This window comes from Diuraphis noxia, unplaced genomic scaffold, assembly GCF_037042655.1.
Source record: "Diuraphis noxia isolate RWA-SAM2 unplaced genomic scaffold, SU_Dnox_SAM2 contig0004, whole genome shotgun sequence".
NCBI classification, from domain to species: Eukaryota; Metazoa; Arthropoda; class Insecta; order Hemiptera; family Aphididae; genus Diuraphis; species Diuraphis noxia.
This window is the reverse complement of record NW_028301714.1, coordinates 4,349,831-4,494,009: the sequence shown is the minus strand read 5'-3', so window position 1 is coordinate 4,494,009 and position 144,179 is coordinate 4,349,831. Positions and strand designations below refer to the sequence as shown.

At 30.0% G+C, this 144,179-nt stretch overlaps 8 protein-coding genes, 4 long non-coding RNA genes and 4 pseudogenes across 16 annotated transcripts in view; 11 read left to right on the top strand and 5 right to left on the bottom strand.

Annotated features, from left to right (window-relative positions):
• Positions 1–8,696, top strand: part of LOC149055530 (uncharacterized) — a 9,134-nt gene extending 438 nt beyond the window's left edge. The window contains exons 2-4 of the mRNA XM_089225691.1: positions 6,273–7,395; positions 7,515–8,108; positions 8,400–8,696. Coding sequence (XP_089081817.1) covers positions 6,273–7,395; positions 7,515–8,108; positions 8,400–8,696 — 2,014 coding nt within the window. The remainder of the gene's footprint in view (positions 1–6,272; positions 7,396–7,514; positions 8,109–8,399) is intronic.
• Positions 8,697–17,324: 8,628 nt separating this feature from the next.
• Positions 17,325–25,218, top strand: LOC149055529 (uncharacterized). 2 transcript variants are annotated; one of them, XR_016191678.1, is made up of 3 exons: positions 17,325–17,480; positions 20,699–20,883; positions 25,090–25,218. It is a non-coding gene; the product is annotated as an uncharacterized LOC149055529 (long non-coding RNA). The 2 variants fall into 2 exon arrangements; XR_016191677.1 differs by lacking the exon at positions 17,325–17,480 and having other exon boundaries at positions 18,363–20,883.
• An 11,789-nt stretch (positions 25,219–37,007) lies between these two features.
• On the bottom strand, positions 37,008–38,009 carry LOC149055528 (uncharacterized). Its single transcript, XM_089227503.1, has one exon. It carries the CDS (start codon positions 37,831–37,833, stop codon positions 37,180–37,182), a length of 654 nt encoding a protein of 217 aa, XP_089083629.1. The 5' UTR covers positions 37,834–38,009; the 3' UTR covers positions 37,008–37,179.
• A 1,455-nt stretch (positions 38,010–39,464) lies between these two features.
• Positions 39,465–40,902, top strand: LOC149055527 (death-associated inhibitor of apoptosis 1-like; annotated as a pseudogene).
• A 158-nt stretch (positions 40,903–41,060) lies between these two features.
• On the bottom strand, positions 41,061–42,810 carry LOC149055526 (uncharacterized). 2 transcript variants are annotated; one of them, XM_089226292.1, is made up of 6 exons: positions 42,669–42,810; positions 42,405–42,570; positions 42,280–42,322; positions 41,969–42,085; positions 41,708–41,904; positions 41,061–41,398 (listed from the first exon to the last, which is right to left on the bottom strand). In XM_089226292.1, the coding sequence occupies exons 3-6, from the start codon at positions 42,292–42,294 to the stop codon at positions 41,239–41,241; spliced, it is 489 nt and encodes a 162-aa protein (XP_089082418.1). In that variant the 5' UTR covers positions 42,295–42,322; positions 42,405–42,570; positions 42,669–42,810; the 3' UTR covers positions 41,061–41,238. The 2 variants fall into 2 exon arrangements, with proteins under 2 accessions (XP_089082418.1, XP_089082417.1); XM_089226291.1 differs by having other exon boundaries at positions 42,280–42,570.
• A 4-nt stretch (positions 42,811–42,814) lies between these two features.
• LOC149055525 (uncharacterized) lies at positions 42,815–45,366 on the top strand. The gene is made up of 3 exons (XR_016191481.1): positions 42,815–42,937; positions 43,002–43,159; positions 45,087–45,366. It is a non-coding gene; the product is annotated as an uncharacterized LOC149055525 (long non-coding RNA).
• Positions 45,367–47,543: 2,177 nt separating this feature from the next.
• Positions 47,544–50,259, top strand: LOC149055524 (uncharacterized; annotated as a pseudogene).
• Positions 50,260–50,577: 318 nt separating this feature from the next.
• Positions 50,578–51,522, bottom strand: LOC149055523 (uncharacterized; annotated as a pseudogene).
• A 929-nt stretch (positions 51,523–52,451) lies between these two features.
• LOC149055522 (uncharacterized) lies at positions 52,452–53,093 on the top strand. The gene has a single exon (XM_089225675.1). The coding sequence runs from the start codon at positions 52,452–52,454 to the stop codon at positions 53,091–53,093; it is 642 nt and encodes a 213-aa protein (XP_089081801.1).
• Positions 53,094–53,439: 346 nt separating this feature from the next.
• LOC149055521 (uncharacterized) lies at positions 53,440–54,189 on the top strand. Its single transcript, XM_089227489.1, has one exon. It carries the CDS (start codon positions 53,440–53,442, stop codon positions 54,187–54,189), a length of 750 nt encoding a protein of 249 aa, XP_089083615.1.
• Positions 54,190–54,210: 21 nt separating this feature from the next.
• LOC149055520 (uncharacterized) lies at positions 54,211–54,966 on the top strand. The gene has a single exon (XM_089225559.1). It carries the CDS (start codon positions 54,211–54,213, stop codon positions 54,964–54,966), a length of 756 nt encoding a protein of 251 aa, XP_089081685.1.
• A 19,748-nt stretch (positions 54,967–74,714) lies between these two features.
• On the bottom strand, positions 74,715–92,554 carry LOC149055517 (uncharacterized). Of its 3 annotated transcripts, XR_016191364.1 has the most exons (4): positions 92,211–92,554; positions 89,580–90,932; positions 85,333–85,517; positions 74,715–75,139 (listed from the first exon to the last, which is right to left on the bottom strand). It is a non-coding gene; the product is annotated as an uncharacterized LOC149055517 (long non-coding RNA). The 3 variants fall into 3 exon arrangements; XR_016191365.1 differs by lacking the exons at positions 89,580–90,932; positions 92,211–92,554 and adding an exon at positions 88,814–89,308; XR_016191363.1 differs by lacking the exons at positions 89,580–90,932; positions 92,211–92,554 and having other exon boundaries at positions 85,333–87,137.
• On the top strand, positions 75,719–83,962 carry LOC149055518 (uncharacterized; annotated as a pseudogene).
• Positions 79,468–82,435, top strand: LOC149055519 (uncharacterized). The gene is made up of 10 exons (XM_089225543.1): positions 79,468–79,665; positions 79,942–80,028; positions 80,117–80,315; positions 80,378–80,645; positions 80,740–81,105; positions 81,173–81,556; positions 81,627–81,747; positions 81,831–81,968; positions 82,047–82,199; positions 82,265–82,435. Exons 1-10 carry the CDS (start codon positions 79,468–79,470, stop codon positions 82,433–82,435), a joined length of 2,085 nt encoding a protein of 694 aa, XP_089081669.1.
• Positions 92,555–93,014: 460 nt separating the features above from the next.
• Positions 93,015–94,082, top strand: LOC149055516 (uncharacterized). The gene is made up of 2 exons (XM_089225494.1): positions 93,015–93,266; positions 93,343–94,082. Exons 1-2 carry the CDS (start codon positions 93,235–93,237, stop codon positions 94,025–94,027), a joined length of 717 nt encoding a protein of 238 aa, XP_089081620.1. The 5' UTR covers positions 93,015–93,234; the 3' UTR covers positions 94,028–94,082.
• A 20,416-nt stretch (positions 94,083–114,498) lies between these two features.
• On the bottom strand, positions 114,499–115,654 carry LOC149055515 (uncharacterized). Its single transcript, XR_016191362.1, has 4 exons — positions 115,494–115,654; positions 115,324–115,335; positions 115,143–115,172; positions 114,499–114,534 (listed from the first exon to the last, which is right to left on the bottom strand). It is a non-coding gene; the product is annotated as an uncharacterized LOC149055515 (long non-coding RNA).
• Between the last annotated feature and the right edge of the window lie 28,525 nt (positions 115,655–144,179).

Here is a 144,179-nt window from a genome sequence, read left to right as displayed (position 1 = left end):
GTTTTTCTATTTTTATGTTAACGCGCACGAATACAAAAACACAATGATTAATATTATATAGATTGTATCTAAAGCTTGAACTTGTCATTTTGTCTTATCGATGTTTACCTACTTTAAATACCTTTTAAATGTGTTATTAAAGATTTATTTGTAAACTTTTATTTGAGGTTTCTTGATACCAGATCAATCGTCTAGGTTTTACCACTGTTAATAGTTGATGACCCGGTGGACGACTTACCTTATGTTGAGTAATTGCTCGCAAAACAACAAATCAAAGAATGTTCTTTTAAACAGAAATAGAATTTTGTTTAATTTTGAGGCTTACACGAGGTGGTTTTACATAACAAGTGAAAGGATATTTTCTATTTTAATGTACGAGCGAGCGTAGCGATCGAATGGCCACGCTAGTAGTAAATTTACTTTAAAAATAATATTGTTGAAATCATAAGTTTACAGAGGGTGCTGAGGGTGGCTTTACACAACAAGTCAATGGATATTTTCAATTTTAATATCCGAATGAGAAGGACGTAAAACACAAATTTTGAAGAAAAAAAAGGTGTTAAAAAAATTCCCGTGGAAGCGACATTACTAGGGCTAGGATTTTGTAGCATTTGCATTTTCTTTCGTAGTACTTACAGGACATGTCTAATCAAAAACAAAATTCGATTCATTCATCACAGAGTTCAAATATGCAATTTTGTTTTTGCTTTTTTTGCTTTTTCTTGTGATATTCGTAAATAAATGCTTTATTGGTACTTTTTTGTCAGTTTATTAGCTTTATAATTGGTTTTTGTTAATTATACGCATATTTTAACATTTACGTACATAATATTTATCTAAATTATTATTCTTTCATTTATTTTAATTGTATAATTATATATATTTTGTGAATTCGTAGTGAAATATTATCGCCTTATCGGAAAATATTTCTGAAAATAGATTCTTAGATTTTGTGATTACTGACTACCGAGTGGGGAGTAGTGGTTACGTAAAACGACGTCTGTAATATCGTCGTAATATTATGTCTGGACTTCAGACGCAATGAGAACGATATTTATTGACTTGTTTACTATATCTAAATTTACAATAATATTATTTAGCATTTCCTAATTATAGGAATTTCTATGGGGGTTTATATCCGAGTGCTAGTGTACGGAGTATTGTCGCGACTCGCGGAACCACGATATCAGTAATCGACAATACGTTAAGCCGACAATCATAACTAAACTAATCAGCTTAACTTAAAAATGTTTAAGTCTTTTTTAGTTGCATTTTCCTGGTTAAATGCTTTTTTTTGTGGCATTATTGGCAATTTTTTAATTCCTTTATTGCAGGTTTTTAGTGCTTCATTTTCCTAGCCCTATACATTACAATGTTGAAATTTTCGTTTTACAAAACATTGCGCAAAGTAATTTCGGTGTTTAGCAGTATCGAACGATGGATAATAAGGATATAGTACATGTGACGTTAACAATGCGTAACAGATTAATATTAAGAAATTTTAAGCATTACGGATATTTAAGGGTTATTATATAATGTAAAAACTTCAGTTATCTATAACTTCGAAAATAACGGCTGAGTAAAAAAAATTCTAGATCTTTAAGTAATATAAAGATGTGATACGTAAATTGAATTACAGTACTCTTATTTTGTTTCAATAATTTATTTACTTGGCGAGAAATTATAGAGGTACTATAGGTATATGGCACGGCACACAAAATAACGTGAAAAAAAATTTATAAAAGTCATTAGAAGTTTATTAATATTTAAAATATCATAATGAACATTAATTCTACTCAAAATAATTTCTCGGTAAATAAATTATTGAAACAAAATAAGATTACTTCAATTCAATTTACTTAGCATTTATTTATGACATATCTTTATAGTGCTTAAAGATAGGGTTTTTTTTTAATTAGACGTTTTTACAAGGAGTTCAACGAAGTGTTTTTGTTGTGATAATATTTGACGCTACTTAATTCTTTTTGGGATTTTGATTTAATATTCTTAAATACATAATACAATATGATATCACTGTGATTAATATTTTTTACTTATTATATCCAGAAAAAGGTACGTAACATTTTTTGTGTTTTTTATTTCATTGTTATTTGTAAATCCTTTTTGTTGGAAATTTCTTAATATATCTGCATGAGCATATTATATTTACAATAAAGATTGTGATAAGATCATGGAATTTATTTTTTATTTCGGCATCAAATAATTACATTTAAAAATTTGGTCTTATCTACTTTAATCTTGTACGTGTTTAATACTCCAATTTTGTTGTTATAAACAACATTAATGTACTATATCAAATATATTTTGGATAATAACTGTGCATTTTTTTATGTACATAAAATTTTCAATGAATGTTATGGTAAATAAAAAAAAAATTGTAAGACTTTAATAATTAAGTGTTAATATAGACCTTAAGCCATTGTAATTTTTAGATGAATACATGATTTTATAGCTGAAATATTATAATTATATATGAGAGTAACACAGACCACAACTATGGTAATTGCATATCAATCTCAAGTTAACATATCATTGAATTCATATCACTTTTTTGGAAATTTTATCATATCATCAAGTCAATCGGCATGATTGATAAAGCAATGGTACATTTTGGTTCAGTTAATTGTCCGTTTGCAATGCATTCATCCCTCTAATAATCCTAGCTAGCAAATCGTACATGATTTAGGGAATTAGGCTGCATCTCTAAAACTCAACATTTTTTAATTTATTTATATTTTGATGGACATCACCTAAAGCTATTTAACTGGATGGTTTGAAGACGTTTGTATGTTTTTATTACTCTGTATCTAAGATTGTACAGTAGGAATATTAATATTATATGGATAGATACATCACAAATTGTTCACAACACCTAGACCTCCTCTTACTTTAACAATGATACAAATTTATATACAAATAAAGACTATATATATATTATAGACTTTATATGAAAAATGTTATGTACATGATTCAGTGGCGTAGCCAGGATGTTTTTTCGGTTAGGGGCTGATCAATTTTTTACACAGCGGTGGTTTAGTAATATACAATAAATTATTTTACCTGTATTATTTATTTTAAAAAAACAATAAAAATAGTAATCAATTTTCTTTTCAATTGGTCATAATTTAGTATACTAACAGTTTATAAAATAAAACAAACTCAAATTTAATAAACATGAATATAGTGTAATGAATAAAAAAATTACAAATATTTATTTATAGATTTTATTATGAAACCGACCTATGCACAATGTTATATAATAATATATGCATTAAATACCACACTATCGAAACTATAGAAAACTAACAAAATAAAGATGACCATTTAAAATTAGTAAAATTCAATTTAATACTTTTTGAATACACAACAAGTCAATGGATATTTTCAATTTTAATATCCGAATGAGAAGAACTTAAAACACAAATTTTGAAGAAAAAAAAGGTGTTAAAAAAATTCCAGTGGAAGCAGCATTACAATGTTGAAATTTTCGTTTTACAAAAAATAGCGCAAAGTAATTTCGGTGTTTAGCAGTATCGAACGATGGATAATAAGGATATAGTACATGTGACGTTAACAATGCGTAACAGATTAATATTAAGAAATTTTAAGCATTACGGATATTTAAGGGTTATTATATAATGTAAAAACTTCAGTTATCTATAACTTCGAAAATAACGGCTGAGTAAAAAAAATTCTAGATCTTTAAGTAATATAAAGATGTGATACGTAAATTGAATTACAGTACTCTTATTTTGTTTCAATAATTTATTTACTTGGCGAGAAATTATAGAGGTACTATAGGTATATGGCACGGCACACAAAATAACGTGAAAAAAAATTTATAAAAGTCATTAGAAGTTTATTAATATTTAAAATATCATAATGAACATTAATTCTACTCAAAATAATTTCTCGGTAAATAAATTATTGAAACAAAATAAGATTACTTCAATTCAATTTACTTAGCATTTATTTATGACATATCTTTATAGTGCTTAAAGATAGGGTTTTTTTTTACTTAGACGTTTTTACAAGGAGTTCAACGAAGTGTTTTTGTTGTGATAATATTGTGTTAATATTTGACGCTACTTAATTCTTTTTGGGATTTTGATTTAATATTCTTAAATACATAATACAATATGATATCACTGTGATTAATATTTTTTACTTATTATATCCAGAAAAAGGTACGTAACATTTTTTGTGTTTTTTATTTCATTGTTATTTGTAAATCCTTTTTGTTGGAAATTTCTTAATATATCTGCATGAGCATATTATATTTACAATAAAGATTGTGATAAGATCATGGAATTTATTTTTTATTTCGGCATCAAATAATTACATTTAAAAATTTGGTCTTATCTACTTTAATCTTGTACGTGTTTAATACTCCAATTTTGTTGTTATAAACAACATTAATGTATTATATCAAATATATTTTGGATAATAACTGTGCATTTTTTTATGTACATAAAATTTTCAATGAATGTTATGGTAAATAAAAAAACATTGTAAGACGTTAATAATTAAGTTTTAATATAGGCCTTAAGCCATTGTAATTTTTAGATGAATACATGATTTTATAGCTGACGTAATAGCTACGCAACTGACATAATTATAAATTAATTAACCCATATCGTTCACAGGGGAAATAGGTACGTAATTTTTATTTATTTTTTGCTTATAACAGATAACTTGAAAATGCATTACTAATTAATAACCTTAGAAAAATCAATAATTATTAATTACCTGTACTTATAAAATACTTAGTTATATAAGCTGACACGCCATCTTCGTTTAAAATTACTAATCATTGTATCAAAATGTACTCATAAATCACAATTTTCAATGACGTTTTATACTCGAAATTTACAAGATGTAACTATACAGTAGTGCGATTAATTGGTTTATTTTTATTCTTTGCCGATACCTGGAAAACGTAGCTCTCATAAATCGCGACTACATGAAATTACATGTTTTTGATCCCAGTTACTGTCAATTTATCTAAATAAGAATCGAATTATGTAGTTTAATAAAATACAATAAAGTTGTTAAATTGGGCCATACCACTAATCTAGAAATGAGTATAAATTTTTAAATTTCAATAATTTATAAAAAATGCATAATGAACAATAACTTACCATATTTTTGCAACTTATAATAATAAAAATAACCTTATAACGCGTAATTTTTTAGCGGAAATTAGTAAGTAATAATGTTGAATTGGTAGTTTTATAATTTTATGTGTGCAAAAATTTCAAATGATTATCGATAAAATGTGTGTGCTTGGAACCAAAAGGTGATAAGTAATTTGTTTTATTAAAATTCACTTTTATATATTTTATTATAATGGAATACACTCATACTGTATGCGCACCGTCGCGGAACTAATGAAGTACTATCATTAGCTGGCCGCGCGATACTAATTGCGGCGGGTCTTTATACCTGTGGGTAAAGAGGAATAAGTAACCTAACCAATTACGATACGAGTAATAATCGAACACAAAAATTGAAAGTGTGCACTTGTGGCACTAAACAAACTGATTATGGTTGATAGATATAGTAAACAACGGTGATATAAACGGGGGATATGATCATATCTTACAATGAGATCTACTGATGGGGAATGACGATATACATAAGATGTAAAAATATAAACAATAACAATAACATTCTTATCTGCACGACGAGGATGATAGCGGTTTGGAATAACAACAGCTGACTCCTGACCAATGGATTTTCGCAGGAGAAAATCCAAATTATTCCAATATGGCGTTACAACACTATTATCACAAAATACGATTATTATCACAAAATAATTTTGAATTTTTACCGCCTTTCAAAATGCAATATGATCCAACTTTTGAAAGTAATAGAATTGATTATAATTACTAGTAGTATTATACTATAGTCTTTATAATCAATGGTAATAGCAATATTGTTATGTAGTGTGATGTAAAACAGAATAATTCAAAACCAATAATTATGACAGTTACCTACACATTTTTATTAACATGATGTCTTAACATATTTTTAATACGAAGCAGATATAATATTATTGTATTTCATGGTATTTTTATTGTGTTTCATATTTCACTGTTCTTTGGTATGGAAACTTTACTTTCTATATATATATATATATGGGTGATATATTGGTAATTTTAAAATGTGTGCACAATAGGTAATCCCAATCATAACGAGATAAAATTGATCTAGTATAACGTATATTATTTCTTATATACGGAACATAGTACCATTGAAACTGTTGTCACCGAACAATACTATTCTATACAAGCCGTGGCGGGTGCGGTCGCCTGTTGTAAATTGGATACGGTACCCAGATCAGGTTCTCACATTAATTTACCAAAAATTAAGTTACCGCACTTTAATGGTGACATAGTTAATTGGCGTTCTTATCGTGGCACATTTACATCGCTTGTCAACGAAAATCCAGATCTTAACAGTGTTGAGCGATTTCACTATTTAATTGCTTCAGTCTCTGGAGCTGCGAGCACTGTCGTACGTTCAGTCCCTCTTACTGGTTCCAACTATGAAGTTTCTTGGAACGCATCGCATGCTCGATTTGACAGTACGCGTATTATACTTCACGCGCACTTGGACAAGTTATTCGCATTTTCTCCCATACAAAATGAATCACTAAGTGACCTAAATAACTTTTTAGATGTATTCAAAGAGAACACAGCAGCGATCGACGCTCTAGGTGTGCATGATCTGTCCGGGTTTCTATTATTCTATATAGCGTTGCGCGTCTTGGATAGTTCGACGAAGCGTCTCTTCGAGGCTGATCAAGGCACACATGATCTTCCTACTCTAAATGATTTATTAATTTTCATACAATCTCGGTGCAAAATCTTACGAAATAGTTCGATGACAGACGCCGAAAGAAAACCTGCTCCTTTCACGCGCCGAAAGCCTGTAATTTCAAGATCATCGTTACTGGCCGCAACCAAGGAGCATGAACCTCACTGCTATGCGTACCAAGGGACACACTATGTATACAAATGTGAGAAGTTTAAGGGACTAACCACATCAGCACGATTTCAGCTGATAAAGTCCAACAACATGTGTTCAAACTGTCTTTGTGGTTCCCATACGGCGTTTACATGTCAGTCGAAGTATTCGTGTCGAACTTGTTCCGGAAAACATCATTCGTTACTGCACTTCGATTCACGAAAGCGCCACGCTGGCACTAATTCAAATAACAATGCACCCGCGATTCCATCGTCGTCGGCAGCCCCCGTTGGTAATCTACCAAATACCGATGACACGTCGTTTGTTGGTACCGTGAGCAGCGGCAATTTTAGTGTTCTGGGCATAGCTGTTATCCGGATGTGCAACCAACAGGGACAGTGGGTACCAGTCCGAGCATTAATATATTGTAGATCGCAAATATCTGCTATAACAACAAAGTGTGCAACGCGACATGGTTTACGCGGTGCAATCGTAAAATCAACGTAGTCGGATTGTCACAGAGTCCCGTAGTCCAGGCAAAAGGTGTAGTCTTGTGCAACATAGGGCTACACATGTGGTCAGATCGAAAGCTAACTTGTGAACCCGTTCTATTGTCCAAGATCACTTTATTGATGCCCTCGAAAGTGTTAGATTTATCTATACGAACTCAGTACATAGATCTGGAGCTCGCAGATCCGAATTTCGATCGTCCAGGGCAAATTGAATTTTTACTAGGCGCTGACGTGTACAACCACATTTTCACAGACGGTTATCATGTACGCCATACACCAGGATTGCCTTCCGCGTTCGAGACAACATTAGGCTGGATTAATTTTGGAGCTGCGGCAGCCTCAAGTACTTCGTTATCACAAACATCACTGTCATTGACAACCGAACCGTCACTAAAACAATTGCTGAACCGGTTTTGGGAAGTCGAGGAGCCTGAACCTAACCTAATCTGTTTACAGAAGAACAGAAGTGCGAAGAGATTTTCCGCCGTACCACCACCAGAGATCCGTCTGGGAGGTACTCAGTGTCGTTTCCGTTTAAAACCAATCCTTCCGTTCTTGGTGATTTCCGGTCAATGGCACTATCAAGATTTTATAATTTGGAGCGTAAATTAACAGCCGATCCTATCATATACGAGGAATATAAATCTTTTATGAAGGAGTATTTACAACTTGACCACATGAAACTCACGCAAACTCCGGGAAACTACATCATTCCACATCACGCAGTTGTCAAATGAACGAACGAAAAAATTAAACTAAGAGTCGTATTTGACGCGTCTGCCACTACATCCTCTTGAACATCATTAAACAATTTGTTATTTACCGGACCCAAATTGCAATATGACATAGCAGATCTATTATTAAGATGTCGCTTTCATGTATATATGCTCACAGCAGATATATGCAAAATGTATAGACAAATACAGGTGTCACCAGCGGAATGCTCTTACCAGCATATTTTGTGGCGCAACGATCCATCTGAATCAATACAGGAGTAGGTATGCATTGTCGACAGTTACTTACGGAGTGTCTTCTTCTCCCTTTCAAGCCATCCGTGTATTGCATCAATTGGAACTGGACGAAGGTTCAAGATACCCAGCTGCACAAGGAGTGTTATCTAGTCAAACTTACGTCGATGACATTATAACGGGAGCTGCCTCAGTCGAACAGATCGTGATGTTGCAGAAATAACTCATCGGTTTGCTAGGTCAAGGTTAATTTGAGCAAAAAAAGTTGACAAGCAACTGTCCACAAGTTCTGCAAAATATCCCAAAGGACGATCAAGTTGTGGAACTGTCATTCCACCCAATGGATGATTGTCAAATAAAGATTCTAGGGTTACATTGGGACCCAGAAAATGATATATTCAGTTATCATAGTGATCCTTGCGTCTCTCGACCTACAAAACGTGCAGTGCTATCCGCGATAGCTAAGATATATGACCCAATCGGAGCCTTATCACCCATCACCTTTTGGGATAAGTGCTTCATGCAGATTCTATGGAAAAATGCTTATGAATGGGACCAACCGATCCCCGACGAACTAGCTTCTTCCTGGAATTCATTCTCTACACAGTTACCTTAGGTTTCACGAGTTAAAATCAGGAGACATATTCCTATTGAACACTGTACCGAAGTTAAACTGCTAGGTTTTTCCGATGCATCACAAAAGGGATACTCAGCTGTTGTTTACATGCGACGGTCGTATGCGTCAAAACCTGTCACAGTACATTTACTTACAGCCAGGTCGAATGTGACACCGTTAAACAACAGTCGTCTGGACGAGTCACTTTCCATTCCAAGGTTGGAATTATGGGGCACTACTATTAGCTCAAACACTGCATCGTGTACAAAAGGCATTATCGTCAATCAATCACATATCCTCGATTCATGCATGGACCGACTCTACAGTGGTGTTGTCTCGACTAACAACTTAGCAAGTTACATTCAAAGTATTGGTTACGAACAGGCTTAACAAGATAGGTGAACTTTTTCCTATGGGTCGGTTGCGATATGTACCATAAATGCAAAATCCAGCTGATTGTGTGTCCCGTCGCCTACTTCCTACCGAAGCATTAGAACACAGTTTATACTAGGATGGTCCGTCTTTCGTACAACAGTCACCTGATACTTGGAAATCACCACAGTATGAAAAAATTCCATTCGCTGAACTACCTGAACAGAAAACCGTGGCAGAGACTTTGCACGTCATTGTTACACCAACAACGAATGACGACTAGCTTGAAAAATTCTCATCATTGACTCGTCTAAAGAGAGTTTTTGCCTACATGCGACGTTTCATCATCAAGGCGGCTCGTCACAAGTCACTCCAGCGAAAGCCCACACATCAATGTGACGAGCATCCACCCATGTTTACAGGATTCCTTCGATATGAAGAACTTCGTGATGCTCTACAGACGCTAGTCCAAATAACGCAACGCATCCACTTTCCACAGTTACTCAAGTTTATTTCATCTTCGTCATCGTCAATCAAACCTCATTCGATAGCTTTTCTCACCCCGCTCATTGACGCATCTGGAATCATACGTGTGGGTGGACGATTTCGCCATTCAACCACACCGGAAGACTTCAAATATCCAGTGTTAATGCCAAAGTTACAATTAATCCGATATTATCATATAACTGGTATGCACGCTGGGCCTCAGCTTGTAGCATCCTTGTTGTCTTCTCAATTTTGGATTGTGTCAGGTCGATCAGTTATTCGTTACATTATTTTCAAATATGTTACCTGTAGACGACATCGAGCCTCAACTGTCAAAACGTTAATGGGCGATTTTCCATCCTCACGAGTGTGTCCATCCCTTCTCTAATGTCGGTTTAGATTACGCGAGACCACTCTTAATCAAGGAAAGTAAATTTCGGAACGCCCATTCTACAAAATTTTATGTGGCGATCTTCATTTGCATGGCCGTGAAAGCGGTTCACATCGAAGTTGTCTCTGACCTCACAACTTCGGCATTCCTTGCAGCATTGCACCGTTTCATTGCTCGCCGAGGAATACCTTCAGAAATCTACTCAGACTGTGGTACCAATTTCCAAGGTGCCGCATCTGAATTGCGTCGGTTGTGGTCAGTTCCTGAAGCACAAAACAGTATCTCAAATGCTGGGCCGTGTAGGTGGCACTTCAACCCGCCGGCTGCTCTCCACTTCAGGGGATTGTGAGAGGCAGCTGTTAAGTCCATGAAAACCCACTTGAAACGAGTAATTGGCACCCATTGTTAACATTTGAGGAGATGTGCACCATAACTCAACGAATAGAAGCCATACTGAATTCACGACCAATTACACCCCTTTCGTCAGATCCGAATGATTTACGAGTGTTAACACCAGGTCACTTCCTCACAGGTGCACCTCTCGTCACGCTGCCTGACCACGACGTGACGCAGATTCCGATGAACCGTCTCAACAGATGGCAGCTATTGGATCAATTTCACCAATCGTTGTTGGTCTTCAGAATACTTGCAGTATAAGTATATAAATTATATTATATATAAGTCCGATCGAAATGGCACTACCCGCAACCAAACGTCACAGTTGGTGATCTTGTGCTAGTGCATGCACCAAATTTGCCACCCACACTCTGGAAAATGGGTCGGGTCGAAGCCGTTCATCCCGGCGAAGATGGAGTTGTGCGGGTAGTAAGTCTCCGTACCAGTGATGGCACCCTCAAGCGGCCTGTGGTCAAGTTAGCTCGTCTCCCAATTGTAGCGTCCCAGCATACAGGAGGACAAACGACTGGTGTTGAGGTAAATAGTTTGAGTGTAATAAGTATAACAACAATTAAAAAAAAATCTATTCCTACGCATCAAAGGTCTTTCCTCTCCTGTAAACTGATATTTCGTGTATTTTTTGTATTTCTTGTATTCTGTATTATTCTGTTTCCTTTATTATGTATTATGTTTTTGCTCGAAAATTCATCTTCGTTCACGCCTCGATCACATTTTGGAAGATCCTTAGTCTTCCATGGGGGAGTATGTTCACGCCACAATCACCGTTGGCACCTGCACGCAGTGTCCACCACCAAAGGCCCGATAAGCTTATCTGTCGGCCGACCGATCACAGCGGCGGTGACTCCGCATACGCATCCCAGTACCAGAGAAGTAGCCGCGACGACCTGTACGTGTCGTCCGTTGCCGCTTTGTTTTGCAACATCATATATACTGTGCAAAACCTCTCCGTACGTACGTCGATAAACATCTCCCGTCCCTTGTCGCAGTGCGAAAGTTTATTAAGATATACGATCATCGCTCGTCCACCAAATGCGCAAATATTATTATAGTGCGTGGACTGTTGGCCATTATTATTATCATCGGCGACAAACCATCATTACAACGTCGGTACGTAGCATTGCGTAATTGGTCCAGCTGTTCCGCCACGACATACACTGCACTACATAGCACATACTTTCAGGTCGTACTATCATTATTATTTATTATTGATTTGTTTTCGTTTTCGTATGTGAACGATATTATTGTTTAAATTATAATTGTTACCGCTCGCATATGGTCTATTTATTATTATATTTTACTTACAGTGGTCGCCTGTGACCATATTATTCCTAACATAGGTTGAGGCCTCGTTTTGTACTATTCAATTTTATTTTTAGTAATATTATTCTTAATTATTTGTCATACGCTATTCTTTGTTATTATCATCCATACTCTAGTCCTACACCGTTAGTAATCTCCTAGCAATAATTTGTTGAGCGTACCAGCCGAAACAAACGGTATTCCCAATTTCTCCAACAATTTCATTTGTATATTTTTTAGGAAATATCATTTTGTCAAATTTCAAAATTTTAAAGTATTAAAAGTTAAAAGTCTTTAAAATATTCAAAATTCAAAAACAGAATTTGATAACTGATAACAAATAATTAATAACGAAGTTGATATCTCATTGGGATTAGAGCCAATCGTAGAACAGTATTTTCATAGGGTTCTCTAACAATGTACACTTTGCTTATATTCCTCCGGGCGCAACGGCGTAAAGCAAGGGCCCGGTGAAAAACCACGTGGAAACCCAAATTCGGCCGATTGCGAATCACGAGGGATTGGCGATCAGGGACGGGCTTATAACCACACGACAAACGTAATCGGTATAACGCCCGAGCGCAGTCGATGAATATTCACCTGTACGGTAAGGTACGTCAAGTGGATCCGCAAATACACGACGGTGAATGAGATTGTAGGGTTTGATGTTACCTAACAACAGTAACGGGCTGGCACGTTGACACGAACGTGGAGGTTGAAACGGCCGAGCACGAACAAAAACACCAAAACGAACGAGCACGCGCGTATGCGAAAGCAAGCGTGGTCGACAGACGGATCCGGACGCTAGAACACTAACTAACAAACGGCACGGCTGCGAAAAACGTCAACAATAATCGACCGGCCGAGCACTCACTTGCGGACAGAACTGGTTGACGGCGGTAGGCCGTGGCTGGAAAACGCGCCACAAGCACGATCACGGGTGGGGGAGGGGAACGGGATTCAACTTCGTGAATGTCCGGCACCCGACGCGTTGTACAGCGGAGCAACGGTGATGTTTCCCAAACACATACTAAAATGGTTCTTCTCAACGCTACCAACAAAACAATATACAACCTGACCGATCACTCAATATTTGCCAACATATCATTTCAACATTAGAGTAAAAGAACACGGACTTCTATGTGAACAGTTTTTTATAACACCAAGGTTCAATTACATTATCCATTAAAATTTCAGTTTAAGAAAAATGAGGCCAAATATTCACCCCATGTACAATAAAAGTGTCATACCAATTTATCCGAAACTTTAAAATTCATTATCAAGTTCTCTTCGGACTAAAAAAAAACAAAGAAGCACAGGATATATCACTTTTAATCGAACTCTTTATAAAATTAACATCTAATATCAAAACTCAGAATCTTCAGAAACAATCGACAAAGCAGCACCAAATACCAATACTAACACTGTGAACTAGTCAGCTTTCTTATCGGTTTCGCAGACTTACTTTCATCATACTTTACAAGAGCAGCAGTTGATTAGCAATTCAAAATCTACTCGTTACCACATTTACAATCTATAAGGGGGTCTGTAATTGCCAAATAAGTTCAACTTGGTTAGTTTAAAGCTTTTTATTTGATAGAAATTAATTTTATCTTTAATTTAATATCATTAAATGGTCTTAAATTATTAGGGATAGTTTTCAAGATTGTTACTCATTACTCATTAGCATAGAATAATGTATGATACTGAAGAATTTGATATTTTTAAATAGCTTATCTTTTGGTTCTAAGTCCACGGGGAATACTAAAAACTAGGTTGATTTAAAAGTCCATATCTATATTATTTTATAAAATAGTTTAGTGTAGGTGTAGACGGTATAGGTAGTAATTAATTTTGTTATATACATTTATTATCATGATTATGTACTATTGATAATTAAATTTATAATCAATATATTAGGTACAACAATAATATTGCGATAATATTTGACATTACACATAATACTATATGATCTTATTATGGTTATTATTAATATATTATACTTATTTATTATACTTATTTTCCAGTTGATGGTATGAAACATTTTTTGAATCTTTTATTTCATAATTTTGTAACTAATTTTTGTTTGAAAATTCTTTAGTGTATCTGCATAAGCATATTATATTTACAACACATAATGTGATAAGATCATAAAATCTATTTTTTATTTCGATTAAAAACAATTACATTTCAAAATTTGGTCTACTTGAATCTTATATATGTTTGATACTCCAATTTTGATGTTTATAATTTATATGTTATCAAACAAATTTTGGATAGTTACTGACGTTACTGTGCATACAAGTAGGTACCTACAATTTACAATGAATGTCATGGTACATTAAAAAAAAAAAAAAAACTGTAAGCCATTAATAATTAAGTTTTAATATTGGCCTTAAGCCATTGTAATTTTAGATAAATACATTATTTTATAGCAGAACATTATTACCAGGGCCGAATTTAGGAATGTGGGGGCCCTGAGACCACCCTTAGAAGTAGATTTTTTTTTTCGATTACATAATATATTTAATAATCAAAATTCCAGATGACCAGAATTTTGGTTATAAAAAAACAATAATTCGTTGTGATGAAACAATAAAGACAGTAAATAAGTAAATTACATTTATTAGATTATAATATGTACTATCAATAATTGTCATAATATATATTATAAAGAACTTAAATAATAATTGTTATCATAATAATATATCCATTAAATAACTTTGCGAGATTTTTTCGCTGTACATTTTTCAACAACTCGTGAAAAATCCAATGATCTTAGTTAGTCCCTTTCGATGTTTAACAGTGTAAGGTCTGATAGCCGACTTTGTGTCATCGAAGTTCGTATTCGGTTTTTTATTAACTTCATTTTTGAATATGATCGTTCTCCGCATTGAAACTACATTGAACTTACCTGAATAAATATGACGATCGAAATATAGTGTATGATCGAAGAGTGAAGACTGAATGTACACATCTATGCATCTATCGTCTACGGTTTTCCGCATGAATATGATAAATTACATATTTTTCTACGTTATAAATTTATCAAATGACTTTATTTAGAAGTTATTCGGTACGTATTCATCTACAATAGTGGTCGGGTGGCTTTTTATACAAGTTATAATATGTGTTTGTTTATAACTAACTATTTATTAAAATGTCTACAAGTCTACAAGATAATAACATACTAACATAATAATCGATTTTAAATTCACATTTGTAAGCTAGCTAATCCTTTTATCAATTTATTAGTTATTAAATATTATAATAATAACATTTATTTTTAAATTTATGAAATGTTAATGATTGAACATCTTTATTCAAGTTGTGATTTAAATCCATTTTGCAAATGTTATATTGTGTTTTATATTTGGATGCTAAAAACTACATTAAGTGGAGAACCGGGGCCTCCTACTTCCCTATAAAATCCGGCCCTGAATAATATACATAATTTTATAATTAATAACTTTAAATTGATAATCCTATAAAAAAAAAATTTAAAAAAACTACCTTCAATATTTTTACCACTGATATAAATATTATGGTTACACAAAGAGCACTAATATGACTGCTCTGGATGTTCTTAAAAGAATTAAAAGAAAGTCGTTTCTCACTAACGCTTCTATAATGTATATTTAATGAACAACATCAATGTTTAAAAATTCCTTGCTCTTTTAAGATTCCACATAAAAATGATCATATTTTAAAATAAATTAATGACTTATATTTATTTATTTGTTAATTATTGTGTAATTATTATTATTAATATGGTGACATGGTATAAGAGTTCAGCTATAATAATGGCTGTATAGAGGGCGCTTGTATATGTCATTTTTTGTCAGATTTGATGAGAATTTTCGGCGCCTGTTCGCCACTCGGCGCTGTTATCCAATTAAATAGGCCATTGTGCAACCATAGTATCTATATCCGTGATTTTTTTTTTATTCTAGGTTATGCCCGTACGTAATCAGTTTATATAACTTTTATAGGACTATATGTTACAACCGTATTGCTGTGTGTTAAGAGCAAAGAAGCACAGAATATATCATTTTTAATCGAACTCTTTATAAAATTAACATCTAATGTCAAAACTCGGAATCTTCAGAAACAATAGACATAGCAGCACTGCAGCACCAGTACTAGCACTGTGAAATATTCAGCTTTCCTATTGGTTTCGCAGACTTTATTTTCATACTATTCAAGAGCAGTATGATTCAAAATCATTTCGTAACCACATTTGCAATCTATATAGAAGGGGGTCTGCATTTGCCAAAAAGTTCAACTTGATTAGCTTAAAGCTTTTTATTTGATAGAAATTAATTTTATATTTAAATTAATGTCATTGATGGTCTTGAATTATTAGGGACAGCTTTCAAGATTGTCATTAATTAGCATAGAATAATGTATGATACTGAAGAATTTGGTATTTTTAATAACTTACTATTATACGAACTCCTACTCAAACCGATCTGGACATACGGTATCCAATTCTGGGGTTCAGCCAAAAAATCCAACTTAAACAAAATCCAAGTCTTCCAATCAAAATAACTCCGCCAAATAACCAAAGCCCTCTATATGTATCTAACGATACCCTATATAGGAGATCTAGCCATTACAACAGTCCAAAACGTCGTAAAAACTTTCTACAAACGCACATACTCCAAGTTCCACTGCAGCCATCGTAATCACATGATTTCCGAGCTATCCACCAACGCTATTCCTGGTGACCCCAGAAGGCGTCTTAAACGTACATGGTGTCGTGGCCTACTCATCTAAAATTGTATATAGCTCTACCTTCAATTAATCTTGTATACTTTATCTTACTTAAAATCCTAGCCTAACATCCTAACCTTAAGTGCCTCCAATGGGCGGCTTCTTATCTCCTGATACTCAAGCCATGTCACCTCCATCACATACGCTTATTGTAAAATAATATTTATAGAGTATGTATATAATGTTATATATGATAAAAAAAAAAAATTTCGATGAGTTAAAATTGTAAGTATTCAAATAAAATTTAAAGGAGTTTAGGAACGAATAAATCTCATGTTAATCATATCAATGAATTCATATCACTTTTTTGGAAGTTTTATCACATCATCAGGTCTATCGGTATGATTGCAGATAAAGGATTGATACATTTTGGTTGAGTTAATTGTCCGTTTGCGATTCATTCATCCCTCTAATAATCCTAGCCCGCAAATCGTACTTGATTTAGGGAATTGGTCTGCAACTCACCAGCTCTAATATTCAAAATATTTTAATTAATTAATATTTTGATCAAAATCAACTAAAGCTATTAAACTGAATGTTTCGAAAAAACTTGTATATTTTTATTACTCTGTATCTGAGATTTTACGGTAGGACTATTAAAAATATCATATAACATAACTAATTTTTTTTATTAGCTGCTATATTGTTTGGTACGTATACATTATATTAAATTAAATTAAACGTAAAATTCATTTATAACCATTGAATTTTATTTTTTAATTTAAAAGCTATACAATTTATTGAACATCATTATTAATTAAACCTTACAAGTTACAATTTAATTAAAAATTTAAATTAATCAATTGTTCAATATGTTGATTAGTTGATTCATGTAAACAATCAACATTCAAGCAGTAATATTTAAATTATACAATTGTAAACTGAATATAACACACAAATTTATAAAAATATGTATTTTATTTATATTATATAATTCCAACATGAACACTCCGAAAAATCCATGTAAAATAAACGCTATGTATAAAAAAATAATTGCTCAAAAGGTTATAATATAATTAAAAGTTAAGTTTGTGAACTTAAGATCTTATTTATGTCAAAACGGACTGCTAAATAATTTAACTTTACTTGTTGATTTTAAAACATTACACTGCCAATGTTTCAATTTTAGTAAACTATATTATTATTTATTCATTGTAATATATGTCGCAGTATTTTAAATTTTTCAACTTAGTCAACTACCTATGTTCAATTATTAAGCTGATTATTTAAACGTAAATTCTATTTATTGTTCAAAGACAACTATAATAATATAATATGATACCATACTTTTTAGAACCATATTTTTTACACGGAGTCTTTTTGTTGAGATATCACCCATTTTTTGTTGATACGATATTTTTGGGGGAACATAATATTGATTTCACGATGATGTTTTTTTTTTAAATTATTATATAAATTATGATTTTAAATGATTGTCATTAGAATATTATTAGGTATCTAATAAAATGTTGCAACCATGCTAAGATAATTTCTAGTTAAATCAGCTTAATTTCATTATTTAACTACAAATTAGTTATGTTTTAGCAACAGTTGATGCATGTTGAATTATCTATGTAGTTCATTTAAGGTGCCTATTTCTTAAAATATTTAGTGCGACTATCCATGGTCGTTAAATATGATTTAGAATTATTTCCTGTTTGATACAATTTATCATGGCTATAATTTGAAGGTTTAGCCCTTCTTATGATATTTTACTTAATTTTAACACTCACTATATATATTTTTTAACTAAAAAAAGCATTATACATATTGTAATAAGAATAATAATATAGTATTTTATAAGCAATATTATTAATATTTAAAACAATGATAATTACTATAAAATATAATAATATTAATATTATATGCAGGTGGGTTTTCATCAGATTTTCGTTTTAACGTTTTATAAATTCCAATCAGTTTTTGCCCTGGTATTCAAACACATCGTCCTGAGAATAATAAAATATATTTTAGGATAACCAAACTACTATGGAAATTTTCTATTTTAGATTCTGAACGGAGTGATGAGTGTATTGATTTTACAATGATGTGTGTGTTTTTTTTTGTGTGTCTGTGTACAGCATAACTAGTCGAAATAATGCTTCAATTTCAAACTTTGGGGGTGGTTTCTGATGTAAATGTGAATACCCTTGGTGCATTATAGAGGTTATAAGTAATCATTCTCCAACAGTTTTCAAAAAACAAAAAAAAAATGGCAGAAAAACGGGAATTTTTACGCAAAACCAGTTTTCAAAATAGAATATATGACAATATTTAATTATAATATATCCTAGACTGACAAATCATCTCCGTTCAGAATCGTTTTTAAAATACAATGATACCTATCATTGCATTCAAATTTAACCTACCCTAGTCAGAGGGCCACCCCATCCTCTTATGTACAGCAAAGTGACATCCACTTACCCGCTTTTTTTATGATTTATAAGTATTAATTTTTTTTTAATATTTATAGGTATTTCTGTACCTATAGTAGTATATTATTGGAAGTGTTTAATTTTCTAAAAAATTTTGTCGGTCAAATTTTAAAATAAATTTGATTCTTTACTTTTGACTTATGAGTAACGATCATCATGAGTTTAGAAAATTCTTTAATCATCTTGGCATACATACCTAACTATTGAGGCATCTATTCCAAAAAACCAGTATAGTCGAACTTCTGTAAAATGATAAATTGGTTTTCACCGTACATCGTCATTGAGTAGGTCAATGAAATATATGTGTTAAAATATCTATAACACATTAACACTTAAATGCATAAATCACTATTTACCACGAATGAAAAGTTATTCTAAGTATAGACGAACTCTTAACTTATAGCGAAATTTCATAATATAACATTTTCTAGATTGATATTTAAAAATACATTATGAGTTAACTCTAACTATAAAATAATTTGTAAACTGATGTGATTTTACGAATTTCATCAATATTGTAATTTTAAATAAACTCCTAAATAAAATACGAAATACGATAAAATGTACAACTCTAATATTTTTTCTATCGATATGGACTATCACTATGATTTTAAATACCCTAAATAGAACTTTGAGAATCAAAATACAATTAAAATTATAGTTAGTATGTTATAATATACCTAACGTCTATAAATTGTTAAATATTTAATTTTTTCTGTAATTTTATATTAACGTTTCTAAAGTGCCAAATAGATTCCATTAAATACTATTGATTCTATATAAATTCTTTTAAAATTGACGATAGAATATTTTTTACTGGTATTTACTAAAGTTGACTGAAAAATAAGCTTATTGTTAAATGAGTATTTTTGTTTTTCTCTAATTTTTTCACTTCTCTTTGGGTTTCAATGGAAAAAGTACTAAAGTCAACTAAATCAGTTATCAAATTGTGATATGTCATATTGTCATTAATACCTACTGAAGTAACTCACTATAACTTCCAGCAGCCTTGTCGTGGATAACACGAGGAAAAAAAGATTTGGTGGATTAAAAAATGTCGTTTAAATCATGTTAGTGATGTAGTTAAATTATGGATATTCCCAGAAAAATTATAAATATTTGATTCCATCAACATAAAAAAACGATCAAATGCTTAATTTTTTGATAAAATTCAGAAACACAAATTCAAATTTTTTATTTATACATCCTTTTTAAAAATGTATAGGCGGGAACAGCGGTAATATACCGAGATAAACTTTGTAAATTACGAATAGATGTAAAGATTCAATTAAAATGTGTCACCTGATGAATAAAAAATTAATTGTTGATAATATTGAATGTTTAACATAATAAGCTTCAGAGTTATATTATGCAGAATGTAAATTAATCAAAATGTATTGAAAACTATATCACAATGAAGTTCATTTTTTCAGCAATAACAATGGATTACTATAATAAATTATTTGAATACAAAAATCAGTCACAAATGCCAGAGGAACCGGTAACTCTATTCTGTAAGGAACAATTCCAATTCGACGATCGTTATTTCCTTTTTATACTTGAGGAAATTAAATATCATAAAAAAACCAATCTGCGAGTTGATATCATTCGTCCTCAGGTACAATGTTTTGTAAATGAATGTTTTAATTAGTCCATTAATCATAAAGATAACTTAAGTAATATTTGAAGTCATACGTTGTATAGTAAAATATCTTTTGGTATTTGATTACATACAAATATTTGGGTGGTACCCATTTCCATCGAAAGTCTACCTTTTCCTTTTCCGCAAATAACCGTTTCCACCAAAAGTGTATACATTGCTCTTTTCCACCAAATACCAATACCCGTTTTCTCCAAATGTAAGATAATGTAAGACAGACATGCCAAGCATGCGGTCCTCAGATCAATTTTTTGTGGCCCGCGGCTACCAAAATAAATGAACAAAATCATAATATAATAATAAAAATAATAAAATTCAGTGTCACAACAGTATCTTCTCTTTAAGAATCAAAGATTCTTAAATAATAGGTTAATGGTATACATTATTATACTGTCTTATCTTCTTATACAATATGGTATAATAGTATTTTTGTAATAATTAGTAATGTATTGTATATAGTAAAATGGGGGGGGGGGAGAATTATATATTATAATTATAGTATATTAATTTAGCTATTTATAGTTGATATTTTTTATTAAATTGTAAGATATATAGTTTTCACAAAATCGTACCTGAAATTTAAAACAATATTTTGTTTTAATAAAGACATTTAGTAGTTATATTATTGTATTAAACCCTATATAGATTAAAAAAATATGTTAGGTATCTTCCAATTTTTCGATTTTTGCAGCCCGTTGTTATTCGCTTATTTTTCTATTGGCGGTTTGTTACTGTGTGGTCTTTTGGATTATTTGATGTATTAGTACTTTTTAATTTTAAACACACGTCTGTCTGAACTTCTGTTATTAAAACAGTTAGCCATAATTGGAGGACTTTCTTTATAAAAGACCGAGTAATTTTTCAAATTTACTACTAATCATAATCTATCTGTTTTGTTATTTACGTGGACGTGTGGTCATATCTCATTTGGTGGAAACGGGTATTGTTGCAACAGGGATAGGTTGACTTTGGGTGGAAACGTGTTACGTCCAAATATTTGAATCTGTATATTTTAAACACTGTACGACACCGTATTTACCTGCATATAAAAATACACCATTTAGGAATAAATGCATACCGATATTTTTTGAATGATCAATTTTGATTAACAAACGATATCGATCTATTGATATTATTTATAAAACTAAAAATAGTACTAATTAACGAATTTAAGGACTGTTTTTTTTTTTTTATTGGAATTGTAGACATTAAAAATGTTTTTATATTATATGACCAAACTACAAATTATCATAAAATAACTCTATTGATTAACCCTCAAAACTTTAATGAATATAAATTTTAAACTAGGTATAATTAAATTATATAGAATAACAATATATTTTCGATAAATATTCAAATCAATAATGACAAAAATGTTAAATACTTAGCTAGGTTAAGCTACGATTATTAGAATATTAATTTTCAATAATTGTATTCATTAAACGTAGTTATTCAAATTAAAGAAAAATAAATAAAAAATTACGTTTAAAATTTATAATATTATATAATTATAATCCTCAATACATTTTTATTCATTCACACAAGTAGGTTTAGGTAAATCATTAAATGCCACCCTATTATGGATTCTAATTGTTATATACGTCCGTCAAGTTGGCACCGGCACTTTCTCCAAACAACTCAAAATTGGTATCAACATTTTGCTACGAATTTGCTACATTTTGCTACGCTATTTTTAGAATTTGCTACTATTTGGTTTTTCCGGAAATCCGGAAACAAACATGCCGGTGCTATCTTGACGTAGCACCGGCACTTTCTCCAAACAAATCAAAATTGGTATCCACATTTTGCTACGAATTTGCTACATTTTGCTACGCTGTTTTTGGAATTTTCTACCTCCTGGTTTTCCCGGAATCCCGGAAAATAGAAAATTTCCCAGCACCGGCACTCTGACCAAATATCATGATATAATAGGTATTAACATTTTTTATTTTCATAGATTATTGTTCCATTCATGTGCTATAATGCGTTTCACAACTAATGAGATATATAAAATTCAGAACTTTCTTCTGCGTTGGAAGTATAGAATCTTGAAATACTTTTAGCGCCAGCACTTATTATACATTTTTAAAGCCTATAGCATGGGGTATGAATAACAAAAAATTAAATTAAATTTAAATAGATGTTACCAACATTTTAAATTTCCAAATTAAACATATTCCAGTCAATATATGTTTAAACCTATTTTCAACATGTTAATATTATAGTACTGGACAATCGTTGTCTAAGTATAGTATATATTATAAATAAATGAACTGTAGAAATTCATTTTAGTTTTACCATTTATTTGACTCAATAAAGAATATAGTAATAATAATAAGTAACCGGATTGTTTAGTAAATAATTAATAACAATCAAAAGGGGATAATAATATTAATAATAAAACAAATAAACAGCTTGGTTGGCATATAACTAACAATTAAAAAGTGAAAATTAATTAAATAGACGCATTATAGCACATGAATGGGACAATAACCTATGAAAATAAAAAATGTTAATACCTATTATATCATGGTATTTGGTCAAAGTGCCGGTGCTGGGAAATTTTCTATTTTCCGGGATTCCGGAAAAACCAAATTGTAGCAAATTCTAAAAATAGCGTAGCAAAATGTGGATACCAATTTTGAGTTGTTTGAAGAACGTGCCAGTGCTGGGAAATTTTCTGTTTTCCGGGATTCCGGGAAAACCAGGAGGTAGCAAATTCCAAAAACAGCGTAGCAAAATGTAGCAAATTCGTAGCAAAATGTGGATACCAATTTTGATTTGTTTAGAGAAAGTGCCGGTGCTACGTCAAGATAGCACCGGCATGTTTGTTTCCGGATTTCCGGAAAAACCAAATAGTAGCAAAGTCTAAAAATAGCGTAGCAAAATGTAGCAAATTCGTAGCAAAATGTTGATACCAATTTTGAGTTGTTTGGAGAAAGTGCCGGTGCCAACTTGACGGACGTTTGTTATATGGATATATTCTTCTCTTTAGCTCTATAATTCAAGGAGTACATTTTGAAATACGGGTAACATTCGATGCCACTTCCGCAAATATTTGAAAAACAATACTTTAATTTCTTTGATGCATTTGATGGTTATTTACAGGAATAAAAGTCGAATAAGTTATGTTTAAAACAGTTATATAAGACAAATTCCATAACACTATGAAGTGAAAGTAATATTAAGCCTGTAAGGTTAGAACTCAAAGATTTGAGGAGGTGATGATAATATATAGGGCTTTGAGAAGTGGCGGTCGAGTCGAGTTTGAGTATTCAGAAAGTAGTGGAAATCTCACGTGGCCTTGAGATATTCGTAACTAAATGTACTCTATACGATAACCCGTTATATGACCTGTTATTTTTCTTATGTAAAAAGTGTGAATCCTAAAACCGTTTTTGAATGTCTACCAAGTCAGTGAATATCGATTTACGTTGAACTTAGTCATATCGCGATTATAATATATTCTATACCAGATACTAGGTAGGTACGACAATGAGCGATTATAAGTGAAACTTGAAATCGATATGGTCTCAATAAATAGTAAGAATGAAACTAACGGGTTAGGTCTAACGGAAATTTTTTCATTGGCTTACGGTTATTTATCATGCTTGAAATATAATATCAACCTTGTTTCATTTTAGTAAGGCAATGGATTAACGTTTCAATATTTTGTTTAATTATCTATGAAAAATATAAATTACACAGTACAATAATATATTATTAACTCGGAGGCATTCAAATTTATTATCTCGTAGCTTCTTTGAGTGTTCTCACAGTGTTTTAATGGCTTCCAAATTATGAAACAGTTGAAACTATAGGAGATGATCAATATAACTTATATTATACAAGTTAAAATAACATGGAATTTAATACTAGAAATAAAACTTTGAATAGTCGCGTGATGTATTTCGTTGTCTTTTCCATAATCAATAAAATTATTATAAATATTTATATGAATGGATACATGAGCAACATTCATGTTTGTTTCCGGTGTTTTTAAGTAGCTTCCTTCACCAACTCTCCCGATTCCTCTGGAAGCCGTGACGCACAGTTTGAATACCTCTGTATTTGCTTGATTCTAAATATATGGTTAGGTTTTTGTTCTCTCAACATGGATGTATTAAAACATTTAAGCTAATCTTTTTGTTTTCTATTTTACAGACTCATAAAAAGATTGAATTGTAATGATATAGGTATCAAAAAACTTATGGTGGATTTTTTTCTTATTCAATGTTTAACAAAACTAACATACACTTATGATGGAGAAAAATAAAAACTTATTTTATTTAATACTTCTTTTTAATCTATTATATTATCACTATGTCCTTGTCAAAAACTCCATTAATTGAAATAATTATCCCTTGCACATTACAATAAATATTTATTTCATTTTTATTTCATTTGCACAACTACACATTGTAACATTTTCCTTTATATTATATCATTATTTATGTTATTATTATTTTTTTTTTTTAATAGATTTCTTTCTGTATAGAATATTGCTTGAATATATTGATAAGTATGCTGTGTCAATAAGTGTCATATTATGGTAAATTATATATCACAGCTCGTTTTAAATTAATAAAGTTGATATATCAAAAAATTAAATATTTCATTACATTTGTGGCGTTTAAGTAATAACATTCGCTCACAATTATATTTAATTAGAGAACGCTATTGTAACGATTTACAGATTACTGACTCATCATTTATGTCGCGCTCGCCGATTTAGCTTAGGTTAACAGAACACAGGAACGTAGAGTACGAGCATATATGAATACAGGGTGATTTTTTTATCGTGAACCAATTAATATCTCGGGAAGTATAAGGAATTTTAAAATACAAAATTACAAACCGACAGTAAAAACCAGAAGTCAAAACGAAATTTTATCTTAATTTAACAATACCCATAACGGTCATAATCGATATTAATAAGATAGATAAACAATACTAGAAAAAAAAGTGTCCTATCACCACTCTCACCGGAACACCGATTATCAGTGAACCTCAAGCCAGTTAGTAGCAGCCACGGACTAAGATAGTATGGACTGGAAACGAACTGCTGGCGGGTGACGGGGAGCAGGGCCGCTTATGGAATGGATTGGAATGGCTTGTGTGGGGGGAAATGGGGCAAGTGCGAATGTAGCGCTATCACGGACTAGAATGGAACTATTAGTTATTACCATTATTATTTAATATTTATAATTTATGTAATACATTTTTGATGTCGTAAAATTGTTTCGAGGGAAAATAGATTCTGGATTTTTAAAACGTAGGGTAGTTGTACACATTCATAACAAAAATACGCGATTTATTTATTAACCAAAAAATATTACACTACCTACTTTAAATTTTAATTATAAAAATACAGACGAAACAGTAAGCATTTTTTTCACTATCTAAGTCTCCATTTCAAAATTTTGTTTCTGATGGTATTCTCTAATTTGATTAATATTTTAATCTATGTATTAACAAGTTTTGAATTCTTCTTTTTTTTTGCATTATTTTTTTTTTTGATCATTGTTTAAAACTTTTGTATATTGACACATCCTCATCTTTACATAATATGATATTATAAAAGTCAGTACTTCAATTTTATGCATACTAAATGGAAAAGTGTTGATAAGTTTCAATTTTTTGTTAAAAAAATCATCAACTGTCTGTTGGAAAACATCAAAATCATTGCAAAATTTTTGAAATGATTCCTCTACGTTTGTCAACAAATTGAATAAAAATGTGCTTGGATGAATTAAGCCTCCTCTAGTTTTAATATTTGTGAGAATTGCTTCAGCCATATCACAAAATGATGTTTTACCTAAAATAATAATTTTTAGTTAAGGAATTAAATAATCTTATAATTTCTTTGCATTACCTTGTACTGCAATTTGACAATTGTTACACTTAGTGTGTTTATTAATATATCTTGTGACATACCCACAGATGTAATATAACACACACGGAATAGATCCTTTTTTCAATTTGAACAATGTTCTTTTATGATATCCCTTTAAAAAAAAAAAACTTAAAGTACTGGTATTCTATTAACTATTAAGTATTTGAATCATGTATAAAAATTAAAACTATATAAATTATTTCCCTCTATTTTATTAAAAACAAGATAGATATTGGGTATATTATCCACTATATCACTCACTAGTTTCATGCTTATATATTATTATTTACCTCCAGCATAATTACATCAGATGGTGTTTGTGAATAGTTAGTAATAACGTCATCAGGTGCAAAGTGTTTAGAACAAATGTAGTCCAATTGTTTTAATTGGTTGTTTACTGTATTATGTACTGCTGATTCCCAAGCTACTTTGTTACTTTCGTATACTTTGAACAGAGCAACATTTGTCTGATCTTCACGACTTTCACATTCATTAATTGAACATTTACGTACACTATGTCTTGGTGCCATTTTGCAGTTTTCAAAGTAGGAACAGAAAAATTAAATTTGATGTAACTAAGTAACAAGTTATAAAACCACGTACTTAGATAGTACTATGTACGTGACTAAAACAGTAAAACCAAGTCAAATTTGATGAATAATAAGCAGTAAACACTTAAATAAATAACAATTACAATAATATACATTGGAGGAAAAATTCAAAAAAGTAGAAATTTATAGTTCTTATATATAAACATAGATAGAGCGCGAATCGTACTTGCCCCATTTTACCCCGCACAAGCCTACTCATAACCATAAGCGGACCCATGATTATGCGTTCGTTTCCAGTCCATACTGGAAAGTTTAGGTTAGGTTAGTCCGTGGTAGCAGCCAGGCGCGTATACAAGGGGGGGTTTTAGGGGTTCAAACCCCCCCCCCCCCGAAATTTTAGGAAAAAAGTTTTATTATTTATTAATTTTTAGTTTAGTTTTATTTAATTACTCGCATTTCCATCGTAATATGACTCGTAGTGCTCGATCACTATCTATATTATAATCGTCAATCACACCACTACATGACCACATAAAAATAAATATAGATTTCATATGAAACCCCCGGTGCAAGCCGATATCATTTTTATTACATTAGCAACAATGAACGAAGTTTGACGAAAGTGCCGATGCGATAACGATATATACTAATATAATAATATAATATCTGAAATGTCTTTTGTCAATTTAGTATATGTCTGAGTGTCTGACAATCGTCTTGTCGTCTTTAACCTTTTAAAAGTGTATTTTTTTTTGTTCGCGTGATTAAGTGTTAGTGTGAATGCGTGGTAATACTTATTAAAAATGAAAAGAAATAATTCTAATCAATCGACATTATTAAACTTTGGTGTGAAAAAATTTAAAAAAGATTTAATAACTGCACCGGATAGCAATACACCTGTAAATACCAGTAATACCACAGAAAACAAAAGGTTAGTTTCTTCTTTGGTTTCTTCATCAGAGGGATTATTCAATAGTCACGATCAAGACATAGGTTTATATTTAAATAACAATGCAATTGATGACGCTAAAAAGTACAAATTGTTAAAGGACCCGTGGATCCCACCTAATAATTATGAGTTTCCTATTTCTCAAAGTCGACATTTAAAATTTCAAACTGATTGGTTTAGGCGCTATGCGTGGTTAGTTTATTCCAAACATGTAGAAGGTGCATTATGTAAAATTTGTGTATTGTGTTCGAATGTTTTTGCTGGTAAAGGTTCACATCAAAAATTAGGAGCTCTAATTAAAGTACCTTTTACGAAATGAAAGACGCAATCGAACGTTTTAACCAACACTCAAAAAGTGAATGTCATAAATTATCCACTATGCGAGCCGACGATTTTATAAAAATAATGGAAAATAAAAAAAATTCTATCGTTAATGAAATTGATTCTTCGCGTAAAAAACAAGTGTTAGAAAACCGAACTAAACTTTTTTCTATTATAGAAACAATAATATTATGTGGTCGTCAAAACATCGCTTTGAGGGGCCATCGCGACACGGGTCACATATATGACAACGATTCTGAAGTAAATGATGGCAATTTTCGATCATTATTAAGATTTAAAGCGCAAACAGATTCTTTATTGAAAAACCATCTACAAAATTCGACTACATTTGCTTCTTATACAAGTCCTAATATTCAAAATACATTAATACAAATATGCGGGGAATTAATTCAAGAAAATAGAATATCAAAAATTAAAACATCAAAGTATTTTTCAATTTTAGTGGATGAAACTCAAGATATTTCCCGATTGGAACAAATGTCGATTTGTGTGCGTTATGTTGATCTTGATACCTCGACATATTGTATTCGGGAAGATTTTCTTGAGTTTGTTGTTGCAGATAATTTGACTGGTGAGGGTTTATCTAAAACAATAATGCAGCAAATTGAAAAACTTGGTTTAGAAAAACAATATCTAGTCGGACAGGGTTATGATGGGGCCGCAGCTATGAGCGGGCAGTTCAAAGGTGTTCAAAAATATATCACAGGTCAGGTGCCATATGCATTATATGTTCATTGCGCAGCTCACTCACTGAACTTGGCGATAAGTAGTTCATGCAAAGTTGTGTCTATAAGAAATTGTATCGGAACGGTTTCCTCAGTCGTTACATTTTTTCGAGCTTCTTCACAGAGATCACATATTTTAACTGAAAATATTAAAAAATATGTTCCTAATAGTCGCCAGTTAACTTTAATACGAATGTGCGAAACTAGATGGATTGAACGTCATGAGTGTATAACTCGTTTCAAAGAGTTGTATTTGAGCATTTACCATGCTTTAAAACAATTGGAGAGTAGTTCCAATATTGAAACGTCAAAAGCTGCATTTCAATTATCTTGTGCCATTAGCGCTTCGAATTTTGTAATTTCTTTACACGTAATTGAAAACATATTTTCTATTACCTTACCCCTATGCATAGCATTACAAAAAGTCAATATAGATTTATCTTATTGTTATGAACGAGTTGATGACGTACGTACAATCTTAATTAAAAAAAGGAGTAACTCAGATGAGAGTTTTAAAAATATTTTTTCTGATTGCGAAAAAGCAATGCTTGAAGGTGATATTAATATACCTATTAAATTGTCCAGAACAGTAGGTCGGCAAACTTGTCGAGATAACACACCAGCTGATACACAAGAACAATATTATAAACGTACTATTTTTTTGCCTTTATTGGATCATTTTATTCTTGTTAGACTATAGTTTAGGTTAGATTATATAATTAAAAAAATGTACAACCAAAACCCCCCCCCAAAATATTTTTTTGTGTACGCGCCTGGTAGCAGCGCGACTGTATCAGCTATAAAGTATAAAAATAACATTTTACAATTTACCATCATGGTTACAAAATATAGTACCTACTGGTTACTTATTCCTGGTATACGGTATTATCACGTATTAGTAGTTAAACGCATAGATAATAAAGAAAGTGATAGGCCGTCCGATTCTTATCGGATAAGATAAGATTGATAAAAAAGCGAGGCGATTTTTTTTTTAATACAGTGGAATCCGCTTATTGTGGGCACTGGTTAATATGGGCATCCGCTTATTGTGGGCAAACAGGTCTGGTTCCGATACAAATGTATATTAACAATGTTAAATCAGTTTGCGTAATATGGGCATTCGATTCGGTTTATGTGGGCAATTTTATTTTATCATAGCGTTAGAATATACACATAATATGTATCTAAAAACGACAAATTTAATAGGATTTCGTCATATCTACGAGATTATGTATTGTAATGTAAAGCCAAAGAATTATCCCGGAAAATTGGTAACAATCAGTTTATTGCTACTGATGGTTGGTTAAGCAGGTGGAAGAATAGACACGAGATAAAATTCAAACGTGTGCATGGTGAAAAAGCAAGTGTTGATGAATCTGCCTCTAATAATTGGAAAGTTGACAGGCTAAAAATAATTTTGAACGACTTTTCCCCAGATAACATATTTAATGCAGATGAAACTGGACTGTATTATCGAGCGACACCCGACGGTTCTTTAAGTTTCAAAAAAGACGTTCTGTCTGGTTCAAAAAAGCAATGGACAGGATTACAGTTTTATTATGTGTCAATATGACCGGGAGTGATAAAAGATATATAAGTTATATGATAATAAAAATAAAAACTGTTTTGTATACGTAATATTTTTTTTTAAACTTATTTCGGTTTTTATGGGCAACCGCTTAATGTGGGCAAACAGAGCTGGTCCCAACGTGGCCACATTAAGCGGAATCCACTGTATTAAATATTTATCATTATTTTAAGCTAAAATTAATTAATTATTAAACCTAATTATTCTGAATTAAAGTACAATTTAAAAATTAATTGTATAATAAAAACAAAATAGGTATTATTCTTTATTTATTTTATCATAATATCACAAAATATAATATGTTCACTGACTGTTTAATGCCTCATTGCCAGTCATTGGTTTTTGAAAAGTATCAGTTTCGTATACTTTGATCTTATTTTGGTCTGGTCATTTCGTTTTCTAATTTCATGGAACATCCTTATGTCTAAATATTTCTGAATAACTAACTTAGTCAACTAATCTTTATGTTGTTACGAACCCCTGAATCAGATTATTATAAATATGAATAATATTACAATATAATATTATTCTACATGGTATTTTTTAAGACCATCAGGAATAGTGTGTTGTACGACGGCAAGACCGTGGAATCCGCTGACACAGGATTTTGATTGTGACACGGAGCGTCGTCGTACAATACACTAAACAGGAGGCCAGGCAGTCTTATAATTACGCCTGAACCGATACATTGTTATTTGCCGTAGTGAATAATAAAATATAATTTTTATTTAATTATTTTGCGTACGTTATTTTATTTTGTTGTGTAAAATAATAACAATGTGTATCAACAATAGAATGATTATCTTTACAGCCACTTGATTGGAAACTTATTTTGTATTGATATAAATTCATTTTAACTTGAGTACAAACACTAAACTGACTGTTTGTTATTTTTAACATTATAATAGCTTCTAAAAACTCTCCGTTTTCAAGCATATTTTTATAATAGTATCATTGGGCTTATATAATCCTCCACGGTCCTTTTGACTAAGCAACTTCCGACTTCTATTTGAATTACAATCAGATGTATGTACAACATTTTCTTACAGTTTTCACAGTTAATTTTATTTTCAATTGCTCTACTCACTAAACCAGCTATACTCTATTCGCCGTAAGTTGACCCACTTGCGCGCATGCATACTGAGCCGCCGAAACGTTCAGACCCCCCCATGTCGGAGACAGGTGGTTTGTGATTGGTCAGTGGTGTTCGGCAATCGGCGGTGTTCGTCGTAGTAGTCAGCTGCCGCCGTGCATACAGAATGTTATACAAAATAATTTATACGAATTATAGCAATATAATAGCGAGCGTTCGCGGATATAGTGTCGATACGTCGTGAAGATAATCAAATCACTACGTATACGCCAGGTGCGGTGGTAACGATCAACACTAGCGCTCCGAAGACGCGGTGGCCTGCGCAGCTACGACCGGTTTTCGTCGAGCAAGTGGGTCAACTTACGGCGAATAGAGTATATATAATAACTTACATTTTCAACAAATAATCCAACCTCCCTTACATCTAAAAAATCATAATCAATATTTGTCTCTTTGATTGTAAATAAAAAAAAATAGCCCATTTTATAAAATTCTGATTCATACACATTAGATACAGTTTTTTTATGAACTTTTAAAAATTGTGTAACGTCACAGAATTTCAGGCCTTATTATTATTATTAAACCACTGGGTATACCCAATACCTAGAATATCAGCATACCTGTCGGTCAGTGATCGTCCCATTAATATAATAGCGCGCCCGCGATTACCACTATGTTATGCAATAACTGATCCCCGACCTCCCCGCCTGCAGCAGTGTTCACCGTCGTCACCGTAACATGTCGTCATCGGCTGCCGTCGGCGCCTCTGTCGCGTCCGTCGGTGCAATCGCCGCAGTGCAATTATTTTAATTACCCATATTATTGTAAAATCCCGCAATACGCCTACCCTGACCTTCCCTACTACGACATCAATTGCGACAACAACGGCCAGCGACCGGACACCATTCGCCAGCCATCTTCACTTTTTAAACCAACGTATTCCCGTCAAGACGTAACGAACACCACCAGCCCACTCATTCTGCGGTCCAATCAACCTCGTGGACAATAGTCAACTTATAGTTTTTTGTATTGTCATCCATACTCGTAATGTACGAAATGATGGGCTAAGCGACGACGTCGGGCCCGATGTCGGGCGAAGCCTCCGTTTTTTCCAGCGACCGACGCCGATGGGCCATGTCGACCACGTGTCTTGGGGGTCGACGGCCAACTGGCCAGCCTATCCCAGCCGTCGGTCATCCACACTTTCGTCATCCAGCCACAACTCAAGTCATCATCATATGTGTAATGTACAAAACTATTTCCCCCAACATTCCCCCCTTTTCATTTTGATTATGTATCACAACTTTTTCTTTTCTTTTTTCATTTTGATTATGTATCACTACAACGTATTTCTATTTTTGCTCCATTTTTCCTCATAGGTGCCCCGGTAACCCTCATGCGGAGCCGTGGGTATTTTCCTCTAACACAATATGTAATAGTATAATGTGTCATACCGACGTATGATGATTATTCCGTGCCGGTAACCGCTTGTCGGAGCCGTAGCATTATATTATATACTTTTCCCTGTATTTTGTGCATTTTGCCATGTGCATTATTTTACATATTTTTTATTCAAGTTGTTTAAAACACACCCTGTTCTCAAAACCGTGTCTGTCAAATCATATAATATACTACTACCTTGTGTTGCTGTGAGCGAGAGCCACCATTATTATCATACTTAACTTATATAATATTATTTATTACAACCATGTAAAATATATCCCCATAGTTATCCTAAGACTTTACGCTTATTATTTTATTAATATAAATTTTTTTGTTTGTTTTCCCCCTTTTAAATAAATCTTTGGCGTTCATTCGCCACTGCGTGTATCAAAGCCTGTGAGTTCCACCGACTTGACCCTCGGGTCTCACGCGGTGCGGCTCACAGGTCACGAGGAAAGTGTTCCCCTTTCCTCGTGGGTGGTTTTTGTGACTTAAAAAAATCATGAAATCTCACAATTGTTCATATGAACTTGGCAATTCATCCATCTTACCCATATATTTTAATGAAATAAAATATTTAACTATTAATTATTATATCAAACAGTAAGTTAATATATTTAAAAGTGACTCTGTGAGATGCTAACTCAATGGAGAACAAATAAAATGTGAAAAAACAATAATACTATAAATGTAGGAAATAGATAGGAAAGGTACTTTTATCTTTTTTACCTATGTGAAACATGTCATATTCATCTTTCAATCAATTATGTTTCATATTGATATGTAGGTATGCAACTTAGATAACTAAAATTATATAAATTTGGAAAACCAAATGCTTTATATTAAGAAGATATTATGTTGTATAATTTGTTAATTATATGTATTTAATTAATATAATAATTTATATTTATATATCAGATTGACAAGTAAATCACAAAATAAATAATTTTTTAAAACAATATGGTGTATCTTAATTATTAATTACTATAGTAAATGATTATATTAAACAGATAACATTTAGTAATTTTAAAACAAAGTAAATCAACAATTTCTATGTGTCTAGAGAAGTAATTTATAAATATGCAGATACAAAGGGATAATTTATGTACTTAGATTCAGGATTTACAGCCAAGACTAAAGTAGTTAAAGGTCTATTCACACATTCCTTTTTTTTTAGTAATATATTTTTACATTGCTCCTAACATTTAAGGTTTTCGTTTCAATAAAAATAAATAATTACAAATCAATCTGTGTATACTAAAAACAAAATTGGATAGGTAAGTTATTTTGATTACACAAATAACCTACATCAGACTGATATTTTGTTTAATGTATAATTTGCATTTATATCAAAACTATCTTGTGTGTGATTATGCCAAATAATGGACATTAATTCAATACTAAATTATCAAAGGCAATAAACACATTAGTTCTAATTGTCGTGCGTTCGATAAACATAATAAAAGTAAATCGCCGTACGGCCCGAACACCTATCCACATGAATTATTCTTAAAATACCATTATTTACACTAAGTCAATTTTAGCCCATTTATTGAGCCTACATTTTGGATCTCGAGGAGTTAAACGTAAATCATTAACATAATATCTGTTAGTTTCCATTACTAATAAATGTAAGACTTCATTAACAAATAAAGAAAAATGGTCGTATGGTGTAGGTCCGTTACATTAGCACCACCATATTCAAAATTCCAAACAAAAAATATACCAACGATTGTTATTTCATTTGTACACATTTGTAATCCTGATACAAACATTTGTACACCTCCCCAAATGCCCCAAAAACCATTTTTTCCGCGGTGGTGCTAATGTAACGTTACACCAGCACCCCACTTTTTGTACATTGGACTTAGAGACTCCAAAACGGTACCAACGATTGTTATTTCATTTGTACACATTTGTAATCCTGATACAAACATTTGTACACCTCCCCAAATGCCCCAAAAACCATTTTTTCCGCGGTGGTGCTAATGTAACGTTACACCAGCACCCCACTTTTTGTACATTGGACTTAGGGACTCCAAAACGGTACCAACGTTTGTTATTTCATTTGTACACATTTGTCATCCTGATCCAAACATTTGTACACCTCCCCAAATTCCCCAAAAACCATTTTTTCCGCGGTGGTGCTAATGTAACGTTACACCAGCACCCCACTTTTTGTACATTGGACTTAGAGACTTCAAAACGGTAGCAACGATTGTTATTTCATTTGTACACATTTGTAATCCTGATACAAACATTTGTACACCTCCCCAAATGCCCCAAAAACCATTTTTTCCGCGGTGGTGCTAATTTAACGTAACACCAGCACCCCACTTTTTGTACATTGAACTTAGAGACTCCAAAACGGTACCAACGATTGTTATTTCATTTGTACACATTTGTAATCCTGATACAAACATTTGTACACCTCCCAAAATGCCCCGAAAACCATTTTTTCCTCGGTGGTGCTAATGTAACGTTACACCAGCAACCCACTTTTTGTGAATTAATAAATTAAAAAAGATAAAGGTTGCATACCATGATGAGACATTTGACTTATAAGTTATAACAATCCTCGAATTTGAGACTGTAGCTTGTTAGTTTCATTCAGTCATGAAACGTGTTCTTAGTGCAATTATATTATGGGGCGTTGTCACTATAGTTTCCGAATTGGTGATAATCCGGGTTTTTAGTGATGAATTCTTGTTACACATACAAATTACACACACAAGTTCCAGTCCAATCGTACCACTTCTTACAAATAGCTATTTGCCATAATTGTCAGGCTTAAAGATCAATAAGACCTTGTACTTGGTTGTGTGATTACAATTGTGATATCCATTAACGTTAGTTTTATTTCAAATGTATATCTATTACCTATTATGTAGAGAAGAAAAAACGGAGAGTGTGTCTGTGTATGGTACTGGTACATAATATATAATATTATTAACTATATTATACTTGTCTATGAAATATACTCCCGCCCACGAGAGAATCGCATACCTCGAAATAGTTTATATATCTATTGTCGCGAGTGCCGCTTGCCTTATTTTCTCCCAGCATAGTTTCATCCCTATTACTGATTGGCGTGTAGGTATACGGGATATTAGAAACACATAGAAAATACATTGCGTCATCGCTTTGGTAATATTGTGTACCTAATAACTATATATTATAATAATATAATATACGGTATTTTTTGTTATGAACATATATATGATATAGATGTGCAAAAATATTTGTATGAAATACGTTATAACGTAAAAACTATTTTAAAACAAATAGTGAAGTTGTTGTTACTGCTACTGCACTTATACCTATATGAATGACCAATATGACCAATATGGAGGGGTGACGGATTGTAGGTGTAGGAACGGTCGGGGATGCTGATGCACTAAAGAAATTGTAACGCCTCGTTTATTATACACAATTTGTTTATTATACAGTATTTTTAACACTTTACGTTGATCACGGATCGTTACGTGTGTGTTCGATGACGGTCCCGCGAAAGCTGCCGACCCCGCCGTCGCTAGCCGCCGCCGGCGACGGCCAGACCGGTTTTCGGTCGCGATCTCGCGGACGTCGATGGAGACGCCGCGGTCGTTGCGATAACGACCACGACATACTCCCCCCCGAGTCCGCGAGGCGCGCCCAAGCAACCGGACTACTCCGGGTCGGGGTGCGGGGCCTCGGCAGTCACCTCCATGGCCTCAATCCACCGCTCGACCGCGGACAGCTGTTGCTCCGGCGTGGGTGGCAGCTGAACGGATGGCTGCTGGACGGCGGGCTGCTGGGCTGGTGGTTGGACGGGTGGCTGCTGGACGGAGGGCTGCACCGCGGGCTGCTCGACGGCGGGCTGCTGGGCTGGTGGTTGGACGGGTGGCCGCTGGACGGAGGGCTGCACCACGGGCTGCTCCACCGCTGGCCGCTGGAACCTGCCTCGCCTATCCCGCACATCGTGGCGTTGGTACGCCGGCGCCGCTCGGCGGGGTGGTGCTCTCGCTGGAGGTCCTGCCCGAGTCCTGGCGGCTTCCGGCTGCGGGGTGTTCGCTCGGGTGGAGCGACGTCTCTCGGCGAATCCCCGCTCGAACAGAGCCCACGCAGTCGGGCTTGCCCGTATCCGGCCGAACGAGGCGGTGGCCGCGCGTTCGGCTGTCCAACCGCCGACCGTGTCCTCTGGACCATCGCCCGACAGCCTCCTGGCTTCCCGCAACAACTGCGCGGCCATCGCCCGGAGCTTTTCCACATGAGTGGCGATCATGCCACGGGATGGCCGATTGTTGCGGGTTGGTGGCGGATGGTTTGCTCGTTCTGCCATCTAAAACAAAGGTATGGTTAGCTAATGTTCTCTGACGGTCCTACAGCTCGCTTCATCGCTGAGACATGTAACTTAGTAGGGTGTTTACCCTCCGTCAAGAACACTCCGGTTCCTAGTGGCTTACCCAACTTAACCGGACCTAACCATTTCGGGGCGAACCCCGCGTGAAAACGCTTCTCCGCACTTGACGGATGCGCTTTGTAGTATACCCAATCCCCAACCGACAGACATGCTCTTCCCGGGGATTCTGAGGGTATATGGGTACTGGGAGATTTGGGACCGGGAACCACCGGGTCACCCCCCTTCACCACCGAAACATCATCCGGTTCCACCGGAGAATCTTCGGTTTCTACCGGAGGGTTCCGTACTGCTCCGGACAACTCCGGAGATCCTTCGGCTAGCTCGAGCTGCCAATCTCCGGGGGCCTTGATCTCACGGCCAAACATCATTTTTGCGGGTGACTGTCCGGTGTTTCGGTTTTCTCGGCTTCTCACGGAGAACAACACGCGTGGCAGGTAAACATCCCACAGATGGTGAGGCTTATCAACGAGTAAGGTTCGTAACCCTTTCTTCAACTCTTGATTTTGCCTTTCTACCGGGTTGGCACGTGGGTGGTATATTGGAGTCGTCCATCCTTCCACTCCCCACCTCTTTAGTGCATCACCCATTGCCTTTGACACGAACTGCGGGCCATTATCTGACAATAATGCCCTCGGGTATCCGAACCGTGGGAACAACTCCCGTTCGAATGTATCAACAATCGATTTAGTTGTCGCCTTTCCTAAAGGGTACGCCTCTACCCAGCGACTGTAACAGTCAGTTACTACCAAAATCGTTGTCTTACCCCGCTGCGTTCGTGGGTTGACGTGGGACTCGGGTGCACATCCGATCTTCTGGTTTGCGATTCAGTGGTTTTACACGTGCACAGACGTGGCACGCCCGCACGTAGTTACGCACTGCTTCTCGCATACCGGCCCAAAAGAAACGACTCTAGTAGTATGTATTTGTATGTTCTGAGCACCTTTTTTACAGGGAAATTGCATTAGTTCAAGGGGGCATTTCTACATGCTCCACCGTGTAACACAAATTCTCAAAAACCCTAATGTATGTTCTGAGCACCTTTTTTACAAAGAGATTTCTACACACGTTCACTGTGTAACACAAAATCTCAACAAGTATAACACATTATAAAACTGTGTACCTACATCGTCTGTTACACAAAAATAATGAAAATTTTTTTTTAGATTTTGAAAAATCTAAATTTAAATTATCATACGGATATGCAATAGAGTTTAGAAATACTTCAACTTTCGTTAGATTATACAATGATCGAATATACTACAATCTTTTGTTAACGAATTTTTACGATGTTTTTGTAATCCAATTATAATAGATAGTGGTTTTAAAAGTAACAATCTGACTACTAACAGTAATAATTTACAATTAATTTATTATTTACACATGTTGGCTACACTGAGCTGTAATTCTTTAGTGTCAAAATTAATTTTCTTTACATTTTAGCAACTAATTAACTATCGTTAAACCAAGTTGTGTTTTATGTTTATTTTCGTATCTCTTAAGAATATATTTTTTATAGTAATACGTTTTGATTTTCAATGTCATTTAAAAACATGAACTTACAAAAAACTAGCAATGAAATTTCTTCATTAGTTTCTTTAGTACGAAGCAAATCATTCCCAGCATATCCGGAATACATTACATTTACATCCAGATTAAAAACGTATGATATATTACCATCAAATATACCTCAAAATAAATATTTATTGGCTGATTGTGGTTTCATATTCAGAGGAGTAAAAGATGTTGTAGAATGTTTTTCCTGCGGACTTGTCTTACACGATTGGAAAAAAGATGATATACCATAGATTGAACACTCGAGACATAATCCGGAATGTATATATGTATTATTATCAAAAGGAAATCACTTTGTTGAATATGTAAAAACCAAATGCGGAAGATCTAAATGTAATTGTGAAATTGAATCATATGATACCACTTGCTAGTATATTAAGATGTATATAATATATGTATAAAAATGTTATATAATAGGTATCGAATTCTATTAAACAACTTAATTGTGTTATTATTCAATCCTTTATCTTGTAAATACGTGACCTAATGGATAAGGCGTGAAGTTCTGTTTAAATATATAAGGTTTAATTTCAGGTTTGATGCAAATTAATGTAAGTATATAATCATTAATAATTAATAATCTTTCTCTCCCCCTTCCACACTTATCAATTAGGTCACGTATTTACTTTTTTGCATTTTTTTTTTATTTTTAAATAATTTTAGTATAAAATGTTGTTATATTTAGCAATATTATCAGTATATGATAAACACTCTAACAATCAGAACACTACTTTAACAAACGTAATTCCTCAGAACAAAAAAAAAATCGATAAGAATTTAAAGGCCGCTAGCTACAATAATATGATTTCACCGGTTGTTTCAAAGTCGGTATTCGAAATTCGACCGTATGGCAAAAAAAGTGTAACAGTTGGATTGCTTGTTAACAAAAAGATTTCAATCGTTATATTATTAGAATGTAAAATAACTAAAAAGATTTTAAACCTTGATCTAGAACAATGGCTTACATTAATGTGTGAAAATAATTACAATACAATTATCGATAATCTGCAAACTCGATGTAAACGTGTAAGAATAACTGACAATTTAAGTTATTCTGTTAATGTGAAACAGTCTTCAATTATATTACATTCTAATGAAAATTATATTAGTTTATCACATATCGATTTACACCGTTTGAAACAATTGCAACACTGTATTGATTTATATATTATTGAAAAACAAAAAAAATTGTCAAGTCATCAAAAGACTTTTGACACAGCATATTCACTAATCATGGCAGATGTAAACGGGTTACCTTCTTCTTGTCGTCGGAATGAATTTACAAACCAATATATTCAGAATTATGACTTAAGTTATAGTAATATGGAGTCTAACGATATTTCTTTTATGTATGAATTATTACAGTATCATTATAACTCATTATCAGATATGATATTGCAAGACTTAGTAGTCTAATTTTTTTTCAATCAGCTGTTAATCAGTAATTTATATTATTATTATTTTTTATTTTACGTTTCATGATACTAACTCATGTACCTACACTACTTTTTACTACATTTTAAAATAAATATACAATCTTTTTTTTTTTTTACATACATAAATAAAATACTATGTATAAATATATAATTTATTTTTACAATATAATAGTAACAGATATTTAATTGATATATAATGTGAGTGATGTATAAATATGTTTCATAACACAAGTATATTTAAACTGAAAAATTTTTATTTTGCATAGTACCTATTATATATTCAAATTTTTTTCTACCGTCATTAATAAATACATTATTATGTCTTTGATAATTTAGATCTTACTATCTTCCTCTTTGGATCAGACATAAAGCGTGTGAATATTGTTTGTACAACCTCTGATAAATTATTCTTAAGTTCTTGATCTTTTGCTTGGTCGGTTATCGTTACTTTAAGACTACATTCAGCTTCTTTCCATCTATAAAAAAAATATAAAATTTTTTTTTTAATCTAACTGTAATATGATTATTAAAAAAACATATATTACATTTATTACAAGTATATTATATTCTGGGGTAAGCGGATAGCTGGACGAAGTGAATAATGTTAATACATTTTTGAATATTGGTGATTAAATAATAAAGAGCATATAAGTTGACAGAAATGTGTATCGCTTTGTAGGGATAATAATTTAATGTTATTCACTAGTTTACATTCGTAATAAAAGCGTTTATCCAAAAATTGTCCTGGTCTCCCCATATATAAATAATATAATATATTATATTACCTGTTCTTGCTATCAACATTCTTAATATTTTTGACTTTATAGTGGCTGATAGTCCAGTACTCGGAACTTTTGTCGTCAGTTGGAGACTTAACATTTATCAAATTATCACCTTGTTTTACAGTAATAGTATTTATGATATCAGTTTCAATTTTTTCATTTTTTAGCAAACTTTCAATATTATCCAAATATGAAATATTCTAAAACAAAAAAAAATAAAAATGTAATTTTTTTACTATACTGTAAATGTTTTGTTTAACTTACTTTTCTAGCCATTGTTTTGTTCTTATTTGATTTTACTTGTTTTTTATTTTTACTACGCATGTTTTGTTTTTTCACCGATTTAACCTCATTATTCATACTCTCATTATTATAATCGTTCTGAAATAAAATAAAATTTGGTAACTAAAAATCTAGTAAAAATATATACGCTACACCTATTTATTTGCATCTTTATGTATAATACCGAACCAACATAGTTCAGTATTATACAAAATAAAATATTGTATTTAATCATCTCCAAAATATAACTAATAAATATAAATTATATAAAAAACATATTATTTTGTACTTACATCACTTTCGATCATCGATTCTTCGTTACTACTATTTAATGAGCTAACAAATGACATTTTTTTTTTTATTATTTATTTATTCAGATATAACTTGTAGCTAAAATATATTGAGTGGATTTACGTACTGTCTCTAAAAGTGTCTTGCTATTTTGTATTGAGTGTTAAACACAGTTGAAGCACACTGAAACGGGAAGTGTAAAATTATATTGTTTGATAGAGATGGTAAATTATGTGCGACTATATTTTTTTATTATTGAGACCAATAATAATAGTAATAGTAGTGGGCAGCGCCTGCAATAAAAAGAATACTGTAGTACGCCTCCTTGATAGTAGGTATATAGTAATAGTATATTATATCGCTACTCATATGAATAATTATTTTAATGCACCATGCAGAAATATTGTTATTCGCGTAAAATTAATATAAAACATAACGTTGATATAAAACATATGCAAAGCAACATCCAGGGCGTTGCAGCGCCTGCTGCACGACTGCAAGATAGTCTTTCCGTAGTAATGCTAAAAGTGTAGCAGGGATAAATGACCATCAATCGAGAGTAATTATGTCACATCATATCATTCGCTTCACACTACTCAGCACATAGACACACGGAAAAAAGTTTTTTTTAATATTTCAACTTCTCAAAGAACATTGCAAGTATATATCATTAAACATACAACATAAAATAGTTATAAATCTAATTTAATTTTTTTTTACTTAGCTAAAAAAAAAACATCAACAGTTTTATCGCAAGCATTGTATTGAACAACGGTCCCACTAACTTATAATATATCATACCACATCACGACGCTCAACACAAACACACACGGAAAAAGTTCAATTTTTTTTTCGAATATTTCAACTTCACAAAATAACAATGTAAGTATATATCGTTAGTATAGATATTATTTTTTTATAAAAAATTTTAATATAGGTAGGTAGGTGTACGTTACATATAGAACGATTCAAACGAATACATCGACATTATTATTGTATACGTGTACAATATTCAATTAAAAATTGTTTTTAAAAATATAAATTACAGTATGCCTTCAATCGTTTCAAACAATACACGGAATAGAAAAATCAACAATGTTCTAGAATCTTTAGAATATCATCGTTCTAACCCAGAAATCACCTTAACATTTGTAGGAGATTATTACCCATTTATGGTAAAGGATCATGTATTAAATATTTTAACCGATCCACTTCGAAATTATACATTAGTTGAACTGTGTATACAAAATGTAGGAACCCAAAAGTGGTGTAGCAGTGCATGTTATCATGATGAAAGATCTTTTGGTTTTCGAACTTACAATCCTATATACCAGTTTGTTCGATTTAATGATATAGAAGCGTTTAAAGATTATTGTTATTATACACGATGTATATTATGTAATCGGTTTTTAACAAAAGGATTTCATTTAGAAAGTAACCCATTCCCTGCTAGTATTAACGCCGTACCTGTACCCGAAACATATTCAGCATTTTTTGTTTTAGATATGATGAGAAATATATCTCATCGTTAAAATTTTAACTAACAATAAAACAATTTCCTAAGATGTATACACTTTAAAACATTAATTATATTGTTATTTAATATAATATTGTAAAAACGGTGTCGAAGAATAATAGTAAATATTAAAATCGCTACGATTCTTTTAACGATAAACAATTATTATACACAGTTTAAAATAACATTTATTATATTACTATTATTATTAATTATTTTTTTTCTTAATCAAAACCATATTCATCTAACCCTATTATATTTAAACGCTTTTAAGGGTATTATTATTATTATAATTATACGCTTTATACCTACATACAAAAATTATTAATATAATTCTTATTAGATATTATATTTTAATTACTAATAATGTATTATATTTTGTAAAAAAAGAAAATGCATTGTCAACTATTAAAACTTACATTGAATTCTGTGATGTGAAATATACAATTAATGTTAAACATGAACATAGATTTAATAAGATGTGCTAATATGTGCTTGTATCTATGTCTGCGTCCAACATTCTTCATTAATATTTTCTACGATTCTTTAACGATAATCAATTATACACAGTTTTAAAATAACATTTATTATTATTATTTTTTTTTCTTTTATTAAAACCATATTACCCTATTATACTTAAACGCTTTTAAGGTTATTATTATTATTATTATTATACGCTTTATACATACGAAAATTGTTGATATAATTCTTATAAGATATTATATTTTAATTACTACCTACAAAATGTTGTATAAATTTCAAATAATGTATTGTATTTCGTAAAAAGAAAATTAATTGACAACTATTAAAACTTATTATGTTTGTGTAAACCATGAATTCGTATGATTATATTATTAACATTGAAATCTGTAATGTGAAAAATACAATTAATGTTGAACGTGAACATAGATTTAATCATATACGTTTGAAAAATACTATACGCTTGTATCTATGTTTGCGTTCAACATTCTTTATTAATATTTTAACTGTGTTGTGAAAATTTATCACATAATATGAGTTGAATATAACATATAAAGGAAGAAATAATATCGTATCGTTTACCATTATTATGGTTCGACAAGGTGTTCATATAAAACAAATCCGATCACGTTCAATGACTGTGATTTATCGTTGAATTACATACGATTTTTTTTTCTACTGTAATATTATATTTATATTAAAAACTAAATAAATATAATTACTTAAATAAACATTAGAATAAGAGATATTCTAATTTTTTTTATTTTATTGAATAAGTATATTGGTTATTGAATAAAATATTAACATTTACAGTTTCAAAATAAAAATAATAAAATGGAATCACCTACGTTCATCAAACTACAAATTGAAGAAATGTATGAACAGCGTGAAACAAATTTTACCGTTGCAGACGAAGAAGAAAAGATACACGAAGAAAAAATAAGAATAATAAACCAAAAAATTAAAAAATTAAAAGATCAAAAAAAACAACTTAAACTTAACTATGAAGAATCACAATATACATTATATAAATCCGAATTAAGTATACGCAATTCTTTAAATTCGCTGCACAAACAATTAGAATCTTTGAATATAGACTAAAACTATTCTAAAACTTAGCTATTAGTATAATATATTAAATTATCATTAATATTAATGTATATTATTATATGATGCTTTAAATAATATAATGGAATTTAATATAACAAAGTATATTCGTAAAAATTTGAGCTCAACACGTACCACAACGGTGTATAATTGTACGTGTCAGGTTCGAATTATGTTCCACAGAAGTGATTGTACGGTACGTACGTTAGGTCTATGTGCGTAGATGGCAAAGTTCCAGCGTTGTGGGTGAATCGCACCCTCGTTGCTGCCCACTTCGCATACCACTATCATGACCCTACAACGCGTTCGTATAATCCGAATCCGATCACGTTCGGTGGCTGTGACATGTCGTTGAATAACATACTTTAATTCTGATGAAATAATAATTAAAACGTACACTACAATAAGCTGAATATCTGATACACTAATAATTAAATCTTAATCAGTTAGGAATATAAACAAATGTATTATTATTATTTTTTTTTAATATAAATTTATTTACAGTTACAAAATGAAAAGAAATACAATCACTAAACGTAGACGGATGGAATCAGCTGAGGGTGAAGTTGTTGAAATTGAGAGATTTAAAAGCTGTTCGAGAACGTTTATTGTTAAGAACAAGGAAGAAATAATAGACTACTATGTATTTTTTAGTTATGTTTCTGAAATGTTAATTTCTAGGTTAACACAATCAAGCCAGCAGTCGACAATTAAATTTAATTTACATGTTGATAGCACGTATGAAAAACTATTGATGGATGAAGTACAAGATATGTCGTTTAAAACTTCAAACGTATTAGCATGTAAATCATCTAATTTTAATATTTTGTTAAACAAACTATTATCTGAAGAAGCACAGTTTATATCAAAAAAATCAGGCTGGTCACTTAAATCTATAGATTGTATACAATTACGAATTAATAAAGTAAATCCTCTTAAAGGATGAAGTACATATTTAGATTTACCTAAACATATAAAAAAAAAAAAAAAAAAAAGCAGTTATAAATATAAAAAATAATGATAACGAATGTTTCAAGTATTCTATACTAAGTAAGTACGATAATCGATTAAATAAATCTCGGTTTAACAAAAAACATTTTAATATTTTAGAAAAAAAAAGTGGGTTTAATTTTAAATGCATTGATTTTCCAACACCTATAACTCAGATAAAAAAATTTGAAAAAATAAACAATGTATCAATTAATATTTACAGCTTAGATGATAAAAATGTAATTTACCCATTACATATAACCAATAATGAAAAAAAAAATCATTTTGATCTATTTTTATTTGATAATAATAATACATCTCATTATTGTTATATTAACAACTTCTCAAGGTTTATTAGAAGTCAAAAAACTAAAAATTGTTCAAAGTTGATTATATGTAAGAGATGTTTTACAAGTTTTGGAAATAAACCGTGTAAAAGCAAACTTTGGGGTGAAACAGGATTAATTAGACATAAAGAAATGTGTATTAAAAATAAATAGGAAGACCTATAATGTTTGAAAAAGGAGATGACGATTTCATATATTTCAAAAACTATAAAAATACTCAACGAATCCCAATTGTTATATACGCTGATTTCGAATGTATTTTAAACCCTAAACAACCTGATAAATTCTCTCAAAATGGTAAAAAACCAAAAACTCATATTACACATTTGCATAAACTTATGAGTTACGGGTTTTATGTAAAAGTTGACTATAATATTATCCCGAAAAAATTAATAAAAAAGTTTGAAATTCCTAGAAAAGTAGTAATATACAGAGGTAAAAATGCAGCAAAAAAATTTATGAATAGTATGATAACTATAGGAAATAAAATTAATGATATTTATAAAATTAATTTACCAATTAAAAAATTAACTTTAAAAGAAGAAAAATATTTTCAAAAAGCTAAGGTTTGTGAAAAATGTTTATTATCTTTTAAAAATAATAATTTGTTAAAAGTTCGAGATCACTGTCATATAACTGGAAATTACAGACGATGTATTTGTGTTAAATGTAATTTTCAGCTAACTAGTCCATCATTTGTACCAATTTTCTTTCATAATCTGACATATGACAGTCATTTCATAATTCGAGAACTTGGGTGTAACGATAAAGATATTCATGTTATACCTAATTCCTTTGAAAAATATATATCATTTAATAAAGAAATCGCACCAAAATTTAACATAAAGTTTGTTGATACATACCGTTTTATGGCTGAAAAATTAAGTAAACTTGCAAAAAATTTATCCGAAGATAAGTTAAGGTTTAGAGAAACTAGCAAAGTATTTTCTACTAAAGTATTAGATCTAGTTACTCGAAAAGGAGTCTTCCCATATGAATATGTTGATAGTTGGAGTAAACTAAATGATTCTTTTTTACCTTCAAAGCTTGAATTTTATAACTCTTTAACCGATGAAAATATTACTGAAGATGATTATATACATGCGAAAACTATATGGGACGTGTTTAATATAAAGACATTAGGTGAATATAGCGATCATTATTTGAAAACCGATGTTGCTATAATAGCTGACGTGTTTGAAAATTTCCGAGACTTATGTTTATCTACTCTCGAGTTAGATCCTGCTCATTATATGACTGCTCCAGGATTTGCGTATGATTGTATGCTGAAATATACTAAGATCGAATTAGAAAGGTTAAAATGCCCTAATATGCTTTTTTTTATTGAGAATTCAATTCGTGGTGGGATAACTCAATCAACTAAAAGGTTTGCCAAAGCGAACATACCAAATATTGAAGGTTTGAATTATAATTCTAACGAACCGATTACATGGATAACATATCTTGATTGTGTAAATTTATATGGAAAGTCTATGTTGACAGAATTGCCTTTTAAAGATTTTGAATGGGTTGATGACTTAAACATAGACGTAACTAAAATAGCTGATGATTCTGAGGTTGGATATATATTAGAAGTCGATATCGACTACCCTAAACAATTACATAAGGCTCATAATGATTTCCCTTTTTTACCGTTAAACGAATGTCCACCAAATTCTAAAGTTAAAAAATTGTTAACTACACTATTACCGAAAAAAAACTATATTGTTCATTATAAAAACTTAAAACAAGCGATTGCTCACGGTCTTAAACTTGTAAAAATCCATCGAGCTATCCGTTTTTCTCAAAAAAAATGGATGGCATTGTACATTGAATTCTGTACTAAAATGAGAACAGAAGCTAAAAACGAGTTTGAAAAAGAATTCTGGAAGCTTTTAATTAATAGTGTTTTTGGAAAATGTATGGAGAATGTTCGAATAAGAACTTCTATAAAACTGGTTTCATCTGAAAAAAAGCTAATAAATTAATGTCAAAAACTAATTTTAAGGATAGAACTATATATTCTAAGAATCTTATGGCTATTCATCAACATAAGGAAACTATTAAATTCGACAAGGCGATTTATGTAGGATCTGCGATTTTAGACGTTTCGAAAACTTTTATGTATGATTTTCATTATAATGTAATGAAAAAAAAATATGGCAGAAAAATTAGTTCTCTATATTCGGATACCGATTCCTCAATATATGCTATTCAAACAGAAAATTTTTTCGATGATTTAAAAAATGATTTATTACCATATTTTGACACATCTAATTATCCTAAAGAACATTATTGCTTTAGTGAAATACATAAAAGTCAACCTGGATTCTTCAAGGACGAACTTAAATCAATAATTCTTAAAGAATTCGTTTCATTGAGACCGAAATTATACGCTTATAAAACCATAGATGATACTGTAGAAAAAAAAGCAAAAGGTGTAAAAAAATATATAATAAAAAACCATATGAAATTTATTGATTACATAGAGATATTAAATGCTTTTATTAACCATAGATCTGTTGAGAAAAAACAATCTCACAGAAACATGAATTTCATTCAATCGAATAAACATGTTGTTCATTCAAAAACAATGAATAAACTTGTTCTAAGTGCGAATGATGATAAACGTTATATAATGGACGATGGGATAAATACATTGGGTTACGGTCACTATAAGCTAGCAAAATATTTTAATTAAAAACTTAATGATCTAACAATTGGTATAAACAGTGGTATTATTCATCAGTATTATTATTTTTTCATTGAATAAGTTCATCACTTGATAGCGCTTTTGAATATATTGATTGAGGATATATTAAAATTGTAAAGTTTTTTAAACAGACTATGGAGTACCAGGAGAACATGTGAAATAATTAATTCAAATTGATAAAAAAATATATATATATATATTTTTATTATAAATCTTTTATACATATAAAAATCTTTATTTTAAAATATCTGATGAAGTTATCCATGAATTTTGACTTGAATCAAAACCTAACCATTTAACGAACATTTTATTACCATTTTTTTTTATAATACGTTCAACGAGAAATTTGTCAGGAAAATCAGTTGATTGAATTTCTGGTTCATAAAATCCACCTAAGATTATATTGTCAGACCCATCTTTTAGTTGATAAGTTACTGGATTTGTCTGTAAAACTTTTGAAACTGTAAATATTTCTGTAGTCCAATTTGGTGTATATCCTTTACTAAATATATGTTTATACTTAGATATTCTTACTTTGTCATTAACTTTAAATTTTGGTTTATATAATGTATCATTTAACTGTGTATTAAATTTAATGTTGTTTGTGTTCATTCGAGCTTCATTTGGTGAACATTTGATTGTTCTATGTTTTGTATTATTATAATTTTGTATAATTTTTGATATTGTATTATACCAATTCCATGTACCTGTTGCAGTAAAATGTTTATATATATTATTTTTCAGAGTTTGGATCACACGTTCACAAATTGAACATTTGATAACACTGTATGAACTGTAATGTCTAATTTTATACTTTTTCATCAAATGTTGAAATTTAATATTATAAAATTCTGTACCATTATCTGTTTGTAACAATTTTGGATGAGCTTTTTTCAATATATTAAACATACCTTTTGTACATTCCTTTGATGTTTTATTTTTCAACGCCTCAACCCATACATACTTACTATATGTATCTATGACAACTAAAATATACTTAAAACCATTATTTGGTCTAGAATGAGGTGCATGTCTATTAAATCAGCTTGCCAGAGGTCATCAATAAACCGCGTTACCACACTACGTCTAGGAAATATTTTTCTAGCTGTTCTATGTAGCTCATTAGCTATAGCCTCTAATGTTGTCATTATACTATAATATCTCTCTCACGTAGTTCTTCTAAAATAGATATAATTTCATTATTAACACCAGTATTACCAACACTTTGTGATGATTTTATAAGATTTAATCTAGTTACTAGTTCATTCGGGTCGTCATAATAAACTAATTGTGTTTGCGGCATTACATCTTTATATAAACCAGAACCTTGCTTTGACTGTGGTGTTGAAGTAAAACTAAACATATTTTCAACTGTGGGAGCTGTAACCATAGAACTGTTTGCATCTGGATAAAAATCAAATTTTCTATTTTCTATGGTTGTATCGTTATTACTTTTTTTAGCATTTTTACTAGATAAAAGATCCTTAATTGGTGTTAAGTCAATTTGAGGAATTCTAGATTTATTAAGTTAGGTTATTTGCTCGTTTAACTGTTTTTCTTCATATTTCATTCGTTCGTATAGAGGTTTTACAACAGTTGACCATTTATGAAACTTTGAGGTTTTAGGTTTCCCATCTGCTTTTAAATGAACTCCAGTAGTTTTCAAAATGTCGTAATAGTTTTCTATATCTTCTACAGTTGTTTTTTTTGGTTCCTTCTCACATAATAAAGACCATAGTCCTACAGTCCATGGATAGTAACTATCACGCAAATGTAAGTTACCATGACTAAAAACTACAGAGTGTTTTCCTATTTTATATGAATCACTAGCTTGATCATAATGCAAACCATAAGATTTATCATAACGTTTTATTACATGACGTTTATTATCTAAAAAATTTGTAAATGATGGATCTAACTCATCGTCATCATCTTCATCACTTGAGCATACAGTTTCTGTTTTTATTAGTTCAGTTGGTTGTGAGTTACATTGTATATTTTTTTCTGTCTGTGCACTCAGTGGCTCGATTATTGGTTTAAATACTTCGCGGTAATAGTTGTCAGAATCTATAACACCACGTTTCATTTCCATTATTTTTCGTTTAATATTCTTTTTTGATGCTATTAAATTTTCCAGCAAAACTTTTTCTTTGTTCATTGTGAATAATAAACACAAGATAACTGTATCGTATGACTACTAATAACACTATGTAGATAACAACAGTGTTACGTTATATTTATATATATATATTATTTAAGTACACATGTACTTAAAATTTGTTTATTTTAATAAACGTATGAAAACCGCATCTATATCTTCCTTCATTCAGTTCCCGCGTTTTATCGATAACCAAAAATCCGTAGTCGCTGCGATTCCAACAAAAATGAGAAATTTTCCGAAATTCTAAGAAATCCATATCTGCAGACGAATGATCGTTGAATACATGCCGTAAATTTGTATCATCTTGCTTCAGTATCATTAAAAAGTTTGAGTTATCTCTTACTAGCTGTTTTGATATTTTAGAATATGTTTGTGCTAAAAAAAATACAGAGCTAGCACCTGAATGTCTGCCAATGCTGAAGTATTCTCTGATTATAGATTGTGGACCACATATTACATCATCGAAAATTATTATAGAATTCTCCTTAGTCATGTTTGGTTTTATAACCTTATCAGCGCTTGTAAATATGAAAAAATTAGCTTCTTGTATATCATCTATTATTTTTTTCAATAAAACATATTTTTCCTGATTAGAAGTTTTAGAGTATAAATAAATATTTTCAAATCTTAACCCGTTTGCATGGGTGATCAGATTATACATTATATTTGTTTTTCCTGATCCGCTGGGACCGACTAATATAGCACGTATAGTATCAGGCAATAACGAACCGTGTCTTGATGGTTTTTTTATCATCTGAAGATCTACATTTATAACATCTAATTTATCTTTCTGATCAATCAAATCCATTTTTATTTCCTTATAAATACTCTAGAATTTTTCAATTGATAATCAGTCATAGATGATATATTTAACTCGAAAGTGTAAATCAGATAAGACTGGTAAAGGATTAGTAAACTTCCTTATAAATAGCCTCCCAGTTAAAGACCATGTGCCAGGCTATAAATATTGTGGTCTAGGTACGAAATTGAAAAAGAGACTAGATCGCGGTGACAAAGGAATAAACCCATTGGACGCTGCTTGTCGTGATCACGATATTGTGTATGCAGCGAGTAAAAATTTAGACGATAGACATAAAGCTGATAAAGTGTTAGAAAATCGTGCCTGGGAAAGATTTAAAGCAAAAGACACTCCTAGAAAAGAGAAATTAGTAGCGTACGCGGTAACAAACACGATGAAAGCTAAAAGAAAAATAGGTATGGGTTGTAAAGGTAAACGGAAACGTGTTACAAAAAACAATAGTATGCTAGCTGTGAAGAAAAAAAGAACCTCGAAGAAAAATAATAGTGGTAAAAGACTGATTTTACCACCGAGACAAACAGGAGGTGCAATTCCCTTAATACCTATATTTGCAGGATTGTCGGCACTTGGTAGCTTAATGTCTGAAGGTGCTAGTGTGTATAATGCAATTCAAAATTCAAAAAGAAAAAAAGGTAGTGGCCTAAATTTAAACAAAAACAAGGTATGTAAAAAAAACTGTTAAATACGCTACCTGACAGACCACTTTCGTCAGAAGATATTATAAAATGTATAACCAAGTTGAAAATCAATCATTTCCGTGGAGTGTTTTCACGTGATAACTTGCCTAAAAAACCATATGTAAATGAATGTGGTATATTAAACTTGGACATTTCTTCAGGCGATGGGAGCCATTGGGTAGCGTTTCATAAAAATAAAGATAAAGTCATATATTTTGATAGTTTTGGCGATTTACCTCCACCAATTGAATTACAACGTTATTTTAAAAAGTTTAAAATAGTATATAACTATTCTAACTATCAAGATTTCAATTCATTCAACTGTGGACATTTATGTCTTGGATTTTTATTATGCATGAATCTGTCACATTAAGCTTGACTGGAAACACAACTTTATTATCCACGAATTATTTCCCGCCTCTTAACGTTTACGAGGATTCGGAAATAGCTTTGTTATATTTGAAAACACGAAATTTATTTCCAAACATAAATTCAACTAATAACCGACTGGAGATAGATGTAATTCCGTCATTAAATAATGTAAATAAACAAAAAACGTTTATATGTATTTTGGAAGAAGGATGTTATGAAATTGAAGATATTAACAACAAAATTAAGAAAGAGTTATATCACTTCAATAATGAATGGAGAACACAGCTAACATTCAACGTATCTATTGATCACGTCGATTTTAGAACATACATTAAATGCAATGGAAGACTAAAGTTAAATGTTCCAAACAGTATAGCATCTGTTTTTGGATTTGAAAAGAGGACCTATGGACCATTACATGAAGATCTTCGCTCGAGAAAAGCTGCTAATTTAAACACAATTAACTCTATAAAAGTAATGTGTAATATAGCACATGGGTCATTCAACAACCAACTTCAAAGTCATTCAATATATGAGTTTTTCCCTAGTGGAAGAACTGGATCGAAAGTAGTTCAGTCACCACTAAATTTGATATATTACAGATTAAACAAAACAGACATTAATTCAATAAGTTTGCAGTTAGTTGATCAAAACAATAATCCGATCGATAACTTTAATGAGACATTGACAGTTGTTCTGCATATTAAACGCCACGAGCTTCATTATTAAATTTATATCTCAGATATTAGGATGTACGAGTCAGTCACTTTAAGTTTAACCGGGGACAAAACCATATTATCTGCAAATTATTTTCCGCCTATAAACCTTTACGAAGACTCAGAAATTGCTTTGTTATGTTTGCAGACATTTAATTCATTCCCGAATATCAACAAAGATAATAATAAACTTGCTATAGAAGTAGGTGATCATAATAATAATAATAATGATCGTATGTGGTGTTATATTAAACTGGAAGAGGGATGTTATGAAATTAAAGATATTAAGCATCGCGTTAAGGAACAAATAAATATTTATAATAATCAATTCAAAACTCAGTTAACATGTGAGATTTCGGTTGATCCTAACGATTTCAGATCAAATATAAAATGTAATGGAATACTACACTTTGAGATTGCACATAGCATAGCACCTGTATTGGGTTTTGAAAAACGAGAATATAAGCCAGATTATGAAAGACTCTTATCTACTCATAGATCGGAAAAACCTATGAATTTAAACACAATTAATTCTATAAAAATAATGTGTAATATAGCTCAAGGATCATTCAGCAACCATCTTCAAAGTCATTCGATTTATGAGTTTTTCCCTAGTGAAACGCTAGGATCGAAAGTAGTACAGTCACCGCCAAATTTAATATATTACAAATTGAATAAAACAAATATTGATACGATAACCGTTCAGTTAGTTGATCAAGATCATAAGCCAATTAACAATTTTGGTGAGACATTGACAATTGTGTTACATATTAAACGTTACGGCTCTTGAGATGGGATTAAAATTCAATATAAACCCACTACTTCGGATCAATGCAACTAGTCATAAGAATAAAGTGCTGCCAGCAACATCAAATAAAATTAAAAAATTAACGGTGAAAAATAAAAAAATTTTGCAAGCTCTGGGTTATCAATTAAAGCAGAATGCCTGAAAGTGATATTTTGGATATAACTTCACAGTATGAGTTGGATTCTAAAATTACGAAAATTGAATATCATTCATACACACCATATTCAACATCATTTAATAATAATGATGAAATACGTATATCAATACAGCAAACAGATGTCTATCCATATCTACACGAAAGCTTTATTTTTTTTGGAAGGGCTAATTGATGATGCTACCAAAGTGAAACTTACTAATAACGGTTACTCTTACCTCTTTGAGCAAATACGATTGGAAATCAATGGGATAGAAGTAGATAGCACACGTGTTCTTGGAATCACTAGCTCGTTGAAAGGTTACCTATCCGGTACGCCAGACAACTACAATTGCTATGAAAATGCTGGCTGGAATTTTAAAAACGCAACGCAATCGGAAAATGACAAAGGCGAATTTAGTGCTTGCATTCCATTGAAATATTGGTTAGGTTTGTTTGAAGACTATAAAAAAATATTGGTGAATTCTAGATTGGAATTAATATTAACGCGAAGTCATAGCGATTTAAATGCATTAAGTTTAAAAAGTGGTATAACTGCTGCTACATCCAAAGTTACTTTAAACAAAATAGTATGGAAGGTTCCGCATATCACTGTTGACGACGGAGAAAGGTTGAAATTATTGAAACTTGTAGAAAAAGAAAAAAGTCTGTTTATTCCTTTTAGATCTTTTGAAACTTTTGAATATCCTGAATTAGGAACCACCAAAAAAGTTGTATGGAATTTGAAAACTGCCTCGAAATTAGAAAAACCGCGATTTATAATAATCGGATTACAAAAAGGACGTAAAAATACGTTTACAAAACATTGTAGTATATTTGACCATTGTAATTTAACAAACGTTAGAGTATATCTTAATTCTATAGCATATCCATATGATAATTTGAATTTAGATTTTTCAAAAAATAATTTTACCTTATTATATGATATGTATACATCGTTTCAAGAATCGTATTATGAAAAAAGTATACGGAACCCTATATTGAGTCCATCTACTTTTCTTGCAAATGCTCCAATTATAGTCATTGATACTTCGAAGCAGAACGATTCAGCCACAGCCTCAGCAGTAGATGTTCAATTAGAAATTGAAGCATCAGAATCCCTTACAGGTGTAACTGCTTATTGTTTATTAATTTATGATCGTATTGTAGAATATGTACCTTTTACTAGAGAAGTAAGAAAACTTGTGTAATTTTATTTATAATAATAATAAAAGTATATTAAATAATTTATGTTCTTTACTTGAAATAATTATTTTAGTTTACAATTAATTTTGGTAAAAAAAAAAAAAATTTGGTTTGTACACAGTAAATACTTTAATGTGAGGGGTTACCATAGGTGAACAATATATGTGTTACACGGAAAATCTGAGTTAACATAAAATTTTGTCTAAAAAATATTGAGATTTTTTCGTTACACGGTAGACATATGTAGAAATGTTCCCTTGACCTAATGAAATCTCCCTGTAAAAAAGGTGCTCAGAACATACATTAGGGTTTTTGAGAATTTGTGTTACACGGTGGAGCATGTAGAAATGCCCCCTTGAACTAATGAAATCTCCCTGTAAAAAAGGTGCTCAGAACATACATACTACTGACTCTTTATGCTTCTGTACGTTTCTTTCCACCCTGGGTGATTTGCTACTTCGTGGTCGTGGAACCTTTGTAGCATAATCGGAGCCTTGTCTACCGGGACGACCACCCCCTCTTCTCCATGCGCGATGGATCGGGGGTGACGGTGCAACACACTGTCCCGAATGACGTACAATTTCCGGAGACGACCGAACCTTGCACCGTCTCCGGAGAGTTTAGCAACTATCTCCCGTATGTTCGGGTCGTTCTGTTGCCACTCTCGGACATCTTGCAACGTTACGTTTCCGTCGTCCTTCTTCGGTTGGATTGCTCCACACTGGGTGACACCCACACCGGATCCTCCGGACACGCCGGACAGATCACCGAAGACTCCGGAAATTTCTCCGGACACTCCAGGCCGAATCACATGGGGGTCGTGGATATAATTCTCCAGCGCCCCTTCGTCCACGGTATCCGGTCCCGCCGGACAACGGGATAGCGCGTCGGCTGCTTCATTTTCTACTCCGGGCACGTGCCGGATTTCAAAATCAAAAGCCCCGAGTTGTAACGCCCATCGCGTTAGTTTACTTTTGGTACAGCGAGCCTGCTGTAACCATCGGAGTGCCGCGTTATCGGTAAATAGCATAAACTTACCGGACTCAAGATACGGCCTGAACCTGTCAACCGCCCAAACTATGGCTAGACATTCACGTTCGACTGCTGAGTATCTTCCCTGAGCTGGATTCAGTTTCTTACTGGCGTAGGAAATGATTTTCCTGTCACCACTCTCCCCCCGCTGGAAAAGCACGGCACCAACTCCGACCTCGCTTGCGTCGGTCTGAAGATTGAATGGCTTACCCGGAAGAGGAGGACAGAGCCGTGGTGCGGACACCAAAGACTCCTTCAACTTCCGGAACGCCTCTTGCTCAATTTCTGACCAACGCCATTTGGTCCCTTTGGCCAACAGACTCGTGAGCGGTGCTGTGATTTTGGCGTAGTGCGGCACGAACTGGCTGTACCAACCACAAAGTGGAGTGTGAAGGATGGAATAAAAAAGGACAAGCAACAAAAAAATTAAGATCAGCTCATTCATACATAAGTCCACAACCTGGTTTTGAATTGATTGATTTTAACAGGAAAGCGTTCATAAAACCCATATTTTTTTTTAAAAATGGAAATAGTATGATGCGACCTATTTATGTACCCAATTTTGGGAAAATGATTTTGAATAACACGTGCTCTGTGGATTCTATTTTATCAATTTTAGCTTCATCAGCTGCTGACAGTTTGGAATTTAGAAATTATGTTCAAAGTGTACCATCAACCAACTTGACTGCTACAATTATTAAAAAAATGTCCTGTGAAAGTGATAATAAAAAAATATATCATGACCGTTTACTATTATTGTTACAGTTTTTTTCAGATAAAGTAGAATGTTTAATTGGTGGCTTAAAAACAATAAATATAACGGCCACTGTGGCATCTATAGTTGACAAAATAATGGCAGACATGCCATCATTTATAACCACAAGTGAATGTACTAATAATTTTTGCTCTAATCAACGATATGATTACAACTCAATAAAGCTTTCTGTAAATAAATACAATGAAGAGTATTCAATCCAGAATGAACTAGATGATTACACTAAAGACAATGAAAAAGAATGTACATACTGTGGATGTTTGAGAAATTCGAAGTCGAGACCAACCACACACATATTAATTGAAACTAATTATGTACCTTTAGGTAAATAATATTATTAATTATATTTTAACCATAAAATAAAATAAATTATGATAATTTTCTTTTTGTAGGATTAGAAGCATCAACGAGTACCGGAAACATTGAACATGTACAAATGGATTTGATAAAACAAAACTTTGCACGATCAAATCTAATAAAACTAGATGATATTGAAAAGTTGTTAAAGGTAAATAACGAAATATACCATCTTAGAGGTGTAATCAATTTTTTCGGTGGAGAGAGAAGTGGTCTTCGTTCTAGTATTGGACATTACACAGCTAGCACACTAAGAGAAAGTGGTCATTTGGAAACATACGATGACACGAAGCTCAAAGCCAAACCGACAAAAACATCAGTTAAAACAGATGTAGAATTTTTAGTTTATACTTTATAATCATTTAAGTACAAAATTATTTATAAAATAAATGTATTTTCAAATTGCAAACTTTCATTAATAGGTAATTAAGAAAGAATGTCACTGTTTTATTAATTTATTAAACATTTTTATTTTAAATAAATTTTATATTGAATAACTTATGAAGTTAAATAAATGGGAATGTTAACTATTTATTAATTGTTGGTTAAAATTAATAATATAGACAACCCTATGTACAAATGAAATAACAATCGTTGGTACCGTTTTGGAGTCTCTAAGTCCAATGTACAAAAAGTGGGGTGCTGGTGTAACGTCACATTAACACCACCGCGGAAAAAATGGTTTTAGGGGCATTTGGGGAGGTGTACAAATGTTTGTATCAGGATTACAAATGTGTACAAATGAAATAACAATCGTTGGTACCGTTTTGGAGTCCCTAAGTCCAATGTACAAAAAGTGAGGTGCTGGTGTAACGTTACATTAGCACCACCGCGGAAAAAATGGTTTTTGGGGCATTTGGGGAGGTGTACAAATGTTTGTATCAGGATTACAAATGTGTAGAAATGAAATAACAAACGTTGGTACCGTTTTGGAGTCCCTAAGTCCAATGTACAAAAGGTGGGGTGCTGGTGTAACGTTACATTAGCACCACCTCGGAAAAAATGGTTTTTGGGGCATTTGGGGAGGTGTACAAATATTTGTATCAGGATTACAAATGTGTACAAATGAAATAACAATCGTTGGTATATTTTTTGTTTGGAATTTTGAATATGGTGGTGCTAATGTAACGGACCTGTATGGTGTACCATAATAATGTGTTTCGAGAATGTCTGCGTGTTGATTCCAAAATACACATAATTTATCACTGGTCTAAAAGTATTATTATTTATTGGACATCAACCATATGAACATGAAGTAAAAATGTAATATCATGATTTTCATGTAAGTTGTTCGAAGAAATAATATCACCATCACAATCAGAATTCTGTATAAAAAATGAAATTAGTAGTAAAAATGTTCTGTTAAGCAGATAAAATATTCGTAAATATAATATATTTAAGAAAATGAGAAATCATCCTCACTACATTAATACCAACTCACTTTAAATTGCTTTATTTTTAATTAAATAAACAATTAAAATAAGAAAATTATAAGAAATGTAAACAATGGCCTATGTTATAATGCTTCCAAAAATATAACGACTTACATGACAAACACTACAAAAGTACCTATTTTCGAATACGGACAAAAAATGGTAATCGTCGTTTTGCTGTAAGCCCGTAAGACCATTTTTTTGTCGTCATTTAGACCTAAGGTCACTTAATCGTTGAAATATAAAGTTAAAAATTTAAGAGACCTAATTCTAGTACTGAAAATAAGTCTCGTCCTTTAAAAGTTGTTTTATCTAATACCATTGAAGTTTTCACTTAACTGCGTTCACAAGCAAAATACAGAGTTCTCCAAACTGGTCTAATATTCGTCTGGCTTCCGATCGAACAACGATGCAACGTGATCCTATGAATAATTTACGTGAACAATTACAGAAACGAAGAGATAATGGTGAAAATGATCTAATTATTAAATACAGTAAAGCCGTAAAGGCATTCAAATATAATTAATAAAAATAAATTTTTTTTAAATAAATCCCAGTCAGTTCTTAATATTTATTATCAGAATGCACGAAGTCTTAATAACAAAATCTCTAGTTTAAAACGACTAATACCGAATTCAATACACGATATATTTATTTTCACCGAAACATGGCTTACTGATAGCATTTCTACATCTGAACTGGATTTTCATGGATATGAAGACGTTTACAGATATGACAGAAACTCTCACAAACCAGTTCTCTATTTAAAGGTTGGGTCATCACACGGCTACGACGGTGGTACGGTGGTGTCCGCGGTTAGCCGGTCTTGATTTGGTGCGACGTGTCGTCGGGGATTGTAGGTAGAAAAAAAAGAAAAAGCGATATGCTTAAATCAGCCTGACGGCTATAAATATATTCACGTCAGACAATAAACAAAATCACAAAATAGAGAACAGAGCACGGAATCGACCCGAGGTGGTGGTCTATCGTTGACGGTCGGATCGCAAAAAGTGAAGTGATCGGCGGCGGCCGGTACTCGTCCGTGCGACTTGTCTACCCGTCCCGCCTCCAGCCATGTGCCTTTTGAGGCAAGGTGGCAGAGTCGACGGTGTCGTCGCCCGTGGTGGTGGTTGACAAAGTCTAGACCTAGTCGCAACGGTGCCTAAAATTATTATTATATCACCTACACATTGTACTTGTACTACACAGCATAAACATATTAATAATAATAACCACGGTTGTAGAAATTTCCGAACAAAAGTCCACGAATAAAATCTTTACAAATATTGTATAATAATGGTATAATATCAATTAAGATTGAGATCATACGCAGTATACCCATATGATATTGAAAAAAATCTCGAGATTATACGGCGTATATATAGTATACCCTATGGGAACACCTCTAATTGTATATCATATAACATAATGTTATATACAAACATTATAAATATTACGAATTATTAAAGCAGAAGATTCTATGGGCATTTGAATTATAGGGCTGTTTAGCTCAGACGTCGAAATAGGTTCAATTTCACAATTCGGTTGGGACTGTGAAATACAGGTATACAAATACAAAATTACAATAATTCAAATAAATGTTGGTTTATAATAATAGTATAAGTGTCAGTAATTGGTACAAACCGTTGAAGCAGAAGGAACTTTAATGGTATGCTTCATGTTTTTTAATTCAATAATGTATACCATAATTTAGTAGATTTTTTATTTCAACTTGTAAAAAAGAATTTATATTAGATCCCACATAATCAGTGATTTCACCAAGTGGTATCCTGTACTTCGGAGATGACTCGAGTTCTCTTAAATATAATATCGTCTATATAATAACTTCAAATATTAAAAAACCAATAATTAATTGTGCCCATATTATAAAATATTAAGTGTCAGATTCATATTGTAAAATATAATATTTTTAATTTTCATCGGCTTTATGAATTCACCGACAACCGTTTATGGTCATAGACTCACAGTCCATATATATATATATATATATATTATACACGATAATGCGATTCATAAGTATAACACCTACTTTACTTTCCGTTAAACTCGATTCTTCATGCTTCTTAGTTTCCTCCAGATGTTCGTCGTCGTTTATTTTCAACATTGATAACGTGATTGTTAATCCACTAATCTAAATAATATTATCAATTGACAATTATTGTCGATGATTGAATGTTTTTTTATTTGTTATATAAATAGAATATATTATATAGATACACCTTCATTCTATCATTGAAAATGTATAGTATCATTTAGAACAGCGGTTCCCAACCTGAGCGGCTGGGCGTAATTACCCCCTAAGGGGTAAAACACAATTTTTTAGGGGTAAAATTTAAACTATTTATTTGTATTTTAAGTACTTATTATCCATTTACACATGTGTATTATGACTGTAAATGAAATTGTAATAATATATATTTTGTTTTTTTTTTTTCTCAATACTTTTTTTTTGGGTCGGGGGGTATTTGTTAATATCCAACCTGACTTATGGTTATGAGTAATAGTCTCAAAAAGGTTGGGAACCGCTGGCTTAGAACAATGTTTTGCAAATGAAATTTACAAAGCTAATAAATCATGATACGGCACAAACAACAACACATAAAACCGCCGTTCTCACGGCCACCAATTTAATGCACATATCAAGATAGAATCATACGAGCAACCGTACATACGGATAAGAACTAGGTGATTCTTCACAAGTATGCTCAACGATTTTGACGAGCGAAAATTACATCAACGGAGCACAATAGATCATAGGATCGATGTCATATTCACTCGTCATAACAAAACTCTCCGCCAATGAAAACAGCAACAACAGCAAAAACTGGTATATATAAGGGTGCATTTTACTGATCGATACCCAGTACTAACTTTAAAACCATTCAATCATCTATTCAGTCCCAGTCCAGACTTATGTTCTACAAAAATTCCTTCTCAGATCATGATCATATCCGCCTTCTAGGTAAATCTCACTCCCCCCCAACTACCAAAAAACAACTTAAACCTTACCCGCTAACTTGGACTAACCATTAATAAAACTTCCCTAAACTCTCCACCCACTAGTAGAGGCGAAAGCCTGGTATAGTAAACGGCATAGCCCCAATGCAAAGCATGCAATGCAAGTCGATACCCAGTACTCCTTCAACCTTCAAGACATCAAGAACTTATCAAACAAGATTCATTGCTGTCCACAAGAAGGAAAAGGAGAACGACCGACAACGAAGCCGAAGCCAAAACACGTTGCAATGCATTAAGAAGCGAATCGGACACGACTAGCCAGAGTCCAGACCCGCGAACGGCGACGATCTTTGAAGTCAACGCCGAACACCGCATTATTAAAATAGCCCGTTTCCGGGCTGAAAACACAGACGCAGCTTACGAGCCGAGCAAGAAACTTGCGGAAACCTCAAGGCTCGTCGAGCATTACAGTCAGCGCCGTTAACAACACCAATAGAACGAGCAACGTAACGTCGAGAACCAAGAACGCTGAGAAGACAGATAATCACAGCCACCGAAGAATCGACAGCCACCATCCGGCTCACCAACAGATCATCACCCGCAACTCAATCCGTAAAGTTGCCTGTTACCTAAAACGGCCCTTTTAAGGGCCGATAACAAACGTGTACTGTCCCCCTAGGCCACGCTTCCCGTCCGGAGCTATAGATCGGCGCCACTTATTCAAGCGGGCTGATCAACCTTATTGGTGTAGGAGCGCGAGCCGTCCACTCCCCTTATATTGTATATAAATATTTCCTTATCATAGAAATAAACTAGCAGATGATACCATAAAGGCATTTGTACACTTTATTTGAAGTGACGGATGTTCGCTTCCGGTGACTCCATTACAATCAAGATGAAGAAAAGCTCTTTCTAAAAATGACGACTGCCGACTCCTAATTGAGCGGATATATTTAATTGAATTATTACGGGGATCGTTGGCAGACAGTTATTTTAGCCAAAACATTATTGATTAACCTATGGTTTATATAATATACGTCAATACTTTTTAAAATTGATTTGAATTCGTAATTCGTTATTATTTCTATTTGAGATCGTTCAGTCACCTTTTTCTAATTTCATAGCCTCCTTCTCAAGAACAACAAACTATACATTTAGCTTGAATATTTTGAAATTTCAAAATTTTCAAAGATGATTACTCAGAATTGAGATTAGAATTCTTAAAATATGCGGGTTGACCGGCTTAAATAGACATTATAACAAATTTGGATCAGTTTTCTGAAACCATATAATATTATTATACCGGAAGATGAACAAAAGTCAAAATAAAGTACATAAAATTGAGCAAATTATAAAATTGTTGATCAATCACGCGCTCAACGCCAAGGCGGTGACTTGTGCAACGCCTCGCCATTTCTTTTGCACACACCGACACACTATAATGATAATTTACGGTTCAGTCTTTGGTGTTTACACATCACGTACAAAACCACATATGCATGCAATTAGAAAATTTTCTATTAAACTCCTTAAAAATTGCCTGCTACTGATCACCTGTCCACTTGTTATACAGTATTTGTGAATTATATGAAGCACGTATTATTAGTCATAAATAATTTGTAAGAGATACAACAATAAAACAGCGGGGTTTTTTAATTTTTATATAATATATGTATATCTTGGCACAATACATGAATAACAATATTAATAATGCGTACCTACTGGGTCATTGAATGGCATTCCATCTTCTTCTACACATGCTTGTGATTTCATGTTACAATAAGACGATGCTGTTGTAGCCATAGTATAATAATAATTATTATAAATCGTTCACTCTTTAATGAACGATAAGTTGATAAGTTATAAGTTGTGACAATATCTAAATATGTGTAATGGAGTGTACAAAATAATAATAGAATACTATATATTATATTTCATAGTAACGTATAATATATAATTATACATAAATTCCAACGTTTTTCGTTAAAATCGTATCTAATTTGCAAAGTTGGCTGGACTGTTGAAAACCTTTGAATCACTGAGAGTTCAAATTGTTGAGTAAAATAAGTAACGATGAAGCAAAAAAATTCTAATTACTGAGAGTTAAGAAAAATATTTTGTTTTTTTTTTTAGTTTTGTACAAAGTTATTAATTATTTAAACAAATCAGGTAGTACATATTAGATTTATTTACTATTTTTAAATTGTAAATTAAATTATACACCTAATATTCACTACGTAAATTAACTTATTATAGTAAAATATTATTATTTTTTGAAGAAATCTGTAATGATTTTCTACTTCATCGAATTTAGTTTTATATTTTCATAATTTTTTTTTAATTTGGTGAATATATATAGTTCCAATTACCGAGCGTTGACGGTTTCGACGTGAGGCCACTTCGCCGTTAAAAAAAATTAACTCATAAGTCATAACAAAGAATAAACTTGTAAATATTTTATAATAATAATTGATTGTATTGATATATTTTAATCATTATAAGTATTTACATATAAAATTAATAATAATAATTTTATAAATATGTTTACAATACACATTTTTCAATATTCAATATTATAGTAAAAAATATTTAATTTTCGTCAATAATTTATAATAGTAATAATAATAATAATAAATACTTAAAAATAAATAATTTTAAGCATTATTATAAGATATCTGCATAACATACGTCAATATTTAATTATAATAAAAAGATCATTTCAAAGATATATTCTGAGGAATTTCTCGCAAAAATGATGTTAAACTAAGGTTATTGTAGTTACTCACAATTTTAATTAATCTTTTATAAATTTTTTTTTATTTTTATTTTTTATTTTTGGTGGACTTCTCGATCCCCGCTTCCAACTGTGCGTAGTATGTATCACGGCCAGATTGGATTTTACGTAGACTTGAAATAAACGAACACAATGTTGGATGGCTGACACCCATTTCGGTATTTAATCTGAAGAATATTATTGTAACGTGGTCGGGGATGATCCGTTAAATATAAGATAATATTCAGGGAAGAAACTATAGTTCTTTTGAATATATTGTCACCGTAGCTCGGGAGCATGAATGGTATTAGGATCTTAATATTACAAATAAATAACGATTGGTCAAGATTATTATTAATACAAACAGATTTATTATTACTTACGGTTTACGAACAAAGTTACGAAGAATGTGGAATTGTACGGAGTTCAAGTGAGCGTGATGGTAATCGCGGAGAACTAAACTTCTCCTACATATTCTTATTTGGCCGTAGCCTTACAATAATATTTATATTACGGAACAGAAGGGGCTTAATACATATTCAGCATAATATTATTTATGTTATGTATATGATATACATATATGTATATTGTATATAGTATATAGGTTTCTATATCATGTTAATATAATATTCACATATTGTATGTAACAATCGTTGCATTATGATTAAAAATATATTTTTGTGATTGTAATTAATTGTTAATTTTTTTTAATTATCTTCGGTTGGCAGAATCGGCATAATTATTTGTATGATCTTGACCAACGATTACACTCGATCGTGAACATTCCATAACGACAGTGGGAAAAGTGCTGTTCTACGTCCATTTTTTGATCTATTTTTGGGCCAATGTAGTTATCCTCAAACCAATCAAAAAGATCTTGTAACTCGTCTGGTAAATAATCTGCTAGCTCTTCTACAGCTGTATCGATGTCTTCAATTTTCACAAAAGCTAATGCAGTTATCATTTTAACGGAGAGAGCAAAATCTGCATTACTATTATAATTTGAAATCAAACCTAAAGTCGTGTAGACGGGGACGAGGTGGCCGAGTGGTCTAACGTGTCAGCTGTGGCTCAGCCGGACCGGGTTCGATCCTCGACCATCAGGCGGCATTTTTCTCCGGGCAAGTCATGGTGTCCGGAGAACAAGTGCCGCCATCCCCCCACTCCGGGGCATGGCAGAAACCTACGGGTGAATAGAAATTCTGCCAAACAGGCGTCCCAACTAGGCCTTCGGGCCTACTCCTGGACATAGCGCCATACGAAAAAAAAAAAAAAAAAACTACACATAAAAATGTCAATCGGAAATTTTTCGAAGATGATACAAACATCCATTGATTTGAGCGATTAGCGCCTTATACAATATTATAATATAATCTGGCGATTTGCGCCCGCACAAAATATAATATAAACCGGCGATTTGCACCGAACAATATAATAAAAGCTATTGCGATTCGCGCCGACAAAACAATATGATACGAGTAGGTATTATAATATAACAATATTATTATAATATACGTGGCGATTCGCGCGCACAATATTAATATATTTTTTTGACGACGATTAGCGTACGTAATAAAATAATATAGGATCTTCCTCGTAGGCACTACGGAACGGACTGATTGACTGGGCGGCCGTGTTAAGTAATGATAATCGCGCAGCCGGTGCGGTGGCGGCGATTATCTACATATTATATAATAAAATTCACAATCACATAATTGATACAAAAATATACAATACAAAAATAACAAAGATTATATTATGACTGTTTGTGTGTGTGTGTGTGTGTGTCGGTCGGCGGCGAGATATTCATGTACGCTTTACATAGGTACCAAATTATATTATATCTTGGCGTCGACAAATAGATTAACCATTAGGTTAAATTTAACCTAACCTACTATTGATGTAGATTCTAGCGTTTGTTGTGATTGAATTTTAATTTTAGTCACAGCAACTTCTGCTTCAACTGCCGCGGTATCTGAGTGCTCATTGATTCATTTTAACACGGTAGAATCGTTTACATTTGTGTGAACTTGAGATTTACAGATGTTTCTTTTCCTACAACGCCAAAACGTTTTTTCCCGTCTGTACTAAACGAACGAATACAAACATAAAACCTACTATTATAATATGTTCGTGTATAAAACCATCATTATCTATACAAAAACGTTACGCCGACGAATAGTTTCTACGCCTGCCATTTTGGTACTGGCGAGCAAATATAATAAATTCCATAATAAACTACACAGTACACTGTCCACTAAGAAATATCTGTTGGCTTTTATTTTATTACTATCTTAATTCTACCTATTTTCGTTTATCGCTAAACGCGATAATAAGTTATGATAAACTTCATACTAACAAACTCTAAACATATCTAAACCTTCAGATATCGGAACATGATAAACTATTTAGACATCGATAAAAGATTATTAGGTATTGTTAAATATTATTTACGAAAAAATTGACGCTCAACATTTTTTTAACGACAAAGTGGCCTTACGTCGAAACGGCGACGGCGAAATGGTTTTACGGCGAAGTGGCGACGGCGATTTGTCCGTGTTCGGTTGTAACTTAGCCAACTTACGTCTTAGATCTTATAAGTAACTTCAACAAAAATTGATTTTCCGCACATACTATTCTTTATCTAAACAATTCAGTCTCCCAATAAGCAAAAAAAAAACGTAATATGAGGTCCGCAAAAACCAGAATTCGATTTCGATACATTCAACAGAAATGTAGTAAGCATAGTCATAAAAATCCACTCGTTAAAAACTAATTATCCCTCACAATTCCAGACAAGGGCGTATTTAGATATATATTTTTTTTTTGGTGGGGGGGTTAGGAGTTTGGAGGGGTATTTCCTCAAACTGAAATTCCCAATTCAGCCTATATGAGTTAGACAATTTATATCTCATAGGACATAATAAGCAAACTTCATAAACAATTCCTGAATTTCGGGGGAGGCTGAAGCCCCCTCAGCCACCCCCATAAATATGCTAAATATGCCCCTGATTCCATATGTCTCTCCAAAGAGTCTAAAACGTAAATGGTTCAGAGATTTATAACGACACAAAAATAAAGTTAAGTAAAATAAAAATACCCAAAATTATAAAATCAAATTGACACTTAAAACTTTAATAAATAACTCGCGTGTTATTATTGCCTTCTCGACTTACATGGTAATTATTATAGTACTTAAATACTTATAATATTTCTACGATAAAGATTGTATAATTTATCTAAAATAAAAATAACTATTTTACAGCCGTTTCCTAATTCAGGCATCATAACAGAAAGATATAATTTCAAATTACATAAATTCAACATTCAACTACACATGTTGAGTAAAGGCAATATAGACACTAATATGCATGGTGACTGTATAAAAATATTATGAGATTATGTCACTAAGTGATCTTTAAACATTGGAAATCGGTCCTTTTTCAAAGAAATCTTTCATCTAACTTTTAAGTATATCAGTAATATAATATCAACAAAAACGGGTAACGATGAGGCAAGTACCTATCGTAGTACAGTAGAACTCTGATTATCCGGACTAATGAATAATGTCAAGGGTGGTCCAGATAACCAAATACCGGATGATTGACGTATGATATATCAAAAGTTATAAAATTGTATGAATATATTATTGTGTGTGTTCGCGCGCTCATCGCCGTGCTCCGCCGTAATCACCGTGCTCGCAAAAAGTACTGGTTTATTATTAAATGTCCACCACCACCCGACACACACATCATTATATTATTATATCACTTATTATTATACTCTTAATTACGTAAGATGCAGATTAGGCCGCTAACGAGTCGGTCTGCAAGATTAGCACGGCCGCTGGAATCGGCAGTTCGTTTGCCGCAACGAAACCATTAGTATCGTTACGTGCGCTGATCGCCGTTCGATTCTTATATTGTTTATGGTGGGCGCGAATCGCCAGTTTTATACATTATTGTGAGCGCAAATCGCCACAGTTCTTAGGTTAGGTCTTTTTTGTTCGTCGTAGTCGCGAATCGCCACATCGTGTTTAACACAAATTGTCATTATTATTATTATTGTTAGTAGTCGCAAAGCGCTGCGAGCCTTATTATTATTAAAATAGTTTTTTTTTTGTTTTATATATTATTCATATTATATCAGAGTTGTTCATTATACCATTTTTTTGTGATTTTTACATTATTATTATAGCTACAGGACCAGCTGGCCAGTCTGCGCTCCGCAATATTTGTAAATTTTAAATTATTATTATATTATTTATATTATTGCTCAAACAGCTTATCATTTATTATACTATTTAGCCATAATTAATATTTCTTTTAGTGGCTCAAATAGAAATTATTTATATTCATACGTATATATTATCATATTACCAATATTATTTTGTTTCTGTTGGACCAAAAGGGTCATAAGCAATTTTATATTTTTGTATTATAGAATTATTATATTATACGATATTGTTAATCTACAACTCGTGTCCACACATTATTTTAGTTATAAGTACACACACACAAATACACACTTACACAATACACACCCACCACTCGGAGTTTTGATCGGCGAACCCGTCCACTTCTCCTGAGGTGCTTACCAAAATACACATAGGTCGGTCGGTGTGTGAGCGTTGCGCGTAAGCATAACCGTACCGGGCTTACGGTCTATTATAGTATTCGTGCCCGGCCGTTACAGTGTGAATGTATTTATTATTAATATATATTTATGTAATATAATTTAAAATTCTTAACCATAAACAAATAATTTTATTATATATTTAACTGAAACAAAATAAGCCTTAATTATAATATGTGACATATTTTAAAACCAAAAAAAGCTGGCTTGGCACATTATTTATTTTGTTTTGAAAAATAATGATATTTTAGTTTGTTTCATAGTTGACTTTCTCTTTAGAGCAGCTATGCCTCTCAATCTTCTTAATTGCAACAAGTGAGTGGTGTTCGATTCTTCTAGCCTCTCATACCATTTAAACGCCAAATCCAATGCATCAAAAGCTTCAGAATAAGACGGCCCATTTTCACCTTCAGTATCATTTTCCTCTTCTTCGGTATCATTTTCTTCAAATAAGCTACTGTTATGGTTTTTACGCACAGCACAAAATAAACGCACGCACCAATTTAATATTAAATATTGAATGTATTTATTAAATTGTTAGTAAAAAAGATTTAAGTATAACTATAAATTGTAAATCAAACACTGGTTATATTACGACTAATCGTACAATACATGTAAAATTCTTTGGTTAAATATACGTTATGTTTAAGGCTCGGTTCTAACTACCCGTCTCACATCAAAATCTTTATTCAGCGGTTCCCACGGTGGCAGCGTCGGACGACACACACACTCTGCATTTTGATTATAAAGAAATACCTCTATATATGTATTAACATATAGATGTATCAAAATCAACTGTGTCGTAGTTATGGGTTCTTAACACTACGAACAATTTCATCGTCTGAAAGTATTTGATATCAAAGATCATTTGTATCCAGCAACCATTCATATTGCTGTCCTCATCACAATCTCCAAGTACATGAAATTGGCTTATATACTATTTTATTTCAGCTTATTAAGAATAATATATACCTATTCTTTATCTAATCTAAAAACGATTATGAAATATGTGTTATGTGTATGAATAACGGCACGTGCCGTTTTTTTTCTCGTCCGGATGATTGACGTTCGGATGATCGGAGTTCTACTGTACAGTCTGTAACTCAAACTAAGATTTAAAAATATTTGTACTTTAGTGTGGTTGTTTGACAATCACAATTTGAGGTTCTATTGTCAAATGATTTAGACTTGGATTATGGGTGTAGCCAAGGGAAAAAAGGCTAATTGTTCGTACATGCATCACGAACTACAAGTCTGTGAACGAAAGGCGGGAGGGTGACGAAGAGCTGGTTTCGAATAAGTTTGTGGTACTAATTGTGCAGGTGAATTAGATGATACGTGCGAATCTAGCACTGCTTAGTGCCTATATCGATAAATATATCATTATTATTTAAGTAGCGCAAGTTACGCATTTGCATCCATTTCTCCCAAATAAGCCTAATCTTGTCTCTATAACACAGCGTTTTTTAACCTGTGTGAAATTTACTTTAAAATATACATTATGGAAAATAATACTTGTATATTAAATAATAATGTATAAGCCACATGGAATAATATAATATATCAGCTAACTCTATATTCAAAAATCTATACTTCTATTTAACATTATAATTTATTTGCAAATAATCCTAAAAAAAGCTAAAAAAAGTAGGAGTTTCACGATAAAACTGATAAAAGTGGACATCAAAAAAGGTTTCACGGATAAAAAAGTTTAAGAAACGCTGCTCTAACATTGGGTGCTTGTTAATTGCACCCGGGATTTTTTTGGTTCTAAAATAGGTATAGTAATAAAATTGCGCCCGGGATTTTTTGGGGTCTAAAACGGGTATAGTAAATTGCGCCCATAGTATCTACTATCTTGAATTCATCGTTACCTATTATGTGTATTTTAAAAATACTGTTGTTCATTTATTGGTGGATAAGCCGAACGATTGGTTAGTCTAGGGCTGAATATGTGAAGATGATGTCTCATTACTATGCAACTAACTTATAACTGTATTTTTTATTATTAACATTTTTATCCTAACAAAAAATATTCAAACAACTATAATTAATACCATAATATTTATAAAAAAAAAATTAATTTTCCTATTTTTATTCATTCCTATTAATTTTTTTTTTTTATTATTTATTCATTTAAAGTAAGCAAAAAAAAAACATTTTTAGAGGACAGCGATGGTCGCCTCCACGTGGTGTCCTCTGGGTAATGCTAAATGACTATCATAAAAATAATACTTCTATTAGGCGCAATTTACTATACAGAAATTTGTACCTGAAAAATACCGGGTGCAATTTACTACTTAAAAATATATACCTGAAAAATACCGGGTGCAATTTACAGCTATTTCCTTTCGTTGGGCGCAACTCACGTTTTCCCCTAATATTACGAGGCCCGGTGATTTGGATTTTGTTTCCAGTTCATTCTATCTTAGTTTGTGATGTGTCAAGTCAATTTGAACAGTACTGCACTGCCCTGTATCCCAACGACAACTCCAGGCATATTATTGACTAGTGATTATGCGTTTGCAAAACCTTTGTGCACCTTATGGCTTAGTCCTCAGCACAATTTAAGATAGTAAATAAAGTATTAAAATTGTGGCCTTTAGGTTGTAACACAATCGTGTAAAATGCTACCATTGAGTAAAATCAGTAAGTATAATCTTAATAGGTTGGTACTTTTATTATAGTTAAATAACAATAAAATATAATATTCTTGTAACAACACAAGTACGTAAATAATAATATATTACGTATTATAAAAGGTAGGTAAGTACATAGACCTATAAAAGAATGGACCGCGCATATCATATCCCAGTAGTGTATTTGGTTGAGTCAAAGATATGTGCGAGAGAGACAGACTTATGTTAGAATTTCCAAAGACATTCCAACCAAAATATTTTATCGTCCTTGAATATTTATATATTTTTTTAATGATAACGACAACCAACGAATGATAACATTTTAAAATCATTCCCCGCGTTATAGCAAGGTGAGAAAAAATTACTGAAATTAGGAACCTGCAATGTAAGTTAATTATATTTTACTAAGACACAATATATATATTTTAAATTAGATTTCGAGGTACTTCATCATTCAAAAGACAACGACAGTGATTTACAGGTTAATACTTAAAACATTTATAACTATAAGAATCCATCATATTAACACAACTTCAAATGAAATTGACCAAAGAGTAAGAAGGTTATTTACTAAGCTAATCCACTTTTAACACCAGTGAAAAAATTACTGTAAGGAAATACTTTGTTTCAAAATATTATTGTATTGAGTTTAATTTTTAAGCAACTATCACTATTGTAAAATAAATTAGTTGTTAGTGTTGTTACACTTAGTTATTTGTTATGAAACTAAAAAATATATTGACTAAGTTTATAAAATGTTAATTTTTAAATAAACTATTATTAATAACTAAACAATAAAGTACCATTTTTACTTACTTTTGTGATAACATACATTATAATTTATAATAATATAATTATAATATAGCGTATAATATAATAATTATAGTGGTAGTAACTACTAACTAGTAAGTAACTTACCTTAATCTTGAAATATTCACAGATTACAGACATACTAGATTAAAATATAATACTGCCCAAAACAATACAGGTATACTGGTATACAGAAATAGAACTACTTCAATAGTTCAATAATAATAATATTATGTAATGGCACGAAAATAAAATATTTCAAAGACTAATTAATATATTTTTGCTTATATCGTCTTTGGTATTTCTAACATAGCCCTTTCTCTCTCACACATATCTTTGATTCACGGATCTCTCTCTATGCGCGGTCCATTCTTTTATAGGTCTATGGGTAAGTACATGTATTATATTATTTAAATAATAATTATTGTAATAGTTTATTGATAATGGATAATACTGATAGTATTAAAACGCGCGAAATTTGAATTGAACCCATGAGAACATGATATTAAAGAGCCGCGTTGTGGCGTCCGGGTTTCCTAATACGCCACCGGGAGTCGTCCAAGTGTTTACGATATTGACAGCGGATAATAGGAAAAACCAATGTTTTGGAATATTCGACGATTATCTTGTTGGAGTAGATTCGAAAATATTCTAGAACAATCGACGCCAATGATACCGGATGGTCAGACGCTCAATGGCTCAATATCGTCAGTTTTCAGACTTTCAGTCAGTCCGTGAGAATACTCCGTGTATTCTATCACCGTGTTTTACACTCGGTGACACTCTCCGCGATAGGTACTTAATGTGATTATAACGTGTATCGATATTCGATGAATTTTTACATCACGTTCACATATTTATGTACATTTATATTATATTCTTGTAATATAGCGTTCTCTAATTAAATATAACTGTGAGCGAATTTTATTACTTAAACTCCACAAGTGTAATGAAATAATTAATTAATTGATATATCAACTTTATTAATTTAAAATGAGCTGTGATACATAATTTACTATAATATGACACTTATTGACACAGCATACTAATCAATATATTCATGCAATATTTTATACAGAAAGAAATCTATTAAAGAAATAGTAATAATAATAACATAAATAATGATATAATATAAAGGAAAAAGTTACAATGTGTAGTTGTGCAAATGAAATAAAAATGAAACAAATATTTATTGTAATGTGCAAGGGATAATTATTTCAAGTAATGGAGTTTTTGACAAGGACATAGTGATAATATAATAGGTTAAAAATAAGTTTTTATTTTTCCCCATCATAAGTGCATGTTAGTTTTGTTAATCATTGAATAAGAAAAAACCACCATAAGTTGTTTGATATATCATTAAAATTCAATCTATTTTTGAACCTGTAAAATAGTAAACAATAAGATTAGCTTAAATGTTAGAATACATCCATGTTGAGAGAACAAAAACCTAACCACATATTTAGAATCAAGCAAATACAGAGGTATTCAAACTGTGTGTCACGGCTTCCAGAGGAATCGTGAGAGTTGGTGAAGGAAGCTACTTAAAAACACCGGAAACAAACATGAATGTTGATCATGTATCATTCATATAAATATTTATAATCATTTTATTGATTATGGAAACGACAACGCAACACATCACGCGACTATTCAAAGTTTTATTTCTAGTATTAAATTTCATGTTATTTTAACTTGTCTTATATAATATAAGTTTAAAGTTATATTGATCATCTTGTATCTCCTATAGTTTCAACTGTTTCATAATTTGGGAGCCATCAAAACACTGTGAGAACATTCAAAGAAGCTACGAGATAAAAAAGTTTGAATGCCTCCGAGTTAATATATTATTGTACTGTGTAATTTATATTTTTATATTTTTCACAGACAATTAAACAAAATATTGAAACGTTAATCCATTGCCTTAATAAAATGAAACGAAGTTGATATTATATTTCCAGCATGATAAATAACCGTAAGCCAATGAAAAAATTTCCGTTAGAGCAGCGCCGGCCACTAAATTGTCATTTTCATTTTCGTTCTTACTATTTATTAAGACCATATCGATTTCAAGTTTCACTTATAATCGCTCATTGTCGCAACCTACCTAGTATCTGGTATTAGAATATATAATCGCGATATGACTAAGTTCAACGTGAATCAATATTCACTGACTTGCTAGACATTCAAACACGGTTTTAGTATTTACACTTTTTACATAAAAAAATAACAGGTCATACAACAGGGTATCGTATAGAGTACGTTCAGTTACGAATATCTCAAGGCCACGTGATATTATTTCGACTACTTTCTAAATACTCAAACTCGATTCGACCGCCACTACTTAAAGCCCTATAATCTAGTTGTATCAACAAATCATATTCTTATCATCTCCTCAAATCTTTGAGTTCTAATCTTACAGGCTTAATATTAATTTCCCTTCATAGTGTTACGGAATTTTGTTTTATATAACTGTTATTTCTGTAAATAAATTATTGACTTATACCTACTTGTGTGAATGAATACAAAATATGTATTGAGGATTATAATTATATAATATTATAAATTTTAAAAGTAATTTTTTATTTATTTTTCTTTAATTTAAATAACTACGTTGAATGAATACAATTATTGAAAATTAATATTCTAATAATCTTAGCTTAATCTAGCTAAGTATTTTACATTTTTGCCATTATTGATTTGAATATTTATCGAAAATGTATTGTTATTCTATATAATTTAATTATAGTTTAAAATTTATATTCATTTAAGTTTTGAGAGTTAATCAATAGAGTTATTTTATCATAATTTGTAGTTTGGTCATATGATATAAAAACATTTTTAATGTATATTATTATAATTCCAATAAAAAAATTAAAAAAACAGTCAATAAATTCGTTAATTAGTACTGTTTTTAGTTTTAAAAAATAATATCAATAGATCAATATCGTTTGTTAATCAATATTGATCATTGAAAAAATATCGGTATGCATTATTCATAAATGGTGTATTTTTATATGCAGGTAAATACGGTGTCGTATAGTGTTTAAAATATACGGATTCAAATATTTGGACGTAACACGTTTCCACCAAAAGTCGACCTTTCCCTTTTCCGCCAAAAGTGTACATTTCCTTTTTCCACCAATACCCGTTTCCACCAAATTAAACCACGCGTCCACGCAAATTACAAAACAGATTACAGATAGATTATGAATAGTAGTAAAATTGAAAAATTATGTGGACTTTTATAAAGAAAGTCCTCCAATTATCAAAGATTCTTAAAGAGAAGATATACTTCTAGATAAGATATACTAAGATATACTATAATACTTATTTTCGATCACGAAAATCTATAAACATAAGGCGTGTTTTGGCGGTGTAACCGGCGCTAACCGCTAGTTAACTGTTTACTGATATCGTTTTCGCGATTACGGTTACTGTAACCGGGTAACTAATTTCGTGAACGAGTTTAGTGAATTTTGTAACCGTCGATTTCGACCTGGTAAGAGGGTTTACTGAGATTTGGTTACTAAAAAGTTTATGATAAAAACGTGATAACAATAAAATATTAATTTAATAAATTTACTTTAAGTAATTTTACATAATTAAAACCAATAGTAGATTTGCCTATATAATACACTAGTACATTTTAATAATTTTAATTATGGAAAGTACTAATTACGATTTCATTGATTTTATCAGAGACGAACAGGAATGCATACAAATAAAAAACAGGGAAGTTTATTGCAAACTTTTGGACAAAGGTAAGTTATTTATTTTCCGAGTATAATAATCATAAGATTAATGATATAGATAGGTAGTGCTTAATACCTTAAATTATAACCTACACTCAGCGGTGCAACTAGACACTTGGAGGCCCTTAAGTTAAATATAAAATGGGGCCCCTACCCAAAAATATAAATGATCTTAAACCTCTCCTCCTTAAACCTAACCTCTCAAAAGGCAATCAAAATAATTTCATAAAATGAAAAACAATTTTATAAACTACAATATATTTTTTCAAGCTGGGCACAGTGGGCACGGTATTGGTCTTTGCCTTAATTAAACAAATTTAATTTTATGAATTTTTCAAGACAGCCCATCTCCTATTCACAGTGGCGTCTAACATTGGGGGTTTGACCTTTTAAGATTCTGAGCTAATAAATGCTTCAAAATTTAAAATAATAACATTCATGAAATCATTTAAAATATTGTAAACCGAAGATTTCACTACATCAAAGTGGTCACTTATTGCCTGCAATGACCCTTCCTTTCCAAAGTACCACAGAGCAATAAGCATTTATTTTTTAATTGAAATAGGTGTATTTCCACCCACAACATTTTCTTGGCAAAATTCTGGTGAAACTTGTTGTAGGAAATTAAGTAAATTATAAAAAGTGTCTTGGGTTATCCTATAGTTAACATGGAAATCATGAGCACTATACTTAATGATCCAGTCTTCAATATCAGCTTTTGGACGAAAATGCTCATTCCGAATTACTGTACTTAATAAAGTTAATTTTTTAAAATTACATTTAGGTTTCGTTATTACTATATTGCTAGTAACAATATCATCAGACTCTACAATGTCGTTCATCATCATTAAAATCAGGGACAACTTCTTCCGTGAAAAACTCATGCTCACAAAATAAAGTATTGTACAAATTTCTTTACACTAGTAAAAAATAAAAACTTATACACAAGTAGAGATTATTATACTTGAACTTGATTTTAGAAATTTGTATTTTGTATTTTTGTATGCCCGATATTTCTATGATAAGTGTTATCAAATATTTCAGTAAACATGTTCAAGCAATTATTGTTTTGGCGTTCTAGTAAACGTTTTCTAACCGTATTCTATAACCATAAACTTATTTATTAAACAGTTTACTCCGCCAAAACACGCCTATAGTGAAAAAAATAATTTTAACGTTTACAGAATTTAATTTGAGTAATCCGTTTGCGACTTATTAATGCTTGAATATTCGTTCAATTTACTGCTACTGGGCAATTTTACAAACCCGACAGTAAAAACCAGAAGTCAAAACGAAATTTTATCTCAATTTAACAATACCCATAACGGTCATAATCGATAATAATAAGATAGATAAACAATACTATTAGAAAAAAAGTGTCCTATCACCACTCCTACCGGAATACCTAGTATCAGTGAACCTTAAGCCAGTAGCATCGCGACTGTATCAGCTATAAAGTATAAAAATAACATTTTACAATTTACCATCATGGTTACAAAATATAGTACCTACTGGTTACTGATTCCTGGTATACGGTATTATCACGTATTAGTAGATAAACGATAATAAATGCGGGTAAACTATTTCTGAAACATGATTAAAGATATACAGGTTGCACATCGCCCTAAAGTAAACCACTTCCAGACTGATTTACAAAGTGACTATAAAAATCAGCTGTTAATAATTAACCAGTGGCGCCCATGTGACGAAATTTAGAACTAATTTTAAACTATATTACATATTATTATGATAAGAAGGTAATATAGATAATATAATATATTTTATATTTTACCGCCTTTTTATAAATTTTAATTTTGATTTTATGATATAGTATAAATAAGATATAGTATATCTTTAACCGTATGTTCATGAGTATTTCGGTATTCATAATATTTATTATTAATCGTGAATCGGTATTCTAGTAGCTTGTACTAGTGTCAAGTGTTATTGTTTAAAATGACTTGCTGTGTTCCTTCATGTAAAACAAAAAATAAAAGTACCTTCTTAGTTCCTAAAGATGAAACTTTGTTGTATCTGTGGGAACAATCGATTGGCTTACAATTAAATCCAAGTTCAAGAATTTGCGAATTACATTTTGAGACTGATGATATTATAAAAACATGGGAATCTGGTCAAGGTATAAATAAATATATTGTAAGTTATTTTATTTTATTAATAAATGCTCAATATTATAATTATTAACAACCTTTCTTTCTCGACAGATATGTCGCAAAAGATCAAAACTTCGTCCAAGAGCAATTCCAAAAAATATTAATTTCACTGAAAGTGTCGATAGTACAATTTTGTAAGTCCAAACTTGTAACATCGATGAACTAAGTGGTCCATCACCAAAAAAAATGAAGGTATTACTATTTTCATTTAGACTCATTGACTATTATTTTTTTTATAATAGATAAATACTTTTTTTAGATTTCTGAAGATGCTTATAGTGTAGCACAAGATCATTGCTATACTGCAAAATCTCCTACTAATACTGCCCCAACAGAAATTAATAAGGTTAAATTGTAAAATACTTTACATACATTTAGTATTCTGCTCAATTAATATAACTTATTAGTTATTATATACTTGCTTTTGGGTTTAGATATCTTCAAAAAGTTCAAACAATTTAGAATTTTTTAAATTAGCTCGACAGAATATTAATTTCATCAACATTCCATACAAATGGTTCTTCAATAACAGTCATAAACTGGGAATTGGTGAAATAATTGAATTTTTTAAGCTTGGTGAATTTAAAGAAGATTTATTTAGATCATTGGAGAAACAACTGGTGCTAACTGAAGGTAAATTTGTGGACTTACAATTTTTAAACTAATACTCATTATTTTGAAACTGGTAATTATAGATTTAAACATATTTATACAAGTAAATGGTAAAGAAGTTGCAAAAACTAAATTAGGGCTTTCACAAAATTATATACCTGAATGTATGGATGATATAGAAAATGTATTGAAATTATTAGACAGTGCTATACTATGTCAGGGTATGGGATCAATAAAAAAATATGGTGACATACAATCAACATTAGGTCCTAAATGTGAGAAACTGTTTGATCAGTGGCACTACTCAAGCTGTACACAAATACTAATTAATGGACAATTCTCTAGATCTAGGTAACTATTTTAATCTTATATTAATTCCAAATTTAATTTATGTTTAAACTATATTTAATATAAATTTATAAATTTTATAATTTTAATGTTTCAGTAATATATGTTTGTGGTGCAGACGTTTGTTGTATATTATTAGGAACAAAGAATCTCGAAAATCTAAAAGACCATATTTTTCTCCAAATAAAAAGAAAACAATCAAGCAGCTAAAAAAAGTTAAATATGTTATTAAACAAAAATATTCAAGAGCATCTCTAAAAATTGCTCGTTTACAACGAGATTTGATTGAAATTCAAAACAAGATGAAAGACATTTCAGATTCCAGTCTTAATAATATGCTTAATGCTTCCAATATACCTGAGTGCCAGACAAAACTAATCCAAGAAATATTTAATGCTGCAAAAATGAAAAATCCTAAGAATCGGAAATACAGTGAAAACTGGATGCTACTATTTCAAATTAGGTAGGATTATACTTTTATTCCTATTTTGCAGAAACTATATTTTTTTATTTCATAATATTAATTATAGATCACCTAGTGGTTATAAATTCTTAAGAGAACAGAATATATTACCCTTGCCATGTGTCAACTCAATAAGGAAACATTTACTAGCTGTGAAAATAGGATGTGGTTTTGATCCAAATTTGTTCAAATTATTACAAAAAAAATTTTCAGCTAAAACTGAGAATCAAAAAATAGGAATTCTGCTGTTGGATGAAATGTTTTTAAGGGAAAGTCTTAGTGTTAATAGTCGAACCCTTACCTATTCTGGACTTGAGGATTACGGAGATGTAATAAAATCAAATAAAAACTCAAATCTAAAAGCCAATCACGGATTGGTTTTTATGTGGCAGAGCTTAGCCGATAATGTAGTACAACCAATAGCAGTTTTTGCATCTCACGGGCCCGTAAAAGATATTTATTTTCAATACATATTGAATACAATATAATATTATAAAAATTAATACACAAAATATTTTTGCAGGAGTTGATATTGCAAAACTGTTAATAAAAGCAATTATGTTAATTGAAAACGCAGATGGGCATGTAGTTGGTGTAACAAGCGATGGTGCATCAACAAACCGCACCATGTGGAACATGGGGGTACATTTTTAACAAAAATACAATTATTTAACTAAAAATTTAAAATTATATATATAATGTATATGTAACTGATATTGTTGTAGGTGTCAGCTAAAAAAGATAATTTTCAAAATTATTTTCAAAACCCGTTTAACAGTTCTAAAAAGGTATACGTGTTTTCGGATGCTCCACATCTTTTAAAAACTGTTAGAAATCGATTATTTAGTAACAAAATGTTGAAGGTGAAATTATTTTAAATAAATTTTGAAATAAAATACTTTGTAAATATTTCTAATCATACATACAAATATTTATTTTAGATAAACCCATCATTACCTTCAATTAAATGGGAACATTATTCTAGTATTTTCAAAATAGAATGTAACAGTCTTACAAAAGTATGTCCTAAATTAAAAAAACACCACTTTGAGTTAAACAATCTCTCAAAGATGAAAGTCAAATATGCAGCAGAAGTATAATTAATATAAATAAAACAAACAAATAGTTAAAATGTTACTTAAATTTTAAATATTTTTAGATATTTAGTAGGTCAATGGCTATAGGAATGGAATTTTATAAACAGAAAAATTTCCAATGTTTCAATGATTCTGATGAAACAATAAAATTTACTTATATGATGAACAATATATTTGATGCGTTAAACAGAAGATATCCTAAGGGAGGAATAAAAAAAATAGCAAAGACTTAGAGGTTTTTTTTTGTATTTGTGTTGTGTCTGTGTTGCATGCTTGTGTAAGTAGAAATGAAAGAATAATTTATATTATGAACAATGTATTTTTTATTCAGATGGTGTTTGCATAAACCAAAATTAAAAGATAACTGTTTATTTACTCCTTACTGAGTATGTTAAGTGTTGTTTTGTTTTTGTGTTGGATGATGGATCTAAAAAATTTTAACAATTTAATTATGATTTAACAAAAATATTACCATGTGTATTATATTTTATTCATATTAATATTTTTAACTTTTATAAATGTATTATGATCTATTCTAGGTATTAAATCAAGCAATAATATGGTTAAATAATTGGGAAAATAATTTAGAAAATAAATTGATTGACGCAAAAGATTTTTTGACACAGGCAACATGTGATGGTTTAAAGATAACGTTAAAGTCCACTTTAGATTTAGTCAACTAGCTATCTTTTAGATGATTGTAATTTTGCTTATGTCTTAACGGCTAAACTAAATCAAGACAGTTTGGAGGTAAATAATAATATAAGATATATTTAATATTAAACTAACTATAAACTAATTATGTATATAAATTGCTATTGATATTTTCTAAAAATGAATTGTTTATTTTTGGTAGAAGTTTTTTGGAATTCTCAGACAAGTATCGGGACCTAATGACCACCCTACTGCACCTATTTTTCTACAGCTGTATCGTATTCTCTCTGTATACTCAGCAATCAAACCTCCTAAGTCTGGAAATTGCAGTATACTTGAAGGTTTCAAACATTTGTTTTATTTTTATATAAATATGAAATATTTTAATATTATTATGATGTTTTCTATCTTTCAGATATGTCACCAATAATATCAATGCAAGATTTAAAAGATATTATTAGTGATCCAGAAAATAATTCTCAGAGAGAACTAAAAGTTGAAGAATTAAAAAAAAAATTGATGTAATTATTGAAGATGGATGTTGGGACTTGGACGATGTTTTGTTAGATCATGATTATGCAGATGCAACAGTATTTGATTGTGTAGTCTATTTTTTGTCAGGGTAATAACTTAAAAACCTCTAAATATCTTTTATAAAATAGTATATATTAATATTTATATAAATACATTTAATAGATACATAGCAAAGCGTTTAGTTAACAAAACTAAATGCTTAATTTGCATTGAAGGCTTAAAGAACTTAAATACGTCATCAGTAGGTCAAGAGGCTGCTTTAGTTCAAGCAAAAAGTAAAGGATACCTTACACATCCAGATCACAATTTGTTTATAATTCTAAGATATCTGGAAACTTGTTTTGAAAAACATGCTAACTCAAATGATGTGTTTGAACTTACTTATAATGAGTTCTTTAATAATAAGTTTGAGCTTAAATTTTCTTGTTCAATGCATAAAGTTGAGATGTTAACTAACATTTTTTCTTATTATATTACAATGAGAATGAGACAGTACACTTATCTAGAAAATCAAAAAAACCTAAAAAAAAAATAAAACTAAAAAAAAGTTGTCTAAATTAGTTAAATGTTAAAATTCTTGTTTATACCTATTTTTTTTTTTTTTTAATAGTATTTATGTTTATACAGTTAATCATCCTTATTCCTTATATTACTTATGTTTTGAATCCAATATTATTATGTACTTTTCACATATTGTTTGTTAATTGGCATATATATAATGAATACTTATAACTTATAAGCGTTAAAATATGTTTTACATTTATTAGGAAGGGCAGACTATACTATTTACTGTTTATTTTTATTAATAATATGAAATCAGAAATATGAATTTAATATTTATGAATTTATTATCGTCATTGATAAAATCATTAAAATTGCTTTGATAAAACATTTATTATATGGAATATTTCCGCTTGGAGCGCCACACATTAATTATTGCAATAGTCATTTCGTATTTCACCTTATCAGTAGTCGATGTGCAACCTGTATATCTTTAATCGTGACTAATACGTGATAATACCGTATACCAGGAATCAGTAACCAGTAGATTATATTTTGTAACCATGATGGTAAATTGTAAAATGTTATTTTTATACTTTATAGCTGATACAGTCGCGCTACTGCTGAGTGCTGGCTAGAAGTTCACTGATACTCGGTGTTCCGGTGGGAGTGGTGATAGGACATTTTTTTTTTCTAATAGTATTGTTTATCTATCTTATTATTATCGATTATGACCTTTATGGGCATTGTTAAATTGAGATAAAATTTCGTTTTGACTTCTGGTTTTTACTGTTGGGTTTGTAAAATTGCCCAGTAGCAGTAAATTAAACGAATATTTAAGCATTAATAAGTCGCAAACGGATCACTCAAATTAAATTCTGTAAACGTTAAAATTATTTTTTTTTCACTATGTTTATAGATTTTCGTGATCGAATAATAAATAATAATTATAAATTTATTATAATATTATAAAATATAATAAATAATAGGTATTGCCATTTGAAAATCGAAAGTTGATAGTGTTTTATAAAATAAGGGAGGAAGTTAAAATTATCAAAATTCTAACACAGTGTAAAATGGTAAAATCTAGAATGTTAAAAAAAAAAATTATTTTAAAATTGCTTATACTTCCCGAGATATTAACTGGTTCACGATAAAAAAATCCCCCTGTATTACGTTTTTGTTCATTTACATTGGTAGCCGCGGGCCACAAAAAATTGATCTGAAGGCCGCATGTTTGACATGGCTGTCTTACATTATCTTACATTTGGTGGAAACGGGTATTGGTGGAAAAGGGAAAGGTAGACTTTTGATTGGAAACGGTTACCACCCAAATATTTGTATGTAATCAAATATCAAAAGATATTTTACTTTACAACGTTTGACTTAAAATATTACTTAAGTTATCTTTATGATTAATAGACTAATGAATGTTTTGTACCTGATGAAGTTTAATGGAATCATTTCACCGTTGGGTTTATTATATAACAATATGTTTCTGAATTACCTCCAATAAATATGAATTGTCATTAAAAGATTCCGAACAGAATTTATCAGCCGGTTTTTCTGGCTTTGGAATCAATTTTTTATATTCAGGTAATTTATTAAAGTATTTCAATACTATTTCTGAAAAAATAAACTTCATTGTGATATAGTTTTCAATACATTTTGATTAATTTACATTCTACATAATATAACTCTGAAGCTCATTATGTTAAACATTCAATAGAATCAACAATTAATTGTTTATTCATCAGATGGCACATTTTAATTGTATCCTCACATTTATTCGTAATTTACAAAGTTTATTTTCGGTATATCGCTTTTCCCGCATATACATTTTTAGTAATTATGTACAAATGAAAAATTTGAATTTGCATTTTTGAATTTTATCAAAAAATTAAACATTTAATCGTTTTTTAATATTGATGGAATTAAATATTTATAATTTTTCTGGGAATGTCCATAATTTAACTACATCGCTAACATGATTTAAACGACATTGTTAAATCCACCAATCTTTTTTCCTCGTGTTATCCACGACAAGGCTGCTGGAAATTATAGTGAGTTACTTCGGTAGGTAAGGTATTAATGACAATATCACATATAACAATTTGATAACTGATGTAGTTGACTTTGGTACTTTTTCCATTGAAACCCAAAGAGAAGTGAAAAAATTAGAGGAAACCGAAAATACTCATTTAACAATAAGCTTATTTTTCAGTCACCTTTAGTAAATACCACTAAAAAATATTCAATCGTCCCTTTTAAAAGAATGTATATAGAATCTATAGTACTTAATGGAATCTAGTTAGCTCTTTAGAAACGTAAATATATAATTACAGAAAAAATTAAATATTTAACAATTTATAGACATTAGGTAACATAATGTATAACTAAATATAATAATGTATAACTCATAATGTGTTTTTAAACATCAATCTAGAAAATGTTATACGAAATTTCGCTATAAGTTTAGAGTTTGTCTATACTTAGAATAACTTTTCATTCGTGGTAAATAGTGATTTTTGCATTTAAGTGTTAATGTGTTATAGATATTTTAACACAATATTATATTTCATTGACCTACTCAATGACGATGTACGGTGAAAACCAATTTATCATTTTACAGAAGTTCGACTTCACTGGTTTTTTGGAATAGATGTCTCAATAATTAGGTATATTAGGTATGAATACCAAGATGATTAAACAATTTTCTAAACTTATTATGATCGTTACTCATAAGTCGAAAGTGAAGAATCAAATTTTAAAATTAGACCTACAACATATTTAGAAAATTAAACACTTCCAGTATATACTACTAAGTACAGAAATACCCATAAGCATATAAAAAAAAGCGGGTAAAGTGGATGTCGCTCTGCTGTACATTAGGTGGTGGGGTGGACCTCTGACTAGGGTAGGTTAGATTTGAATGCAATGATAGGTATCATTGTATACGAAAAACGATACTGGACGGAGATGATTTGTCAGTCTAGGATATATTATATTTAAATATTGTCATATATTATATTTTGAAACAAATATTTTATTTTTGAATTGAATTTTGAACTACAAAATAATTTGCAAATATTCATGGTTTTGACGAATTTTTGTCAATATTTGAAATTGAAATGCTAATAAAAATTTAATTTGAATTTCAGGTGGACATTTTTTTTTATGATAAAGATCGAAACATTTGTAAGGAATCTTGTATTAAATTTCTAAATGTTAGGTTTAAAAAGAAAAATTTTTATGAATTTCTAGCTTAAAACAATTTTCGAATTTTTGTGAATTTTACTTATTTTGTCAAAATTCAAAATTGGATTGCTTATAAAAAAAAATTGTAACAATGAATTTATTTTATTTTTCAACTGCTATTGTCACAATATGTTAAGAGCCTTGTATTATCGATATTAATTTTAAAAAAACTAATAATTAACGAAAATATATTTTTTTTATAAGCATTTAAAGTTCAAATTTTGACTAAATACATAAAAAATTACGGCAATGTTCAAATTATCTTAGATAGAAATTCATAAAAGTTTTTCTTTTTAAATCTAAGATTTGAAAATGAAATACAAAGCTCCTAACACATATTAACAATAGCAATTGAACAATATTAAAAATAATTAGCCACAAATTTTTTACAAGCATTCAAATTTTAATTTTGACAAAATACGTAAAAATCACGAAAATTCGTAAATTATTTTATCCTAGAAATTCATAAAAAATTTTCCTTTTATATCTAAGATTTAAAAATTTAATACAAGGCTCCTAAAATATTTTTACAATAGCAGTCGAAAAATAAAAGAAATGAATAGTCACATTTTATTTTTTACAAGCATTTAAATTTTAATTTTGACAACATACGTAAAAATCACGAAAATTCGCAAATTATTTTTAAGCTAGAAATTCATTAAAAATTGTCTTTTTAAATCTATGATTTGAAATTTTTATAATATCCTATAATATATCCTAGACAGATAAACCGTCTCCGTTCAGAATCGTTTTTCGTATACAATGATACCTATCATTACATTCAAATTTAACCTACCCTAGTCAGAAGTCCACCCCACCTCCTAATGTACAGCAGAGCGATACCCACTTACTCGCTTTTTTATATTAAAAATATATAGTAAGTGTTAGAATTAAGTAAAATATCATAGGAATGGCTAAACCCTTCAAATTATGGCTATGATAAATTGTTTCAAAAAGGAAATAATATTAAATCATATTTAACGACCGTGATGGATAGTCGCACTAAATATTTTAAGAAATAGGCACCTTAAAATGAACCACATAAGTACCTAATTCAACACACGTCAACTGTTGCTAAAACATAGCTAATTTGTAGTTAAATAATGAAATTAAGCTGATTTAACTAGAAATTATTTTAGCATAGTTTCAAAATTTTATTAGATACCTAATAATAATCTTATGACAACCATTTAAAATCATAATTTATACAATAATTTTTTAAAAAAACATCATCGTGAAACCAATATTATGTTCCCCCAAAAACATGGTATCAACAAAAAATGGGTGATATCTCAACAAAAAAAACTCCGACAAACTCCGTGTAAAAAATATGGTTCTAAAAAGTATGATATTATTTTATAACTAAGTCTTTGAACAATAAATATAATTTACGTTTAAATAATCAGCTTAATAATTGAACATAGCTTGTCGACTAAGTTGAAAAATTGAAAATACTGAAGCATATAATATGTATAATGAATAAATAATAATATTTTCTACTAAAATTGAAATATAGGTAGTGTAATGTTTTAAAATCACCAAGTCAAGTTAAATTATTTAGCCATCCATTTTGACATAAATTATATCTATATTCCACAAACTTAACTATCAATTATATTACAACCTTTAGATTAATTAATTTTTTATACATAGCTTTATTTTACATGGAGTTTTTCGTAGTGTTCATGTTCAAACACCGGCACTGTTTCGGCGCGGTTCGGATTACACCGTGCCGTTCACAGGTTCGTGCGGTGCCAGTCTGGCCATTTCAGCGCCTCTCACTCCAACCGGTCACGCTGTATCCGTGCCGCCGGCTGTGGATTTTGCTCGCGTGTTACCGGCAGCGTGCGCGCTACAACGTTGTCGTTTAATAACCGTTTGCCTGACGTTTTTATGTGTCGCCGTGCACTCCAAGTCTGAGTACACACTACACAGTATAGCCACCACGTGTGCGACGAATGGTTTTGCCGTTTCTTGTGTCACCAGTACCACAAAGTACATAATCGTGTGCTGCCACTATAAGGCTAATGGTCTAATATACTAATAGTATATCTAGCGTTATATTTTGGTCACCTATGCTCATCACCGCAAGTCACGGCAAACAACTGCTAAAATCGTAAGATTTGCCGTGGCGCAACAGTTCATGTTGGAATTATATAATATAAATAAAATATTTATTTTTATAAATTTTTGCTTTATATTAAATTACTTATTTACTATTCCGTTTACAGTTGTATAATTTAAATATTATTACTTGAATGTTGATTGTTTACATGAATCAACTAATCAACATATTGAACAATTGATTAATTTCAATTTTTAATTAATACTGATGTTCAATAAATTGTATAGCTTTTAAAGTAAAAAATAAAATTCAATGGTTATAAATGAATTTTACGTTTAATTAAATTAAATTTAATGTATACGTACCTGATAATATATTACCTAATAAAAAAAATTAGTTATGTTATATGATATTTTTAATAGTCCAACCGTAAAATCTCAGATACAGAGCAATAAAAATATATAAACGTTTTCGAAACATCCAGTTGAATAGCTCTAGTTGATGTCGATCAAAATATTGATTAATTAAAAAATATTGAATTTAAGAGGTGGTGAGCTACAGCCCAATTCACTAAATCAAGTACGATTTGCGGGCTAGGATTATTGGAGGGATGAATGAATTGCAATCGGAAAAATTTAAATTTTATTTGAATACTTAAAATTTTAATTCATCGACTTTTTTTTTTTTTAATCATATATAACATTATATACACAACCTATAAATATTATTTTACAATAAGCGTATGTGATGGAGGTGACATGGCTTGAGTATCAGGAGATAAGAAGCCACCCATTGGAGGTACTTAAGGTTAGGATGTTAGGCTAGGATTTTAAGTAAGAGAAAGTATACAAGATTAAGTGGAGGTAGAGCTATATACAATTTTAGATGAGTAGGTCACGACACCAGGTACGTTTAAGACACCTTCTGGGGTCACCAGGAATAGCGTTGGTGGATAGCTTGGAAATCAGGGGATTACGATGGCTGCAGTGGAACTTGGAGTATGTGCGTTTGTAGAAAGTTTTTGCGACGTTTTGGACTGTTGTAATGGCTAGAACTCTATATAGGGTATTGTATTAGATACATATAGGGGGCTTTGGTTATTTGGCGTAGTCATTCTGATTGGAAGACTTGGATTTTGTTTAAGTTGGACTTTTTGGCTGAACCCCAGAATTGGATACCGTATGTCCAGATCGGTTTGAGTAGGAGTTTGTATAATAGTAAGTTATTAAAAATACCAAATTCTTCAGTATCATACATTATTCTATGCTAATTAATGACAATCTTGAAAACTGTCCCTAATAATTCAAGACCATCAATGGCATTAATTTAAATATAAAATTAATTTCTATCAAATAAAAAGCTTTAAGCTAATCAAGTTGAACTTTTTGGCAAATGCAGACCCCCTTCTATATAGATTGCAAATGTGGTTACGAAATGATTTTGAATTGCTAATCAACTGCTGCTCTTGAATAGTATGAAAATAAAGTCTGCGAAACCAATAGGAAAGCTGACTATTTCACAGTGCTAGTACTGGTGCTGTAGTGCTGCTATGTTTATTGTTTCTGAAAATTCCGAGTTTTTACATCAGATGTTAATTTTATAAAGAGTTCGATTAAAAGTGATATATTCTGTGCTTCTTTGCTCTTAACACACAGCAATATGGTTGTAACATAAAGTCTTATAAAGTTATATTTAAACTGATTACGTACGGGTTTTGACTAGAATAAAAAAAAAAACGGATATAGATACTATGTCTAGTGATGTGTATATATTTAGTTTTGTTGGTGTCCAACTGTAGCGGAAAACGATCATATTCAAAAATGAAGTTAATAAAAAACCAACTACGAACTTCGATTACACAAAGTCGGCTATCAGGCCTTACACTGTTAAACATCGAAAGTGACTTCCTAAGATCAATGGATTTTTCACGAGTTGTTGAAAAATTTACAGCGACAAAATCTCGCAAAGTTTTTATATGGATATATTATTATGATAACAATTATTATCTAACCTATGTTTTTATCTAAAATTACAATGGCTTAAGGCAAATATTAAAACTTAATTATTAATGGCTTATATTTTTTTTATTTTTTTTATAAATTTTTAATTTATGGTTCATTATGCATTTTTTATAAATTATTGAAATTTAAAAATGTATACTCATTTTTAGATAATTTTTAATATTTTTATACCCAATTTAACAACTTTATTATATTTTATTAAACTACCTAAATAATTCAATTCTTATTTAGATAAATTTATACTCATTTCACATTTTTAGATTATTTTTATACCCAATTTAACAACTTTATTGAATTTTATTAAACTACATAATTCCATTTTTATTTTTGATAAATTTACAGTAAGTGGGATCAAAAACATAATTTCATGTAGTCGCGATTTATGAGAGCTACGTTTTCCAGGTGTCGGTGAAGAATAAAAATAAACCGATTAATCGCACTACTGTATAGTTACATCTTGTAAATTTCGAGTATAAAATTTCATTGAAAATTGTGATTTATGTATAGGTGCATTTTGATACAATGATTAGTAATTTTAAACGAAGATGGCGTGTCAGCTTATATAACTAAATATTAAAGAAGGCGTAGGTATTGCGAAAAATTAGCTACGTACCCATACGATATTATTAATAGTCCTACCGTAAAATCTTACATACAGAGTAATAAAAATATATAAACCTTTTCCAAACATCCAGTTAAATAGATTTAGTTTAAAACAACCGATTAATTGCCCTACTGTATACTTGTAGCTCGAGTGTAACTTCGAGTGTAAAACTTCATTGAAAATTGTGATTTATGTATAGGTACATTTTGATACAAAGATAAGTAATTTTAAACGAACATGGCGTGTCAGCTTATATAAATAAGTATTTTATAAGTACAGGTAATTAATAATTATTGATTTTTCTAAGGTTATTAATAATAATGCATTTCATGTTATCTGTTATTGATAAAAAACAAATAAAAATTACGTACTCATTATGACTGTGAACGATAATGTTTAATTAATTTATAATTATGTACATAATATTTTCCATTTATAGACTTTATATATATATTCAATATAATATCATTGTTAAAGTTAAAGAAGGCGTAGGTATTGTGAATAATTAGCTATGTACCCATACGATATTAATAGTCCTACCATAAAATATTAGATACCTACAGAGTAATAAAAATTATAAAAACCTTATAGAAGCATCTAGTAAAATAGATTTAGTTGATATCGATCAAAACATTAATATATTTAAAAAAAGTAGACCAAATTTGAAATGTATGTAACTTTTTTTAATCGAAATAAAAAATTGAATTTCATGATCTTATGTTCTTATCACACTCTGTGTTGTAAATATAATATGCTTATGTATATACATTATACACTAAGGAATTTTCAAACAAAATTTATGAAATAAAAGATACAAAAAATGTTTCATACTTTTAGCTAGAAAATAAGTAAAACATATTAATAATAATCATAATAAGATCATATAGTATCATGTGTAGTGTCAAATATTAACACAATATTATTGTTGTAATAGATTGATTATAAACTTAATGATCAATAGTAGTAATAGTACATAATCATGATAATAAATGTATAAAACAAAATTAATTACTACCAACACCATCTATACCCATACTTAACTATTTTATAGTACAGGGTGCGGCGTAATGGACTCCCATATTTCAAATAATCATTAGCGCGTAATTAAACTGATTAGATTAAAGTGGTTTATTTCGCTAGATTAGATTATTAATAAGGTTTTTAGTCGTCACCATGCCGTGGTCTGGTGAACAACGTGGTTTCGTTGTTGAGGCATTTTTCAAAAACGCTGAATGTGTGATTGCGACACAGAGAGCATTTCGCACTCGGTTCAGTTTGAATCCAAACGAAAGTGTCCCTGATCGGTTGGACGTCCCTAGTCCGTTAGAACACCGGAAAACATTGCCGCAGTAAGAACATCGATAGAGCAGTCTCCGTCGCGTTCTGCTCGGAAACATGCCTCTGCTCTCGGGATATCGGATCGAACGGTAAGGCTAATTTTGCACTGTGATCTTAAATTACACCCATATAAGATTATGGTAACTCAGGAATTAAGTCCAACAGATTGGGGAAACGAAAAGATTGCTGTAATGCAATCCTTACAGTTGTGCCTCCCAACGGTATTGTGTGGAGTAGCGACGAAGCACATTTCCACATTTCTGGCACAGTGAACAAACAAAATTTTCGTTATTGGGCTGCTGAAAACCCTCTAAAAATACACCAACGACCTCTTCATAGTCCTAAAGTAACAGTTTGGTGTGCTTTGTCCTCGGTAGGCATCGTGGGGCCTTATTTTTTTGAAGAGGGTGGTGTTACAGTTACTGTGACTTCCAACCGGTACTGCGAGATGTTGGAGAACTTTTTACGCCCGAAAATCGAAGAGTACGAAAATAATGATGTCTTCTGGTTTCAACAGGATGGGGCCACAGCTCATACAGCCCGTTGTTCTCGTGCTGTATTGCAAAAAATGTTTCCTGGTCGCTTGATCTCCTTAAGGGAAAACATTACATGGCCTCCTCGCTCCCCTGATTTGAGCCCATGTGATTATTTCTTATGGGAATACCTCAAAGCTGAAGTTTTCAAACATCGACCAAGAACCATTGAAGAACTAAAAGAGGCCATCCGTCAAGAAATCTCCGCGATTCCACTCGATATGCTGGCGAAAGTGATGGAAAACTTTCGAGAACGGCTACATATGTGCGTTGCTCGTCAAGGCAATCATTTATACGATATAATTTTTAAAAAATAATTTTAAAAACACCTTATATAATATAGTTTTTAAAAATAAAAATTTTTTTTCTTTATCTTGTATCGTTTTTTTTAAATTCACTTCGGAAATGTGGGAGTCCGTTATGCCGTAAAACGTTAGTGTAAAACGTCATTGAAAATTGTTATTTATGTATACATTTTGATACAATGATATGTAATTTTAAACGAACATGGCGTGTCAGCTTAAATAACTAAGTATATTATAAGTACAGGTAATTAATAATTATTGATTTTTCTAAGGTTATTAATTAATAATGCATTTTCGTGTTATCTGTTATTGATATAAAATTAATAAAAATTACGTACCAAAATCGTCTATGAATGATAATGGTTAATTAATTTATAATTATGTACATAATATTTTCCATTTATAGACTTTATATATATATATATATATATTCATTAAAATATCATTGTTAAAGTTAAAGAAGGCGTAGGTATTGTGAAAAATTAGCTACGTACCCATACGATATTATTAATAGTCCTACCGTAAAATCTTAGATACAGAGCAATAAAAATATATAAACCTTTTCGAAACATCCAGTTAAATAGATTTATTAGATATCGATCAAAACATTAATATATTTAAAAAAAGTAGACCAAATTTTGAAATGTAGGTAATTGTTTTCAATCGAAATAAAAAAATGAATTTCATGATCTTATGTTCTTATCACATTTTGTGTTGTAAATATAATATGCTTATGTAGATACACTAAGGAATTTTCAAACAAAAATGAGTTACAAAAATTATGAGATAAAAGATACAAAAAATGTTTCATACTTTTAGCTAGAAAATAAGTAAAACATATTAATAATAATCATAATAAGATCATATAGTATTATGTGTAGTGTCAAATATCAACTCAATATTTTTGTTGTAATAGATTGATTATAAATTTAATGATCAATAGTACATAATCATGATAATAAATGTATAAAACAAAATAAAATACTACCAATACCATCTATACCTATACTTAACTATTTAATAATATAATAGATAGATATGGACTTTTAAGTCATCCAAGTATTAGTACCTATTCCCCATGGTCTTAGAACCAAAAGATAAGTTATTAAAAATATCATATTCTTCAGTATCATATACTTATTATTCTATGCTAATTATTGACAATCTTGAAAACTGTCCCTGATAATTTAAGACCATTTAATGACATTAAATTAAAGATAAAATTAATTTCTTTCAAATAAAAAGCTTTAAGCTAACCAATTTGAATTAATTTGGCAATTGCAGACCACTTATAGATTGCAAATGTGGTACCGAGTAAATTTTGAATTGTTAATCAACTGCTGCTCTTGAAAAGTATGATGAAAATAAAGACTGCGGAAACGATAGGAAAGCTGACTAGTTCACAGTGAAAGTATTAGTGCTGCTATGTCGATAAAAAAATATATAATTTCAGGCAGTCGCGATTTACGAGAACTACATTTTTCATTTGTCAGCAAAGAATAAAAATAAACCGATTAATTGCACTACTGTATAGTTGTAACTCGAGTGTAACTTCGAGTGAAAAACGTCATTGAAAATTGTGATTTATGTATACATTTTGATACAATGATTAGTAATTTTAAACGAAGATGGCGTATCAGCTTATATAACTAAATATATTATAAGTACAGGTAATTAATAATTATTGATTTTTCTAAGGTTATTAATTAATAATGCATTTTCATGTTATCTGTTATTGATAAAAAATTTAAAAAAATTACGTACTAAGATTTTCTGTGAACAATAATGATTAATTAATTTATAATTATGTACATAACATTTTACATTTATAGACTTTATATTAATTATATTCATTATAATATCATTGTTAAAGTTAAAGAAGGCGTAGGTATTGTGAAAAATTAGCTACATACTCGTACGATATTACTAATAGTCCTACCGTAAAATCTTAGATAAAAAGTAATAAAAATATATAAACCTTTTCAAAACATCCAGTTAAAGAGATTTAGTTGATATCGATCAAAACATTAATATATTTAAAAAAAGTAGACCAAATTTTGAAATGTAGGTAATTGTTTTCAATCAAAATAAAAAAATGAATTTCATGATCTTATCACATTTTGTGTTGTAAATATAATATGCTTATGTAGATACACTAAGGAATTTTCAAACAAAAATAAGTTACAAAAATTATGAAATAAAAGATACAAAAAATGTTTCATACCAATAGCTGAAAAATAAGTAAAACATATTAATAATAATCATAATAAGATCATATAGTATTATGTGCAGTGTCAAATATAAACACAATATTATTGTCGTAATAGATTGATTATAAATTTAATGATCAATAGTACATAATCATGATAATAAATGTATAAAACAAAATTAATTACTACCAATACCGTATAAACCATTTAATGACATTAAATTAAAGATAAAATTAATTTCTACCAAATAAAAAGCTTTAAGCTAACCAATTTGAATTTATTTGGCAATAGCAGACCCGGTCTAGATTGCAAATGTGGTACCGAGTAGATTTTGAATTGTTAATCAACTGCCGCTCTTTAAAAGTATGATGAAAATAAAGTCTGAGGAAACGATAGGAAAGCTGACTAGTTCACAGTGAAATTATTAGTGCTGCTATGTCGATAAAAAAATTTATAATTTCAGGCAGTCGCGATTTACGAGAACTACATTTTTCATTTGTCAGCAAAGAATAATAATTAACCGATTAATTGCACTACTGTAAGTTGTAACTTGAGTGTAACTTTGAGTGTAAAACGTCATTGAAAATTGTGATTTATGTATACATTTTGATACAATGATAAGTAATTTTAAACGAACATGGCATGTCAGCTTATATAACTAAGTATTTTAGAAGTACAGGTACCTAATTAATAATTATTGATTTTTCTAAGGTTATTAATTAATAATGCATTTTCATGTTATCTGTTAAAAATCAAAAATTAATAAAAATTACGTACAATCATTTTTTTCTGTAAACGATAAATGTTAATTAATTTATGATTATGTAAATAACATTTTCCATTTATAGACTTTCTATATATATTCATTATAATATCATTGTTGAAGTTAAAGATTGCGTAGGTATTGTGAAAAATTAGCTACGTACCCATACGATATTATTAATAGTCCTACCGTAAAATCTTAAATACAGGGTAATAAAAATATATAAACCTTTTCTAAAAATCCAGTTAAATAGATTTAGTTGATATCGATCAAAACATTAATATATTTAAAAAAGTAGACCGAATTTCGGAATGTAGGTAATTGTTTTTAATCGAAATAAAAAATGAATTTCATGATCCTATGTTCTCATCACATTTTATGTTGTAAATATAATATGCTTATGTATATACACAAAGGAATTTTCAAACAAAAATTATGAAATAAAAGATACAAAAAATGTTTCATACCTTCAACTAGAAAATTAGTAAAACATATTAATAATAATCATAATAAGATCATATAGTATTATGTGCAGTGTCAAATATAAACACAATATTATTGTCGTAATAGATTGATTATAAATTTAATGATCAATAGTACATAATCATGATAATAAATGTATAAAACAAAATTAATTACTACCAATACCGTATAAACCATTTAATGACATTAAATTAAAGATAAAATTAATTTCTACCAAATAAAAAGCTTTAAGCTAACCAATTTGAATTAATTTGGCAATTGCAGACCCCTTCTAAATTGCAAATGTGATACCGAGTAGATTTTGATTTGTTAATCAAATGCTGCTCTTAAAAAGTATTATGAAAATAAAGTCTGCGAAAACGATAATGTGAGTGTATTACATTATAATAAAATATATAAGAGTGAATTTTAATAAAAATAATTACTTTTCTCTTTTTAAATAATTTGAGAATACACATAAAATTATGAAACTACTAATTCAGTCAAACTACAAAATTATTACTTACTAGTTCTCTCTAAATATGTATATATATATATATATATATTAATGTTATTCTTATTGTTATAAGTTATAAAAATATGGTAAGTTATGGTTCATTATACATTTTTTATAAATTAATGAAATTTAAAAATGTATGCTCATTTTTAGATTATTTTTAATATTTTGATACTAATGTAACGACTTTATTGTATTTTATTAAACTATATAAATCAATTCTTATTCAGATAAATTTACTGCAACTGGGATCAAAAACATTATTTCATGAAGTCGCGATTTATGAGAGCTAAGTTTTCCAGGTGTCGGCAAAGAATAAAAATAAACCAATTAATCACACTACTGTATACTTACATCTTGTAGATTTCGAGTATAAAACGTCATTTAAAATTGTGATTTATGTATAGGTGCATTTTGATACAATGATTAGTAGGTAATTTTAAACGGAGATAGCGTGCCAGCTTATATAACTAAATATTTAATAAGTACAGGTAATTAATAATTATTGATTTTTGAAATGTTATTAATCAATAATGCATTTTCAAGTTATCTGCTAAATATAAAAAATAAATAAAAATTACTTACTCAAATTTTCTTCTGTAAACGATAATGGTTAATTAATTTATAATTATGTACATAACATTTTCCATTTATAGACTTTATATATATATTTATTAATTCATTATAATATCATTGTTAAAGTTAAAGAAGGCGTAGGTATTGTGAAAAATTAGCTACGTACCCATACGATATTATTATTAGTCCTATCGTAAAATCTTAGATACAGAGTAATAAAATTATATAAACCTTTTCGAAACATCAGTTAAAGAGATTTAGTTGATATCGATCAAAACATTAATATATTTAAAAAAGTAGACCAAATTTGAAATGTATAGGTAATTGTTTTTAATCGAAATAAAAAATGAATTTCATGATCTTATGTTCTTATCACATTTTGTGTTGTAAATATAAAAGCTTATTTAGATACACTAAGCAACTTTCAAACAAAAATTAGTTACAAAATTATGAAATACAAGATTCAAAAAGTGTTTCGTACCAGTAACTGGAAAATAAGTAAAACATAATATTAATAATAATCATAATAAGATCATATAGTATTATGTGTAGTGTCAAATATCAACTCAATATTTTTGTTGTAATAGATTGATTATAAATTTAATGATCCATAGTACATAATCATGATAATAAATGTATAAAACAAAATTAATTACTACCAATACTGTCTATACCTATACTTAACTATTTTATAATATAATAGATAGATGTGGACTTTAAAGTCCTCCAAGTATTAGTACCTATTCCCGTGGTCTTAGAACCGAAAGATAAGTTATCAAAAATATCATATATTATTCTATGCTAATTAATGACAATCTTGAAAACTGTCTCTAATGATTTATGTCCATTTAATGACATTAAATTAAAGATAAAATTAATTTCTATCAATTAAAAAGCTTTAACCTAACCAATTTTGAATTAATTTGGCAATTGCAGACCCCTTCTAGATTGCAAATGTTGTACCGAATGTACCGAGTAGATCTTGAATTGTTAATCAACTGCTGCTCTTGAAAAGTATGATGAAAATATAAAATCTGCGGAAACGATAGGAAAGCTGACTAGTTCACAGTGAAAGTATTAGTGCTGCTATGTCGATCAAAAATATATAATTTCAAGCAGTCGCTATTTACGAGAACTACATTTTTCAGTTGTCAGCAAAGAATAAAAATAAACCGATTAAGTGCACTACTGTATAGTTGTAACTCGAGTGTAACTTCGAGTGTAAAACGTCATTGAAAATTGTGATTTATGTATACATTTTGATACAATGATAAGTAATTTTAAACGAACATGGCATGTCAGCTTATATAACTAAGTATTTTAGAAGTACAGGTACCTAATTAATAATTATTGATTTTTCTAAGGTTATTAATTAATAATGCATTTTCATGTTATCCGTTAAAAATAAAAAATAAATAAAAATTACCTACACATATTTTTCACTGTAAACGATAATTGTTAATTAATTTATAATTATGTACATAACATTTTCCATTTATAGACTTTATATATATATTCATTATAATATCATTGTTAAAGTTAAAGAAGGCGTAGGTATTGTGAAAATTAGCTATGTACCCATACGATATTAATAGTCCTTCCATAAAATCTTAGATACCTACAGAGTAATAAAAATATATAAACCTTTCTCAAACATCCAGTTAAAGAGATTTAGTTGATATCGTTTAAAACATTAATATATTAAAAAAAGTAGACCAAATTTTTAAATGTAGGTAATTGTTTTCAATCAAAATAAAAAATGAATTTCATGATCTTATGTTCTTATCACATTCTGTGTTGTAAATATAATATGCTTATGTAGATACACTAAGGAATTTTCAAACAAAAATGAGTTACAAAAATTATGAGATAAAAGATACAAAAAATGTTTCATACTATCAGCTGGAAAATAAGTAAAACATATTAATAATAATCATAATAAGATCATATAGTATTATGTGTAGTGTCAAATATCAACTCAATATTTTTGTTGTAATAGATTGATTATAAATTTAATGATCAATAGTACATAATCATGATAATAAATGTATAAAACAAAATTAATTACTACCAATACTGTCTATACCTATACTTAACTATTTTATAATATAATAGATAGATGTGGACTTTAAAGTCCTCCAAGTATTAGTACCTATTCCCGTGGTCTTAGAACCGAAAGATAAGTTATCAAAAATATCATATTCTTCAGTATCATATATTATTCTATGCTAATTATTGACAATCTTGAAAACTGTCTCTAATAATTTAAGACCATTTAATGACATTAAATTAAAGATAAAATTAATTTATATCAAATAAAAAGCTTTAAGCTAACCAATTTGAATTAATTTGGCAATAGCAGACCCCTTCTAGATTGCAAATGTGGTACCGAGTAGATTTTGAATTGTTAATCAACTGCTGCTCTTTAAAAGTATGATGAAAATAAAGTCTGCGAATACGACAGGGAAGCTGACTAGTTCACAGTGAAAGTATTAGTGCTGCTATTTTTAATCAAAAATATATAATTTCATACTGTCGCGATTTACGAGAGCTACCTACATTTTTCAGTTGTCAGCAAAGAATAAAAATAAACCGATTAATTGCACTACTGTATAGTTGTAACTCGAGTGTAAAACGTCATTGAAAATTGTGATTTATGTATACATTTTGATACAATCAGTGGTTAAACTGAGGGGGGACGAAGGAGGACTGAGTACCCCTTCTTATTTACGGTTAGATTATGCGTCCCCTTTAATTTAAGTCTCCAAAGTCTGGGGGGACGCTAAAAAAATTAATTTATTGTGAATTTAATAATATGTTGCATGTTAATTTTAATAATTTATTAAATTATTTATGCAGCCACACACATTGATTAGATTTCGAATTTAAACGTATTTTATTTCGCTCGAATAATCTCCACGTTCTGAAGATGGTTAAGTTTAGTGCGATAAGCAATTTTTAAATAATAAATTATTGTGTAGTAGTGTCACAGAATAGATTAAATAGTGTAGTGTGTTATCCATAATAGGTAGTGTGCGATTCCATGTGATATAATAATTATGGTTTAAATAAAATATTAAACTGAAAGAATATGAATAGTGATATTATTTATTATAAATTGTTTTTTTAATGAAATGTTTAAAACTAAAATGTAAATGTATTTTTTTTTTAATTTCGGGCAATGATTTTCAATTCATTTTTAACTTAGCAGGCATTATATATTTAAAATCATTTTTCATAGGAGAAAATTTGATATTACATACTATATTAACATAACATTTTTATGAACCATGGTGTATAAAAAAAATCAAATTATATAGGTTCATACCTAGTAGGTTTCTTAAAAAAGTTTGGTTAGATATAGATTTTGGATGAAGAACTCGGGAACGCTCCTTAGTTTTTGGTAACGTTAGTCCCCCTTCAAAATTTTTCCCACTTTAACCACTGGATACAATGATAAGTAATTTTAAACGAACATGGCGTGTCAGCTTATATAACTAAGTATTTTATAAGTACAGGTAATTAATAATTATTGATTTTTCTAAAGTTATTAATTAGTAATGCATTTTCAAGTTATCTGTTATTGTTAAAAAATAAATATATATTACGTACTCATGTCCTCTGTGAACGATTATGGTTGATTAATTTATAATTATGTACATAACATTTTTTATATAAAGACTATATATCTATATAAGTTTATATCATTGTTAAAGTAAGAGGAGGTCTATAGGTATTGTGAAAAATGTTTACCATAATATTATTGTTATTTAACATTATTCTATTAAACTTTAATGATTAATATTATTATATTAAATATTATGGCACAGTTAAATCTTATCAATAAATAAAAACTACTCTTCAGAAAGAGACACAACAATATCTGGTTACTTACAACAGTAATCGTGGACAATATTAAATGGTATAGGCAGGCGGTATAGCTGCTTTTATTAAGAAAAGTAATAATGATATTTGCTTAAATTGTTCTGATAGTATTTAAACCGTCGAACAGTGATGTTATAACTAAATACTAATAAGTAATTATTGCCAATTGGTTCTGTGGTGAGGTATAATTGATATAAGTTTTTAAAATTGTTATAGTGGCGAATGGTCTGTTCTACCCTTCCACCCTCCAACCTTGTATCATACTTGTAGATCATAATGTTAAAATATCAATTTATTACTACAAATCACGGTTTAAGTTATACTGGTTGCACAACTTTATGAAATAAAATGGACCTTCTCAGTTTGACACGGTCCGCAACGGCAACCAGTACAAAGTACAGGTGCCGCAGCGACCTTTTTTTTTTCCTGTTTAAATCACTGCATGGAGGCCGAACTGTGTTCACATTGCTTAGCCCCCATGCAGCATCGTTTATTTATAAAAGTCATACATTTATACAAGTAGAAGTAGTCATAACAGTTTTGAGATACCCATTCCTCAGTAACCTGGTATATATGCGAATGCCCCAATCCTGTTATGACTTTACAAAACAATGCATCGTAAGTAGGGACAAGCAAGATTAACCCGCTATATCCCCTCACAGCAGTAATATCCCCTCACAGCAGTAATATCCCCTCACAGCAGTATATCCCCTCACAGCAGTATATCCCCTCACAGCAGTATATCCCCTCACAGCAGTATATCCCTTCACAGGAGTATGCCGCAGCGACCTGTCTACGCTCTTGTCAACCGCCACCACGGGATACGACCGCGCGACAGTCGACTCTCCCGCCGCGCCGCAACGGCACAAGGCGGGACGGGAAGCAAAGTCGCGCCGGACGAGTACCGGCCGCCGCCGGCCTTCTCTCTCGTTTTCCGACCGTCGTACGACCTGGAACGCCTCACCTTCGGACAACTAACACAACCACGACCGATCGATATTAAAACCGCGTGATCGTACAAACTTTAGCCAACGCTCGACCCGTACGTGCGTATCAGTGTCATTTTCGTGATTACACTCAATAAAAACGTCTTCTTAAGACTATACCACAAATTAGTGATTGTATTGTGTTTTTCTTTCACCACCACATTTAATCAGCGACCGGCCTTCCGCGGACCATCACCACCGTCATCACCGCCGAAGCCGTGACAAATTGGCTCCCCGCAGAGGAATCACCTCAAGTCAACGTAAAGGTAAGAGTTTTTGTTCACGCTGACACATACCTCGGAAAAGTGATTATTATATTAGTATTAAGTGATTTTAGCCAGGTCTGTGTTTTCCAGTTAGCTAGGATTCCCGAGTTAGAATTACGTAAGAACTATTCTGGTACGTAAGGGGAATTCCGTGGCGACCGCGAATAACCGTGAACCGGCTGTGGGAAGTAGTTATAAGATTAGAGCAGTATAGCGTTTTATAACACAACCCCTCCAAACAATTGCCTTTCGTCCCGTGACACTACCGCAGGTAACAGCGCAGCGTACGGGTACAGCCACGATTAAAGATAATATGGTTGCCCAACGAACTATGATAAGAAACAATTTAATGGAGCTCATAAATTCTTTTATTATCAACGATACCCTAGAAACTTTCACTAGCGCTCATAGAATATGAATTAAGTACTAGGCATCTGAATTCAATAATGTTCTGTGATAACAGTGATAATATGTACAATGCACAATATTTTCCCGCGAAAATATGAAAAAGTAAATGTGATTAAAAATACGAACTTTTCAACGATTTTTACAATTGTGATTTCGTGATTCGTTATTTTAGTGTTACAATTTGAAGTATTTATACGAATCATAATATACCATCAAAACGAAGTGTTGTGTCCCTAATTGTACTTCTAGTAAAGAAATATCTACTTTTGGCGTGCCAAAAAAATGAAAATTTAAAAAAGCAATGGGAAACCATTTTTGGTATTTTTCTTAAATCCAAGTATCGAGTGTGTGCTGCACATTTTCATGAAACTGATAAAACTTGTAATAAAAAAAGAATATAATAGATATTCGTATAACTTTTCAAATAATATATAATACTAGCCGACCCTTCACAACTTCGCCCGTGATTGGTTGTTTATTTTGCCTTCGGACCATGATATGTAGAATTTTTTATTCAAATATTATTGTTTATTGTGATCGGCTAGTAAATATAAAAAACGGTTTCTAGCGTTATAAATGATAAAAATAAATACTGATAAAAAAGAAATAATTTATGGTTGATAAAGATTTATTAAAGATTTATTAAAATTTATTAAAGAAAAAAAAAGAATTAAAATATGAATTTTATAAGACTTCTGAGTATATGATGTTTTTTGTTATATTTCCTGTTGAAATTAAAATCATAAGATGATTCGGGTCTCCAGTTCGAGAAAATGCCACGTATAATTGCCCATGTGAAAAGCACTCTGTACGAAGATCTACGCCAACGTACTTGAATGTTTGACCTTGTGCTTTGTTTATGGTAATGGCAAAAGAAACTTTAACCGGGAATTGAAGCCGTTTGAAAGAAAACGGCAAGTCAGAGGGAATCATGGGAATTCTTGGAATAAATGCAATTTCTCCTTTCGCTGGCCCTGTAAGAATTACGGCTTCTATAATATTATTTCGCAACGATTTTATTTGTAATCTTGTACCGTTACATAAGTTCGGTGGTTGAAGATTACGTAATAATGTAATTGGAGCACCAATTTTTAATTTTAGTTTATGAGGAGGAAATCCCGAAGGAGAAAGAGAATTGAGAAATTCTTGTGGATAATGAATAGCATCATCTGTTGATGTAACTGTATCAATAGATAGATATTCACGTGAGTGTCCATCGAATTTTAGAAGGATGATATCATTAATTTCTTCTGCTGTTACATTTCTTGGAGAGATTATAGCTCTTTCACATAACCACTGATCTGATTTATTGGACAGATTAAAAATGTCTGGATAAACTGTAGAAATCAACTCTAACACGTTATTGACCACCCGTCCAATCGTGTGATTTGACAGAAATGTAACCATTTTCATTTTCTAAAGTTCCATTTCCAATTTTCAACAACTGTGCTGGAAAAATATCGTCCCCTCCGCATAAATAAACTCTCATGTTTGTTCGCAAATAAAGTTTTTCAACATAGTTCCATATATGGGAAGATTTTAAGCAAGCATTAACAACATCAGCTCGAGTACCTTTAGGGATTACTGGTAAGGTTTGACGGAAATCACCAGCGAAAACGAATGTTATTGCATTAATAATATATATATTAATGCATTGGCAGTTCTTCTGCTAATGCGTGCACTTTGCGCTCTCGGCATGATAATGAATTGGCCACTTACTCAAAATTTGGGTAAGAAAAAAAGGTAAAAAAAACTAAGTACAAATTATGCCAGTGTGCTGATGCCAGTGACTGATGTTCTCTTAGATTGTTTACTATATATAATGTAATATTACAAAAACTTTAGCCACAGCAACGCGTGGCCGGGTCGGCTAGTAATATTATAATATACAAACATGCCCGATAAACCAATAGCAACCACTATATAATACACTACTTATTATTATTTTAATCTGCAACAATAAACTAAATTTTTTATAATTTAGTTTGTTTTTTTCTAGACAGATGGCGCCACTGTTGTATTTTTGACATACAGATTTCTTACATTTCGGGTGGATTTTCATAAAATATTCTTTCATAATAACCTTGTCCTATCAGTAACCAATAGTAACTATATGTCATACGATAAGTTTACTATATGTTTCCATTTTATATAAGAACAACTCATCCTCTTTGGATCTGCAACCTATAGAACCGTAACAACTAAAAATATTTAGTATATTTTTTGGCCGAAAGAGGGCGCCACTACTTTGATTCTGTTTTTGATTTTGTATGAACTTTATACTTTTTTTTTATTGACAAAAGTGTTACTATAACCTTCAGCGGAGTGTCGGGTTTCAGCCAAAAAAAATTTCAACCAAATCGGTTCAGTAGTTTTCTCGGTTAGCGCGGTCTAAGAAAAACCCTTACAATTTTATATAATAGTATAGATAACGTATATTAATGAAAATTATTTAAACAACTTTTAATATACATTAGGATCTCCATGGAAGAATACTTAATCTATTTAAATAACATAAGACGTATAATTAACAATTAAGGTTCTCCGATTAGCGTCACTCTATTCCTAACTGCGATTAATGACGTTACCAAAATATTAAAACTACCCACAAACATAAGCATATGTGCCGATGGCAATAATATGCACCGCAAAGGAAATAATAAATCCATTCTAGAAAACATTCAAACGAGCTTAGATATCATAAACGATTGAGGCAAAACTAATGGTTTTAACTTTGCTCCCAGTAAATCAAAATGTATAGTTTTTCAAAGAAAACCAAAAAAGCTCCCAAACCCAACATAAAACTTCACAATATAATCATCCCCATAGTCAAGAAAGTCAAAATCCTTGGAATGACCTTTGATAAAACCTGAACAGGAAAAAACATATTTCTATCCTTAAGACCAATGCTTAACAACTAACATCATTAAAATATTACCAAACAACAAATGGGGGGCATAAAAAGAAATATGTCCACGATTACTGTTGTACATGACCAGATATTGTTGTGTCTCCTTCTGAAAAGTAGTTTTTATTTATTGATAAGATTTAACTGTGCCATAATATTTAATATAATAATATTAATCATTAAAGTTTAATAGAATAATGTTAAATAACAATAATATTATGGTAAACATTTTTCACAATACCTATAGACCTCCTCTTACTTTAACAATGATATAAAGCACTCATTAGATCTAAAGTAGATTACGGTTCCATCATGTACGGCAGTGCCAAAATTTTTATGTTGGCCAAACTTGAAACAATCCAAAACACAAACCTACGACTAATACCAGGTGCATTTAAAAGTAGCCCAATCAACAGTCTGCTATGCATTTCAAGGGAGACATCACTAAAAAAGAGACGGAAATTACTTGAACTTCAATACGCTATTAAAATCGCTTCTTATCCGGACCACTCAACCTATAAAACTATATTTAAAAAAACAAATAAAGCTGCCTATAACGTACCCATCAACACAAGCAAACCAATTGACATAAGAATAGAACCTTTCTTTAACACGCTCAACATTAATCCTAAACACATTATAAAAACTGTCTCTCCTATCAAACCACCTTGGACACCCAATAAGTTTGAAATAGATTTTAGCTCTGCTGAAAATAATAAAAATAACTCAGACCTCCGGATATTTAGGAACCTTTATAGCGAACAAATGCAAAACAACGATCAAATTTTAGTATTTACAGATGCATCCAAAACCGACACTAGTATTGCTTTTGCGATAATTATAAACGATTCTGTTTACAAATTCAGACTACCAGCCCTGAACAGCATCTTTACCGCTGAAGCCGTAGCAATCAGGAAAGAAATCCAGCTAATAAATGAGATGCCAAACCACTCGTTCAATATTCTCATTACCAATGTATATTTAAAGTTATTTAAATATTTTTCATTAATAGACGTTATATTATACTTAGTATAATATTTATATAAGTATATTATTTGAAAAGTTATACGAATATCTATTATATTCTTTTTTTATTACAAAAAATTAAATGTATTTCAACTAATTCTTTTCCATATATATAGCTTTGAAAAGTATGTTTACTTAATGTATAGGTACTTCGAATATCTATTTTAACTCATTTATAAGAACTCGGTAAATGTTTTAAAAATTACACATTGGCCAAAACATTTAGAGCAGCGTTTTTAAACTAGGGGGTCGCGATTACCTTATAGGGGTCACAAGTTTAGATTACTACACATGGTATTTATAAATTTTATTTCGTTTGGTCAATCGGTTTATGATATAATATTTTTATTGTTAAAATTTGTGGTAACCTAACCTGGCTGAAAAAACTGTTAACCGTACATAAGACATAAGCACAAATGTGATAATGTCCAACAAATTTCAAAAGTTATCCAACAGTGTCCAACAAATCGAGTAGAACGTGTTTAGCGCAAAAAACAAGTTCCAACAAAAAGTTGCGCTGCTGGTGTGAACTTGGCAGCGCAAAATTGGAAATTGGTCTCACAGTGAAAATAATGTCCGACAAATTTCAAAAGTTGTCCAACAATCGACCAACAAATTTGTTGGATTGATTAGATATATGTCTGCTAATATTGCGCTGTCAAGTTCACAAGGGTCAATCCGCCGAGACAAAAATCAGATCATTACTGAGACGTGCAAAAGAATTAAAGCTTTTGCAGACAAGAACTATACACGTGAACTGTTCCAGGAAATTAAGAAGCTCACTGGGGACTTCAAGCTAAAAACATCAGCTATAAAAGATGTGTATGGAAAAGTGCAGACAGACCCAAGCAATATTCTGGAATGCTGGAGGACTTACTGCCAAAAATTGTACACAGACCCAGATGAACACTCTGACAATAAAAGCAGGTATGGTTGACAGGAACCAGGAATTCTCTCTGAGGAAATTGAACAGGCAGTGTCAAAGCTGAAAAACAATAAGGCACCCGAATCAGATGAAATCACTGCAGAAATGTTGAAACTATCTGGAGATAAAGGAGTAACGATCCTATGGAAACTGTGTAATGAAGTTTGGACTACAGGAGTATGGCCTGAAGACTGGGTGGAATCCATCTTCATATCACTTCACAAAAAAGGGTCTATCGAAGACTGCAGTAACTACTGCACCATCTCACTCGCCTCCAAAGTCCTACTGAACGTCATTCATGCAAGACTGAGGTACTACGTAGATAGTCAAATACCTCCGGAACAAGCTGGTTTTATCAAAAGTAGAGGAACACGTGAACAAATGTTGAATATACGCCAGCTCATAGAGAAGAGTAGAGAATTCAATCAACCATTGGTATTGTGCTTCATTGACTATAACAATGCTTTTGACTGTGTACAATGGAGGAAACTATGGATAGTCATGCAAGAAATGGGAGTCCTTGAACATATCATTAACTTAATCAAGAATTTATACACAAAATCAAAAGCAGTTATCAGAGCGCAAAATGCAGTATATCAGATCAGTTTCAACATACTAAGGGTGTTCGACAAGGATGCATTTTATGACCTACTCTCTTTAATATCTACAGTGAAGCAGTATTAAGAGATTCACTCCAGGAATGGAATGGTGGAGTAGTTATTGGAGGTAGAAAGATCAATAATTTGCGGTTCGCGAATGACACTACATTATGCACCAAGTCTGAATTGGAGATGAGCCAATTAATAAAGCGTTTTGAAGAAGCAAGCAATAAGTATGGACTGACAATCAACAGGAGTAAAACAAAGGTTATGGTTATAAATCGAGCAGGAGTATTATCACACACCAATGTACTGAACAACTACCAAAAAGTGAATGAGTTTACATATTTAGGTTCAATTGTACAAACAGATGGAGGATCATCCGGAGAGATCAAGCGTCGCGTTACACTTGGGAGAGAAACAGTTAACAGGTTAACACCTATTTGGAAGGATAATCATATCTCCAGAAATAGCAAGTTACGACTGCTCAAGGCACTCACCTTCTCGTGATGCTCTGAAACATGGACACTCAAAGCAGAAGACGTAAAGCGCATAAACGCCTTTGAGATGTGGGCCTACAGACAGATGTTGAGAATCTTTTGGATGGAAAGAAGAACCAACTTCTCAATTTTGGCCATGCTAAATATAGAAACAAGACTGGCAGTGGTGTGTAAGCAGAGGATCCTAAGATTCTTTGGCCACATTATAAGAAGGGATGAATCTAGCCTGGAGAAGCTAGTGATCGAAGGAAAAATAGAAGGAAAAAGAAGCCGCGGAAGAACACCAATGCGTTGGATAGACCAGATCAAAGCCATCACTGGCTATCCACTGGGGGAGGCCATTCGATCGGCAGAAAATCGTGAGATCTGGAAAGGGATTGTTGCCAACGTCAAATGATGGGTCACCAAACTTCCGCTTTTGGAAGATGGACTACAGAAGAAGATCATTGACCTATAAACCACAGACTATATGCCTTTCATTTAGTCTGTGTATAAACTAAGTTAATAGGTCTATGGTATATATTCTTCTCATGTACTTAAGACAGTTCTCCGAATTCTGAGGATCATTAAATCATAATCTTATAAACTATATTAAACAATAAAAGTATTATCTTGATTTATTATATAATTACTGACGCATTCTCATAGTTATTTAATAACTAATAAGTGAATAAATCTATAATATTTATTCTTTTATATTTACCGCTACCGGTGTCTGATAGTAATATCACAAATCACAATAACATAGGTAGTATATTGATAGGATAGTATTTGGGTTTGCCACTAGGGTTCACTACAATCTAAGTCTATGCGAGTCCTATCGTAAAACATATAGAACGGTCCATGTATCATAAGCAATTTAATATGGTAGTTGTGCAACCAGTATATCTTAAACCGTGCTACAAATTATATGAGCTTAATGGTTTAATGAGAATTTGCAAAGACAATAAAGGAATCAGATAAGATTACATTTTTTTTAACAAAGAGTCAACACAGCAAGTCATTATTGTGTAACCTATCTGAAGATAATCATTGCAAGTGCAATTAATATATTATGTTTATGATATAATTTACACAAAAGAATTTAAGTATCGATCTTGGTGATTTAAAAGTCAATAATTTAATATTTAAATTAATGCTTTAATAAACTATAGCACTCGTGTGCTGTATTTACAACTGAACTAAAAACACAAACTATTCAAATGTAAACGATTAGCTAAGTACACGTCATGCTTCATTAAGAAAATATGATGTTAGGTAGGTATTTAATAACAACGAATGACATTTCTGTAATTGATAATAGCGTTTAAAAACACTTAACTATGATGACTATGATGTTATTTTTTAGTCCTTGAAGAGTTTAAACTCATATTATGTTTAAATTGTTATTACATGACATAATATAATGATGTTTTAATCATCTAAACAAGCTGCATTTCAAATAAATAAAAACCAAGAAACAATTACAATCTCTAGCAGTGTATTCTATTTAATTTTGGATTTTCCATATGTTCATTCCAGGAGAGATGTAAAAACTAGACAATAAACATATAATATTCTATATACTCACTAAGATCCTCTGCATAAATATATATAATACATGATACTTATTAATAATACAATTATATTACATTTAATACCTACAATATTTAATGTGTAGTAGTGTTTTATAATATTATGATGAACCTCTTTCATTTTTTTCCATTTCTGATGAAAATGTAAGCATTTTGATGTGTGTATATTAATAATGCATTTAGAACAAGGGTGACTAACCTTTTAAGGGTCAAGTGCCAATATTCTTCAATCTAGGTTTTGAAAAATATTCACATGCCCAAACTATAATTGAATAGCGTTAAGAGGATTCAATACTGTGATTTTCTATCTTTGTCTAACACATGCGCGTCATAGGATTTTAGCGGTGTTCTTTGCCAAACGTATCGATGGATATAATTAAGTGATAAAAATTTTAAAAACAGATTTAAATTTTTTGTCAAGTGTACTTGAAATCGACTTTCCCACATTTTTGATTTTAACTTCTCCAAAAATTAAAAAACGAAAATTTTTTAATTACTTTTTTTTTTGACATAACGTTCTTAAGAATTTGGTAGACAATATTGAAAATGTGAACAAGGCAATCACACGTAGTCTTGACGACAAATTCAAATCTGTTTTTAGAATTCTTATTGGTATATTAGATCAATTGGTACGTTTGGCAAAGAATATGTCTTAAATCCTATGTCGCGCAAACATTAAACAAAGACAGACAATAACGGTATCGAATCCCCTTAACATATGTTAGATGTACAATATAAATTGTGAGTTGCTCCAGATTATTTTTATTAGGTGGTTTGAAAAAAATCATACTTTTAGATACAAATGAGCGTCTACGATTTTATTGTGACAATTGGAAATTAAATATTTAACAAATTATAATAATAATAAAAGTGCTACGATTTTGATTGTTTTGAAGTAAATACTCAATACAATAAAAACCCAATAATTACGTACGTATAAATTGTGAAACTACAAAAAAAAAAAACAAACATGTGTTGATAAGTTTTTTTTATATTAATAATTCGAAGACAAATTATTAGAAGTATGAAAAAATGTTAGTTATTTTCTTAGTAGCTTCATCTATAAAAATCGGGTAAGTCGTAGATATCGCTCTGCTGTACAGTACCCAACTAGCACCAAAATGTCCATAATTTATTTCTTTTCTCGTTCGAAACGAGGATCTTGAGGCTTTTTCGGACAAAAATATAATAATAATGTATGAGACATACATTATGGCCCACGGGAAACGGCGCATTACATTGATCGTACCTGCCCTCACATGGTCACCGGAGATGTTTGTGCGATGCATCTTTTATTGTAAAAAGTATAATAATACTTCCCAGAGTAGCGTGGGGCTTACGACAGCTTGTAAATAGGTAAAGAACAGGAGATCTGCGTCTTGTGACGCCTATAAATCGTGCTTAAACGGGGGGACGGAAAAAAAATAGTATGATACCAATCATAAACTGCTGAACACTGCGATGTTAGTTGAATGTTGATTGCGGTTCATGGATTGATGGGTATTGCCGGGTTGGCCACCAACACACTTGGTTGGCATGGCCCATCTTCATCAAGCCCGGACCGTGGAAATTGTTGTTCGGCGATTTTCTTGCGCACCCGACAGCCCAGCGAAGTCATCTTATCCCATCATGGTTGACTTGTACGACAGCAGTGAAATTGAAACAATGAAATGTCGGACGTCTGACGTGTCAGCTTCAGACAGTGTGCACGAGGTTTGGTGCTGGAGCTTCGAAGGAACGTGATGTTGCCGACATCTGGCGTTATCAGAGATTGTGAGAAAAAATGAATTCGTATTTCCAGCGAGCTTGTGTCTTGGGTCTCGTCGGTGAATTTGTTGAGGCGGGGATCAGCAGTGCAGATGGTTTAAGTATTTTTTTTATACAATAATTTATTATGGCTTGGAAATGACCTGCCAATACACAGTGGAGGTCGCGACCGTTACACCGACTGTTAACTTTATATTTTAGACGTGCACTAGTTTACTAATAATAGTTATGCCGATTATTGTACCGAACAGGTACACTTATCGTAGATAATATTATACTGAAAGGTTTATATGATAATATTAAATAATGCTTAAAATTCTGTGACGTTACAAATGTTACCTTTAATTTTTATAAGAGGTCAATTCACAATAAATGTTCAACTCGTGGAGCTAAACGTTATCTTCTGAGCGTAAAATTTGGTATGTTATGTTTAGCACTTTTAAGATGGAGACAAATAGCTAATAGGCAATAGCAGTCAAATCTCAAATCTTTACTTTTTAAATAGCATATTGTAAAAATGTAAAAGTGTAATAACCTGATTTATATGTGTAGACAAATTATTATACAGTAATTATTAAATTAAAACAGAACTATAATAAACTGAATTCTATAAATGTTAACTAATTCATTAATCTTAATTTACAAATAAATTAATGAAAACACCTACCATTGTTTTCTTCTAAAAAATAAATAAAACCAATTAATTACAATAACAATCATAAAATGTTATGTATGTTATTAATATTATTTTCAATAAGAATAGATCATTAATGAATATTTCACTGTTGAAGTGTTAAATTTGTAATTTAAATAAAATGATGTTAATATTGATTGTAAAAATTTCAAGTTTCTAATTATTATTGGCGATAATAATTTTCAAAGTGGTTATTCTTAATATTAAATGTCTATTTAAATTAATAGTCTTTTTTTTTCGTTTGTACCGAGGACCGGAGGAGGAACTGTGGTGGCAGTACTTCTCCTCTGGCCACCATCGTTTATTGATAATAATTAATAACCATAAATTAATAGACTTAAATAATTTATGATTACTTTTTAATTAGAGAAATAAAAATATTGAAATTTCACTAATTATTCAATTTGAAATACTAACCCTCCACTGGATTCAAATCGTAATCATCTTGTTCACCTGAAAATTGATTATTCTTTATCTATAGTATATTATAATACATAGTACATTACCCATTACACAACATTATTATTAATTTCCAATGTAATTTTATAACATAATGAAAGGTAAAATATTAGGTATTTATATAAATTTAATGATATAAATATAAAATTATTGTTCAAAAAATGATTCCTAACGCAGACGGTAATTCAGAAAATATATAAATAAATATTATTATATAATGGCATTATTGATATAAAAGTAATTTATTTTACTATTAGTAAAACATTAGATCGAATTAAAATTTTCAGTTATTATTTCTTTCGACGTACCTACCTACCTACTTTAAAAGTTTCAAGTGCCCACAAAGAATATTTTCAAATTACAATAAAATTGTATTCTTTGTTTAAATAAGTACCTATCTAATTTTGCCCAAATATAAACTTAATACATCTATAAAAAAAATAGTGTGTTGGACGTTGGTATATTTTTTAGTTGAAGTCTGAACGACTTATGAAAAAGGTTCATAAAAATATTGATTGAAAAAAATGTCCTATATACTTAAAAAAAAATGTATGGAATAATAATAAAATGTACTTGTCAGTTAATTATAATAATTAACTTACCAGTAAACTTAGTATAAGTTGTTAGAATATCTATTAAATTTTAAAATTAAATAAAATTATGCTTTAGTAATATAAAAAATCTAATATATCAATATTTAATTTTAATTTTAAATATGCGGAATATCATAAATATTTTAAGTCGGGTACTATTTATAAATTAATTATTAATTTAAAATATTACGTTTACAGCGTGCTAAAATTAAAACATCACATTTTTATTAGTCCATCTTATCTATTTAGGTACTAGAAATTAGAAATGTAGAATTAATTTATATTTTGATTTACAAATCATTTATGACAAAACATTTTACTGCAAATACGATCATACTAAATCAATAAATTATGCCATACCTTGTAAATCTACTGATGACAATACTGAAGTAACTGGCATAACCCAAATTGCAACACATAAAATTGTAAATGTTATTAAAATATATTTGAAACAAGTCATTTTGATTCAAAATAAGAGAATAACTGAGTTAACGTGAATGTTGAATAATAAATGAAACAAAATAAGATTTCTCTATTAATTTTATAAGCGATAAGATAAATGTTATTCAATATAAGTTGTTTATTTAGGCCCATCTGTGGCATATTGTGATAGGTATTTGAAAGTTATTATTTACCCAGGTGATAGGTATATGTAAAAGAATTATTCAATTGATTTTTTTTTTTTTTTTTTTGTGAGTTGAAAAGTCCATTTTAATAAAAAAATTTTTCATGAAAAACTTTAAGGTTTGTTAAATTATAATTTCAATATTAATATACTGAACGAAAAACCTATATGAAATTAATAATACTGAGTTGAATTAATAATAAAGTATTAAAATATGGTCAATAAAGACAATTACTAATAATACAAATTTTATTTTATTAAGCTTGCAGTCAATAAATAAAATTATTTAATTAAAAAAGGAATTTTCAAATTAATAAATTTATTTTATATATTTGGGAAGAAATCTTACTAAAAACTATAAAATTAACTATACATTTTTTTCTAAAAATATATTAATTGAATGAAACAATTTAATTTAATTATGATTTTTATTTATTAAAATAACAATATTTTAATTTAATTTAATTATAATTTTAGATTGTATTGATTTTACCATAATATGTGTTTTTTTTGTTTCTGTCATCACGTTTTGGGACAGTAAAAATGCTTCTATTTTTGACTTCAGTCCTCGTTCGATCAGAAAGTGAATCTAGTTGGTAATTTGGGTGGTCAAAAGTAAAAAAATCTTAATACTTTTCTAAATAATCGAAAAAAACAAACTAAAAATTAAGGGAAAAACGGGAAATTTTACGCACACTCATTTTTCGACAAAATCGATTATGGTTTTTGATGTAACTTTAAAACAAATGACCATAGATACATGCAATTTTCACCGAATGTTTATATAAGTATATTCTATACACCATGAAATTTTTTAATACATTTCGACTTAAGTTGAATACTTGGATATTATTGGTGTTGGATTTTTTTACTGAACCCCAGAGCTACATGCGATAAGTCCAAATAGGTTTCAGAACAGATTTGTAAATTAGAAATTTGATTTTTAGATTGGTGTTATTATTTCTCAATTAAAAATAAATAGATTCATCTTTTTTTAAACTAAGTGAAGTTAATATTTTTTCCGTTTTGATTTTTAACTTATCGAAGTTAAATTTATGATTTACTAACTGTTCACTATTAACTTATGAATCACGTGCCTTGTTAACTTGATTAACTCAACCTTTGATTTTCCCGAGGGACGAATATCCTTACAACCAATTAATTAAAATCGATATTTTTTATTAAAATACTTAATGTTGCCAAAAGTTTAACTCAAAATATCTATAAGAACAAAAAAAAACAGTTATATGTAATATAGGACACATTGCTGACTAAGCTTTTTTACCACTTTTTTTTACTATAGGCTCAACGCATCTGGTGTTCACAACGTTCTTCGTGCCGACTTCACCAAACCATTCGAAATGTGTGCTATATTATTTACATAATATTATGTTACATACAAAGCTTTAAGCCATACATCGAGAATTATTCCGTCAAACTATTTTAATACAAAAAAATAAAGACAAAAATGTAAAGAATTGAAAATTTGAGTCGAGGTAATCATTATAGTAGTTCATACTGTAACCAAAAAAAGGTAAATAATAAATAAACCCAGTGTTTTTTGTTTTGTTTTAATAGATATTTCGTGATCAAATTTTAACAAAATTGAGTATTTGAATAAAAAATAACGATTTTAATTGATTGATTGTAGGGATATTCGTCCTTCGGGAAATTCAAACGTGCAGAGCAAGTTAATGAAATTAAGTTAACAGAGCACTGATTGATAAGTTAATAGTTAACAATTAGAAAACTATATATTTAACTCGACAAGTTAAACGTTAAAATGGAAAAAATATTAACTTCGCCGAGTTTAAAAAAAAATTGAATCTATTTGTTATTAATTACTACGTAAATCCCACAAAGAGAGACTGTGTCTATCTATCTTAATAAAATATTTTTTCAATACACCAAATTGTTTTATATAAATATTCATTAAATTGTGATTAACTGTCATAGTGTGTACCTAAGCTGTTCTTAAAACGGTCACGATCAGTCTGTTCAGTTGTCTCGAGCATGTGTTTTTTGCAAATGATGGAAAATAATAAAATAAAAATTATTTTATCCGAAAAAGATTATTCATTCTTATACATTTATTTGATTTTTTATATAATATTATGTACTATATTCATATATTTTATGTATATATATATTCGGTATATTATAGTGAAACAAATTTTAATTTTAATATAATGTTGTATAAACAAAGAAAAAAATTTGTAATATAATATTCTAAACTAAATGATCCAGTAAACGTTGTCTTAATATGTAATAATATATGATTAAAAACTAAAAAAAGATTTTTATTTATAAAAAAGGTACCAACGTTCTAATGTATTTGATTTTAGATTCTGATCGGAGCGATGTATGTAAATAACCATGATGTGTTTCAACATTAATATAGGTACTGAACGAAAAACCTATATGAAATTAATAATACTGAGTTGAATTAATAATAAAGTATTAAAATATGGTCAATAAAGACAATTACTAATAATACAAATTTTATTTTATTAAGCTTGCAGTCAATAAATAAAATTATTTAATTAAAAATGGAATTTTCAAATTAATAAATTTATTTTATATATTTGGGAAGAAATCTTACTAAAAACTATAAAATTAACTATACATTTTTTTCTAAAAATATATTAATTGATTGAAACAATTTAATTTAATTATGATTTTTATTTATTAAAATAAAAATATTTTAATTGAATTGAATTATAATTTTAGATTGTATTGATTTTACCATAATATGTGTTTTTTTTGTTTTTTTTTTTTTTGTTTCTGTCATCACGTTTTGGGACGTAAAAATGCTTCAATTTTTGACTTCAGTCCTCGTTCGATCAGAAAGTGAATCTAGTTGGTAATTTGGGTGGTCAAAAGTAAAAAATTCTTAATACTTTTCTAAATAATCGAAAAAAACAAACTAAAAATTAAGGGAAAAACGGGAAATTTTACGCACACTCATTTTTCGACAAAATCGATTATGGTTTTTGATGTAACTTTAAAACAAATGACCATAGATACATGCAATTTTCACCGAATGTTTATATAAGTATATTCTATACACCATGAAATTTTTTAATACATTTCGACTTAAGTTGAATACTTGGATATTATTGGTGTTGGATTTTTTTACTGAACCCCAGAGCTACATGCGATAAGTCCAAATAGGTTTCAGAACAGATTTGTAAATTAGAAATTTGATTTTTAGATTGGTGTTATTATTTCTCAATTAAAAATAAATAGATTCATCTTTTTTTAAACTAAGTGAAGTTAATATTTTTTCCATTTTGATTTTTAACTTATCGAAGTTAAATTTATGATTTACTAACTGTTCACTATTAACTTATGAATCACGTGCCTTGTTAACTTGATTAACTCAACCTTTGATTTTCCCGAGGGACGAATATCCTTACAACCAATTAATTAAAATCGATATTTTTTATTAAAATACTTAATGTTGCCAAAAGTTTAACTCAAAATATCTATAAGAACAAAAAAAAACAGTTATATGTAATATAGGACACATTGCTGACTAAGCTTTTTTACCACTTTTTTTTACTATAGGCTCAACGCATCTGGTGTTCACAACGTTCTTCGTGCCGACTTCACCAAACCATTCGAAATGTGTGCTATATTATTTACATAATATTATGTTACATACAAAGCTTTAAGCCATACATCGAGAATTATTCCGTCAAACTATTTTAATACAAAAAAATAAAGACAAAAATGTAAAGAATTGAAAATTTGAGTCGAGGTAATCATTATAGTAGTTCATACTGTAACCAAAAAAAGGTAAATAATAAATAAACCCAGTGTTTTTTGTTTTGTTTTAATAGATATTTCGTGATCAAATTTTAACAAAATTGAGTATTTGAATAAAAAATAACGATTTTAATTGATTGATTGTAGGGATATTCGTCCTTCGGGAAATTCAAACGTGCAGAGCAAGTTAATGAAATTAAGTTAACAGAGCACTGATTGATAAGTTAATAGTTAACAATTAGAAAACTATATATTTAACTCGACAAGTTAAACGTTAAAATGGAAAAAATATTAACTTCGCCGAGTTTAAAAAAAAATTGAATCTATTTGTTATTAATTACTACGTAAATCCCACAAAGAGAGACTGTGTCTATCTATCTTAATAAAATATTTTTTCAATACACCAAATTGTTTTATATAAATATTCATTAAATTGTGATTAACTGTCATAGTGTGTACCTAAGCTGTTCTTAAAACGGTCACGATCAGTCTGTTCAGTTGTCTCGAGCATGTGTTTTTTGCAAATGATGGAAAATAATAAAATAAAAATTATTTTATCCGAAAAAGATTATTCATTCTTATACATTTATTTGATTTTTTATATAATATTATGTACTATATTCATATATTTTATGTATATATATATTCGGTATATTATAGTGAAACAAATTTTAATTTTAATATAATGTTGTATAAACAAAGAAAAAAATTTGTAATATAATATTCTAAACTAAATGATCCAGTAAACGTTGTCTTAATATGTAATAATATATGATTAAAAACTAAAAAAAGATTTTTATTTATAAAAAAGGTACCAACGTTCTAATGTATTTGATTTTAGATTCTGATCGGAGCGATGTATGTAAATAACCATGATGTGTTTCAACATTAATATAGGTACTGAACGAAAAACCTATATGAAATTAATAATACTGAGTTGAATTAATAATAAAGTATTAAAATATGGTCAATAAAGACAATTACTAATAATACAAATTTTATTTTATTAAGCTTGCAGTCAATAAATAAAATTATTTAATTAAAAATGGAATTTTCAAATTAATAAATTTATTTTATATATTTGGGAAGAAATCTTACTAAAAACTATAAAATTAACTATACATTTTTTTCTAAAAATATATTAATTGATTGAAACAATTTAATTTAATTATGATTTTTATTTATTAAAATAAAAATATTTTAATTGAATTGAATTATAATTTTAGATTGTATTGATTTTACCATAATATGTGTTTTTTTTGTTTTTTTTTTTTTTGTTTCTGTCATCACGTTTTGGGACGTAAAAATGCTTCAATTTTTGACTTCAGTCCTCGTTCGATCAGAAAGTGAATCTAGTTGGTAATTTGGGTGGTCAAAAGTAAAAAATTCTTAATACTTTTCTAAATAATCGAAAAAAACAAACTAAAAATTAAGGGAAAAACGGGAAATTTTACGCACACTCATTTTTCGACAAAATCGATTATGGTTTTTGATGTAACTTTAAAACAAATGACCATAGATACATGCAATTTTCACCGAATGTTTATATAAGTATATTCTATACACCATGAAATTTTTTAATACATTTCGATTTAAGTTGAATACTTGGATATTATTGGTGTTGGATTTTTTTACTGAACCCCAGAGCTACATGCGATAAGTCCAAATAGGTTTCAGAACAGATTTGTAAATTAGAAATTTGATTTTTAGATTGGTGTTATTATTTCTCAATTAAAAATAAATAGATTCATCTTTTTTTAAACTAAGTGAAGTTAATATTTTTTCCGTTTGGATTTTTAACTTATCGAAGTTAAATTTATTATTTACTAACTGTTCACTATTAACTTATGAATCACGTGCCTTGTTAACTTGATTAACTCAACCTTTGATTTTCCCGAGGGACGAATATCCTACAACCAATTAATTAAAATCGATATTTTTTATTAAAATACTTAATGTGGCCAAAAGTTTAACTCAAAATATCTATAAGAACAAAAAAAACAGTTATATGTAATATAGGACACATTGCTGACTAAGCTTTTTTACCACTTTTTTTTACTATAGGCTCAACGCATCTGGTGTTCACAACGTGCTTCGTGCCGACTTCACCAAACCATTCGAAATGTGTGCTATATTATTTACATAATATTATGTTACATACAAAGCTTTAAGCCATACATCGAGAATTATTCCGTCAAACTATTTTAATACAAAAAAATAAAGACAAAAATGTAAAGAATTGAAAATTTGAGTCGAGGTAATCATTATAGTAGTTCATACTGTAACCAAAAAAAGGTAAATAATAAATAAACCCAGTGTTTTTTGTTTTGTTTTAATAGATATTTCGTGATCAAATTTTAACAAAATTGAGTATTTGAATAAAAAATAACGATTTTAATTGATTGATTGTAGGGATATTCGTCCTTCGGGAAATTCAAACGTGCAGAGCAAGTTAATGAAATTAAGTTAACAGAGCACTGATTGATAAGTTAATAGTTAACAATTAGAAAACTATATATTTAACTCGACAAGTTAAACGTTAAAATGGAAAAAATATTAACTTCGCCGAGTTTAAAAAAAAATTGAATCTATTTGTTATTAATTACTACGTAAATCCCACAAAGAGAGACTGTGTCTATCTATCTTAATAAAATATTCTTTCAATACACCAAATTGTTTTATATAAATATTCATTAAATTGTGATTAACTGTCATATTGTGTACCTAAGCTGTTCTTAAAACGGTCACGATCAGTCTGTTCAGTTGTCTCGAGCATGTGTTTTTTGCAAATGATGGAAAATAATAAAATAAAAATTATTTTATCCGAAAAAGATTATTCATTCTTATACATTTATTTGATTTTTTATATAATATTATGTACTATATTCATATATTTTATGTATATATATATTCGGTATATTATAGTGAAACAAATTTTAATTTTAATATAATGTTGTATAAACAAAGAAAAAAATTTGTAATATAATATTCTAAACTAAATGATCAGTTGGCTATCAGTAGCCGTCGCGAAAGGTCATTAACCGCCGTCTCTGCCTGTGCCACATATTACGTAACACCTTACGCAATCCGCATGTTCCCTGGAAGTGGGACCGGGTCCTCCGGGACCCAAACACCTCCGAACTCCACCAAGCGCTCAAGTAGTATTGCACTATCACCTCCAAGTGCAATCAAAAATAAAAATCGTTACTCACCTCTATTGAACTTAAATGAAGACGTCAACAATGATACGAGCCTAGTTACTCAAAGCGACGACGAAACTCAACAATTTACCGAGGTTAGTCAAAAAATACCACCTATCTATGCTCATAATATGAAAGACTTCGAAAACTTTCATAATTCTCTGGTAACAATGATAACTGATGAACTCTCAATCACTCAAACAAAAAATGCTCTAAAAATAAATCTGTCCTCAATCGACGATTATAGAAGCGTTACAAAAAAATTTGACGAATCGGAAATCGAATACCACACTTATCAATTGCCATCAGAAAAACAACTTTCAGTAATAATTAGGAACCTCCCAGTCTCAATTCCTGAGGAATCCATATTTAATGCACTAACAGAATTGGAATTCAGTGTAACTTCCGTCACACGGTTGCAAAATCGTTCTAAATGTCCAATACCTATAGTTGCAGTATTACTATCTAAATCGTCCAAAGAAATATATTCCTTGAATAGACTTTTACACTGCGTAATTTTAGTCGAACCTAGGAAACCCACTAAAGGTATTCCACAGTGCACAAACTGTCAACGATTATCGCACACAAAAAAATTCTGCCACCTCCCTCCAAGATGTGTTAAGTGCGCCGGTGATCATCATTTTACCCAATGTGTTAAGAGAAAAGACACCCCTCCGAAATTTGTCAACTGCGACAAAAGCCATCCATCCAGCTACAGAGGGTGTACCTATTATAAAGAGATTTCTCAAAGTATAAAAAAAACTCTTAATTCTAAACAATCTGTCGCTAATATTACGTACCAATCAAACCAGTTTATCACCAATAACGAGTCTCAAAATAAACCGTTATCAAATGAGTACAGAAATACTAATCGCAAAACCTACGCATCGGCTGCTAAATCAAGCATCACTACAGATAAGGACTTTCTCAAAAACACTCTTACCTCTAATAAACACCTTTGTAACTCAATTGCAGAAAATCATTGAAAGTCTGCCAGTCATCAAATAGCCTTAATACTAACTCATATGTTCAACCATAATACACTAGTGTTAAATTGGAACGCCAACGGATTAAAAAATAATAGAAATACCTTATTAGCATTTCTCAATCATCATAATATAGATATTGCTTGCATAACTGAAACCCACTTATCACACACTGACAAAATTAAATTTCCCGGCTACCAAATATATATAGTCTGGAAGCAGTATCAGTCCTGCTAAACATTAATAATAGGTCGATTATGTTCGTAAGTGCTTATCAACCACCCAGCCATAAAATGCATATCGCTGACTACGATAAGGTAATGAGCCTACATAATTCAATTATAATTGCCGGAGATCTAAATTCTAAGCACACTAATTGGGGCTGTCGTGTAAATAACCCTAATGGCGTCAAACTACAATCATTTATTGCTAACACTTCTTACACAATATGTGCACCAAATGATCCTACCTACTTCCCTACGGACATTAATAGACTACCTGACATCTTAGATATTTTATTAATAAAATCAATTCCATTTGTATGCATGCAAGAAACGCTCGCAGAGCTCGACTCGGACCACATACCAGTTAAAATCACAATCAATTCATCTCTTCAATCTTATCAGTTTAATAATTCACTAATTAAAGGTAAACCAAATTGGGATATATTCTTTAATCAAATTAAAACAAATTTAAAAATACCAAATAGTATACCTTCTATCCAAGCGTCGGAACAAACGGCCGAACATCTAATTACAGTCATTACAGAAGCCGCACAAACCTGCTCCAAATCCACGACATATAATAATATCCAAAGTATCGGTTTTTTACCTCACCATATACTATCTATAATCCGACAAAAACACATTGTTAGACGGAAATGGCAAAACCAAAGAAACCCGGCAACTAAAAAACTATTAAATCAACTCACGGTGAGTTACTCACCAAAGACGTAAAAATAGCGCTACAGAACCACCGGGTATCATCTTATAATAATTATTTGTTTAATATGCGACCGGGTGACACCAATCTATGGAAAGCTACGAAAAGATTGCTAAACCAAGAAATAAACACTATCCCCCCTCTTCGTACAGACAATCATCTCGCGATATCCGATGCTGAAAAATGTAACGTCTTCTCTGAATTGTTATGTAACACATTTTCTGATAACCAAATCATTAATATAAATAACGACCGTCGAGTTGCTGAATTATTAGAACTACCTGATTACTCTGTTCAAAAACATATGGTTCATGTAACACCTAATGAAATCAAACTAATTATAAAAAAATTACCAAATAAGAAAGCACCAGGGCACGATCGCATCACTAATTTAATGTTCAAAAAGTTACCCAATATAGGACTAGTCTATATGACAGCATTATTTAATTCTCTGTTAAGACTTGAACATTTTCCACTGAAGTGGAAAATAGCAACAGTCATACTTATCAAAAAACCTGGTAAGGATAAATCAAATCCGGACAGCTATAGACCAATAAGTCTTTTAACCACCTTATCCAAAATATTTGAAAAGGTTATTCACACTAGGATACAAGATTTTATAAATAGCACAGACACTATTCCTAAATTTCAATTTGGGTTTAGATCGAACCATTCAACAGTTCAACAACTATTACGTATAACGGAGCATATAAACACTTCCTTTGAAAAGCAATGTCATACTGGTGCCGTATTTTTTGATATCTCAAAGGCTTTCGACAAAGTATGGCACGCATACTGGGGGATCATTTTTTTCCATAAGGTGCCTGTGTGTGATTAATGTGTGGCCTATTCTTAGACGATTCAATATGGTTTCCTCTTTCCTATTTAGTCCGGGATTTCGCCATATCTGAATGTTGTTTTTATTTGGTTTAACTTAGTATGCTGGTTTCTCCATTGTATGAGTCATTTTTGGTCTAGGACTTGTTTGATTCGTTTTTTTTTTTGTCTTCATATTTGTATATATTGAGTAATGGGGTGTCTGGGGAGGAGGCAGATTTTGACGCTTCTAGGTCTGCTTTTTCGTTGCCTTGTATGCCGCAGTGTCCAGAAGTCCACATATAGCATATATCCATCCCCATACCACTTGCTTCATATGTTTTTTCTTGTATTAGTTTGGATATGTCGGATGGATGTGTTATGTTTTGGATTCTTGTGATGCTGCTGAGTGAGTCACTGATTACAAGGTAGTTGTTAGGTGTTGTATCTTTATTTTTTATTATGTGCAACGTCGTACTATATATTGCCAGTGCTTCAGCTGTGTAGATTGAGCATTCGGAGGGTAATTTGTAAGTTGCGGTTGTATTTTCTGCTACCATTGCCATCCCTACGCTGTCTGTTGTTTTGGATGCTTCAGTGTAAATATGTTTTCTATCAGGGCATTTTTGTATTATTTGTTGGAAAAGATTTTTATAGATATTAGGATTTGTGTTGTTTTTTTTATATTCTGTTATTTCGAAGTTTGTATTGATTCGCATTAACCAAGGAGGTATGGTTTTTGGTTCTCTTGGATTGTTTTATATTTATTTGTAGGTTTTCTGCTTCTTTGATTGTGTTGTCGATATATTTGATTGCTGGGTTGTTCTTAATTTTTAATGTTCGGGATGCATAGAGTAAATTATTTAGTGTTCTCCTTATGTCGGGGGGCGGTTCATTTGCAATATTTCTTAGACTCGCTATTGGGCTGGATTTGAAGGCTCCGATTTCTAGTCTTATGCAGGTATTTAGAGGCACGTCAATTATTTTTAGGTGTTTTGGATTGGCTGTCGTGAATATTATTGAACCTTAATCAGTTTTAGATCGAATTAGTGCTTTGTAGATTTTTAGTAGTGTAGAAGTTTCACCACCCCATTATTTTTTTGTGATAGAGTTTTTTACATATTTTAGTTGTAACTGGGATCCAGTTTAATTTGGCATCAAAAATTACTCCCAGAATTTTTATTTTAGTTTGGTATAACGTTGTATCTATTTTTATCTGGAGTTTGCCTTGTTTTCTTTTTTTTTGTGAATATGATGCTTTGTGATTTTTGACTGGAGATGTTGAAGCCTGTTTTATTTAACTATTTTGTTATGTTACTTGCGCTATTTTGTAGTAAATGTTGTACTGTGTTTAGGTTGCTGCTTCTACAAAGTATGTTAAGGTCGTCTACAAATAGATTTGCAGTTACAGGAGTTTCTATTGTTTTAACAATGTCATTTATTGATAGAAGGAAGATCTTGACAGCTAGTTACGACCCTTGGGGAATTCCGTTTTCTTGGGTGAAAATGTTCGAAAGGCAGTTTGAAACTTTGACTTGAAATTTCGGTAAGGAAGTTTTTTATGTAGTTATACATGTTCCCATTTATTAGTATTTTGCTGAGTATTTGAAGTATTCTATGTCTCCATACGGAGTCATATGCTATGGTTATGTCTAGGCTGATCATTCCCAGAATTTGTTTATTTTCTAGGGCTTTGTTAATTTCAGATTTTATTATGTAAAGGTTATTTATTGTGGACCTTGCACGTCGAAAACCACTTTGTTCAATTGATATAATTTTGTTTTTTTCCAAATACCAAACTAGTCTATTGTTTATTATTTTTTCCATTGCTTTTGTCATGGTATTTAGAAGGGTAATTGGTCGGTATCATTCGTCAGAGTGCTTGTCTTTTCCTGGTTTATGAATTGGTACAATGATGCCTTTTTGCCATTCATCTGGTATTCTTCCTGTTCTCAATATAGTGTTGTATAAGTTTAATAGGTAGTTTTTGGCCGTGGATCCAAGGTTTTGTAGGAAGCAGTAGGGTATTTCATCAGGGTCGGGGCTCTTGCTTTTACATTTACTAAGAGCTAGATTCATTTCTTTTAGGGTTATTGTTGCGTTCAAACTAATTTGGTTTCAGGCTATGGGGGTGGTGTCAAATTGTATGGGTGTGTTTTCGGCAGGTACTTTTATTTCATCTATGCATTTTTGTTTGTAGATTGAGTTGCTGAAGCTTTCATAGAAAAATTAACCGATTTTTTAAGCGAATTTTTCTGGTAGTGATGTTGAGGTGTTTCATCCGTTATTTGAATTTCTTGGTCTCGATTGAGTCCTTTCAGTGATCTCATTTTGGTCCACAGTTCTTTTGAGTTGGTTTTATTATTTATAGAGCAGGTGAATTTTTTCCATGATTCTTTCTTGCTGTTTTTAATTAAAAATTTGGATTTGGCGTTTAGTTTTTTGAGTTCTATGAAATTTTCTAGTGTTTTATTTTTTTTTAATGTGCTGAGAGCTTCTTTTTTTTCTTATGACTGTTTTGATCTTGTTGTTCCACCATGGGACTCTTGGTTTGGTGTTTTGTTTTATATGGCTTCCGATGAATTTATTTGCTGTATTGGTTATTATGTGGGTGAATGTTTCAACCATTTCATTGGTGCTTTGTTGAAAATTATTTAGTAATTCGTTTGTTTCTCTTTCCACCATTTTTTCGAATGAAGGCCAGTTTGGTTTTTTTAAGTTCCAACTTTTCATTTTGTTTTTGTTTCTGTTTCCTTACCTTGGGATAAAGTTTATTTTGATTGGTATGTGATCACTGCTTAGAAAGTGAGGCAACACATTCGACTCTAATCTGTATGCTAAGGCTGGTGGACAGAGGGTTAAATTTATACAGGAGAGGTTTCCGTTAGCTATGTTTATGTAGGTGGGGGATGCGTCGTTTAGTAGCGCTATATTAACTTTTTCCAGTTCCAATTTTTCGATTTCTTTGCCACTGGGATCAGTTTTGGCAGAGCCCCATAGTGGGCTGTGTGCATTGAAGTCACCGAAAATTATATATGGTGTGGGTAGTTGTTGAATTATTTGATCAATGTCAGATGAGGAGAATTTTTTTTTGTTTGGGAGGTATATAATACATATTGTAAGTTTTTCTTCCGGGTTAATTTGAACAGCTAAAACTTCTATTTCGCTTTGGATATTTATGGTTATGTTTGGAATGTAAGATTTGGTATATATTGCTATCTCTCCGCTAGCTCTGTTTGCCCCTTGACGGTTTTTGCTATAGCCATTGTTAAATTGGAGGGGGACTACGTAGTTTTCTTTAAAGTTAGTTTCTTGGAGGCATATTATTTCGAGCTTATATTCTTGTATTAGAAATCCGAGCTCTTATCTTTTTTTGAATAATCCGTTGAGATTCCATTGGATAATATTAAAATGTGTGTCTGTCATGATAGGTTCTAAGTATGTTTTTGTTTTGGTTTGTTATGGGCTTTACAAGTTTAACTCTTGTGGAGTTGATTGGAATAATAGATTGGCTAATTTGGTAGGTTTAGTGTTTGTTGCTCGGTCATTTATCATAGATCTGACTATATCGATAGTTTTTAGCATCGAAAATATGTCTACATTTGCTTCATCATAGAGTGAATGGATGTTGATTGATTTGTTGGAGAAATTTTCTATTATATATTTGAATTGGGAAAAGGAGATATTAATTTCTTCACTTCGGAAAATAGGCCTAGTACAGATTTAAAGTGATCCTCAGCTTTTGAAATAACATTTTCGAGTTAGTTGTTTTTTTAAGTTTTTTTATTTTGGTCCTAAGGTATTCTCTTGGTTATGTTAGATTCTAACAATTTACATTTTAAGTTTTTAGTCTGTTTTGGTTTCTCTATGTTTAGCTGTGTGTCAGGTTGTTCCGAGATTGTTCGTGATGTGGGACAGCTTAATGATCTTTTTTTAAGGGATCTTTTGACTTGCTCATTGGATGCGCTTCAATGGCCATTAATTGGCTTGATATATATAAATGTTGAGTGTTTTTGGGTATGGTGATAAAATTATCTTCTTCGTGTGTGGAATTTAAGAATATGGTGTGGGTTTATTCTTAGTTGGTTTTTGTGTATTATATATATAAATAGACATGGTATTATGTTCTTTTTTGCAGTGGTTAGAAGTATGGCCGCCTTGTTTACAAGGTAACAAATGAATGTCATCAGTTAAAAAATTTCTGAAATCTGTGTTATCATATTTGATTATTAACGATCCAGGTACATTAGCTGTGTTATCGGGATGTATGGACGTATACCTGAGTAGTAAGTGGGGCACTTGAGCACACTTTTCCTAAAAATATCAGTAAAAGATCACAAGATTGATTTTCATCAGAAAATCATCAGAAAATGTAAACTTTATCAGAAACGCTCGCTTTATCAGAAATAGAACACAAAATGAAATAAATCATAAAAAGATCAGTAAAATAACTTTTTTCATAAAAAGATCAGTAAACTGTAATAAATCATAAAAAGATCAGTAAACTTTAATTAAACATAAAAAGATCAGTAAACTGTAATAAATCATAAAAAGATCAGTAAACTGTAATTAAACATAAAAAGATCAGTAAACTGTAATTAAACATAAAAATATCAGTAAAAGATCAGTAAAATGTAATTAAACATAAAAAGATCAGTAAACTGTAATTAATCATAAAAATATCAGTAAAATAAATGTATTCATAAAAAGATCACAAAATGAAATAAAATCCTCAAATGCAAAATCTTTCAAAAGAAATTGAATATCTTATTTTAAAAAAAAAAAAATAAAAATTATAACAAACAATGGCAAACATAAATTCTATAAAACATTTAAATAAACTTCGAGAAGAAATGAGAAACTGTGTAGACAAATTTAATAAGCTACAAGAAAATGAAATGCAAAATGAAATAAGAAACTCTATATTAAATGATGAAATCTATGTGAACTTTTGTAATCACGAATACTATGAGGATAGTGGATTAATTAAATATAATCTAAATACAATTCCTATTAAAGGAAATATTGTAATTGTCGATCATGGAAACAATATTTCTGGAAATGGAAAGCCTTATGCTTCTAAAATACTAGAATCACCAACATGGTTAGAAATTTGTAAGATTGCTAATGATTTATTAATTACAACAGGTACTTTTTTTTACAAATATCTTCATGATATTTGTGTTGTTCAAGATTTAGGAAATATTAAAATATGTGTCCTTGGCATGGGAGGTACACACACTAAAACCAAAATGCTTAGAATATAACTAAATAATCGTCATTTTTAATAGAAATATTTCTATTAAAAACATTTAAATAAATTTTTTATAATTTTCAATAAATTCTAAACACAAATGTCCACATATAGGTGGATCATCATAGTTTTGAAACTTGTCATTGTTATACCACAGATTATCATCACCTAAATAATTTAAAATTTCAGGAGGAGGAGTACTCGAAAATGAATCAAAATATATTTTATAATTTTTTATTTTTTTCCATGCAACCCAATGAGAACCATTTTGAGTAGAATTATTTAAATTAAATATCCCACATTCATTTAACCAAGGTTTTTCAGGTAATTCATTTATCATGAAACAACCTCTAAAATTTTTTATATTATTTCCAAATTTTATTATATCAAAATTACTTAACGGTTCGATATTTATGTTTTTTATTTTACTCCAAAATGTTGTATAACAACCTGGATAATTTTTAATGTTTTTTCTAAATGTTGATATATCGAAATTAATCATTTTTTCGATTTTTTTTTTTATTTGTCTTCAATCCAGAACCTTTATTTTTTTCCATTTCTTTATTGTGTCGAATTATTTCCTCTTCTATTTTTTTCTTATGTTTAGTATCTTTATAACTATCATACAATGCAATTAAAGCTGGAGTAGCTACTGCTGCAGCTTCTAGAAAAGGTAAAATTAATGGTAAAAATCCACCTTTAATTTGCTTCGGTGTAATCTCCAACCTTACTCCAGAATTTTTTTTCTTGGCATTTTTTAATTTATCTATTTGATTTTGATCTAAATAATATTTATTTTCTCCTTTATATATTTTATCACTAGCAATATGAATTGTTGCATTAGAATTTTTTTTATGAGCTTCAGCCAACTTTTTTTTATGGTTTTCAGTTAATTTAAAATGCATTTTATTATACAAAATATTAAATTTTATTCAAATATTAAATTCATTCCTAAATATCTTTTTGTTTTCATTACATTTGCAGTTGTCAAAGCAGCAATTTTTTCATTCAAAGAACTATCAGAAGCATAAAATCTTTCCATTGCTTTTTGTTATAAATTTTTATCAGCGATATGTCTTGTTTTAGTATCTTTATGATCTTTATAAAAATAATCATGTTCTCTTGCATATTCGTCTAACTTGTTAATCGGGGGAATATTTTCATCTAAATTTGTAAATGGTCCTAGATAATTATATCCAGGCCAATGTATCGGAGGTAATTTTGAACAATTTAAAAAATCATTAAAAAACCCTGAACCTTTTATAATATCCTTTGGTAAATGTGAAATATACGACATTAAGTATTCTACACCTTTAACGGGAATATCAATTATCTTTTCTATTTTTTTAATACAAAAATTAAGAATTTCAAGTTTTTCATCATGATAAGTGTTTTTTCCCGATCTTTCTGCAGATGATATAACATGTAGTCTGTCAATTAATTGTTTAATATTATATTCTAACTTATTTGTTGTTTCTTTTGGTAAATTTAACAAAGATTGTAGTAAATATTCAACACCTTTTTTGGGAGTATCAATCAGTGTTTCCATGTTTCGTTTAAACAAATGAACAATACCAAGTTTTTCATTATGAAAACCATAATTTCCCGCTATTTCTTCTGCTAATATAAAATATAGTCTGTCAATTATTTTTATTATATTATCGATATAAATAAATTCAATAGGATTATTTGTATATTTTATTAAACCTTCTCCTTTGGGTAAACTTTGTGATTCTTTCAGTGTTGGTGATTTATCTTTTTTTGATGTTTTTGGTTTACTTTCTTTAGTTTTTGTTGATGTTAGTTTAATTTTTTCCCAAATAGGTTTAATCATTTCATTATATTTAGCACTTCCACTTGATTTAGGTTTTCCTGTGTTAATATCATTATTTTGGTATATTGAATCTGTTTCAATTAATATTTTTTCATAATTTTCAAAATCTTCTTTTGTATAAAATTCTGATTTTGTAACATCTGTATGAGTTAAGAATCTCCACATACCTGGGGTTAGTATATGTTTTTTTCCATTTAAAATTATATCATCAAAGTCAAATATTATAGGGTATTTTCCGATCATGAATTCATCAGTTTTACTTATATAATATATTCCAAATGGATTAACACCTTTAGCTTCATTTGGTAAAGTTGGTAAATATTTTTGCGCATTTTCACCTAATATTATTATATTTTTAGGCATAGGAGATTTATTTGTTGTTATTAGTGGAGAACTTTTAGGTGTTTTCATATTATCTTGATCTTCTGTTAATCGTAATAATTCTGGATTACGAGGTTTATAAGGAGTAGGTATTATCATCTTTTGAATATCATTATCGGTTTTAATAGCAACCTCTTTAACATCATTAACAGATGATTCAACATTTGATAAGGCTTTTAATATTGGTTCATAAATTTTTACTTTTTCTTCTGATGTATATTTATCGTTTAAAACTGTTTTTCTATAGTTATTTTGTAAATTTTTTTTAAGATTAATTATTTTTTGGATATTTTTTGGTGTATATTCAACGTGTCCGAGAATAGGGGACGCGTTATTGTTGTCACCTTCATCTTCATCTTCATCTTTTTTTATAAAATTTAAATTTTTTTCGGATTGTTCTAAATCTGATTTTTTAAAAGTTTTTTGTAAATTTTGTCTAAGATGAATTAATTGTTTCATTTTGTCTGTTTTGTTTTCTAAGTTATTTCCTACCTTGGAATTGTTTTGATCTTCAAATGTTACATTTTTTTTAATTTTATTTTTTAATTCATTTTGAATTTGTTTGATATCCATTTATTAAATAAAAAAAAAAATTTTCATCGTTCATCAATACTTAAAATATCATTACCTTTATTGTCATAGATAACATTTTTTATTATGTCTATTGTTATGAAACCATATGTTTTTATTTTATTTTTTTTATCATATGTTTTACAATAAGTTCTAAAAATGTCTTTAAATTTGTCTAATGGTATAATTTTACTAATAAAATCGGACCATATTTTTTTAATATAATAATTTGATTGATTAAAAACAATTAAAACAGTTAAATTATTTCTTATTGTTTTTATATCTACTGAAGTATAACTTTGTGTTAAATAAATAACACTAATATTCTTTGATCTCGATCTTATAAAATATTCCATTATCAACTTTTGATCTTCTAAAAGAAAATCATCAATAACCACTACACTATTAGGTTCACAATCATCAACAGATATTATATCACCATCAGAAAAATGAATGTTTATAGAAGATATTCCATCAAATATTTTTTTTAATTTTTTATAAACTGGCTGATCAATATTTTTTGTAAAAATATATAGATTTTTATATGGAATCCAATAACTTATAATCATATTATACAACAAAGTTGTTTTACCACAGCCAGATGCTCCTACCACTAAAACTCGTGAAGGTATTTCAAATAAAGATTTTTCTTTACTATCATCTTCAATATATTTTTTTACCATTAATTTATCCATTTATATAAAAAAAATATATATATTTGCTATTATAAATAATAATGTATAATATTTTTAAAAAATACGATCAATATATTGAAAGATCTCAATATAAAACTTTTTTACCTTTGAATAATTCACAACTTAATACACCTAATAAAACTACAATTTTTAGAATAGATAATATGGATGATTTTCTGAGCATTAAAGATGCAAAGTTTTATATTTATGGTAGATATTTGCAAAAAGATGGAAAAGATTATCCTAAAGATTCAAAAATACAACTAATTGATAATTTTCCTGCATTTTTATTTACTAGAATTGAAGTTAAAAAACATGGTAAAGTCTTGGATGAAATCGAAAATCCAGGAGTTGCTAGTACAATTAAAGGTGTGTTAGATTTTTCTGTGGATCCAAACGGACCAATTATAAACTCAGGATTTTCAAGCAAATATAAAGGTGGAGGTCGTTTTAATGTAATGGGTAAGTTATCACAATTCGGATTAGGATGGTTTAAAGACCAAATATATCCTGTTTTCCAAGGTGATATGGAAATAAGTTTTACGAGAAATACAGATGATGATGCGTTAATAAAAAAAGTTGTTACAGGTAAAGAAGATGGAAAAATTATTATTGATGAATTTACAATTAAAATTCCAATTTTAGAATACAATCCTATGTATAAAGTTTTATTGTTAAATGATTTAAAAACAATTTCTCAAGAAAAAAAATATATTTTTAATTTTAAATCATGGCAATGTATGGAAGAAAGAAATATATCAGGAAAAACTATAAAAATCGATTTAACAACTCAATATCGAAGTCTTAATAGTCCTTTGTTTGCCGGTGTGGTATTTCAAACAAACAAGTTAAATACTCAAGAACATGATCCTTGTGAATTTGATCATTGTAATGTGAAAAATTTTAGATTTGAAATAAATGGAAAACGTTATCCTGAAGAAACTCAAGATCTAGATTTTAAGAATGAAAAATATTGTGAAGCTTATGATAGTTTGATGGATTATAAAAAAACTTTTCATAAAACTCATCAAGAACTTCCTTTGATGTATAATGATCCAAACGATTTTAAAACATTTAGAACAATTTATCTTGTAAACATGACTAGACAACCAACAAATATTTCTGCAACTAAACAAAATATTATTTTACATGTGGATTTCAATGAAGATTTACCTAAAAGTACAATTTGTTATGTATTTTTCATCAGAAATGATGAATTTTTATTTGATATTGAAAAAGGAACAATTGAAGAATCTTTTACTGATTAAATTAGATAATAGATTTACACTACTTTTAAGAGAATTATTTTCATGTCTTTCTGACAACAATAATAGTACTCCACCTCTTTCTGGAATAAATTTTTGTGTTTTCAATAGAAATATTTCTATTGAAAAATAATTTTAATATTTATTTTGTTTTTTTTAGTAGGAAATGAGGGGTGGGTGGGTCCAATACACCCAGCCCTTTCTTTCTATTGAAAAATAATTTTAATATTTATTTTGTTTTTCTTCAATTAGATCAAGATAAACAATAAAATCATCACCAAAATTAACAATATCACCATTTTGATCAAGAATATATATTTTTATCTTTTGAATTGTTCTTACATTTACTTGTCTGTACATTATTGGATTACATCTTATAAAAGGATTATTTGAATCATAATAAAAAACAAACAAAAGTTCCTCTTCGATAACTTTTTCATCAATAGATGATTATGTTGCAATGTACTTCTAATAATTGTTTATTTATATTATTATCTAATTTTTCAGAATCTCCTACATGTTTATATAAAAAATTATTATCAATCCCTAAACTTAATTTTAAATTTTCGTCTATCAAACAAGTATTTTTTGAAGTTAATTTAATAAAATTATTATCATTTAGTAATTTGATATTTGAAGGTAATATACTATTCAATTGATCAATTGAATAGTTACCTTCAATTTTAGTTTTATATATTTTATCAGATTTTTTTGTTTGGCTAAATATAACACCGTTTATATTTTTTAAAAAACATTGTGTATAAAAAATTGGTTTGTTTGATCCTGTTATTGTATATTCAATATCAGGACCTAGTTTCCATGAATCAGGCCATACCCTATTTATAGGGATTAAATATCCCATATAATCAAAACCTAAACAATTTGATAAATATTCATCAAAACTTAGACCGATTGAGGCTGTAATATTTAAAAAATCATCAATTAATTCAAGGCTTATTTTAGGAAAATCATAACAATTCATTAAATTTTCAATTTCATTTATTGTGTATATTCCTATTGGAATTTCAATCTTCGGTATTTCACCATTTCTACCTAATCTAATTATACATTCTTGATCTATATTTATATATTTTTCTTCGGAAGTAGGACAATACATTAAAGTATTACCAACTAATGAAAAATCAAATTCTGTATTTTCAAATCCTAAATTTTTTTTAAATTTTTCATCTAATTTATAATAACAAGGAGATTCAATTTGAATTTTTTTATTATTATAAGATAAGAATACCGGTTCAATTAATTTATTTAAATATGAAATGCTATATATACCTTTTTTTATATATATTTCTGTATGTTCAATTTCTATTTTACAATCTGATTCAATATTAATCAAATTTAAACTTTTTAAATACATTGATTCGAGACCTATTTTGAATTTATTATTATCATTGAATTCTGGTTGTGGTAAATGAATATAACCATTTTTTTTTACTTTTATAAATACCATTTATAAAAGTTTATATATTTTTTTTCTAATTTATTCAAAATCAATCAAATGCATTGATTTTCCTTTGTTTAATTTTTTCATTCCTTTATAAATAAGATTAAATTTTGTTTTCGAATTTTTATATAACGATATATTTTCATCTGTCATTTCATCATTATCTAAATATCTATTTGGTAAAAATACTCTAATTTTATTATCTAATACAACAGTTATTGTTTTACCATGCTCTGTATCAAAATATTCGAAAAAAGTCACCTCATATTTTTTTCCTTGTTCTAATGTATCTAATTTTACAAAATCATATTGAGTGTTGCCGCATTTATTTAAAGATGCTTTAAAATTTTCCATTTCTATTATTTATTATAATAAAAATAAAAATTTTTTTTAATCGCGTATTTAAAACATATATTTAAGCATAACAACATAACTACGTAAATCATCTACTATCTATATTTACCATTTTCCATTTCTATTATTTATTATAAAAAAATAAAATTTTTTTTTTAATCGCGTATTTAAATTAAATTTATTCAATACGTTATACGCTATACGTTATACGTTATACGTTATACGTTATACGTTATACGTTATACGTTATACGTTATACGTTATACGTTATACGTTATACGTTATACGTTATACGTTATACGTTATACGTTATACGTTATACGTTATACGTTATACCTTATACGTTATACGTTATACGTTGGACGTTGTTACGTTGTTACGTTGTTACGTTGTTACGTTGTTACGTTGTTACGTTGTTACGTTTTGATGTTAATATGTTAATATTTTATACGATGTGTTTAATGTTTATGTATATTATAAATAATATTAATAATAATAATAATTATATATTATATCAACATTCATGTAGCAATGATTAGTTTTTTAACATCCGGTATTGAATATCTTATTATACATAATATATTATACATATATATTTTATATTTTTTTATCGAATTATTTAAATAGTGTTTAAATACTCATTATAAATGTCCAAGTGTTGTAGCCTGGTCAGTTAATGCGTTTGTTTTAAATGTGTTCTTAGTAAGATCGTAATTAGTGGGGATTGTGTGGCGCCGCATATTCTCCTGCTAATTTAATCATGCTTTGAAGACGTTTACAGTAAATTGGATAGGTGTAGGCGCCCACCTATCTAATTCTACTGAAAAACTGTAATTGGTGATCAACAACACTTGGATAATTTCACCCTCCCACGATAGCTTTACAGATATCTGTAAAAGAGTTCCGGCCTCCTTTTTTCATAACGGATATCTGTAAAGCTGGGAATGATTTTGCAGATTTTTTGCATTTTTTTTCAGATTTTTTTTAATTGAAAATATTTGTTATTATTATTATTATTATTATTATCATTAAATATTTTCAAAGTCTGATAATTCATTTAATATTTGATATTATCAAGTCGGAACAGCACATACATGTTTTATATACTTATCTACACTACATATTAAAAGTTTACCCTCCACTTCATGTTTTTGATTTAAGTATAACTCCGATGCTATTTATGTTAGAATGTTCATGTTTTGATTAAACATTTTTAATTTTAATTCTCTATAAGTCCCCCTCATAGTCTGATAGTCTAAAACCATTTCCAAAGATTTTTGGAAAAATCAAAAAAAAAAATTTTTGCAATATAAAATGAGTGATGAATTATTACAAACTATACATTGCGTTAAATGTAAAAAAAGAACAAAAAATTTTAATCCTATTAAAATTCAAACAGTTAATGGTCGATGGAGAATTTCAACAAAATGTTTGGATTGTAAAACAAATAAAAGTAAATTTACAAAATCACCTGAAATTGAACAACCCGTCACCAATAAATCTATAAATCAAAATAATACAGACAAATTTTTATTAGCTAAAGAACTTCATAAACCAGCCAGATTAAGATTTCCTAAAAGAAGGATTATCACTAAAGGTATTGATGATTTATGGGCCGCTGATTTAGTTATAATGAGAAATTATTCAAATGAAAATGAAGGTTATTGTTATATAATTACTGTTATAGATACTTTTTCAAAATTTGTATGGGCATTACCACTCAAAAATAAAGATGGTATTATAGTGTTTCAAAAACATTTGAAAAAATAATAAAACAAGCTAAATCACAAAAACATCAACCACCAAAATTACTACATGTTGATAAAGGCTTGGAGTTTGTAAATAAACATTTTAAACAAACTTTGGAAAAATATAATATTCATATGTATCATACTCAAAACGAAGAAAAATCTTAAATTATTGAACGATTTAATAGAACATTAAACGGAAAAATGAGAATATATTTTGAAGTTCAAAAATCTAAAAAATGGATTAAAATTTTACAATCTTTAATAGATAAATATAATTTTGATGATATACATAGATCTATTGGTATGAAACCTTGTGAAGTAAATAAATCTAACGAAGACCTTGTTCTACACAAATTATTTTCTACAAAAAACAAACCTAAATCAAAAATAAAATTTAGTGTGGGTGATAGAGTAAGAATAAAAGCTTATAAAAAAATATTTGGTAATAAATATTGTAATAATTGGACAAGAGAAATATTTATAGTTAATGAAATTTTAAACACAAATCCTATAACCTATAAAATTATAGATTTAAACAATGAAGAGGTTGAAGGGAGTTTTTATAACGAAGAGATGCAAAAATCAATATTTTAATGTTTGAATTGTAGAATATAATAATAAATCTTTAGTTCTTTCTAATCGAAATTATTCTATTGTGGATTCCATTATATAATAAAAAAGAAATATTAATTACTGAAAATTTATTAGAATTTATGGGATTTTTAAATAATAATTTTGTTCTTTCTAATCGAAATTATTCTATTAAAAAAAAATTAATCATTTATTTATGATTTCAAAAATCATAAATAAAAACATAAACAATTTCGTTTAATTGTAACCGTATGGTATTGTATCATAATCTGTTAATATTATTCTTTTATCATAACCAAACGAGAATTTTTTTGTAACTTTTTTATTAACTATAGTTTTAGTAAGTGTATCACGTGTTATTTGATTATATTCTAGTTCTATATTATTATCTTTATTTTTTTGTTCAATTAATTTTATCATTGATTCACCGTTAAGTTTTAACAAATTTTGATAATTCAAAGTAAACCCCTTTACAACTGTTTTAAATTTATTATTGTTTGTTTTATAATAATAACTTTTAGGACCCGTCGATGCCCAATCTGTTATATATACATTTTCACCTAATTCATCAGTCCATTCTCCCAACATTGTTCCTGTTGTAACTTTATTATAACCGTTATCAATATAGAAAATAGAATCTGTATCAAAATAAACTACAGCTCTACCTAATTTATCTAACATTTCATATAATCTTAATCTCGCACTAGAGGTTGTAAATAAAGCTATTAAAATATTTGTATTATGAAAATGTTCAACGTAATAATCTTTATAATTATAACACATTTGTATCATATTGTCGTTTAATAATTTTATATTTATATTTTCTAATCTATCGTCTAATAATATCTTATAGAATCGCTGTGGGTCTGTAACAAACTCAGTTTTTTTCATATTTTGTCTTTGTCCAAATTTTCCCCATAAACTATTTAAACACAGTTTTGCTACAGCTCGTCTACCAGGATTATCACCTAACTTATCTTTATCTAATAAAATACCCATTTTATCGAAAATTGCTTTTATATACTCATCATTAGAACTATAATTATGTTTTGAACTTTCTAATTTTATTTTCATAAATGTATCAATATAATCTTTAAATAAATCCGTTGTTTTTTCTTTAAAATTCCATACTTCATAAATTTTTGTTATAATGTAACCTTTTTCCAAAGCTTTATTAACTTCGTCTGTTGTCCATGTTCCTATAAATTGCCTTTCATTTTGAGAATGATTACATTTTTGATTTTGATCTACAGAACATTTATAACATAATGGAAATAATAATTTTTCATTTTTTTCCATTTTTATTTTTACTGGAAGTACAGGGTGATAAAGATTTTTTGGAGGTAAAATTTTACATTTAATTAATCCAAACCAATTTTTATCATATACTTTTGGTTTCAATATTTTTTTAGGATGTCCAACAGGATAATAATCATAATAATTCACAGTTGGATATAAACTACACACATCAATATAACGCATTTTTGTATTTTTTACTCTTAATTTTGTAGCATTTGTTCTACCTCCAAAGAAAGCGTCTCTTGGATTAATAGGGTCAGCTATATCAGCTTTTTCCATTTTTTTGTATGTATTACTATTTATCCAATCACATTCCCATTGTTCAACAAGATTATAACCTGCTTTTTTTATTGATGTACTTCTTTCAATTGTTTTTTCATACAAATCTTCCATTGTTGCATGATTTATATTATTTATAGTTTCTCTATCTTTATAACATTTAGTACAACCGTGCCAAAAACATCCATGATATTGATAAACTGTTTTTGATTTATTATCAAATCCGTCTACTTTAGCTCCTGCTATTTTTTTTTCACCGCCATTTAATGCATGTAAGATATTTTTATTATTAAAATGTTTTAACCACGTTATCGATTGTTTTGAATATTTTTCATTTTTTTCTTTATCAAAAACAGCTATAGTATTTTCTAATAAATATCTTGATTTATAGATAGCCATACAAACACCTGCTATTGTTGTATATTGAAAAGGATCTATATTAGCTATTTCCAAAAACTGTTTTCTGAATTCTAAACAACTTCTTCGTAAAATATCTACATCTGAATTACAGTAAGACTCTAATTCTTCTTTAAAATTAAATATATAATTTTCCTTAATTTTACTATCATACCATTTTTCAAATTCTTGTTTATTCTCTGTTTTCATTGTCTTGTATCCGTAATATTCTTTATCAGGTAATACGCCTATATAATCTTTATTTTCCACTGTATTAAAGAAATGTGGGAAGTAACCTTTTTTCAACTCTTTAAGACCAAAAGTTTTGGGAAAACTACTAAGTGGAGCTTGAATAAAATTACTACTGTCTTTTATTTTTATATTTAAACATTTAATTTCTAATAACATTAGTTTTGTACCACTATAAATTGTAAATGGTTTTAGAGTGTTATCAACCAAGTATTTTAATATAAATTGTGAATCGTATCCTTTTGCGTAATGAGCTATGAATGTATAACCCTTATATTCATCTGATATTATATGATTACAAAATTCTTCGTTTGTATCAAACATAATTTTATTTCCATCAAAATCATGTGCAATTATTTTATTTGCGATATGAGTTCCTGTTTCTTGTTGAGCTTCATAATCAAAAAACATATATTTTTCTGTGTAAGTTGTAGTACATTTACCTCCTTTTGCTTCTCTAGATAGCATATAACATTGGTGTTCATTTATTTTCACTTCTTTTTTACAATTTCTACATTCACTATATCCACAATGATGATCCTTATTTCTTAACGCTATTTTATTACATTCAATACATTTGTATACATATTCACATATATAATTATGATTATCTAAACATTCTTGATTAAAACAATATCTATTACATTTTTCACAATATATTCTATTTTTCGTACTACTTAAATGTTCAAATCTCGTACCAAAATCTGTACATAATTTACATACATTGTATTCTTTAACACATTTATGTTTATCTTTATTTTGATACGGTTTATCACACTTTTCACAATAATAAGACGATCCGTAGAATCCTTTAGTTGATGTAATAACATCAAAATGATTACCATTTTTATACAAATAAATTTTAGTTTTTTTATCATCGCCCTTATAAATTAAAGTATTTAAATTTTCAGCACAAATAACATTTATTTGTATATTTAGTGCAACTTCCACATTCTTAATATCATTTAATGTAAAACCTTCTTCGTTATATTCTGTTAACATATTACATAATTCTAATGCTAAATCTTTTTGAATTTTTCTACCCATCTTCAATTGCTTAATTTTATTGGAATCTAATTCATGTCCTAAAATATTATTTGTTTGAGTAGATAATGCAACAACAATAGCTCTGGGACAACATAAATTATCATTGTTCTTAATCTGAATAATACTATTTTTCGTTTTTATATTTTCTGATAAATTTATTATTTTAGTTCGATTTGAACCTCTTGGTATTTTTACTAATTGAACTTGAAAAGTAGTTTCTGTAATATCAATTGTTTCAGCTGAAGTTAATATTTTACCAATTGATTGTTTTAAGTTTGATAAAAAATTTTCAGATTTCATTCCAGTAGATATAGTATTATTTAAATTTGGATTCATTACTATAATATTTATATGATCACCTTTTTCGTAATTTGAATTTTTTTGGACAAGTTTTAACATCTCCTCTAGAGCTTTATGTGTATAATCAATTTTGTATTTTGTATTACTTAGTTTAAGATCTTTTATTAAAGTTTCTCTAAAAGAAATTTTATATTCAGCATTATGTATCTTAAATTTCTTCTGCACTTGTTTATTCAATTGAATTACTTTTATCAACTCAAAAACCTCTGGTGTTTTTTCTAATGAACTATTAAAATAATTTTCTTCAGTGAAAAATGTTTTTTCTAACTTCTGAAACGGATTATTGTTTAATGAACTATTATCAGTCTTGAAAATATCTCCTTTAAATTTACGAAAAGGTTGTTGCTTTCTTTTATTTACGATGTTTGTTATTAAATTTTCTTTATTAAGTTTGTAAATTGATCTTATATCATAATCTCTTGCTAATGACTTAAGCTCAGAGATTTTTAAATCACGAATTGTACGACCTTTCCTAATTTTTGATATAAGATCAATTTTTTTAAGGGTACTATATCCCTTAAGTTTATTCTCTTTTGCTATTGACTTAAGCTCAGAGACTTTCATATTTTCTAATATTCTTATAGAATTTATTTGTTCCATTGTTTATTATAATTTTTTTTTTTTTTAACTAACATATTCAATTTTCTTTTGAAAGATTTTGCATTTGAGGATTTTATTTCATTTTGTGATCTATTTGTGATTTAATCAATTTACTGATCTTTTTATGGTTAATTACAGTTTACTGATATTTTTATGATTAATTACAGTTTACTGATCTTTTTATGTTTAATTACATTTTACTGATCTTTTTATGTTTAATTACAGTTTACTGATCTTTTTATGATTTATTACAGTTTACTGATCTTTTTATGATTTATTACAGTTTACTGATCTTTTTATGAAAAAAGTTATTTTACTG

Bases quoted from the DNA above. Each gene is read 5' to 3' on its own strand.
- LOC149055528 (XM_089227503.1), bottom strand. From the start codon at position 37,833: ATGGCAGAACGAGCAAACCATCCGCCACCAACCCGCAACAATCGGCCA.
- LOC149055526 (XM_089226291.1), bottom strand. From the start codon at position 42,336: ATGTCATTTGTTAGCTCATTAAATAGTAGTAACGAAGAATCGATGATC. The intron at 41,905-41,968 runs GTAAGTTAAACA...TTTTTGTTTTAG, and splicing joins ACAAAACAATGGCTAGAAAA to AATATTTCATATTTGGATAA. The intron at 41,399-41,707 runs GTAATATAATAT...TTTTTTTTATAG, and splicing joins AATGTTGATAGCAAGAACAG to ATGGAAAGAAGCTGAATGTA.
- LOC149055522 (XM_089225675.1), top strand. From the start codon at position 52,452: ATGATATATTTAACTCGAAAGTGTAAATCAGATAAGACTGGTAAAGGA.
- LOC149055521 (XM_089227489.1), top strand. From the start codon at position 53,440: ATGCATGAATCTGTCACATTAAGCTTGACTGGAAACACAACTTTATTA.
- LOC149055520 (XM_089225559.1), top strand. From the start codon at position 54,211: ATGTACGAGTCAGTCACTTTAAGTTTAACCGGGGACAAAACCATATTA.
- LOC149055519 (XM_089225543.1), top strand. From the start codon at position 79,468: ATGACTTGCTGTGTTCCTTCATGTAAAACAAAAAATAAAAGTACCTTC. The intron at 79,666-79,941 runs GTAAGTTATTTT...TACTTTTTTTAG, and splicing joins AAGGTATAAATAAATATATT to ATTTCTGAAGATGCTTATAG. The intron at 82,200-82,264 runs GTATAATTAATA...AAATATTTTTAG, and splicing joins AAGTCAAATATGCAGCAGAA to ATATTTAGTAGGTCAATGGC.
- LOC149055516 (XM_089225494.1), top strand. From the start codon at position 93,235: ATGCCTCTGCTCTCGGGATATCGGATCGAACG. The intron at 93,267-93,342 runs GTAAGGCTAATT...TAAGTCCAACAG, and splicing joins TCGGGATATCGGATCGAACG to ATTGGGGAAACGAAAAGATT.